At 37.7% G+C, this 144,179-nt stretch overlaps 4 protein-coding genes, 1 long non-coding RNA gene and 2 pseudogenes across 5 annotated transcripts in view; 6 read left to right on the forward strand and 1 right to left on the reverse strand.

Annotated features, from left to right (window-relative positions):
- Positions 1-3,794: 3,794 nt before the first annotated feature.
- On the forward strand, positions 3,795-59,408 carry LOC137962410 (uncharacterized). The gene is made up of 15 exons (XM_068809259.1): positions 3,795-4,330; positions 4,444-4,674; positions 4,793-5,107; positions 8,501-8,608; positions 39,176-39,368; positions 41,802-42,064; positions 43,595-43,724; positions 50,331-50,407; positions 51,332-51,589; positions 51,671-51,753; positions 56,396-56,487; positions 57,417-57,499; positions 58,138-58,209; positions 58,505-58,630; positions 58,862-59,408. The coding sequence occupies exons 1-15, from the start codon at positions 4,202-4,204 to the stop codon at positions 58,904-58,906; spliced, it is 2,205 nt and encodes a 734-aa protein (XP_068665360.1). The 5' UTR covers positions 3,795-4,201; the 3' UTR covers positions 58,907-59,408.
- Positions 59,409-60,489: 1,081 nt separating this feature from the next.
- LOC137963841 (small ribosomal subunit protein cS23-like) lies at positions 60,490-61,777 on the forward strand. Its single transcript, XM_068811056.1, has 2 exons — positions 60,490-60,880; positions 61,305-61,777. The coding sequence occupies exons 1-2, from the start codon at positions 60,620-60,622 to the stop codon at positions 61,584-61,586; spliced, it is 543 nt and encodes a 180-aa protein (XP_068667157.1). The 5' UTR covers positions 60,490-60,619; the 3' UTR covers positions 61,587-61,777.
- Positions 61,778-83,134: 21,357 nt separating this feature from the next.
- Positions 83,135-90,160, forward strand: LOC137962930 (ankyrin repeat protein SKIP35-like). Its single transcript, XM_068810068.1, has 4 exons — positions 83,135-83,284; positions 83,574-84,708; positions 85,672-86,104; positions 89,204-90,160. Exons 2-4 carry the CDS (start codon positions 84,095-84,097, stop codon positions 90,011-90,013), a joined length of 1,857 nt encoding a protein of 618 aa, XP_068666169.1. The 5' UTR covers positions 83,135-83,284; positions 83,574-84,094; the 3' UTR covers positions 90,014-90,160.
- Positions 90,161-90,792: 632 nt separating this feature from the next.
- On the reverse strand, positions 90,793-93,121 carry LOC137963801 (uncharacterized). The gene is made up of 2 exons (XR_011115244.1): positions 92,799-93,121; positions 90,793-91,766 (listed from the first exon to the last, which is right to left on the reverse strand). It is a non-coding gene; the product is annotated as an uncharacterized lncRNA (long non-coding RNA).
- Positions 93,122-111,910: 18,789 nt separating this feature from the next.
- LOC137963322 (cytochrome P450 716B2-like) lies at positions 111,911-114,368 on the forward strand (annotated as a pseudogene).
- A 20,127-nt stretch (positions 114,369-134,495) lies between these two features.
- Positions 134,496-136,091, forward strand: LOC137963323 (pyruvate dehydrogenase E1 component subunit alpha-3, chloroplastic-like; annotated as a pseudogene).
- A 2,415-nt stretch (positions 136,092-138,506) lies between these two features.
- LOC137963731 (uncharacterized) overlaps positions 138,507-144,179 on the forward strand; it is an 11,920-nt gene continuing 6,247 nt past the window's right edge. The window contains exon 1 of the mRNA XM_068810903.1: positions 138,507-138,801. Coding sequence (XP_068667004.1) covers positions 138,746-138,801 — 56 coding nt within the window. The 5' untranslated portion in view covers positions 138,507-138,745. The remainder of the gene's footprint in view (positions 138,802-144,179) is intronic.

Here is a 144,179-nt window from a genome sequence, read left to right on the forward strand (position 1 = left end):
TATACAAAGACCCCTTTCGCATGAACAAAATCTCCACCTATGACAAAAATAAAAGAATAAAACTTATTATTGTCTGATAAAAAAATACCCTTCCACTACTAATTACTTAATGTAGTGAAAAATATTAAAATTACTAAGATGAGAAAAAGATGAAAAATCAAGTAACTAGTAGCATTATCTCCATAATCTTCTTCTTAGACTGTGATCATCAAATAAAAATTTATAAATAAAACTAAAAAATGTACTTAAAATATTATATAAATAATTATTCAAAAGTAGAACACCTTTAGATTTTTCTTGACACCATGAAGAGCCCAAACCCAATCACTACTACATAGCAAAGCTTGAACTATATTTGGTGCCATGGAGAAGCGATATGGGTCTATTACTCTACCACCAGCACTAAAGGTAGACTCTAAAGTTATTGTGGATATGGGAATTATAATGATGTCTGCTGTCATCTTAGATAATACCAAAAATTTCAAATTATTCACTTTCCACCATTCTAAAATATCAAAATCATATTGCAAGGTTTCCTCACAAATATACACACATTCGTCAAGATAATTTTCCAATTCTGACCTTGGTGAATTCACTACTTCCACTTGTTTCATTTAAGTCATTAACTTTGACCAACCTGAACTTGAAGCAATCTCTTTATTACTAAACACACGTAGAGCTAATACTTGAAGCAATCTCTTCATTACTAATCTACTCATTATATATGGATACATATTCATCATAAATCTCATATAAGGTCCATCGAACTAAGTTTATATTCATCGTAGCTTCCTCCTCAGAATATATCTCTGGAAAACATATTTCGATCAACCTTAATTTGACCCTTGGATCCAAAACTGGAGCAACAACCATCAACAAATTGTATTTACCCCAATACTTCTCAAAATTCTCTTTCATTCAGCGAACCATTGTCCTAATGAAAATATTTCATTTGTAGAATATAAATTCATAACTTCTTTTACACTATATACCTCACTAAGGTTTAAATTTAGAAGTAGGGTAGTCACTCCCATAAATTATATTAGTGACTACTCCTAGAATCCCACATACAATTTTTACATTTTTCCATTCATCAAGACTTGGTAAACAATCTTAAGTTGATTCTCCAACTTGAAATCTAGGAAATACATCTTAAGTGGAGTTCCAAAGAGTTGGACAATCAATAACCAACCTTTTTTCACCTAGTTGTAGTTACTGCACAATTTCAAAAAAAGTACAAAGTCTAGCCTCAAACAGATTTATGAATTTGATACTCTTAGCACATTCTCAACGGTATCCTTAATTTGAACAAATCTATCTTGGCCTAATAAGTTCAAAATATGAGTACAACAACGCACATGAAATAACTTTCCACCACAAACCAATTTCTTTTTTCTTGAAAAATTATCTTTCAAAACTCTCAAACAACCATCATTATAAGCAACATTATCAACTAAGATACTAGATACTTTATTTTCTATTTCCCAATCTTTCAAACACTTGTAAATAACATCTGTTATGTCAACACCACAACGAGGAGGATGAACATGCACAAAACTCAAAACTCGTTTTTATTGTTTCCAATTACTGTCAATAAAATGCCCAGTAATAACCATGTATTTAATCTTTTGATTTTGGGACTTCCAAAGATTCGTAATAAAACTAATCTTGTTAATCTCTTTTAATAAAGTTTTCAATTTCTTTTTTTTTTTTTTTTGCCTTGTACCCTCCATACACTCCTTAATAGTCTTACGATATATTTTTTCATAATTCACATTCGCCATCTTCATTACAAAATTAAATTCATCCTCTTCTGCTATCATGAATGGATACCTATGCATAAGAATCCAATCATTTTAACTTGATCATATTTGCCTCTCAAATCCATAAAAGGAAGCCTAGATGGACTCTGATGAACATTAGACCCCACTGGTTGAAAGTTTATGGTTTTTTGTTTTCTCATTGCCACTTTTCTACTAGGATAATGTTTCAAATATCAACTCATACGTGTGATCACTCCACTACTAATAATACTCAAATAAGTTTTACAATGAATACATTGAGCTTTTTTTGTACAATCTATAAATGAGACTTCTTTGAATTCCAACCACACATGAGGTTTTTTTTGTCTTTTTGAACTATGGATAAAGTCACCTTCTTCCTCATTTAGGATACCTTTATCTAAACTCACTTATATTACCTTAGTAGTTTTAGGGGGATATGACTTTGGTGAAGTTGGGTCATTATCTATGGTCACACTAGAACTAGTGTTAATTATTGATGTCAATTGAGCAGAAGGTGTTGACATTTTTACTTCTACAAAAAAAAGTTACAAATTAAAAATATAAAGAAAAAAATAATAATCCAAATAACAAAGATAAATTCAAAATCCACTAGTATTATCCACTCTGTTCTTTTGTTTACTCACATGTGCAGGAATCTAATACATGCATTCAATAATCTGATAAGGTATGAATTCATAGCAAGTGAAGAACTTCAGGATTTGGTTATAATTTAACTAAAATCTATATAGTCGGAGTCCTGCATATATATTGGAATTACTCTATTTAATAAGTTGAAGGGCATCCATAAAGGCCTTTTTGACCTTTACAACAATAGAAATGCAACTCCCTTCTCATAGGGAAATCATTTCGACCTGATTTGTAAGTGATTACCCTTTATCATCCACATCTCTATCATATGTAAAAAAAATCAAAATGTCCCTTTTTTACAAAGATTTATTTAAGTCAATTCCACCACAAAATAAATAGTTCACTCTTCTTTAAGACAATTTGCATTCACCTTGTTTTTCCATGAACACTAACTTCTGAAAGACAATTTAATTGATAGGGTAAGAGCCATTAAAATCAATTAGAGAGGTTTTGGGGACGATACAATAAGAACTGCTTATAAAACATATCAATTTTATGAGGTTAAGAATTACAAATTTTTTGTTGCTAAGGTCAATTTCAGTGACTAATGAAAAAGAAGAATTGACCAACAACCAACAGGTATAAGTTTATGTATAATTATGTAGCTAAAATCTCCAACGATGACTAAACTTATGCATAAACTTATATATGCTAAAATAAATTCTCTGACTTTAATTCAATAATCAAACACGAAAACATCATTGAAATAACATACCTGCTAAAATAGAAGTCAAAATAACTTTCAATTATGCAAAAATCTTTGACGAGTTTACAATCTACTGACTAGACAAGGTTTTTGAACACTAACTTCAAAAATAACTTGGTTGGATTTATAGAAACCTGATGCGGAAAATCTCTTGGTCCTGGAAGAAGCTCCTTACAACAGTTTTATTGCAAGATCGAAGAAAAATAATGAAATAAAAAATGCTGAACCCAGGAGATAAAAATGCAATGAACCCAACAGATAAAAATGAAAAAAATCGATTAGCTTACCTTTGTTCTACTGTTTCATCACTTTCGTTGGCGACAAAAAATAAAAAACATATTAACATGAACACGAGCAGACAACAAATAAAGATCTTACCTCTATTCCATCAATTCCATCGGCGATGCTCGAAATTGGAGAAAAACATCGAAGAAAAAAAATACAATTGATTTAAAAACCAAAACTTACCTAAATGGGTAGATTTCAGTCTGATTTTTCTCGCTGATTTCCCCAAGCCTAAAATCCCCATTTCCCTGATTTGCGATATCGTTGCCTTGACGTTGCCTAATCTCCTTGCTGAATCCCGCATCACTGATTTTTCTCGGGCCCTCATTAAGTAACGAGCCAGTTCATGAGTTTCTGATCCGAACCGCGGTTCACTCAAGCTCGGCTCGTTAACTTAAACTAGTCCGATCTCGTTTTCAAATTCGATGTAAGATCGAGATAAATCAAACTGAAGCAAGCCAGAACTGATCCAAGCTTGAAATACACACAAACCAGTTCAGTTTAATGCTACCCACGGTACCGGGTTCGCTTGTCCGGGATTCCGTTATTTTGCGCACTAGCGGATTTCACGTCGTCATCGACTCCTTCAGAAACTCGATTAAAGGGCAGAGGCTGATGGAATCTGTGGATTAGCCGATTAGTAGATTAACCTTCTTATTCCTGTAATGCTTTCATATTCTTAGCTGCGCTCTGGTTCTGTACTGTTGCTTTAGCGGTCACGCATTGAGCAACTTCGCGTCTACGAGCTCTCTCTTGCTCTCGGCAGGTGTTCGTAAAAATGTCTCAGAAGAGGACCTCGAGGATCTCTGAAGATCCAGAAGAGCTTGCACATATCCCTTTACAGGCAATTCTTTTAGCTGATAGCTTTGCTCAGAAGTTCCGCCCTATCACCCTCGAACGCCCCAAAGTAAGGCTACACGCTCCCCTTCTTCATTTTTCTGGTTTTCTAATTTTTTGTTTCTTAATCATATTTCATCGTATTAAGCTTTTATTTATTATTCCTTGTACTTTCCTCCGAAGGTACTGTTACCGTTAGTTGACGTACCTATGATTGATTACACATTGGCATGGCTTGAATCAGCGGGAGTTGAAGAAGTTTTTGTCTTTTGTTGCGCGCATTCTAAGCAAGTAATCGATCATTTGGAGAAGTCACAGTGGTTGAGGCAGCCACATTTTGCAGTCTCGACTATCGAATCACATGATTCCATTAGTGCTGGGGATGCTCTTCGTTTGATTTACGAACGGAACGTGGTAAGTGAAACCTTTCTGGGAGTTGAGAACTTCAAATGGTACAAAATACAAATTATTTTAATTGGAATGTGTACTGGAATATTTAATTTTTGTATTTGTTCTTTGCTTTGCATTCAAGATTCACGGAGATTTTATTCTCGTAAGTGGCGATACAGTTAGCAACATGTGTCTAAAGCAAGTGCTTCAGGAACATAAGGAGAGAAGGAAAAGGGACAGTAACACTGTAATGACTATGGTCATCAAACGCTCTAAGCCATCTCAATTGATACACCAGACCCGGCTTGGGAATGATGAAATACTTGTGGCAATCGATCCTGAGACAAGCCAACTCCTCTTGTACGAGGATAAGGCTGAGCTCTCAAAAGGGATTATAACGCTGGACAAGACGTTGTTGGCTGATAACCCTACTGTTTCTTTGCGCAATGACATGCAGGTCAGTTTTTTTATATGCTGCAATTTTATTCACAATAGCTTTTCACTCTTGTTTTTTTTTTTTTTTCCTATTTTTACATTTCCATTGTAACTATATTGTGGATGTTTTAATTCTTACAAAGGAATATTGTGGACATCTCAATCATTTTCTATGTATTCTTGAATATCTTCATTTCATTTCTATCATCTGAGACGAGCACTTTTTACACCAACATATCGCATGAATAATCATCCTACAGTTTGTTGTTCCTCTTGAGAAGTCTTATTAGCTGTTCAATTATTTAGTTTTTTTATCTTGAACATTGATTCCCACATAAGTAAGGTGCCCCAAGCCTTGCGAGATCTGAACCCAAGGTCTCATGCTAGAATCCTTATTTATCTCATGCAAAATTACTACCCATAATTATGGTTTATATGGAGCACTACCTATTTATTGGACTATTTTGCCCAACTTGACTTGAGATGACTTGTTCATGTTATGTTTTTGTGGGGGTCTAACCTAGGGTATGGGCGCCCTGTTGGACTAGCCTAGTATGGGATAGGTTTAAGGGCCTAGTTTTTCACGTTTTATAAGTTTTGGAGTTTCTTGTTTAATTTGTTAGGTACCTAACATTGGTATCAGAGTAGGTACCATGTGATGTGTTCAAATCCCAGAGGGGAGTGAACTATGAAAGGGGCTACCTGATGTTAGAGTTAGAGCCATCGTGAAATGGCTACTTGGTCCGAAGTGAGAGCCATCATATGGTGGATCGTCGTGGACGTCAACATGGAAGCGTGGTGGATTGTTATGGTCTTGTGGGGTCCAATCTGGGGTATGGGTGCTGGGTTAGATCAGCCTAGTATGATAGGTTTGAGGGCCTAACTTTTATGTTCTGTCAGTTTTGGAGCTTTTAGCGTATTTACTAGGTACCTAACTGTTTATTGGAGTCATTTATCTCATATTGTAATAAAAGGAAAAGAAAATGTATATAATAAGTAGAGTGTCCTTAATAGGTCAAATGGGGCTGCTTTGGCTCTCATAATGGTTCAATCCATGATTTTGCACTCATCTGTAGCTCTGAACTTAAAGAGTCAACTCAAGTTCCTTAATTGAAATGATCATATCTAACCATTCTAAGCTGATTCTCTGTTGTTGTGTTGCATGCATGCGTATACTTATATATGTATATATACATATGTGTTGGTAAATATCTTTTATTCAACATTGAGAAAAGTAAAAACCACACCACTGGCTACAACAGTACAGCCACCCACAACTTGACAAATTCTACAAAACCTTAATCACAAATTCAAACATTAAACACAACACATACAAACTTTGCAGATATTTCTAAATTGAACAAGTTTCACCAAGTTTTAGTTTCATCAAGATCTTTTTTGACCTGCAAAACATTAATTCGCTTCAATACTATGGTTGAAATTGGAAGTTCCTAATAAATCCCCAATTACCGCAATCAACGTAAACCATTTTGAGCACAAAACTCCTGTCACAGGAGTAGGGTCAAGCAGTGTTTTAACAATGGCTCCCAAAAGATCCGTGTGATTTAGAATGTCATTTGATAGACGGACAACGTACCAATGGTTAAGTGAATCTATTTGGTCAAAAACCACAAAAGGTCAACAACAACCTAGGATCCTCTATCATCATAGGAATAGGATTAAAGTATATAATTGCAGGACATGTCTGTTCACTTGGCTTGTTTCCTCTTCACTTGCTTCAACTTTTCCACATGTAGGTGCACATACATATATGCACCTAAAATGAGAAGTCTCAAAGCTTAACCCTTTCCACAGGGTCATTGTTTTGGGGAAACAAACGAGAGCCATAATTGCAGCCTTTACATAGGCGGATACTATGGGATGAAAGATTTAAGTTCTATGTTACTTTCAACCATCTATGCCACTAATGCCTTTTGGCCTCTAAATGTCAGTTGGAAAAAAATGTTTGGGTTGACATCAACTCCTAACACTACAACGACAACTGCTTTTCCCTCACTGTATTGGATGGGATATGGATATCTTAGGGTTGGCTCTGTCAATCTTCCATTTTTCTCTTTGTGTCTAGCTAATTCTCTCTCACACCAGAATGGAACTTGTATGCACACATGCTTTTTGTTTCAACTTGCATTAGTACTTGCTTTAGTACTTTCTTTATTTGTTGACTAGCTTCCTGAACTTATTGGTATTTTCAAAGCAAGACGAATTTGACTAAATGACAGAGTCCCAGAATCGCTTTTTTCTTGGTTGATTTTCCTGAGCCAGTTGTCTCTGCTGAAAAGGTTGTCTCAATTTGCAGCTTGGCTCGGCTTTTAGGCTGAGGTTTAGTCCATTGACTCAATCAATGAGATGCTATTTTAGAGAACTGTCAGAAAGAGTTTTCACAAACCCGTTTACACGCATCTCAGAAGTGTTCAAATGTTAAACACCTAGCCAATACTACCCAAAAGACCAGCCTGTTAGGTAGCAGAAAGCCAAGTACACATCCCCCCTGGAGAATGGGCTTGTCCCCAAGTCCATCTGTTGCGAGCCGACGGGTGACGGCCGCCCATACGGCCCAGGGCCCGGCCCAGCCCCGGTGGGTAAACACGTAGCGACGAGGTTTTTGCTTGCATCTGGGATTTGCGATCGCCCACACCGTCTGCCGGGATTCGAACTCGCAACGTAAGGACCGATTCTAATACCAAATGTTAAACACCTAGCCAATACTACCCAAAAGACCGGCCATGTTAGGTAGCGGAAAACCAAGTACTTAACCCAGGATTACAACATCACATTCCCCCTGGAGAATGGGCTTGTCCCCAAGCCCATCCGTTGCGAGCTGACGGGTGACGATGGCCCGTACGGCCCAGGGCCCGGCCCCGGCGGCTTAACGCATATCGACAAGGTTTTTGCCAGCGTCTGGGATTCGAACTCGCAGCGTAAGGACCGACTCTGATACCAAATGTTAAGCACCTAGCCAATGCTACCCAAAAGACTGACCTGTTAGGTAGCGGAAAACCAAGTACTTAACCCAGGACCACAACATGTTTATTTCTATTCTATAATATTTTCTTGTCATCATGATTTATCTTCATTTTTATTTTTATTTTTTCATTTTGAATGACAGAATGAGGAAAACAACATTGTTGTAAAGGAAATGGAGCGAATGGATATAATGGATATACTTTGACTTCTTAAAACATGACCTTGACTGGACTTGGATCTAATCTTGTTGGTCTCTCTCTCTCTCTATGTAGATGTGTGTGTGTTTGCACGTGTATGATATTGTAACCTAGGGTTTAAGTACTAAGGCATGTAGATCACCTTCTTGATTATTCTTTGTATAATTTGAATTTTTAAAATATGTATATTTATCAGCAAACCCTTTCACCATGCAATGTTTTCATTTATGCAGGATTGCTATATTGATATCTGTTCCCAAGAAGTTCTCAGCCTTTTCACGGACAACTTTGATTATCAGCATCTTCGACGCCATTTTGTCAAGGGACTGCTTCTTGATGATGTAGGTTTTGTTCTCATTTAAGCTTATCTTTGGCACACAAAAATGATTGCCACAGCCTAACTTGCATGACCTGCACTGTTATTCTCACTATTGGTGATTAAAGCCAAGGAAACTATAGAATGAAGTTGAGGAACAAAAGTGGTCTTTGAGTATCACAGCCACTCTAGACTATATGAAAAGAAGCTTTTGAAGTTGGAGTATAATGGGTGGACTCAAACTTCCAGAGGTTATTCTGTAACTTGCAGCGACCATCAAGACTAATAAAAAGCTTAGCAACCATTCTTAGCATTAGAAAAAGAAAAAAACAAAGGTATCCACCTCTGCAACAGAAAAGAAACTGTATTAATCCTGAAAATTTATTAAAGTTACTGCAGATCTCTTAAAAATTTTTCTTCTTATTTTTGTGCTGTTTCTTCCACTTTTGAGCCTTGTACTACATTGAAGAATTGACTGAGCCAACCATTTTCAGCTAGTGAAAATTATTGCAAATTATGAAAAACTGGGTTGTCCCTGATCTTGGTCGAGAGTGTGAGCAAGAGTGAGATCGAGACAGTGGGAAGATTTGGGGTAGAGAACGAGAGCGGGTGTGTGTGGGTGAACACGAGGTCGAAGAGGAGGATGAAGGTGGGAGAGAGAAAAAGAGCGAGTGGAAGAAAGGGAGCACTGGGGAGAGAGATGAAGAAGAAATATAGAAAGGTGGTGAGGTAGGGGAGATAGAGAGAGTGTAGGAGCAGATGGCCACTATGTGAAGACCATGCTCGGCAGCAACGATTTGGAGGTGAATGCAGGCAGAGACGCCTCGACTGATGCTGCTAGTGCAGAACGATGTCGCACAGTAACAAGCAGGAAGAAGTGGTGACAGGAAAGATGCACTATCTCTGATAGTGGAAAGATGCGGTTTTAGAGGCGACTTCAACCTGACTCTGAGCATGTCCTTTCCACTGACCAGTGCTTACTGCCTGGTCCAATCCTTGCAATCAGAGAATGGAAGCATACTGAGCCAATGGGCACCCATTGCGAGTGGTGTAGAGCTTATGGCATCCCTCCAGAACTTTGGGCTGTAGAAACTTTCCTGGCTATTGTACACTGTAAGGAAACCACTCACGTGCAAAGAATGGACTTTGCCAGAATTTAAATTGCCTCGACATTGTCAAACCTCCATGCAGCATTGCTTAACTTGGTGGTCAATACTGACCATTTCGCCATACGAATAGAAACGGAGAGGGAAAAGCATGATACAACAAAAAAAGGAAAACAAGGTTAGGAGGTTAGGGCAAGGTAGAAGACAATTCCACCAGGCAGGACAGGTCAAAAGATGATAAATACGAACCCCCTCCCATTTTGACCAAAAGCACTTTTTTGAACATCACTTCATCCCTTGCACAAACAGACAAACTCCCTCCCACAATGACCACATAATACCTGGTTTTTTTTCTCACTTCGCATCAAAGAGCCCACACCAGCCAAGACTTCAAACCTATTGCAGAAGAAACCAGCCAACCACTCCCTTGTCACCAAGCCAAATTCTTAAAGACCACTCGTCTGACCCGATCCTCTCCCCTTACAAAACCCCAGCTCCCAATCGCAACCCACTTTTGAGAATCTGTGGAAGATAATACCTGCCCCTCTACTCCCCATAAAGCACCCATGAATCCTAATAGCCTGGGGAGCTATGGCTCATCTTTTGACCCTTTAGTCTATGTTCTTCAACCGAAAAATTGCTGCTACTAAGTCTATTTGGTTTGATCAGAATAAGCTTATTCCAGACAATACTGAAGAAACAACTGAAACTCCTAGAAGGCCACGAGGTAGACCCACAAAGCAACAAAAAGGCAAGCTGCCTTTGCAATCCGCTACATCCGCTACCAAGGACCTGAAGAACAGATGCTTCATGGAGGCTCTTCAACAACAAAATAATAAGTATGATGAGGAGACTTGGTCAAGAATGATGGAGCTTGCATAACAAATGAAGAACCAAACATTGAAAAAAAGGGAACTTCAAAGGTAAAGCCGAAGGGGTCGTGAGAGGTAAAGTCTTCAAATGATTTACATAGCTTTGAACATTCATGGAGTTCGTGGATCCCGAAAGTGAGTAGTAATTCAGGAGACCTTAATGGATTCAGGTGGTTGAGTTGCTGGTTTGGAATCTTTGGTACAAGCCTCACCCTCAATGGAAATCACTTGATGCTAATGGCTCTGCTGGAGGCATCCTGTTTGTCTGGGGCGAATCTGATTTTAATCTGTTGGATATTTGTATTAGGGAATTTTTGATTGGGCTAAAGCTTTTTGACAAGATGCAGAACATAACATTGTCTTGCTGGAGTTTGTGGCCCAACAAGGTATAGTCAATGCACTACCTTCTGGGAGGAGCTATCAAACCTTTTCCAACAATGGCATTTTCCTTGACTTCTAGCGGGTGACTTCAATGCAAAAAGATTTGGTAGTAAGAAACAAGCCCCGACCCGATGAATCATTTTTACGATGAGACATTTTTGCAACCTTATAGGTGCACAGGAGATCACCGCTTTTGGTGAAAATTTCACATGGACCAATGGCCAGAAGCCCCAAATTCTGTCCCGTCTTGATCGTTTCCTTTGCTAATGAATCTTAGCTTCATGCCCTCCCTCATAACTACTCTATGAAGATTAGTCTCTGATCATTGACCCATAATGCTTGACATTCACTCCACTAATTGGAGACGAAAACCCTTTTGGTTTGAAAACATCTAGCTTGCACAGAGAACTTCAAGAAATTGGCCGAAGATTGGTGGCATGAATTGGACGTTTTGGTTCCCATAGGTGGGGGTTCTCTCAAACTCAAGCAACTAATATCCAAGCTCAAGTCGTGGGCCATCGATCTCCCTTCATTTGCCAAAAAGAGTCACTTCGAGCTGAAATTCACCCCTTGGACATCATCGAGGAAGGTAGACCCTTGAATAATCCTGAGTTTTCTATTATAGACGCTACTTCAAGACATTAATTACCATGATAGAATTTTTTGGAAGCAAACAACTAGATACAAGTGGGTCATTGAGGGAGATGACAATACTCGTTTCTTCAATACCGTTGTCTTAGCCCATCGGTGATCGAATTGGATCAACTCCCTCATGGTCAATGGGGAATTGTCATCCGATCAATCGGAAATTACTAACACCATTTTGAGTTAAAAAAATTATTCACAGAGGCATTGCTTCCTGACTCCTTCATGGGCAATCCCTAAGGAGACTCTCAACCAACTTCTTGGAGAACATAGAAAGACCATTCACAATGAGGGAATTGAAGTTGCAGTCACTTCTCTCTGTCTCGGTAAAGCTCTTGGACCGAAAGGATATAATGGGGAGTTCTTTCAAATGGGTGTGGACTTCCTCAAGGCAGATATTGTTGAATGATTTTCACGCCAATGGCTTAGCTTTCAGAAGTATGGGGGTCTCCATTGCTTTGATCCCAAAGAATCCCAATCCTGAAATGCCAAGGGATTTCCGACGAATCACCCTCATTTTTGGACCTTTTTTGGATAATATTGAGAATCCTGGCAATCAGGCCAAATAGGGTGCTCCAAAACCTTATCATCTCGTGTCAGACATGAAAAATATGAGATTTGGGAAGGAAATAGAAGAGAAAAGAGGAGAAAAGGAGACCTGGGAGAAGATCAGCCTTATTGCCTTGGAGGATGTGCTAGAAAACATGTCACCATTCTTTTTAATCAGGGTTTAAGTGATGTTTTACAAAAAGACAGAAATGCTCCTCAATAATCAAAATTACATATCTCTTAAAATACATGTCTAAATTGAATGAAAATTGACCATAAATAAAATAAGACATTGTCTATCTAACAGTCATTCTATAAAACAATGTAATGAAGGAAATGACCAAAATACCTTGAACTGGTATTTTAACACTCCCCCTCAAGCTAGAGAGTAGATATCAAACAAACCCAGCTTGTCACTAATGGGTACATGTTCATGTCTTCCCAAAGGCTTGGTAAATATATCTCCGAACTAGTCTGAAAATTTAACATAAGGAGTTATCACTTTCCCCTGCATAATTGCATTTCTAATAAAGTGGCAGTCAACCTCTATATGTTTAGTTCTCTCATGGAATACAAGGTTACTTGTCATAAAAATGGCCGTTTGGTAGTTTCAATTCATAGGGTCAGGTAACTTTTTTTGTTTTGAAAAGGATGTATATATTAACAGGGAAAATTATAGAGGACAAGGGAACAAATCCCTAACAACAAGAGATTGAAAGGTTGTTTCCTACTTGGCAAGCACATCCTCTATCGAATTTGCAGATCTCGGAATGTGAGACCAAATACAAGAGAATTGATAGGCAATTTCTAGAATCTCCCAAAAAGTGTCCCAATGGCGCCATAGGGGGGGGATGCACCATCGCACCAACCAATAACCACCTTCGAATCTCCTTTAATGTGAAGATGGCCACTACAATTGTCTCTGAAGATGTGGTTATGGAGCTCAGCCGACGTTGAGTCAGCAATGCCTAATGGGCCAACATACGAGAAACATTGATTACCAGAGGGATCTGAGATAACTCCTCCAAAGCCAACAATCCCGAGATTGCCGAGAGAAGAACCATCAAAATTCAACTTTAGGAAACTAGCCTCTGGAGCGGTCCATTCCTGCATGACTAGGACCTTGGTTCCAATCCGTATCTTAGCCACGATGCTCCAATTATCTCTGATAGAGGAACCCATAAAGGAGGAGAAGGCCTTTTTAGTAAGAAGCCAAGCGGAGATTTGGCCTCACACACGATCAACGACTCTTATTGCAGATTCACTTTTAGCATCAAAACGCCTGTGGTTGCGTTCATTCCAGAGCCCCCACGGCATAAAATCAATATAGGCAGAGATCATCAACTTTCCAAGCGCAGAAAGGGGAGTACCAATGAGCGACTTGCTGAAGGAGATCAGATCTGCCGACATACAGAATTGCAGCCCTGTCTTACAAAGGATGGAAGTCCACACTTTCCATGAGAAGAACACTAGCAAGATGTGGCTGGTGGTTTCGACCTCTAAGTTGCAGAAAGGGTAGAGGGTATCAATAGATGGATAGCCTCTTCTTCTAAGCACAATTGTCGTGAGTATCTTTCTTTGGTAGGCACTCCACATGAATTTTTTTATCTTTGGTGGGGCACAAAGATGCCATGCGAAATATATCTCATGCTCCCTTTGATTTAAATGCCATCCATTGATGTATCTGTAAGCAGAGGACACAGAGAAGATACCACTTTTGTCAGGCCACCAAATGTGCTTGTCCGCCACTGAAGGTCTCAGTCTGAAAGAGTGTGAAGATTCCATCAACCTGCTTGCCTTCAAAGCCTTAGTGTCGGGAAGACCCCTTTTGGGGTGTAAGCTCAAACCATCTTCCTCAAAAGCATCGGCTACCGATATCTCCCTTCGTAGAAAAAGGAGAAAGAGATTCTTGAATGAGGTCTGTAAAGGTTCCTGTCCCGCCCACCAATTCTCCTAGAATTTTAAGGATCTACCGTTTCCAACATAAAATTTGTTGGCTGAGGAGAATTTAGGATGAAGTAGATATTGTGATCTCCAGATTGGTGATAGACGTCTCCGGTTACCTCCTGAAGACTACCATGGAGAAGGACAACTAAGCTTAACAATTACAGTTTCCTTCCAAAGATTAGAAGAAATGGTGTTGAACTTCCAAATCCATTTTAAGAGTAGAGCTTGGTTCATTTCCTTCGATTTCCGAATACCCAAACCTCCCATCCGCTTTGGCAAACAAACTTCCTCCCATCTGACCTAATGATATTTAAAAGTATCACTCGATCCCCTCCAGAGAAATCTTCTTTTTAACTTATCCATGGCTGTACATACAGAGATGGGACAAGGTATAGTTCGGGATACCTACAATACAAGACTTTAGGAGGATGAGCCTTCCTACTTTGCTGAGAAAACGACCCTTCTAGGTTGCAAGTCAGGTCTCAATCTTTTCCACCACAGGATTCCATAGACTTTGGTTTATGTGATTGTTGAAGAGGGGGAGTCCAAGTAAGTGGTCGTGATGTTAGATGTTGTACATCCAAAGAGATTCACCATCTCAGCTAGGAGCTCAGGGCTGACATTGAAACCCATGAGGGATGTTTTTCCCCAATTAATTTGGAGCTCAGGGCTGACATTGAAACCCATGAGGGATGTTTTTCCCCAATTAATTTTCTGCCCTGAGGCTAGGGGTGGCATCGAGCCGAGCCGAGCTTGATTTAAATATTTTGAGCCGAGCTTCGAGCTGAGCCTCGTCTCGAGCCTAAAATTGTTATCGAGCTCGAGCCCAAAATTTTTAACCGAGTTCGAACCGAGCTTCGAGCCGAGCTTGAGCTTCAACATACATTTAAAACTTTTCAAAAAATATATATAAAATAAATTGTATATAAAATTATGCATATATTTTACATAAAATTGGGCATGGCCTCTACATAAAATTGGGCATAACCTATATATATAATACATGTATAAGATTGGGCATGACCTCTATTTAAAATTGAGCATAATCTATGTATATAATACCTATATAAAATTCGACATGACCTTTACTTAAAATTGGGCATAATCTATATACATAATACCTGCATAAACACTCCATAAACACTCCATAAAATTGTCTATATATTCCATAAACACTATGAAATTGTTTATACACTCCATAAAATAGTTTAAACACTCCATACACTGCATAACATTACGAATAAACTCCATACAATAATCAAACACAACAAAATTAAATGAAATATCACTATCAATTTACAATCACCCAAATAAAAACTATAAATCCATTATAAATTTACAAACTATAGTTGTTTCTTTTCATGCTAGAAAATAATATACGTCCTTGCATGAGCAAAATCTCCACCTAAGACAAAAACAAAAAAATAAAATTAGTTATTGTCAGATAAAAAAATACGCCACTACTAGTTACTTAATATCGTTAAAAATATTAAAATTACCATGATGAGAAAAACATGAAAAATCATGTAGCTGGTAGCATTATCTCGACACTCTTCTTCTCAGGTTGTAATCATAAAACAAAATTTTAATAAATAAAACTAAAAAAATACTAAAAAATATCATAATAAATAATTTATCAAAGAAATTCACCTTTTGATTTTTCTTTACACCGTGAAGAGCCCGAACCCAATCACTGCCACAAATCAAAGTTTGAACTGTATTTGGTGCCAAGGAAGAACGATATGAGTCTATTACTAATTGTAGACTTTGAAGCTAGTGCGGATATGAGAATTATAAGTAAACTTAAAATTTGAAGTTCATCTTCATCTTCTGCTTCAAATTCATTTCATTCATTTACATGAAATTCAATTTCAAACTTGGTATTAGTGTGGACAAGTTCATGTACACTGGAAAACAGTTTCCAATGTTAGTGTCCCAAAATGAGAAAAATATAAAAAACAAGAAAATAAGTAACTTATAATAGTAGACTTAATTAAAACATAATACTTAAACCCCAAATTAGGTAAAAAAAACATGATTACAACACAAATAAGTAATTTAATGTATAATTAAAATAAATTAATATATTAATTAATTAAATTAGATATTATATTATTTAATGATTACAGTTTATTATACATTAATACAATAATTACGTGAGCCAATTAATTGTGCACATGATTAATTATAAAAAATAAATAAATAAACAGGAAAATTTGATCAAATGCTAACTTTAACACACTATTTTTACGTATTGTTGCATCGTCCGGAGGAAAAGCAGTACTAGAGGCGGTTAGGGCTGACAAAATTGCATCGTCCAAAGGAAAAACAGGTTGAGAATAGGATTTGCAAGTTTTTTTTTTTTTTTTTATATAATCGCACGTGCGAAACTCGCATGTGTGAACTGCACGTGCGAGTTCGCACGCTGTGTTGGACGGAGCGTCGAGGGGGGGAATAATTTCCCCCCTCAACTTAGGTATCGGGGGGGTTCTGTGCCGTTCCGGCGAGAGCGGTGGCCGGTTGATCTGACGGCGGCAGCAGGTGGTAGTAGGGGGGTGATGACGACGGGAGAGGGTTCAGAGCAGTTGCTCTAGCTGGGGTACGACGAGGCGAGGGCGACGCTACGGGAGTCGACGGCGACAGCGATGAGAGGTAGAGAAGGCGATGCGCGGGGGGAAGGATTAGGTGCGGCGGCGGTGGAAGGGGCACCGGTGGCGAGATGGAGGCCGAGAGAGGGAGAAAAAAATTTCGGAGGAAGAAGAGAGAAGGGAAGGAGGAGACCAAGAGAGCGAGAGCGCAGGAGAGAGACCGAAAAAAAAATTTCGGGAGATGGCAGACCGACGAAAATTTCCCAAATCCCCCTGAATCCGCCGCTTGTTAAATTAACGAGCTGGCTCGGGAGCCGTCGAGCCGAATCTGGCTTTGGTCGAGCTCGGCTCTTTAATTTAAACGAGCCGATTTCGGATCTTGAGCTCGGCTCGAGCTCGAGATATACCGAATCGAACCGAGCCGACACCGAACTCGAGCCGGCTCGGTTCGAAGCCACCCCTACCTGAGGCTAATTCAAAGAGTCCCAAGACCGCTTTGATCCTTCTAGATCCTTCCATATTTTTTATCCCAAAAATGATGGTATCATCCGCATATTGGAGAATGGGGATATTAAAAACCTGTTGGAGGCTAGTAAGGGGAAGCCACCCAAGATTAACAGCCGAGTAAAACATAAAAGAGAGGAATTTTGCTACAATGTTGAAAAGAAGCGTAGAGAGCGGGTCACCCACTTTGATCCCCCTGGTCCCTTTGAAATACTCGCAAACCGAGCCATTGAGAATGAGTGAGTAGGAGGCCGAGCCCATGCAACTTCTAATCCAAAATCTTCATTTTGCGCCGAAGTCCATTTTCTCCATGAGCTCATCTAGAAGAATCCAATTTACTCTGTCAAAAGTTTTTTCCAGATCAAGCTTGAAGGCAAATTCTCGGATCCTTGTTACGATTGAAGTGATCAATAAATTCATGAGCTGCCATTGTGGAGTCTAGGATTTCTATCCCCTTGAGAAAGGTGCCTTGCCCGCGGTGGATGACGTTTTTGAGAAAAGCCTTTAGCCGATGAGCCAGAATTCTAGCAATGATTTTGTATGCACTTGTAACTAGACTAATAAGTCGGAAATCTTCCTCTTCGGAACCAAAGTGATGAAGGGCGCACTGTTGCTGTGGTAGGTGATACCATTCTTGAAGAAACCATGTATCATTGCTGTGATATCCTCAAGCCTTGACTAAAACTTTTTTAAAAAGTCCTCGTTAAAACCATCTGGTCCTGTGGTCCTATCACTTTCCATACCTAATACAGCATGCTTGATTTCTCCAGTAGAAAAAGAGGACTCTAATAAGGAGGCAGCTGTTGGAGAGTGACGAGAGAAACTGATGTGTTGAACTTTTGGCCGATTTGAACGCTCCTCTGAATATAAATTTGTGAAAAAATGAATCAACACATTAGTAATTGAGGTCTGACATGACGTTACCTCATTATTAATACATAATGAGGTAATTCGGTTGGATCTCCTTCTTGCCGATGCGATGACATGGAAAATTTTTGTATTTGCATCGCCTTCTTTCAGCCATTTAAATCTGGCTATTTGCTTTCATTGAATCCTCTCTTTATGCAGAATTGCATTGAGTTTAGTATTCAGAGAAATTCGGGAAGAGAACTTAGCAGGAGACAAGTACCTTTGTTCGTCCACCAGGTCCAGAACAACTATCTGAGAGGGGAGAGAAGCCTTCTCGGCACCCGAGGAACGACGACTTGTGGCCCATTCCTTTATTTTTCCCTTTAAGAACCGAAACTTTAGAGGGAAAGCCCACTCCCTTCTTCCATAGTTTGGACACTCAGCCCACCATCCACTTATAAGAGAGTCAATTTTTTTTTTCAAACAACCATGAGTTTTCAAAGCGGAAAGGAGGAGGCCCCTATTTTTTTGAAGGAGGTGGAAAGCATGATAGGCCAGTGGTCAGATCCCACCTTATTGAGCACCCTTCCAGTGACGTTGCCAAAAAGTTGCACCTAATCTGGACAAGCCAAAAAGCGGTCCATTTTTGAGAGAATTGGTTGTTGCTGGACGTTAGACCAGGTATAATTCTTCCCGGAAAGAGATATCTTATCCAGACCACATTCGCCAATGAAGTCCGAAAACCCCCGCATCGAAGCAGATAGGCAAGTAGCCAGAGGCTTCTTCTCATTGCAGTAGCGGAGAGCATTAAAATCACCCGCGAATAGCCAGGGGTATCTCCGTGACTGATTAAGCTCCAAGAGCTCTTCCCAGAAAAGTCTTCTCTCCCGATATCTTGTCGGGCCATATACTCCACCCACACACCATATTCTACCGGAGGAGTGATCCCAGAACTGAATGCCCAATGAGAAATGACCCTCAGTAACGTTGTGAGATCATCAAAGTTAGTAGAGTCCCATGCGACAAAAATGCCGCCAAAGTGTCCAATGGTGTTAACCGCCACCCATTTTATCAAAGGGCATGACCACAGTTTCATGGCAATGGCATCGGTCATCTCCTAACATTTCGTCTCTTGAAGAATCACTATTGAGGGCTTAAACTGAGAGAAGAAGATAGAGATCATGCTGTGCTTCTGGACAACACCAATTACCTCATTTTTGGACTCCTGTCCCCAGGCCGCAGACCCCTATAGACAACTCCCATGAGGCGCACCAAATTCATCATTTGCCACGTCTCATCATTCTATCTGTGGCGTTCAACTTGAAGGTCCTCCACGAGTCGAGACAACCTTTCATTTGGGGAGGGGACGATGAAGTTTTGTGATTTATCTCAGGATTAACTGTGTAAAATAGCACTTTCCTGGCGACGTCTTCTTCTTTGGTAGGTGGCTAGAACAGGGGGAGAAGCAAAGTGTAGGGGAGAGGTGACTTCGGACGTGGATTCAGAGTTAGGATGATTAGGGTGGAGAGGACATGGCGAGTTGTGTGAGGTGGACTTGCTACTGAAGGCTTCCCGATGTTCGAGGTTGGCAGCCACAAAAGCTGACCAATACTCTCTTGGGTAGGCTTCCTTGTGACCTCAAGATGGGGCATGACAGGGGGGCTTACCTCGTGATTAAGACCTTGTTCATAGGGCAACTCGCTCTATTGGAATTTCCCGCTACTCTTGGTTATCAATGTGCTGTTGGCAGGCCAATTGCGCACCCAAAGATTTCAGGCCCCGCGTAAGGGTGTCTTGGGACAAGAGAAAGAGAGTGGAGGTACAACTGTTTCTGGAAAAGGGGGTTTGACAGAAGGTTGGTGATAGGTCTGACGCTTTTTGAAAAAATTGAGAAAAAGGCGGGGGGGGGGGGGGGGGGATGTGGGGAATGACACAACATCGGAATTCGGGAAAGCAGGATGGTGAAGGGGTTTCTGATAAGGGGCTAGATGAAAAGCATAATGTTTCTAACGAAGTTTGAAAATATGGTGTGGATATGTGTGATGCCTCAACATTGAAATTCAAGAAAGGTGGGTTGGATGGGAGGTCTGACATGGAACCAGCCTTTTCTTTTTGAAACACGGGATTCAAATTTGAAATTACTGAGGTGACAACCTTGGTAATCGAGACCCTGACAGGGGGCAAACCTTGAAAAGCTCGCAAGGAAATTCAAATTTGAGTTTGAATTCGAGTCAGAATTCGGTAGCGAGGTTGACTCGTCTGAGTAGAGTGACCATGCTGAGTTGACTGGGTGTTGACTTGGTATGAAGACAGGTCCTTGAACTTAGAGAAGAAGCATCCTTTCTGAAGTCGGTGACTCTCCGACGGGCTCAAAATGCAGATTTCCCCGAAAGATATCTCAATTCAGACAAAATATTTGCCGATGACGATCTTCAGGAAGAGAGGTTCGGTCCATCGTGAGGTTGGGGCGACGAAAGCCATTGCCACGTCCAACCTAGTTCTTTCCATCATATTTTCCGCCCACTGGATCGGGTATCCAAAGGAATTGAAGATGTGATTCAACACTCTTTTGACCAGAGCTCGATTGGCAAGCCTCTGACCGAGACCGATTGTCTGAGAGGGCAAACACAGTGGGGTCTCCACCCACTTCGACACAAAAACCTCCTATTCTTGCTCCCACATCTTGGTTTCAAGGGCAACTTCGACCTCCCCCGTCGATTTGAGAAATACTACCCATTTCCGAGGGTCCATTCCTGCGATTTTTGGCAAGTATTCAATTTGGATTATATCGTGGATCCATGGTGCGAGATTCACGCCATTCTAACTATAAGATTTAGCCTCCATGATGAAAGCTGAACTCAAAGCCATCCTTCTCGTTAAGAAGGCGTCAAAGGGTAAGTGAATGGTGGGGTGGGGGAAAGCAATTTATTTGGCTCGGTGTCGGAGGGTGGAATCTCGTTCTTTGGCTGGTGTTCGGAAGAGGGGGGGGGGGGGGGGGGGGGGAGGTTAGATTTTTCTTCGGCGGTATAGGCGCACATTGATCTCGAGCGATGGCTGAAATAATTTATGGCAACACTCTCCGACAGAAAGAGGATCCAAAAACTTCCGGGTGATAAACATGCGCCATATTGAGCATTCCCCTCCTCTGGATAATCATAAACTCCTTTTTCTCCTTATTTTGGAACACAGAGAGGGAGAAAGAAACATCTCCGACTCGTATCTCCCGGAGCCTCAACACACTTTCACCTTCCTCAAGACATCAGACGAAATCCAAAACTGCAGCCATTGGAATCGAAATAAAGGACCTTCTCGTCCATTTCTGAGGGTTAAACGCAATACCTTTTGATTTGCGTCGTTTCAGTTCCAACGAAGTTTCTGAATCTCCGCATACCCACAATGTTTCCAAAGCTTTCCTTTTTTCCTTCTTCTTCGCATTTCTCCCACTTGCTGTCATCCATCGCCCATCATTCTCTGTCGCCAAAGTCTTACCATTGTTGTTGTGCCTCTATTGCGTTGCCGCGACATCAGTCTCCACACCAATGGAGACTCTGGACCGGGAGTAGTTTGGAATTGCGACAGCCAACTCCCCTTTTGGTGGGGGTTCCTCCGTAGACGAGGATTGTTGAGGAGCGATCCCAAACACCGATGCTTGATGACGAGAGGGTCCAAAAGTGACTTTCTCCTCTCGACGCCCACTCATCACGGGCTTCAGATCATAAGGTTAGGTAACTGAAAACCAAATTCAAGAAGAATAGACTTAATCCACATAAGCTCACTAATTGTGTGATCCATTGCTCAATACTGGGCCTTTGCGAGGGTTTTTTTTTTTTAGGGTACAAAGCGAGGGCGTCGGGAGGAGAGAACCACTTTCGGATCCTCTTGCCATCAAGCATCAGATGTTGGGGTCGCTCCTCCACAATCCTCGTTTATGGAGGAACCCCCACATCCACCTGAAGGGGAGTTGGCTGCTATAACTCCATACCATTCACAGTCTAGAGTCTCCGTCAGTGAGAAGACAACCGTCGTGGCGATGCAATACAGGTACAACGACAATGGTAAGACTTTGGCGACGGAGGAAGATGGTCATTGGATGACGGCAAAAGATAGAAATGCGGAGAGGAAGGTAAAAAGGAAAACTTTTGAAACTCGTGGTTTGTGGCGATTTAAAAATTTTGCTGGAACTGAAACCAGGATGAATCGAAAAGGTACTGTGACTAACGTTCATAATTGGGATGAGAAGGTCTTTTATGTCAATCCCAATGGCTGCGATTCTGAAGTTTATCTGGTGTCTTGAGGAAGGAGAAACAACGAGCTTGTCGAGGCTCTGGGAGATAAGAGTCGGAGAAGTTTCTTTCTCCCTCTTTGTGTTCCGAAAGAAGGGGATACGTGATTTCAAGATTATTCAGAGGAGGGGAATGCTCATTATGGCGCGTGTCTATCTCCCAGAGGTATCTGATCCCTCTTTCTGTTGGAGAGCCTTGCGGGAAAACATCTCAGCCATCGTGCGTGATCAAAGTGCACCCCTGTTGCCAGAGAAAAATAAAACCTCTCTGGCCTCCGCCCCCTCCCCTAGAAAAGATGTACTCCAAAGCTGCGCGCCCCCCCTACCCTCTTTCGAACACCAACCAGAGAAACGGATTCCACCCTCCGATACCGAGTCAAATAAATTGCTTCTCCTGCCCCCCTAGAAAATCCCCCACCCATAACCCCACTATTCAATTACCCTCTGACGCTTTTCTTAACGGGAAGGAGGGCTATGAGCTCAACTTTTATCATGGAGGCTAAATCAGATAGATGGAAGGGCGAGAATCTTGCATCATGGATCCGAGAAAAACTCCAAATTGACTACTTGCTAAAAATCGCATGGATGAGCCTTTAGAAGTGGGTAGTTTTTCACAAATTGACAGGGGAGGTAGAAGCTATTCTCACAACCAAGATGTGGGAGCAAGAACAAGAGGTCTTTGTGTCGAAGTGGGTGGAAACCCCGCTGTGTTGCCCTCTCGGACAATGGGTCTTGATCATAGGCTTGCCGATCGAGCTCTGGTTGGAAGAGGTGCTGAATCGCATCTTCCACTCCTTCGGAAATCCAATCCGGTGGGAGGAAAATAAGACAAAAAGATCAAGGTTGGACGTGGCAATGGCTTTTGTCGCCTCGACATTGCTATGGACTGAACCTCTCTTCCTGAAGATAGTCACCGACGAAGAATTTGTATGGATAGAGGTATCTTTCAGTGAACTTTGCACTTTGAGTCCACCGGCTAAGGAAGGGATGCTTCTTCTCTGAGTGTACGAACCTGTCTTCATGCCGAGTCACTACCCAACCGACTCAACATGGTCACTTTAGCTCGGACGTGTTAACTTCACTACCGAGTTCTGATTCAAATTCAAACTCAAATCTACAATTCCTTGCGAGCTCTTTGAGGTCTGCCTCGTTTGTCACGGTCCCGATTACCAAGGCTGTCCCCACGGTAAATTTTAAATTGAATCCAGTGTTTCAAAATGGAAAAGCTGCCCTCTTGTCAGATCTCCCATCCAACCCATCTTTCCCGAATTCTGATGTTGAGGCATCACACATATTCAAAATTTTCAAAAAGAGTCAGACCTATCACCAACCTTCTATTAAACCCCCTTTTCCAGAAAAGTCCCTCTAGTAACAACTGTAGCTCCACCCTCTTTCCCTCATCCCAAGACACCCTACGTGGGGCCCGAAATCTTCGGGTGTGCAGTCTGAATGACCAGCACACTTGTTAAGGAATAGTCCCACATGGATTAATGAGTACAAATATCTTGAGTTTATTAGGTGAGAAAGAGACTTCCTAAGGTGACTAGTCATTTTGGGATGGGCCTTGGACCCAACTTAACATTTTTTTTGGAAGAGAGGCAGCTTTGCTGCCTTGGAATCTGAGCCAGAAAGGCCCTTCTTGCTTCTTTATAATCAGAGTTTAAGTGAAATTTTACAATAGGACAAAAATGCCCCTCAATACTCAAAATTACATATCTCCTAAAATACATTTCTAAATTGAATGAAAATTTAACTAGAGATAAAATAAGACATTCTCTATCTAATAGCCATACTATAAGAGAAAAATGTATATTGAAAATATAAGAAATGACCAAAATACCCCTGAACTTGTATTTTAACACTCCCCCTCAAGCTAGAGAGTAGATATCAAACAATCCCAGCTTGTCACTAAAGGATACATGTTCACGTCTCCCCAAAGGCTTGGTAAATATATCTCCCAACTGGTCTGAAGACTTTACATAAGGAGTTACCACCTTCCCCTGCATAATTGCATCTCTAATGAAGTGGTAGTCAACCTCTATATGTTTCATTCTCTCATGGAATACAAGGTTGCTGGCAATAAAATCACAATTCATAACCATAGGGTCAGGTAACATAAAACCAAACTCAAGAAGCACAGACTTAATCCACATAAGCTGACTAACTGTATGAGCCATTGCTCGATACTTGGCCTTTGCACTGAACCTAGCCACAACTGTCTGTTTCTTACTTTTCCAACTTATCAGGTTGCCTCCAACAAAACAACAGTAGCCTGATGTAGAAATCTATCCATCTTACACAGCATAATCGGCATCAGAATACCCAAGTACATCAATTTTCTCATTATGAGTATACAGAAGACCTTTTCTAGGTGCACCCTTCAAGTACTTCAAAATCCTCTGAGCAGCTTCTAAATGAACTTTTTGAGGATTTCCAGGAACTGGCGCACAACTCCCACAACAAATGAAATATCCGGCCTGCACTCATATGTGGGCCTGCACCTAAACTATTTACTTGTATCAGAGCCACAAAAGAGGGTCTACACCTAAACTATCCACTTGTAGAGCCTCAAAAGAGGGCCTACACCTAAACTACCTACTCCTAAATTATCCACTTGTAGAGTCACAAAAAGAGGGTCTACACGTGACGAGGAGTGTTAAAGAATAGTCTCACATGGATTAGTGAGTACAAATATCTTGAGTTTATTAGTTGAGAAAGAAACTTCCTAATGTGGCTAGTCATTTTGGGATGGGCCTTGGACCCAACTTAACAACACTGATAGCATCGAGATGGGGAGTAACAGGAATTTTCGGCAGAGTGAGACGCACTATGTACAAGGTCCTAATCATGAGGTAAGCCTCATTGCCATGTGCCATTTCTATGTCACGCTGAAGCCTACCCCGAGAGAGCATTGGTCAGCTTTCGTGGCTGCCAACCTCAAATATCGGGAACTCCTCTGTGGTAATTCTGCCCCCCATAACTCGCCATGTCCTCCCCACCTATCAGATCCCACCTAACAAGTCACATCACATTGAGAGGAATGATAACAATATTATCGATGGTGTTCCTTTCCCGTCAAGTTCCACCTCCTTCAGCGATTGGCATGCTCAACCCCCAGAAAAAACCCACTCTGATTCCAGCTTTCAATACAATCCTGTTGAGCATGATACCTCCCATCTCCCTTTCTCACCCACACATGGAGGCCGATGTAATCATCCCGACTTTGAATCCACGTCCGAAGCTACCCCTCCCCTACACATTGCTTCACCCCCTATTCTAGCTACCTACTAAAGAAGAAGACGCGCTAGGAAAGTGCTATTTTACATGGTGAACCCAGTTCCGGCTAATCCTTTGCCTCCTGAGATAAATCACAGAATTCCATCCTCCCCTCTCCCAAATGAAAGGTCGTTTCACCTCATGGAGGAACTTCAACAAATATAATGATAAGATGTGGCAGCAAATGATGAACTTGGCGCACTTCATGAGAGTTGTCTATAGGGGTCAGCTGCCTGGGCACAACACCGCTCTGGGAGTCCAAAAATGAGGTAACTGTTACAATGTGGGACCCATCATGCTTACACAAGCTGGTGGGACCCACCATGAGCTCGAGAGGTGTCAACAAGAGTCCTCATACAAAGTGGTTCGAGCTCAGAGATAAGGAACATGTGCTGAAATAGAATAGAAGATTAGATGATCAAGTGGGACCCACGAAGATACCACTAGCTGGTACCTCTATCTACATGAGCTGGAAGATCACGTGGGACCCACAAGATATGATCATGAGTTGGCTCTCTAGCTTGATTCACGTCCTTAAAGAAGGTGTTTGTAGTTGAGTTAAATTAGTCTCTTAAATAGATAATGTAATCTTATCATAATAGGCTTATCTTAGAAAGTTCTAGTTGGAATGTAATTAGGAGTCCTAAGGTTAGTTGTGCATGGACTCTATCACCTCAACTATAAATAGGGGTGATTGTAACTCGGAAAAGGAAGCAAGTGTTTTTTTTTTTCTCCTCTCTCGTGTGAAGTGCTCTCTCTCTATTCTCCTTTATTTTCCTTTTCTTCTCTCTTAACCCGAGAGCCTTTCTCTTTTTCCCTTTTTTCTTTTTTCTTTTTTCTTTTTCTCTCCTCTTGCTCGAGGTATTATTCATAGAGTCCTAAATTCAACATGGTTATCAGAGATACCAATTTAGGATCCCCATTATGCTCTATGAATATATGATTAAAAGTTGCTCATAGAAGGCTCCTTATGAAGCAAGATTGAAGCTCATGAGATAAGTATTTATTTATGATATTATTAATTTTATGATACTGGTTTTTGGTATTAAGAGGTGGTTTAGAGATGTCCTTATGCATGTTTTTATCTTATGAAATTATGAGAATATATGCATCTTGAATTATCTTTGATTAGAAGAGATTAGCAAGGCAGTTTTTGTCGGTTTGCACAATAATTTGATCGAGACCAGTGCATATTGGATTTTTTTTTTTTTTTTATAAATCTGTGGGAACAAGATTACAGGATAAAGAAGGATGATGTTGAGCCTTTTATGAGTCATTATCCATTAAAATTAATTACTTAGCTTTTATGCTAAGCATCTCCTTTAACCAAGTTGGTTAAAGCCTCTCACTTGGTCATATTTTGATTACTTGATTGGAGAACTATTTTACTTGATTTGCCTACTATGGCTGAAGATAATATGAGTCACAAGAGTGACATATTCAGAATCACCATAGTACCCTTACGGAGGGGTATCAAATTTTATGAATTGGTCCACATCGGTTTGTCGATTTCTTATCACAAAGGACCTAGTTGGTCATCTCACCAACCGTGGACCACATATTGATGAAGATGATATATTCTATACCAAATAATTAAAGGAAAATACATTGGTTATTAGTTGGCTTATCAACAGTATGGAAGAACATGTCTCCAATAATGTCATTCTTCTAGAGACGGCTAAACAAATTTGGGAGACATGCGCCAAGTTGTATTCAAGCTCCGACAGCTTACAAAGGCCATATGATATTTTACAACGGATGCTTACCACCAAACAAGGAGACAATATACATGAATATTTGGCTCGCTTTCGAGGCTTTCTTCATGAATAGAAACTTGCCCAGCCAACCTCTATAGATATCTCTGTCCAAGATAAATAGAAAGAGGCCTTGATATATGCCTTGCTAACATTAAACCGCATCTTGAAGTTGCTAAGACTCACCTTCTTAGCTCTTCTGCGATTCCACTTTTGATGATGTATGTGCTACACTTCTCTGTATTCCAGACGCTTCTCCCTCTACTATTGAAATACCATCCGCTATGTACTTTGGACATAGGGGAACATCATCTGACCAAGGCCGAGGCCGAGGCAGATTTTATAGAGGAGGAAGTAGAAGAGGTGGAAGGACTACTTTTGACCGAACAAATGGGAAGGAATGCACCCATTGTAAGGGATATGGCCACACCAGAGACACATGCTTTCACCTGAAAGAATGCTCTATATGTGGTAGATTGGGCCGCTCTCGAGAAAAATGTTATAAAGCTAATGAGAATAAGGCTAACCAAGCCTTAGTGAGTGATACAAAAGTAGAGTAGTCTACCACAACAACTGCAAAAAATACTTTTACTGATGAAGACTATGAAATATTCCAAAAAATGAAGACCATGATGGGATCCTCCCCAAGTACTTCTTCACCAACTGCTGCCACCACCGCATCAGGTATGTTTTCTGCCTCCTCTTCATCCTGGATAATTGACTCAGGAGCCTCCGAGCATCTTACAGGTAACAGACATCTACTATACTTAGTTTCTCCACGTCTTTCACATAAATTTGTTACCATTGCTGACGGTTCACAAACAAAAGTTCAAGGGAAAGGATCCATTTCTATTACACCATCACTTATGCTCACTGATATCCTTTTCATTCCTACTTTCCCTTTGAATCTTTTATTGGTCAGTCAACTCACCAAACATTTTAATTGCTCTATCACTTTCTCACCCACTTCATGTGTGTTTCAGGATTTTACAACGAAGCGGGTGATTGGTGGAGGCTGTGAGCAAGAGGGGCTCTACTACCTGGATGTGCCACAAATAAATACTGCATCCACCTGTGACACTGAAACAAGGTTATGGCACAACCGGTTGGGACATCCGTCCGCCCAATATCTTCATCATATTTTTCCTAAAGCGCGGTCGGACCTTCATTTTGAAGCATGTCAAATGAGTAAACATCAGAGGTCTACATACTCACCTCGTCCAAAAATTAAAAGTGTCTCTCCCTTTTCGTTAATTCATACTGATGTATGGGGACCCTTGAGTGTTTCCAACATTTCTCAAGTTGAATATTTTATTACAGTTATTAATGACTTCACTCGTACCACTTGGTTATTTTTGTTTAAAGAGCGTTTTGAAATACCATTGATATTCAAATCTTTTCATGCAATGGTACTCACTCAATTTGGGCAAAAAATTAAAGACCTTCGGTCGGATAATGCCAAAGAATACACATCCAAAGATCTTGACTCGTTTTGTCAAGAAAATGACATTATTCATCAGACATCATATGCCTACTCCCCTCAACAAAATGATGTAGCCGAACAGAAGAACCGTCATATTCTTGAGGTAGCTCGCGGTTTACTATATGCCATGCAAGTTCCATACTTTTATTGGCCGCATGTTTTCTTATAAACCGGTTACCCTCTTCTGTTCTTGGTAAAAAATCTCCCTACTTTATTATTACCTGATGATGATCCTTTTTCAATGCCCTTGAGAGTCTTCGGCTATCAATGTTTTTTCCATATTTCCTCCCCAAAACACAGTAAATTTGATCCCAAATCTGTGAAGTGTATCTTTTTAGGATACTCTTGCACACAAAAGGGTTATGTTTGCTCTAATCCCTCTCTTCAGCGTTTACTTGTGTCTAGGGATGTCACATTTTTTGAAGACTCTCCATATTATTCTGATAATGCTCCTCCATGTTTATCTTCAGTACTAGGTTCTCCTCAATCGGTTGTGCCCTGTGCTGCTAAAACTACTTAGCCCCCAGAAACACTGGCTGACACCTCACCTGCTGAGTTGTTGGATCCTACCGAGGTAAGTCCATCTTCTCAGATTATTTTTGGCCCAGGATATGATACTCGTCCTAATGCAGTTAGGAAAGAGCCCAGATCATGCACCATGCCTTCTGCTTCTTATGCCATAACAAACTTTGTGTCTCATCATCGTCTATCCCTTGTTTGTTATTCTATCGGCTATTTCCTCCATACCTGTACCACAGTCCTATCAGAAGGCTCTCAAACATCCAGGGTTGAAGGTGGCTATGGATGAAGAAATGCAGGCCCTTTATGAAAATTAGACATGAGCTCTAGTCCCACTTCCTTCAGATAAGAAATCTGTCGGCTGCAAATGGGTATTGACGGTGCAACACAATCTGGATGGGTCCGTGGCTCGGTTGAAAGCTCGCCTTGTTGCTAAAGGCTATACACAATCTTATGACATTGATTATGAAGAAACCTTCTCTCCAGTGGCTAAATTAAACTCAGTACGTTTGTTATTATCTTTGGCAGCTAACTCTTCTTGGTAGGTCTATAACTTGATGTCAAAAATGCTTTTTTGAATGGGGATATAAAGGAGGACATTTATATGCAGCAACCACCTGGGTATGTGGTTGATTGAGAGTCCATATGTCGACTACAAAAATCTATTTATGGTCTCAAACAGTCGCCTCGTGCATGGTTTGAAAAATTTAGCCAAGCACTCATACGGGCCGGATTTCATAGATGCTCTGGAGATCACTCTGTCTTTATTATAGACACACCGAAGGGTAAGGTAATTCTAGCCGTATATGTTGATGACATTATTATAACTGGCAGTGATCCCGAGGGCATCCAAAAGACAAAGGAAAGGATATGTTTTGAATTCAAGACAAAGGATTTCGGACTGCTCAAATATTTTTTGGGTATTGAAGTACTACAATCTAGACATGGAATTATATTATCTCAAAGGAAGTATGTCCTTGACCTATTGGAGGAGATCGGAATGCTGGGATGTAGGCCAGCAAAAACTCCTATGGACTCGAATACAAAATTATGTGCAAGTACTGGAGAAGAAGTAGATGTTGGAAAATATCAAAGATTGGTGGGAAGACTTATTTATCTCTGCGTAACAAGGCCAATATTTCATATGCAGTCAGTGTGGTAAGTCAATCTATGCACAAACTACAACTCAGTCATTGACAAGCACTAGAACGGATATTACGATATCCGAAAGGAGTACTAGGAAGAGGGCTCCTCTATAAAAATATGGACACTTCAACATCGAAGGATTCTCAGATGCAGATTGGGCCAGATCCCCGAATGATAGAAAATCTACTTCGGAATATTGTACGATGGTTGGAGGAAACTTGGTTACATGGAGGAGCAAGAAACAAAATGTAGTTGCACGGTCTAGTGCAGAAGCAAAATACAAAGCCATGACAGACATAGTTAGTGAACTCCTATGGATCAGATCTCTCATAACTGAACTGGGTTTTTACAAAGAAGCTCCTATGAATCTATATTGCGATAATCAGGCTGCAATTCACATTACATCAAATTCAATCTACCATGAGAGAAAAAAGCATATAGAAATAGACTACAACTTCATACGAGAAAAATTCACTGTCGGCATCTTATCTCTCCAGCATGTATCTTCACAGAACCAGGTGGTAGACATTCTCACCAAACCAGTCACTCACAAAATTTTGTCCAACATCTGCAGCAAGCTGGGCATCTACGATGTTTTCTCGCCCCCAATTTGAATGGGGGTGTTACAATGTGGGACCCACCATGGCTACACAAGCTTGTGGGACCCACCATGAGCTCGAGAGGTGTCAACAAGAGTCCTCATACAAAGTGGCTCGAGCTAAGAGATAAGGAATATGTGTTGAAATAGAATAGAAGATTAGATACATGAGCTGGAAGATCATGTGGGACCCACAAGATAAGACCATGAGCTGGTTCTCTAGCTTGATTCACATCCTTAAAGAAGGTGTTTGTACTTGAGTTAAATTAGTCTCTTAAATAGATAATGTAATCTTATCATAATAGGCTTATCTTAGAGAGTTCTAGTTGGAATGTAATTAGGAGTCCTAAGGTTAGTTGTACATGGACTCTATAACCTCCTCAACTATAAATAGGGGTGATTGTAACTCGGAAAAGGAAGCAAGTCTTTTTTTTTTCTCCTCTCTCGTGTGAAGTACTCTCTCTCTCTAATCTCCTTTATTTTCCTTCTCTTCTCTCTCTATTCGAGAGCCTTCTCTTTTTCCCATTTTTCTTTCTCTCTCCCCTTGCTCGTGGTATTATTCATGGGGTCCTAAATTCAACAGTAACAAATGATCTTGTTATCTTGGAATGTTAGAGGTATTGGTGCTGTTCGGAAGTGTGACATGATTTCTAGCTTCCTTTTATCAGTTTAAGCCCTCAATAGTGATTCTTCAAGAGATGAAATGTCAGGAAATGACTGACGCCATTGCCAAGGAACTGTGGTAATGCCCTTCGATAAAGTGGTCGGCGGTTAATGCCATTGGGTACGCCGGCGACATTATTGTTACCTGGGACTCTGCTGATGCTCTCAACGTTACTGAGGGTTGTTTCTCATTGGGCATTCATTTCCGGGATCACTCCTCTGATAGAATGTGGTGCATAGGTGGAGTATATGACCCGACAAGATATCGGGGGAGAAGACTTTTTTGGGATGAACTCTTGGAGCTTAATCAGTTGTGGAGGTTCCCCTAGCTATTCACGGGTGATTTTAATGCTCTCTGCTACTGCAATGAGAAGAAGCCTCCGACTACTTGCATCTCTACCTTGATGAGGGGCTTTTCGGACTTCGTTGGCAGATGTGGTCTAGATGAGATTTTACTTTTCGGGAAGAATTAGACCTAGTCTAACGGCCAACAACAACCAATTCTCTTAAAACTGGAGCGCTTTCTGGCTTGTCTAGATTGGCTGCAACTTTTTGGAAATGTCACTGGTAGGGTGCTCAATAAGGTGGGATCTGACCACTGGCCTATCATGCTTTCCACCTTCTTTGAAAAATGGGGGCTTGCACCTTTCCATTTTGAAAACTCATGGTTGTATGAGAAAAATTTCGACTCTCTTATAAGTGGATGGTGGTTTGAGAGTCCAAATTATGGAAGAAGGGAGTGGGCTTTCCCTCTAAAGCTGCGGTTCTTAAAAGGAAAAATAAAGGAATGGGCTGCAAGTCGTCGTGCCTCGTTGGGTGCCGAGAAGGCTTCTCTACTCTTTTAGATAGCTGTTTTGGACATGGTGGAGGAACAAAGGTACTTATATCCTGCCGAGTTCTCTTTCCAAATTTCTCTGAATACTGAACTCAATGTAATTCTGCATCAAGAGAGGATTCGATGGAAGCAAAGAGCCCGATTTAAATGGCTGAAGGAAGGTGATGCTAATACTAAGTTTCTTCATGCCATCGCATTGGCAAGAAGGAGATCCAACCAAATTACCTCATTATGCATTAATAATGAGGTAACGTCGTGTTGGACCTCGATCACTAATGTGTTGATTCAGTTTTTCACAGATTTATATTCAGAGGATTGTTCAAATTAACCAAAAGTTCAACACATCAGTTTCTCCAGTCTTTCTCTAACAGCTGCCTCCCTATTAGAGTCCCCTTTTTTTGTTGGAGAAATTGAGCGTGCAGTATTAGGTATGGAGAGTGATAGGGCCCCAGGGCCAGATGGTTTTAACAAGGATTTTTTTAAAAAGTTTTGGTCCAGGGTCAAAGTGGATATCATTGCAATGATACATGGTTTCTTCAAGAATGACATCACATTCCACAACATCAGAGCTTCCTTCATCACTTTGGTTTCGAAGATGACCAACGTTGAGAAATCGGAAGATTTTCGGCCTATTAGTCTCGTTACAAGTGCATACAAAATCATTGCTAGAATTCTGGCTTATCGCCTACAGGCTTTTCTCCCAAACGTCATCCATTGCGGGCAAGATGCATTCCTCAAGAGGAGAGAAATTCTAGACTCCACAATGGCATCTCATGAGCTTATTGATCACTTCAGCCGCATCAAGCACCCGAGAATTGCCCTCAAGCTTGATTTGGAAAAAGCTTTCGACAGAGTAAATTGGATACTTGTAGATGAGCTAATGGAGCGAATGGGTTTCAGCGCAAAATGGAGATTTTGGATTAGAAGTTGCGTGGGCTTGGCCTTGTTAAGGAATAGTCCCACATGGATTAATGAGTACAAAGATCTTGAGTTTATTAGTTGGGAAAGAGACTTCCTAAGGTGGCTAGTCATTTTGGGATAGGGCCTTGGACCCAATTTAACATGGTATCAGAGCAGGTACTCATATGTGGGCTTGCACCTAAACTATCTACTTGTAGAGCCACAAAAGAGGGCCTACACCTAAACTATCCACTTGTAGAGCCACAAAAGAGGGCCTACACCTAAATTGCCTACTCCTAAATTATCCACTTGTAGAGCCACAAAAAGAGGGTCTACACGTGAGGGGGAGTGTTAAGGAATAGTCCCACATGGATAGTGAGTACAAAGATCTTGAGTTTATTAGTTGGGAAAGAGGCTTCCTAAGGTGGCTAGTCATTTTGGGATAGGGCCTTGGACCCAATTTAACAGGCCTCCTACACACTCATTCTCAATGGCTCGGTTTGCGGGTATTTCAAAGGAACCAAGGGGATCAGACAGGGTGACCCGCTCTCCCCTCTTCTTTTCAACATTGCGGCAGAATTCCTCTCCTCTATGTTCTACTCGACTGTTGACCTTTGGTGGCTACCCCATAGTAGTCCCCAATAGACTTTTAATATCCCCATTCTCCAGTATGCGGATGATACCATCATTTTTGGGATCAGAAATATGGAAGGAGCTAGAAGGATCAAAGCGGTCTTGGGACTCTTTGAATTAGCATCGGGGCAGAAAGTTAATTGGGGAAAAACATCCCTCATGGGTTTTAATGTTAGCCCTAAGCTCTTAGCTGAGATGGCGAATCTTTTTGGATGTACAACATCTAACATCCGGACCACTTACCTTGGGTTCCCTCTCTTTAATGGTTGCATAAACCAAAGTCTTTGGAATCTTGCGGTGGAAAAGATCGAGACCCAACTTGCAACCTGGAAGGGCCATTTTCTCAGCAAAGCAAGAAGACTCATCCTCCTAATATCTCGTATTGCAGGAATCCCAAACTACGCCTTGTCCTACATCCGTGTGTAAAGCCATGGATAAGTTAAAAATAAGTTTTCTCTGGAGGGGATCGAGTGATGCTTTTAAATATCATTTGGTCAGATGGGAGGAAGTTTGTTTGCCAAAGCGGATGGGAGGATTGGGGATTCGGAAATCGAAGTAAATGAACCAAGCTCTACTCTTAAAATGGATTTGGAAGTTCAACAACATTTCTTCTAATCTTTGGAAGGAAATGATAATTGTTAAGCTTGGTTGTCCTTCTCCATGGTGGACTTCAAGGGGTAACAGGAGATATCTATCACCAATTTGGAGATTACTATTCTACTTGTTCTTAAATTTACCTCAGCCATTAGATTTTATGTTGGAAACGGTAGATCCTTAAAATTCTGGGAGGATTGGTGGGCGGGACAGGATCCTCTACAGGCCTCGTCAGGAATCTTTTTCTCCTCTCTTTGCGATGGGAGATATTAGTAGCCGATGCTTTCTAGGCGGATGGTTTGAGCCTGCACCCCAGAAGGGGTCTTTCCAATACTGAGGCTTTGTAGGCAAGTCGGTTGATGGAATCTTTGCAATCTTTCAGACTAAGATCTTCAGCAGCGGACAAGCTCATTCGGTGGTTTGACAAAAACGGTATCTTCTCTGTGTCCTCTGCTTATGGATACATCAATGGTTGGCATTTAAATCAAAGGGGGCATGAGATATACTTTGCATGGGGTCTTTGTGCCCCACCAAAGGTAAAATTCTTCATGTGAAGTGCTTGCCAAAGAAAGATACTCACGACAGATGTGCTTAGACGGAGAGGCCACCCATCTATTGATCCCCTCTGCCCATTATGCAATTAAGAGGTTGAAACCGCCAACCACATTCTGTTACAGTGTTCTTTCACGTGGATCGTGTGGACTTCCATCGTTTGTAAGACGGGGCTGCAATTCTGTATGTCAGCAGATCTGATCACCTTCAGCAAGTCGCTCATTGGTATTCCCCATCCTGGGCTTGTAAAGCTAATGATCTCTACTTGTATTGGTTTTATTCTGTGAGGCTCTGGAATGAACGCAACCGCAGGCGTTTTGATGCTAAATGTGAAACCGCGGTAAGAGTCGCTGATCGTGTGTCGGGTCAAATCTTCGCTTGGCTTCTTACTAAGAAGACCTTCTCCTCCTTTGTGGGTTCCTCTATCCGAGATAATTCAAGCAACTTGGTTAGGATGCAGATTGGTGCTAAGGTCCCAGTCATGCGGGAATGGACCCCTTCAGAGCCTGGTTTCTTCAAGTTGAATTTTGATGGTTCTTCCCTTGATAATCCCGGGATTATTGGCTTGGTAGTTATCTTGGATTCCTCCAGTAATCAGTGTTTCTCTTATCTTGAAAACACGAAGCCCATTAGGTATTTTTGACTCAATGTCGGCTGAGCTTCATGGCCTCCTCAATGGGCTTCGTGTTTTCAGAGACAACTGTAGTGGCCCTCTTCACATCAAAGGAGACTCTAAGGTGGTTATTGGTAGGAGCGATTGTGCATCTTCCTTCCCCCCCCCCCCCCCCTCCTCGGGTGGCGTCACTGTGACACTTTTCGGGAGATTCTAGATATTGCCTCTCAATTCTCATGTATTTGGCCTCACAATCCAAGATCTACAAATTCGGCAACTGTTGTGCTTGCTAAGCAAGGAGCATTCCTTCAATCACTTGTTGTTAGGGTTTTGCTCCCTAGACCTCTATATTGTTGTTTGTTAATATTTACATCCTTTAAAAAAAAATACTCAGCCTTTGCACTAGATCTAGCTACAACTGTCTGTTTTTTACTTTTTCAGCTGATGAGGTTACCTTTAACAAAACAACAGTAGCCTAACATAAAACGTCTATTCATCTTACACTTAGTATAATCGGCATCAGAATACCCAATTACATCAACTTTTCCATTCTGAGTATAGAAAAAACCTTTTCCAGGTGCACCCTTCAAATACTTTAAAATCCTCTGTGTAGCTTCTAAATGCACTTTTTGAGGATTTTCCATTAACCGGCTCACAAATCCCACGATAAATGAGATATTCGGCTTGGTGTCATATATAAGTTTACCTACTAACCGTCAGTATTGAGTTCTACCCTTGAGTGTAGGACCTTGGGTATCATGCAGATTATGATAGGCTTCTATGAGAGTGTCTACTGGTTTAGCACCTAATAAAACATACTCCTATAGTATAGCCAATATATATTTTCTTTGAGAAATAACAATACCTCGCTTGCTATGAGCAACTTCAATTCCAAGGAAGTTAAGAGAGCCCAAATCCTTTATCTGAAAATGCGTAACCAGATATTGTTTAATTTCTGTAATACCATCGAGGTCATCGCCAGATAGCACAATGGCTCCATATTCACGTACTCATGTAGATCACCTTTCAGAAAAAACATTCTTCACATCAAGTTGAAAGAAAGGCCCACCCTTATTAATAGTCACAAAGATTAAGATACGTATCGAAGTAAATCGGGCCACAAGAGAGAATGTTTCAAACACATCAACACCAAAGGTCTGTGTATATCCCTTCGCCACCAGTCATGCTTTGTGCCATTGAATGGAGTCATTGACATTATATTTGATAGTATAAACGCAACGACACCCCATAATAGCTGCTCTTGCCAGTGGATCACATAGATGCAATGTTCCTTGAGACATCAAAGCATTCATCTCATCATCCATAGATTGTTTCCATTTTGGAGAGCACAAGGCTTCCTGCACTGAATGAGGTGCAAAGGAAGTAGACAATGACATAACAGAAGCCTTAAAGGAAAGCGAAAAAAAAATCAAGGGAAACATATTTTGAGATCGGATGAGTAGTACGAGATTGTTTACTTTTTCGTAGACTAATGGGCAAGTCCAAGTCAGAGACAACAAGATCTGTAGGCAATAAAGAAGCTGGTGGATCAAGAAAAGAGAGTTTTGTAGAGGTAAATGTTGGAGGCACTGCAGGAGCAAGTGAGCGACGGTTATAAACACGAAGAGGCAATTAAGCACTTGGTGGAGCTGGTACATCCAAAAATGCAACAACAACAAGATTGTTTGAAGGGGACTCAGTAGAGACAGGAAGCTCAGTAGAGGATGCAAAATCTGTAATATGTTCAAAGAAAGTCACATCAATTGACACATGTTTTCCATTAAAAAGGATCATAATAATTGTACCCTTTTTGTCGACGATAATATCCCAGAAAGACACATTTGATAGACTGAGGTGATAACTTATTTACCGAAGTTCCAAACATGTGAACAAAACAAGTACATCCAAAAACACAAGGAACCACATCAAATGATTTACAATTCGGCATTAAAACATAAAGAAGAACTTGACCACTAAAAACAGATGAGGACATACGATTAATCAAGTAACATGAAGCTAAAATTGTATCCCCCCAAAAGGATTTAGGAACATTCATATGCAGTAATAGTGTTTTTGTAACCTCAAGGAGATGTCTGCTTTTATGTTCAACCACTCCATTTTGTTGTGGTGTATAAGGGTAGGAAGTTTGATGGTAATACCATGAAAAACACAAAACTTTGAAAATTTGAGATTACGATATTCCAAACCATTATCAGTATGAAGTACATGAACACAAACACAAAGTTGATCTTTATTTAATTGAAAAAATTGACGAATACATCAAATACTTAAGACTTTTCCCATAGGAGATACAACCAAGTTACTCTACTGAAATCATCAATAAATGACACAAAATACATAAAACCAAATAGACTAGGGATCCGACACAGACCCCATACATCAAAGTGAACTACTTCAAACAATTTGGTGCTTCCAAATCGTAGAGCCCTCCATTCTCATGTTTTGAACCAATCATCCTCTGTGTTTGCAAGTCCTAGAAAACACAAGAAGTAGGATAAAAGGTTATTGAACTGTTTACGGATTTATTAGTATGACTCACAGATAAGAGATTAACTGGAAATTTTGGAACAAATGGGACAAAATCTAAGGCCATTTGTGGAGTAGTTTGAAATGTACCTTCCCTTTGAGTAGGATAAAGGATCACCTTGTCTTATTCCTCTTGTGCTCTGGAAATATCCACATGTTGTTCCATTGATAAGTACAGGAGTACAAGACCCTGTACTTTCACTTCCTTTGACCACTTGCATAAGGTAAGTACAAGAATTTCCCTAAAATACTCTTACAACTAAGGAGCTTGGTGCCTAAGTAATCCTATCATGCACTTGATGCAAAATAAGAGGGTGCTCAAAAAATAGAAAGTCTACCCACAACTCCCTTGCACCCAAGTTCTTGCAATTCAAAATAGGAAAAAGCCTCGGTCTTGTGCAAAATTAAGCAAATTATAATTTTCTATTTGTGGAGTCTACTTGAGACAAAAAGTACTATATCTAGATTGTCTTCATGGAATTCTCTTTCCTTACTCAACAACAATCTTAATCATCACTAAAGAAAACATATGTGCATATGGAACTGAACTCTGCCAATTTTAGGTGGAACTTGCAGTGTTTGCTGGGAAAGTTTGGAAGGTTTATAGATGTTGTTGGGCCTACTCATTGTTTTTTTCTTCTTGAATCTTTCATTTTCAAAAACAGTAATTCTCTTCTTTCCTTTTCTTATTCTGAGATGGCACTTTGAAATTGCTTTCTTGTGAATTGTTCTCTAATCATTTGAATATTTATCCAGATCATGGGGTATAAAATTTTTACGCATGAGATTCACTCAAGTTACGCAGCAAGGATAGACAATTTTAGGAGCTATGATACAATCAGTAAAGATATTACTCAGAGGTGGACATATCCTTTTGTGCCAGATGTTCAGTTTTGTGGAAATTGCCCTTTGAATAAGCTAGAAAGACAAGGGATCTACAAGGCAGCAGGTAGGCATGAGAACAATTTCTTGACAAGGTTTCTATTAGGTATTAGATGGTGGTGGCTTTCTGGAAATTTTCTTTTGATGAAATATTTACTTTCCGTATTTGTTACTTTTTATATTTAGGTTGAACTTTCATGTACTTTCTAATAGACTTTCCATGGAGCTGCTGTCATAATTTCTTTTTCTTAAATCTACACTTAGGTAAGTGTGTAGATATTCTATTTTACATGTTTATTATCTCTTTTCGTTTATCAATGTGAGAATGGAAATCATGTCCTCCAGCTGAAGTGACGCCAAATTAATAGCTGCATTCTTACTATGTACTATTCACATTTGCATATTTGTTTGACATAGATACCTTTGTTTATTACCGCAATACCTTCTGTTGTATGGCAAATGAGCGTTAGTGTTTGTTTTATTTAGTTTTTTTAATTTTTTATGTGGGTATTACTTTGAAAATTGTGAGGTACTTTTGTAACATTTGTAAAAGATACTCATGTGAGCATCCCATACAGTCCAGTGCCATCTATTCGAACTAGAACTGCTGTCCTCTTTGGTTAGTTCATTGCTAGAACGTATTTTCCATTGAAAGCCAGCTGAGCAGGTTGTCTGGATGGTGTGGTAAAAAATCAGCTTGTCAAAGAAGTGAAGAAAGTCCCTAACCACTTTACTAAACTATTTGAAGCTAAAAGGGCATCATTGTAATAACAGCTGTTCATGAGTTCATTATATTGGTATTTAAGTTCTCTTTTATTTCAGTTTTACTCCAGTTTTTATGTTTAGGTCAGGTGGTCACTTATAAATTTTAACCTTAAATAATTAAATAAAAAGAAGACGAGGGGTCTAGCAACACGCAAATTGAACAGTCTACTCCTTTATAGCCCTGGAGAGCTCTCTCATTCTCTTTCTGTTTTCTGTTTTCTCTTGTCTTGCTCTCTTCATCTCCTTTTTTGAACTCTACAAAGCCCTTAACAGAGTATACTTTCTTTCTCTGTCTCTCTGTCTGTCTCTTGCTGTCTGTTGTTTGTCTGTCTATCTGTCACAGAGTATGCTTTCTTTCTCTCTGTCTCTCTGTCTGTCTCTGGCTGTCTGTCGTTTGTCTGTCTGTCTGTCTCTCACTTTCTCTAAACCCCTTTCTCTCAATTTTGTTTTACTGTTATGTCATGAATCCTTAAAGTTGTATTAACCAGATTAACATAGTTGTAGAACAAAACTTAAGGCTTCATTGTCGCTTAGGAAGTTTGATTTTCTGTGTATATGTGGAAGAAAGTAGTTTGTTGTCCTGGGTTTGAGGTTCCAGAGTTTTAAAGGTGCATCTGTTTTGAGGTGAGATTTGTTCTTCTCTCTATTTAATCTCTTTTTAAATTTCATTGGGTTGAACTGCCCTATTTTGGAAAAATAGGGTTGATTCCCAGTATTTTGGTTTTTAATTATCTAGTGCACCTAAAGGGCTTTTTTGCACAAAATTGGGAATTGAGCCCAATTAAAATTTTCTTTCCTGTTTCTGCTTTGTTCTTTGCATCATTTTTTCTTTTTTCCTTGCACACCCCTTCCCTTCCATTCCTGTGTTTTTATTTCATCTTTCACAGCCCTAACTATGGTAGAATTTTGCACAAAGTCAGAAGTGAATCCAATTCGTCTTTTCTTCCACTGTTGCAATTTGTGGAACTCTTGTTGGGGTATTGTTGTGTCACCTTAGAGGTTCTGGTTGGGACTCTTTGTGGGTTCATATTGATTAGGATTCTTACTTCTTCACCTTATCTATATCTTCTATTGTTTGCTTTTTCAATTTCATTGAGAGATCTCACCTATTATTCAGTCATGGTGGCTGAGAAATCTTTTTTGTTTTTAAAATAAATTTTACTGAAGGAAGAGGGGATATTTTTCAATAGATAAAGAAGGGGGAATAGAAGCAGAAATATTACATCGCAGCTGAAAGAAGAAACCAGCAAAACAGGAGGCCAGCTAAGAGAAAATACAATACATAAAAATAGAAAATATTTTTTTCTTTTTCAAAAACGACAATACATCCATCGTGATATTTAAAAGGGGAGAAAAACCTCCCACAAAAGAGTTATAGAATCTGCCATGCTCAGTTTTCAGAAAGTAAGAGAAGAATCTTCCATGCTTTCTGCGCTCAGCAAACCATAAGATCAAGAGACCAGAAGGCATCTGCGAAGGTGACAAATCTCATCATGAATGGTGAGAGGAAGGGTCTTTCCCTGAAGAAAACCAGCTAATAACTTGTCATGAGTCACTTTCCATCATAAAAGGGCAGGAGTTAACTATCCTTTCAAGTGGACAGTTGACTCTCTTTGCGTTATATAATTATTTATAGGTTCAACCATTTTTTGGCAGCTAATAATGTCTGATATAATTTATTGGATTGTTTTTATGTGTAATTCATCATGAACTTGACATGACAATGTTTTCTCAGATGTCATACAATCACGTTCTGCACAAATTGGTCCTTTCACATTGGTTGGAAGTGGGACCTCAATTGGTGACAACTCTACTATCTCAAATTCAATCATTGGTCGAGGTTGCATTATTGGGTCCAATGTTTCAATTGAAGGTTCCTATATATGGGATAATGTCACCATTCATGATGACTGTAAGATAAGCCATGCAATAGTTTGTGATGATGTGGTTGTAAGGGCAGGGGCAACTCTGGAACCTGGAGTTATATTATCATTTAAGGTAACATGTCTCTGCTTTTTGTTGTAGCAATGTTTAAGCACTTAGTTGTCTTGTATTTGTTTTGAACCCGTACACTGTAACCAAGGATGTTGGTTTCATGGATTGTATTTGTTTGAGGCATATTCTGCTTATTCTCTTGGAGTGAAGGCATTTCTGTCCAGTTAGAAGATTTCTAGGGAGCGTATCTGCTTATTCTCTCAGAGTGAAGGCATTCCTATCCTTAGAAGATTTCTAGTTAGAGAAAGTGCTTATTCTTTTTCTAAGAATAGAAGTCATTAATGTGTGATTATAACCTTAAAAACCTATATTTTTTTTCATATCCCTTTTATCCTTTTACTAATCTCTTACTATCTCTCTAACTCCAAACTTCAGTATGGATATAGTAAAATGAGCTTTGATTACTTAAAACTATCTCACCCCAAATTAAAATTATTTAAATTAATCTAATCAGATAGGAGCTGGTGAATGAAGTCAATAGTGATTATCATTTGTCTTTTAAAAATTTATGTATGGATTATAATAAAATTTCGACTTGAAACTTAAATATTTATCAGTAAAAAATGGAAAAAAAATATAGACTCAGGTCCATGCAGGTGGTGCAAGCAGCTTCTCATTTAACATCAGCTTTAGATTTAATGACTTAAAATTTTCATTTCTTCCTGTTTTACTTCCCTCCCCTCCCTAATCCCCTAGGAGTCCATGCTTGACATCCATTTCAGGATTTCATTTGTTTCTTTTTTTAAAATGATAAATGAGAGATAATGGCATATGTTGCAAATTTCGAGTATAACAAAATACAATCTTTCAAACCTTATAACTTTTCAAGCATTAAATTGGATGCATTCAATGGTTGCCTGGACTTGTTTCCCACCTCCGTGCCCTCTTACCAGCTGCTTTGACTTTGTGTCTATCCAACTCAAGTGCTTTTGGCCCTGATGGCCCATCTTATGCCAACTAGGCTAATTGTCCAATATTGAGTTTCAGTATGGAAGTTGGAGCCCCGCGATGAATGGGTGGTCAAGTAGTTTCACCTGAATTTGACTGTGTAGTTGGACACAATGGATGTTATTGACCTTTTTTATTTTGCTACTATAAATTCTTGTTGTTATCTTTTAGAAAAAAAATCTTGGTAGTCTTTCTTCAGAACTGAACTGTAGTGACATGTTGACATGCTCGCATAGAAAAAAGAAAAATGAGGCTTAGAGATTGTTTGACTCAGTGGTTTAATCTTGCAATTAATGTAGATTACAGAGGTTTGCTAACAGGTATCACCCAATTTTGGCTTATCAGAAGTTATGTACTCGTAGGTAGACCACTTATTTTCGCTGTCTCCTTTTTCCCCTTCACTTCTTAATAAAATTTTCAATCACTTTGAAAGAAGTCTGTAGTCAAAGAAAATTTTATATTGTTAAAGTGATGCATGTTCTGCTTGAAATAGCTGATGGTTTGAATCAAGAATTAACAAATGATCAGTAAGTCTTTTTCAGGTTAATAAAGTTATAGCTAGCTCTAATAACTTGTCTCTTCCAGGTTGCAATTGGGGCACAGTCTGTTGTCCCTGCTTATTCAAAGGTATCTCTGCTCCCTCAACCAAAGAAACAAGATAGTGATGAAGAACTAGAATATGCAGACAGTAGCAGTGGAGTGTTAGAAAGCCCAAGTAAATTTTTTATTTTTAATTTATAAATATTTTTTGTTGATCCTTTTCTCATTTCTACAGTCAACTGAGCTGACATGCATGCAATTTGCATAGGAAAACTTGTATGATGTAGAGATTTGTATATATGCATCTTACCTCCGAGCACCTCTTCATTTGTCCAAAGATGAATTATCTCTGCATTGCTGATGTAGATGCACTTGGTCTGTGTTAAAAATTGACGGGAAAAATTAAAAAGAAGGAGAGAATAGGAACTTGAGAGCTGCCGCAAAAGAAGAGGGAAAAAGATCAGGGTGATGCATGTTCCCTTTCCCCCTTATATCATTTACTTAAGAAAAAGTAGTTACAATGAGAAATGTCCCTCTCACTTACAAGCCAATAAACTGTCTTAAGACATATTAAATGTAACGAGTTAATGCTCTGAGATTAAATACTAGAGGATAAATTACAACTATGTCCTTAGATCTAAAATTACCAAAAAACTATGATTACACTTTTCAACACGCCGTCAAGCTGGAGCATATATATCTGGTTGTCTCAACTTGTTATAAAACACACCAAATTCCTTCTTGCTTGGCAAAACGAACATATGGAGTATTTGTTTTCATATTCATGATAGCATATCTAATAAAGTGACAATACACTTCAATATGCTATGTCCTCTTACTAAAAACAAGATAATTTGCAATGAAAACCAGAACTTGATTCATTTAAAAAAAACAATGTTCATTTAAAAAAAAGAAACCAGAGTTGATTATCAATCCTCATCACCATAGGTTTTTCCACTGCAAACCAGATTCAACTACCCAAGATTATCCCACGTCAACTTGCTAATAGTATGAGTTATGGCCTTGTATTGTGTTTAACATTTGATTTAGACACCATAGCTTGTTTTTTACCTATCCAAGTGACCAAAGTTCTTTCACAAAGGTGCAATAATCACTAGATCTTCTATCCACCTTCGTTTCTATGTAACCAGCTTCTGAAATGCCCACAATGTTTAAGTGCCCCTTTCATATACTTCATTGTCCTGTAAACAGCATCTAGAAGAGTGAGTCTTGGGCTTGTCACAAATTTACTTACAACACTCGTTATATAAGCAATATGTGGGCTCGCCACAGTGTATAAATCACCTTATGACCAACCTTCGATATTGATTTTTATCCTTCCAGACGCATCTCTGATCATTATGCAAATTAACGTTAGACTCCATAGGCTTCTCAACTGGTTTAGTTAGTCTTATTTAAGATAGTAAGTTAGTAACCTGCTCTTCTTTCTTTGCTTTTTTTTTTTTCTTGTGAAAATGAGTGACAAACTTTCTTTGAGATTGCAGAATTCTAGACTTGCTTTTAGCAACTTCAATACTAAAAAAATACTTCAAGTGCTCCAAATCCTTGACTTGAAAATGTCGTTATCCTTGATGCCATGCAAATCACTTCCAGTGATGACAATGTTGTCCTCATAAACAATTAACACAATTGCTCTAATTTCTAGCTTGAGGTAAATACTACATGGTCTAAATGACTTTGTATAAATTGAAAGGACACTACCACGTTATTGAATTTTTTGAACTAAGCTTGAGGACTCTGTTCTAGATCATAGATTGCTTTTTGTAATCTGCTCACTTTATCATTTTCTCTCTTAGCAACAAAGCCTAGAAGTTAATCCATATTTATTTCTTCTTTTATAAACCATATAGAAAAACACTTTACATCTTATTGATAAAGTGACTAACCATTATTCACAACAATTGTATCAAGTGACTAGGCTTTATTCAGAATAACTAAAATTTTAATTTGCACTGAACTCAACCTAGCAACTGGAGAAAAGATCTTTAGATAATCAACTTCTAAGATCAGATATAACCTTCGGCTACTAACTTGGTCTCATATTGCTCAATAGTATCATTTTGATTATACTTAATTGCAGATACTCCACAATAACCAACGACTTTCAAAGAACCCATGTCTGTCTAAACTGCAACACTTGAATCTCTTCTTCCATTGTATACTTCTATTTCAGAGATAAGACTTGTTGGTGAGAGTTTGAGGTAGAAGAATTGGACAAAGAAGACACAATTGATTGATATGGTGGATATAAATCGTCAAAAGATGTTGAACAAAGATTTTTAAAAGCCGACTACAAGGTCAACTAATTGTGGAAGGGGATTTTATTTTTGTGTTTTTTTATTTTTTCAGAAAGTGCTAATTTTATTAAGGAGCCCAGGGGCTAACAGAATTATTGAGCATGAGAAAGGGGGTACCTAACAATGAGAGATTGGAGGGACACTGAGGGGGGACTCATTAGTGGTTACCAATTGGTGTAACAGGAAAAATCCTCATCCTTGGAGGTCGAGAAACCTATTTTTTGAAGCTATGGACCTCACTGATGATGTAATTGGATGGAGTCTTGTTTTGAGGTCAGCCAATTCTTTGGCTGACTTCCTTGCTAAGTAGGGGGTTTCCTACCATTCCCTCATTGTAAGGAATCCCTCCCCTTGTTTTCTAGCTGTCTGCCTTTACGCTGTTGTTATGAAACTGTACTCTTTCTTCAAAGGTCAAAAGACACAAATTTAGACATAGGGTGCTGAGTAGAGGATCTCACGCCTTGTATAAGAGTGATAGGAAGATCAAGGTAGGAGGAAGACTAGAAGTAGAATCCCCATATGAATTTAATGATGGCGGAGGAGCTGCATCCAATTGATTTTCTGAAGTGTTTCTTTTTGAGGTTTCTGCAACTGTCTCATGAGTAGAATGTGATAGAATAACAACAGAAACTGGAGGAGGGATAGATGGAAGAATTGACCTCGTGCTAGACATTTCAAACTTAAAGTAATATGGAATACCTTCAAAAAGTGCAGCAAATACAAGAAGATCATATCACTTTGGATTCTTTCTGCAGACAAGAGTACCCTTAAAAGACATCTTTGATTGACAGGAGTGATAGTTTCTGTAGATGTTCCAAACGAATGCCCAAAACAATCACACCTGAATACACAAGGAGGCGAGGAAAATGGTTGGATATCTGTTTTCAAGACCCAAATAGGAACTGTATTTTTCAAAATTGAGGAAGGCATGGGATTAAGTAACATGCCATTGTATTTTAATAGTTTATACATCCTTAATTAAAAAAAAGAAAGTAACAAGCCATTAGCAAAATATCTTCCCATAAATGAATAACATCCAAGACCACAAAATGTGAATAACATCCAATATTTGTCTAACTTTTTTTTCAACAACTCTCCAATATTTGTCTAACTTTTTTTTCAACAACTCCACTAGGTTTGGGGTATAAAGACTATGTTTATGTAGGAGACATTTGAGGGATAGAAATCCAATAACGAATTATTCATATACTAATGTCCATTGTCGGATTGAAGCACACAAGTATGAGAACCAAATTGACTTGTTATTCATTATAACATGCTCTTTATTCATTATTACATGCTTTGAATACTGAAAATTTTATACTTGTTTTTCAACATATAAACCCAAATAACCCTACTACAAATATCAATGAAAGTGATAAATTATAACCAAAATGACTTGATACACAAAGTGGGCCCCTTACATTAAATGGGCCAACTTAAAAGGAGTATCATTCCTGTTATTGGCCCTAGGAGGAAAAACTGAATGATGATGCTTCTTTAATTGTCATGTTTCATAGTCAAAAGACATTGTCGGACTCATTAATGGAAATAATTGGTGAAGCTTAACTGAAGACAGAGGGCCAGGTACAAGGCCCCTGATACAAAAACAAATGATTGCAGTGCTCTGGATCTTCGATTAACAACAGCATCCATATAATATATCCATTCCTTTCATATACCTCACCGATCATCTGCTTTGTGTAGAGGTATTGAAAAACACAAATTGAAGGAGAAATATAACTGAGTAATTCAAGGCTTTTGTAATATGACTCACAGGCAAAGGACCCATTGGAACGTTATTAGCATATAAGATAGGATGACAATGATATGGAAAGAGTGGCGTAGACCAACCCCTCACCACACACACAAGAACTAGACCCATTTGCTAATGTAATGGACTCTAATGAAATCAATTGATGCATAGCAGAAGTGATGAGACTTAGTTGTCATACAAGTAGATGCCCCTAAACCCATGTATCAGTCAAAAAAGATTTGTTCCAATTGCGCACATCAATTTCTGAAACTCATCTCTAATGCCTGACACCACATCAAACTCAATATCAACACCTGAAGCGCTTCCACCTTCTTGTACTGCTTTTGGGTCATGCAAGTTTACTAAATTTGTCCCAGCACCTGTCAACTAAATGGTTAGTGCAACCATAAATGCACAACACTTCCTATCACCTTGTCCATGACCATCACCTCCCTTGTGTTCTCCCCCTCGTTCTTGGCCTTCACCTCTCTGACCACCAGTTCACCCTCTGGTAGCTTGAATGGAATTAGAGTTGATGGTGGAGGCATCTGTCTTGTTATAAGACTTTATAACAGGAGTAATAGCTGTTTCAGCTCATAATTATTGTGTGTCATTGAAAAGGTGTTCTATTCCATACTATCATGGACTTTCTTTTTTGTTTTCTTCTCCTCATATCCTAGATCTGTTGTCAGATGTAAGTGGGCTGATCTAGCATATTTTTGCAGTACTTCTCTGCCCACCTTAGTTACGTGGGAACCTCCTCAAGTTGGTCACTACAAGTTGATTTCTGATGGCAGTTCTATTGGTATCCAGGGCCTGTAGGAGTTGAAGGGTTCTTAAGGATCATGAAGGTCTCATTAAATTGGTTTACATGGGGCTGTTGGAAGATGTGAGGCAATTACTGCTGAGATTAGTGCTCCTTTGCGTGGTGCCTGATTCCATTTACAGCTCCTTCATTAGTTGAGGGCGATGCCTTCACTGTCATCTCTTGGTTTTCAGGCTGTTTGGTCCCAGCTTGGTGACATAGGCTTATGATGAAGTTTTTCATTTATTACGTGTTATCACTTTTGCTTGGAAACATGTTTTCTGATCAGCTACTCATCTTCCTGATGGTTTAGCAAAATCTGGGGTATCTTGGCCTTGTACTCCTATTGGGGAAGATACTCCTATTGGGTAATCTTCCCCGTGGGCCTTGACCCTTTTGTAACTTGCCTTTTTTTTTTTTTTTTGAAAGGATGTATATATTAACAAAAAGAAATACAAATTTTGTAACTTGCCTTTGATAAATGAAATTCTGCCACTTTTTTTTTTTTTTTTTTTTTTTAAAAGAGCACAAGTATCATCAAGGGAAGGTTCTTCTTTACTAATTAACGCTTATGGTCAATTGGATTCATACTCTGGCCCTAGGGTATGAAGATAACATGCTAACTTCACTTCTTCTCTCTACTTATGAGCCTCCCTCTCATCCATAGTCAAGGGTGATACATATTAATCTCTTGCCAAACACTCTCCATTCACCGGTAAACTCTGGCCATGGTTCCAATTTTTACTAAGCTTGCTTTTTACAAGAGTGGGTTCCACAACTTCACCGATTTAACTCAACTCATGCCAAATAATTTACTCAGTTCTATTTAAAAAAAAAAAAAAATTACTCAGTTACTCTATTTTTTGAACATAAGTGTATTACATGGCTCTAATGCTGAGGAAATATCTGAAAACTATGAGGACAGACTATGCCATCGTAAACCATTGAAGGTTTATGAAAGAGGGAGAAAAAGGAAAAGAGGAAGACCTAAAGGTAACTAACTTTTTTGGTAAGTCACTGTTTTAGGAAAATACTTTGCTTTAGTACTTCCTATCAAGGAAATTCAGCAAGTTTTTGTTTTTAATAGTTTCCTAGTTTTTTTGGAAAAGTCTTTGGTTAGTAAGTTTCCGTTATTCATAATCAATTTTAGGAAAGTCTTAAAGATAGTAAATCCATAAATAGTTAGTTTTTATCTAATTTAGTTGCTAGAGTTCTTTCCTAGCAACTGGTTTCAATTTAGGATCTCAATATTTGGTTAGCCTTTGGCTTATGGTGAGGTATGGGGGGGAACAACTCATGCTCCGTATCCTTTTTAGCTTATTACACTAGCCCATCACAAAGACTCCTAACATCTGGTCTAGTTGGTTTTTGCTGTTGTTATGAGGGACTCTTGAGGTAACATTTACCTTGTGCATTGGCACCTTTTGGTCATTCTGACTCTTGGAGGTGAAGGGTCCTACTCCAGGAACAGTGGTTGTAAGTCAGTAGGTTCAACACCACATGGCAACACCTCTAGAATCCTCTCCATTCATCCTGCTTAGATATGTTTTGATGCCTTCTATTTTTCTATTTTTTGTTTGTATTTGTTTGCCCTTTAGGTGCTGCTGTACTTAGCTTTTCTTTTAGTAATCTATCATAATTCTAAATAGACTTGACAATCAGAAATGAGATTCTGTTAGTGCATGCAGTTATGACTTGATCATAAAATCATACTGCATGTCAATGCCTGCTTCTCCAACGTAATCATCAAAGTTTGGTTCATTCACCAGCTGTCTAGTCTACTCCATCAAGATCTTAGATCTGTATAATGCTTTTCATTTTATCTTAAAAGTTCTGGTAGGGTAAGTAAATTTCATATATGTCCATTTCGTGTTATTAAATGAAAATCTTAATCTACTGCAGCTGCTGGTGTGCTTGGTATGGCGAATGGAGAGTTTGAGTTGGACTTATCTGACCCCCAATCTCTTGGAACATCTGAGGTGACTGGACCTGACCAGATTTTGTTTGCTTTTATATGTGCACTTTATTTTTTTCCGCGGTGAGCTTCACAGTTCACAATCTCTTATTTTTCTTGTTATCTCAATTTTTTTAGTGTACAGAAACAAGAAGCATTTATAAAAGAAGTTGTAACTTTACTTTTTCAAAAAAAGCAGTTGAAGTGTAGGACTGCCTTTTCTGGACTGATTCATTTATTAGAACTGTAAAAGATGTTGGCCGTGTTTTGAATGGACAGAGAAACTGTTTATGTATTTCATTCTGTGGTGAAACTGTTATAATTAACTTGTTGTAGTTAGATGTTACTGTGAGCTAATTTCTCCTTTGTGGGCTGCTGTATTCCCTCCTTTCCTTTGATTTGCTTCCAGTTTTCTACCTTGCTTGCTTTTTTTTTATTGATCATGGTAGGACAGCCCTTTTTATGTTTAATTCCTTCTTATAAAAATCTCATTCAGAAAAGAGAAAAGAAAGTTGGTTCATTGCTGTTTCTCATGTTTACAGAGAGCTTAATCTGGAATCTTGTTTTGGTCTGTTGTGCAGCTCTTTTCATGCTTATTTTTTTCTTTACTGAAAGACTCTCATGCAGATTTTTGCTGCTCATCTGGTCTGTGTGGCCACTATATGTGCATATTAACGTTTTCTCAAAAAATAGCAATATTCACTAATTAAGAGGGTCATGCATCTTATCTATCAGGACATCTCGTACTTGCACATATTGTCTCTGTTCATTGTGTTTTTTTCCCTTCTTTTTCTTCAAAGTCCTTTGTCTTGTTCTTTACTATTTCTTATGGTTTCAATTTATTTCTGCTAGTGTTTTAAACTTTGGAATACAACTTTTGATCAAAGCTGTAGTCCAACTGTCAAGAGGATGTTATTCTTATCCATGGCTGCAAAACTATTATTTCTAGGTTGGTGCTTCTGGACTTGGTTACGTTTGGTCAATTTCGGACGTGGGCCATGGAGAAGAATGGAAGCAATCAATTGCACCGATTTCTGCAGATAAACTTTCTGAGTTAGTAGGTGGCACACACACTAATCTGGATTTGTCTACCCAAGATGTTAATACTCTTCATGCATATGGAGAGTTGAAGCCTGACTCTGTCATTGATTCCGATGATGATACCAATGAGGAGTTTAAGGGTGATGATACTTCTTTTGAGAAAGAGGTAATTATATAAGCATCAAGATATTCTTAATTTGATACTTCTGTTTATTTTTAGACTCTTATTTTTGGTTATATTTATCAGGTTGAGGCCACCTTTCTGAGGGCTGTCCATGAAGTTCCTGGTGTGCAGCAAGAACATGTCCAATTGGAAATTAAGTCACTTCGGTATAGCTTCGTATTTTGTTTTTCCAGCAACTGTCTTACATAATGTGTTAACTCAAAGGGGAGCAATGAGAAAGCATGTAAAATGAGGCATTTGTCTGAGAGACTAATTCAAAAAAAAAAAAGTAATTAAGGTTTGGATAAAAAAAAGAGAGAAATAAATGGGAAGAAGATATGGTTCAGACAATCTTTTCCTTCTCTAATATTTGAAGTTAAAGACATGAGAATTACCACTATAGCCCTTGATGTTTTTTAGAAGCCTTTGTAAATATGTTTTAGTTGGTCTTTAGATTGAGCATGAGAAGTGCATACCTTCATAGTTATCACAGCATCTCATATCAAAGCAATGAAATTTTTTTCTTTAGCGTATAGCTGTATCGGTCATTACTCAACATATTGCTTTTTACTTTTCCATGTAACAACAATTGTCTTCAAAAAATATTTTAAACCTCACCATTGATCTTCAATCCACTCGAGACCTAGCAAGATGTGCATTAGAATCTTCAAATACTTTGGAGTTCTCATTTTAAAAAAAAATATTTTGAAATTCTATGTGCAACTTCCCGATGAACTCTGGTTGTTAACCAGGCTGCCTTAGTTTCTGAATTATGGAGGTAAGTGGCAATTGGGATCTCGGATATAGACGAGGCTTGAAGGATGAAGAAGCATTAGTGGCCAGCAACCTATTGGTAGCTCTGGATGGAGTTAAAATAAGAGCTCATATGGAGTATAAATTAATTTGGATTCAAGAAGATAGTGAAAAATTCACCATCTCCTCGGCGTATAACCACCTAAAAGGATGGAATGACCCAATCTTCCACAATGCAGCTATCACCTGGAAGTTGTCAGGCCCTCCCAAAGCTTGTTTCTTCAAGTGCAGTGCCCTCCTCAACAACCTACTTACAGCAGACAACCTTCAGAGGTGAGGAAATGTGATCCCCGATCATCAATGTCCCTTATGTGGCGAGGTGGAGGAGAGTATTAATCACCTTCTTCTTGATTGTCCTTGTGCATGGTAGTTTGGACAAATTTCTTCAACAAGTTAGGCCTTCATATATATCCTGAGCAGCCTAGATGCAATCGGCTAAATGGGTAAAGATATGCAGATGCTTGGTATGGGTAGAATCCTTCTCTCAGCTTGTTATTTCACATTCCTTGGGGCCTATAGTTGGAAAGGAACACAAAAGATTTGCAGGCAAATTTGCCAAGGCAAAGGAACTCTCTTCCCCCTCGATGGGTCCCTAAAATTAAACTTTTATGTCTGTGCCCTTGGCAACCCAGTAAAGGTGGGAATTAGAAGTGCAATCAGGAACAACAAAGACAATGTTTTAGACTCCTTCTCAGGACCTTTGGGCATCGACTCTGTCTTAGCAGAGATTCAAGTTTTTCTCCATGGGCTGAGCCTATTTCTGGACCAATTCAGTGGCAAGCTTCTGATTGAAAGAGACTCCGATGTGGTGATTGGTTGGTGCTCTGTAAGATCTGACCCTCCCTGGTGCCATTGGAAGATTATAGGCATTTTTTCCTTCTTTTATTATACTTGGGAGATATATCCCTTGATCAGCTAATTCTTTGGCTTATTCCTTAGCATATAATAAGGGGTCTCCTTTCATTGAGAATGGGACCTCTTTGCTTGATTCTTGTATTTTGTTCTTGGCCTTGAAATGAATAAAATCCACTTTTCTTTTTCTTCAAAAAAGAAAAAAACTTCCAAATGAACTCAGATTCTCCTTAAACTAATTTACAACTTTGACTGCAAAAGCAATATTTTTTCTCATGTGTGAAGGGACTACACTCATCATGTAAATCCATATCAATGTCATTGAGAGTGTCTATAGGCTAACAACCTTACGTACTAGGCTTTACAAGGAGATCCAAAACACACTTTCTCTATATACTATTCTTGCTTCTTCCCAATGTCACTATCGAGAAAATAACTAAATTACCCCAAATCTTTGGTTTGGAGGCTCCTTCTATTGCTTTGTCTCTTCTCTGCCACCTGTACTGCTTTATGATATCGTCTACAACACACCATCAACATCATGATGCCTATTGGTTGATGAAGTGCAGGCACATAATAATTTCATTGAAACCCGTTGAATCCAATTTCCTTCGAAATTATGATTAACTTGTGAGACGATCCTCATAGGCTTTATTTGAGCCTAATTGCTTTGCTCAACCTACACAACTTGGTACACTTGATCAGCAAACCATGGTAGCTGTTCTATATATACTTCTTTTGTTAGATCATCATACACTTTACATCAAGTTGACAACAATTGGACCATATGCAGAACTAATATACACAATTGGATAAAATTATTTCAAAATAATCAATCTTGTACATCTAAGTAAACTGCTTGACTACCACTTTTGCCTGCAAACATTCAAATGACCACCTGGCTAATACTTGATGATGAATACCCAATGGCACACATGAATCTCTGTTCCTTAACATCCCATGTGTGAAGAGATTCTAATGCCTGTATCTCATCCCACAAGGCTATCCTCCACCAAGGATGATTCATGGTCTCTTTGAAATGAATTAGGACCAAAATGGAATTCAGTGATGAAGCTAAGTCTTTATGGTAAGGGAGCAAAGAGACTAACAGCTGACAGTGGATGACAAGTCATACACTTTCTGTACAAGTACTAGATCTTACATACTTCCCGTCCCAAAGTCAATGGGAAGGTTGAGACCAGAAAAACTACATGTAGATGAAGAAGTAGGTGAAAGAATGCCTCTTGACATGAATCTTTGCCGGAGGGGGGTTGTCTGAGTGGAAAGACTACCATCAACTATAGTAGTGATTGGCCAATGTCATCTCATGTAAATCTGTGGTTATTTTACAATTTTAACAACTTGATCATCCGCCAAAATGATTGGAGGGAGTGGAGGAGGCATGTCTGGGGTAAGACTATTATACTAGGAGCTGAAGTATGGAGTATTCTTATAAAGAGGTAACATCTGAACCGAAGTACTTTTTCTTGGTTACTAGGTTATAACATTTAGATCCTTGAGGTCCTGTAATACTTACTAAGGCCCTTTTACCCAAGTGGATTGCTGATAGTACACTTGTATAAATCCTAGATGCTCACCAATTCTTTACGTGACTTTAAATCTAGTGATTGGCATCCCTGATAAACTTAAAATAGCCCTATATGAGTTTCCAAGCTACCTGTAAGCCACTCTGTCACTGAACTATTTTCTGGCCCACTCATCAGGCTTCTTTTCCTCTGCAGATGCATGCTGTAGAATATAACTGATTTTACCATGAACTATGGACTTTTCACAAAGTAATAAATTCTTCCATTAGTTTTATGGAGGTAATCTCAATGTTCATTGAGTCATAAGTAGACTGAATAGCTTGACTCATCAATTTGTCTTAGTAATCTCAATCTCAATCTCAATCTCACTGCTCCCCGCCAAGTTGCTGTTTGGGAGCCTCCTTCCTCCGGATATTATAAGTTGAAGTTTGATGGTAGCTTCTTTGGGAACCCGAGTTTGGATGGGTTTGGTGGGGTGATTTTTTATCCAGGGCGCACTGTCATCCTCTCTTACTCTGGCCCTCTCGGGATTGCTGATTCGATTACTGCTGAGCTTTCCCGTCTCCTTCACAGCTTGTGAATTTTTCAGAACTGCTTCAGTGGTCCCCTTATCGTGGAGGGAGACTCCAAGATTGTCATTGGATGGTGCTCCACCCCATCTTTCCCCCCATGGCGTGATTGACAGATTTTTCTTGATATTTTGGACATTGTATCCACCATTTCTTGTACTTGGTCTCGTGAACTTAGATCAGGTAATTCGGCTGCTTCCCCCCTTCAATCTCTTGTTGTTAGGGGAGGTCTCCCTTGATATATCTTTTCTTTCTTTGAAATAAAAAATCAACATTTCAAAAAAAAAAAAAAGTAATCTCAATCTCAATGGGAACACTTCAAATAAACATCTTCTTGTCTTCAATTTGGCAATGAAAAGATCCATAAAAAAATGTGAATAAAAGACAATTTGTACGGTCAAACAGCACAATGGATGAAAACTGCACAGATCACTTACTTCCTTAAGTGCAGGCTAAGACACCTATATCTGGGAACTGGACACCGAGAGTCAAGAACTTGTACTTCTTCTGTTGAACTTCCAAAACAGTCTTGCTATAATACCATTCAAAATATAAGATCAAAGTGAAGAAGAAGAAGAAGAATCTACCGTAGCAAATTGTCAGCCTGTGAGTGTTGGTATTTTAAAAAATTAGAAATGTTATCCTTTTAAACTGTGACTGTTAGTTTGACATGAACTTCATTAAACTTTCATTGATACAGTTCCCTTCTTTCTAATTTTAATTGTTTTTGGACCTCTCCTTCTAAAAAGTGAACAAATTCCAAAAATCTCTAATAAAAGAAAGAAACTATGTATACACTAGTAAGAGTATGTCCTCTGGCAAGGTTTGAAGGTTAACACTAGTAAGACAATCAGCATTAGTGTTCAGAGAACTCTCTCTCTGTCTACAGTTTTATATGCTGAGTCTGTTTTCTTGAACTGTGTAGTTGGCTTGTGATTGGACCTCCTGTGACAGTTCTTGTTGACTGTAGATACTCTGTTTTCTATTTCAGTCTTCTTACTTGTGCCGTTTGTTATTATAATTCTTAGGATGTCCTACAATGCTGAGACTATTGACGTTGTTGGGGCAGTATTTTATTCAATCATGAAATTGGCTTTAGAAGCTCCTCACAATAGGAATGGTAAGTTCTCATCTTTTTTCTTTGATTTGCTGCTGCATAGTCTTGCTCTGAATTGCATACAATGGGAAGGGTCCCAGGAGCTTCCAACCACTACTTCACAACTTCTCTATTTTGTGGCTGTTAGAATAATCTTTTTAATAGGCTGGAGGACATGTATGTACATAAGGAACTAAATATAATACTTGGAAGTATTGTTCTCCATGGAAAGCAGTAGTCTACATACTTCTGTAAGGTGACTTGGTGAATGTTTCAAAGGACAGGAAGAATGTTTCTTTTTAATTTATATATATATATATTTTTTTTGAGAATGCACTTTTCATTAAAGTTCAAAGGCTTAATTGATTGGGGGAGGGCTCACAGTAAGGGATTGGATGGTCACCTCCTCTTTAGCATAAGAATCAGCTAACTCATTAGCGCTCTTGGAACATGGGACCACTTAAAAAAAAAGCTGTTGGCTAAATTTAAGATTTCTTGATAACAATGGCAGTGGCACCAGTGAGGGTCACTCTTCTTGATGCTCCAGCCAACAATTTTTTAGAGTCACCCTCAGCATGGTTATAGCCAGCAAATCTCTCCCTGAAAATCTTAAAACTATGTCTCAATGTTTTTTAATTGTTTTTTCTCGAGGATAATCGATAAAGATGGAAATGAGACATTACTATAATGTTGACGCAACCTATGTTTTAGATCTTACATAAAGAAGATTATATTGTCAAGCAGATCTATTGGAGTTCTACAGTATTCTGTAAGATTTATGGGTGAAAATATGCTGAGACACTTTTACTGGTTCACAACCTTTCTCACTTCTAAATATCAAGATAGCTATCATTGTCACTTCTTTTATTTCAAGCATGGTTCTATTCTTTTATACCAGAATATATAAACAGTAGAATTCACAAGTTTGACTCTGTTTTGAACAACTATCTTAGGAGAATTGTTTCTCAATGTAAGGGATGTGCTCAGCAGATGGAAAGGCCTTTTGAAGCATTTCTGTCAGGATATGGATGATAAGGTATGTGATGTGTCTTATGATTAGTGGTTTTGGGTTCATATCTCATTGTTTTTTTCTGCAATAGATTGTGTTTTTGAGTTCTAAATGCTCTGAACTAGATTCTTAATCAATTTGAACTATTCTTATTATCAGATGATCCCTGATTACCTATTTAAATTCCATTCCTTGTTTTATTTATTAAAGACATTGATTTTTTTTTGTTGTTGTTCACTCATGGGGTGAATTCCTCTTTCCCATTTCACCATTCAAACTAAAAAGAATTCTTCATTTCCTGTTCTTTTTTTTCTTTTTTTTAATTTCTATACTTTTGGAGAAGTCTATCTCAGTTTCTTATCATATTTTTTGGTTACTGTTGGAGCAGAAGAGTATTTGTGTAGTTAGCTCAACTCAAGCATTAGGATAGAAACAACGACTACTTCTGACAAGACCCCTAAGATGTTTAACAAGTCAACAATAAGGAGCATTGGAAACTCTTTTTCAGTGGTTGTTCATTGGCATTTGAGTAGTATATTGTTTTGCATGATTCGGCATTTTGAAGTGGTTCAATTGGACACAGTTTCTTTCCTTTCCTTTTTTCTCTCTTATTTCCATTTCATTTTACCCTGATCTTATATGTTCCTGGTTTGCTGGTTTTCCAGATCGAAATTATAATGAAGCTTGAAGAGATGAGCTCAGAGTCTGCCAAAGAATTTTCTCCATTATTTTCAAAAGTATGTTGTACACTTGGATGGAGACTACTACAAAATTTCATCCCTCCCATATACACAATCGTCAGCTAATATCTATCGATCAACATTACTAGGATCTGTGATATTAGCAAGGGCTTCTTTAAAGCAAATTTACTACTTTTTAACCAGGGTCTACCAAGAGTAGAACAATAACTTTTTATTATATTAATGCTTTTTGTGCAGAATTTCTAATTATTTCATATGATTGCCAAATCCTTAAGTTGTTTTTATAGTATTGAATTGAACTGATGGAATCTATGGTTGTTCTTATTCATAGATTCTAGAAGAATTATACGACCAGGAAATTGTAACAGAACCTTCGATCTTGTCCTGGGCTTCTGAGAAAGCTGGAGCAGATGAATCAGACAAGATTTTTCTTAAGCAGTCAGAAACTTTTATCCAGGTAGGAGTACCCATCTGTCTTTGTGATTATTTACCATATTTAAATAATCAGGAGGAAAGTTTCCATTGATGGAAAAATGCTTGGTACTTGAGAGCAGCAAACTCTTTTGTAAACCTTCTGGCAAGCTCTTGTAGTGAACACCATACCTTCTAAGTTGCAATACTAATTGGAAACTGCTTTTATATTAGAGAAAATCTTTCCAATTCAAGATAATATACATGTTCCATGCAGTGGCTGAAGGAAGCGGAGGAGGAGTCAAGTGATGAAAATGATTGATAGAGTTGCTCAATTCCTTACAGCGTTATATTGGTCCAAAGTTGATGGATATTTGTCTGGTTGCACATCTTCAACAAACATAGTTTCTGGTTCATGGAACATCCACTCCCAAGAACTTGATGTTGACTGTCTAACAAAGTGGGTGTGAGCTGCGCTGGACCGATGAGGATGTATCTCGGACTGGAGTTTGGTGCAGTTACTACATGACCTGGAAACGGAGCACAGCTGCCTCTGGTGCTTTAGTGGTAAAAAATCTCACTTGTTGGGATTTTTTTTCAGGATTTTGAATTCGAATATGGCACACAGGGTGGCTAAATTATCTAATTTTATGAGGCAAATTTTTTGCAAGTCGATGTGGTTGAATTGCTGTAAATTCAGGAAAGATGAGATTCCCTAAAGATTGAGAGCTTTGGTTTTGTATGGATGACGAAAATCATGTTTTGAGTCACTGATGAATAACAACGTGCTTGTGCAGTAAAAAAAAAAGGAAACCACTGCAATTATCAGACTATGGCTCTGAGACTGTACAGGAAGATTTCCTTTCACTTTTTCAGATAAATGTTTAAATAAGAAGAGGTGTCATCTTATGATTTTCAATGTAAAAATAAGAAAAGTTTTTAAAGTATTGAACCCTAAAGCACTGAATAATTTATATATGCACTAATATGCATGCGTGAATGTTACAAAGAAATTGAAGTTGGGACTACAATGTATAATTTCACCATTAGATTTGTTTAAAACAGAAAAAGCCAGAGTATTTGAAACAGAAATTGCATTTGGTTCAAATTATTAATTTAATTAATTATAAATATAGAATACTAAAAAAAACTTTTATAATGTTTAGATACTTATCAAATTCTCACTTTTATAATATCTTAATTATTACTTTTAATTTAGTAATTTAATATAGTGTCAAAAGATGAATATAATAAATAAATATAATATAATATTTTATTAATAAAGTAAGAAATATTTTAGTGTAATATAAATTTAAAATAATAAAAAATAAAATTATTCATGGTTCGGTTTTGAGAGAGTGGGTGGTGAGAGGAGAGAGAAGCAGCATGGCAGCAGGGGACAACAAGGCCGAGGCCGAGCAATGGCAAAAGGTCAAGCGAGAGGGAGGGGAGAAACTGTGAGGTCGAGGGCGAGCGAGAGAGATAGGGGGCAGCCACGAGGTCGAGGGCACGGGTGAGGTCGAGCAGTGGCATGAGAGAGCATCGAGAGGAATGATGGTTGGGAAGCAGAGAATATTCAAGAGAGAGGGATGCACAGAGTATCGAGAGAGATGAGGATGTAGAGAGCGAGCGAGTGAAAATGATTGAACTGGGTAAACCCTCGGATTTCACTTTCACTCGTTTTACATTGGAGCGAGTGAAAGTGAATTTCATAGTTTATTAACTTTTAGATTCTCCGTGAGCTTGCACTAACGATATGCGAGGGTGAATTCGAATTTTCACTTTCCCTAGGGGTGCCCAAACGGGTTCTAAACAAGATCTTTGGTAAATTGTTTTTTGTTTTTTTTTCTAATGCGAATCTTTTACTTACCAGTTGAGTGGTTTACGCTCGTGGGAAAACCCCTCGCAACAGCGCGGCGCCTTATCCGAAGGTGAGGAAATACGCGCAGGAAAGCAGATTCCCGTTAAGAGCTCCAAACTCTTCTTATACAATTCAGGACCAAAAAGGGTGAGTTTTGTCATAGTGACGAGGAACATGTTATCCATGGCGATGGCTGGAACCAATGCTGTTCCATTCGCTCAATCGCCTTCTTCTTTCCCTTGTCAGAAGCTTGCCTGCAATTCGCTCAATACATCGGTATCTCTCAAGCTCAAGCCGTCGTCTTCTGTGAAATTTTCGTCTGATTTGAGGATAAGATCGAGACCAGCCAAGAGGGAAGTGAGGGTAGCAACTGCAGCAGTTGAAGCGGTCGAAGATTCTAGTTCAGAAGTCCCAGAAGTATCCGAACCCGAAGAAGTAAAGGAGCCTTTTCTTTTGATTTCCTTACTTTATATTACTTATTGTTTAATAGTTCTCCTTGCAATTTTTTGTATGGTTGTTTGTTCTCTTCATCCCTGTCACCGACGGACTTCACAGTTTCGAGGTGGCAGATTACACATTCCACCAGCGGTCACTTGCTATTATCTGTTCTTACATTCATTCTCTTTAAAGTCTGTTTTTATGTTCAGAATTTATTTCTGCTACAGATTGCGTTGTTTATGCAGTTTGTTTCATACTCGGAACTCTTTTTGTCCGGATTATTGGATTTTTTAAACCTTTTTCTTGCAAGTTTCGCTTTTCTTTTCATTGAGCTCGGGTTTTAAACGAAATTCTGGTTATGTGTCATACCTATTTGGGTGTTCATCTTCGGATTAAATATCCTTTTTCTTCAAATCTGCAGAAGCTTGGAGTAGTTGTTAAGCCAATGGAGAAACCAAGGCTTGTTTTGAAGTTCATATGGATGGAGAAAAATATTGGTCTCGCACTAGACCAAGTTATACCAGGTCATGGAACAGTCCCGCTAAGTCCGTACTACTTTTGGCCCAGAAAAGATGCATGGGAAGAGCTTAAGTCCAAGCTCGAGAGCAAGCCATGGATTTCTCAGAAGAGGATGATCATCCTTCTCAATCAGGCAACTGACATAATTAACTTGTGGCAGCAGAGTGGCGGCAACTTGACATAAATATCCTGTTATTTGTTTGATTTTTTAATTTAATCAATAACAATTTTTCATTAATGCTTCAGGTTTCCTTGTACTCAATTGTCCAGTCAATGTTGCATTGTCTCTGTGTTTCCTTTCAGAAAGACTTCTGTTATGGAATATAGTCATTTTCATATGTATGGTAAATCCTTGCGCTTCTGCATTTTTTATTATCCCCACATCCATATGCACAATCATGTTTATCATATGGCACAGCAACTGAAGTTAGCATTACGTCTGTACCAGGAAATGCTCACAAAAAGTAAGAAAAGAACACTGCATTCCTTCTCAAGAGCAATCCCATACTGATGTGTGATTACATTTATTTAGTTATTTTCTTGGATGGGACAGTATGTGAGGATATTGCCTCTTGTTTGGAGCCAAGATGGTGTTTTTTAACTTCATGAATCATTCTTCAATTCACTGTCTTGATCATTGGTAGTTCACCCCAAATCACTAATGAAAATGCTAGGTTTGGTGATTGAGCCCAAAGGAAAGCTTCTATATCCATTGAAAAGAATGAAGTTTTTCATTTAGGTAAACATTCCTAACATTTAATTTAGGTTGTTCATCTAATTTTGGATTGTCTTTTGGCTTTGGTGATCTATTTTTCATCTTGCTTAATAAGATTAAATACTGGATTATGATGAGTAGGCTATAAGAGCCTAATTGAGTGTAACTGTAGAAGCACATTGAATAATGTAAGCCTGAAATTAAAAAGTGAGAGACTGACAGTAGCATTATCATTTTTGTAATTTCATGCTTCTGATTTGCTGCATCCTTTTGTTCTTTGAACTTATCTCCGTTACTTTCTTTCTTCCCGATCTTTTTTTTATCAGAATTGCTGACCCTATTAGAATTTCTTCTACCCATATTTTTCTTTCATTTTGTTTCCATGGATCAACTGCTTTCACTCCGACTCCTTGCAGAATTGCCACTTAAGTGCAGTTATAGGGCTTGGTATGTTACTGTTGTTATTTTCTGTATTTTTCTCTTTCATGTAAATCTCGTGTTTTTGTGAATCTTTGATTTGATGCAGGATTACATACGATGACATGCTCAACTTAATGAGTGTAGACGATTTGGAATGTTACTTGGGTCTTTTTTAGTATGCTTGTGGAATTTTTGTTAGTCAAAGTAGCCATTCAACAATCTTTTTTGATGGAAGTGTTTCGTTCCATGACTCCACATACTCTACATTGATAATCATGCAAACTGTTGCTTTTACTTCACAATTTCATAACCAAATTAATACAGAATTCCAGGCATGTTAGGAAAGGGCAAAAAATGAAAGAAACTTTCTTACAGGGCCATTTTGAATGAAAATGCAGCTTTCTTAAAGCGGTTTGAGCACCTAGTGTTGTTCAGACTTGATTCTAATGTAACATTTGGGTCACAACGTGATGCCTGAAAAAGGTTTAAGAAATGTCTGATGGGGCTGAAGTGTGCATTATCGTCGCTTGCTTTTCATGGTTTTGTCTAATTTCATATTAGAGTAATATATTTTATTAATTAAGGAGGTGTTAGTGTGTTTAGAATTGTTATACTAGTTTTTTTTTTTTTTGTTAAAATCTATTGTTGGTATATGAAATTATAGGATAAATATTTCTAGAATGCTGTAGAAGCACTAAATAATGTATCTTGTAATTAAGAGATTGAGTGACATATTTTGTAATTACTAAATGTTTTTAAGTCTTTTTCATATTTATCATGTATCTACCTTTGATTTTAAATAAGACATCATGGGGAGGAGGAGCTAATACTCAAACACTCCTTGTGTGGTTCAAAACCCTAACTTGAGCTCTCTCCTTCCTCTCTTTCTAGGCTCTTCTTTCTCTCTCATTTTTTTTCTTCTTCTTACCTCTTCTTCACTTCAACTCCAGCTCTTTCAAGAATGAAATCCGTGAATGTAACATGGTTCAAAGCAGGGATTTTAGGGTTTGTTAATTTACTCTAAAGTTATGCAAAAGAGCATGGAAAGACAGTCGTCCTCCATCACGTTTTGAAGCAAATGTGTTGAAAAAAGTCTAGCAAGTCCTTGTTATAAACCAGATTGTTTAGGTATTTTTCTTGTGTGTTTTAATTTTCAAAATCATCCATCCCAGTCCTCTTGTTGATCTCTCAAGTCGAGTGTTGAAATCCCTAAAAAAAAACTTTTGTCTTTGATAGCTATAAGGCTGAAAGTGACTTTTATTTGGTGCTTATTTGCCTTTCAAAATCAGTGTGATTTATGTCATAAAATCATACTATAAAATTCAAACTCTATAAATTCTAATCACAAGTTGGTAGAATTTGAAGGAGTCTTATAATCTCAAAGTCATTAAACCTTAAAATAGGGTTTTAATCTAATGGTTGAATGAGAAGTTGTTTGATCCCAAGTGTTTAAACAAAACCTCATGTCCTAACAGTTTCTTGGGCACCAAGGGAGTAATTAAGGAAGCTTTTTTTTTTTTAACTTCAGAGATTGTATTTTGTCATTTTATAGCTCATCTATGGTGTTCTTCATGCACATGAGCTTTTATACTAGTTCTGGAATTTCATTTATCTAATTGATTTCAACACTTATAATTTCTTTAGTTGGTTTCTCTAATTACTCAATTGTGTTATTCTTCTTCTTATTGAGTAATTGATGATTTTTTATGGCTGAAGGTTCATAAAAAGTTGGGTATGAATTCATCAAACATGATTTTTTAAGAATCACTATCATTCCACTTAAGGGGCTAAATAATTATTCATTATGGTCCCAATATGTCAAAAAGTTTCTTATAATAAAAGATATTGCTAGACACTTGACACAACCTTCTCTTGAAGAAGATGGTTCTTCCCATTATAAGTGTTTGAAGAAAGACACTTTAGTCATCAGTTGGTTGATAAATAGCATGGATGAATCCCTTCCTTACAATTTTGTTCACTTAGATACAACTAGAGATGTTTGGTAGACTTATTTTAACCTATAGCCCACTCTTGAGTCTTCAGAAAATTTATGATATTTTCTAAGAGATGTATATGATCAAGCAAGGTGATAATCTCCATGAATACTTTGCTAAATGTTAGATTTAAGATCTCATGATAAGGTACTCGACCAAGAGGGTGAGAGAGGAGAGAAAGAAAAAGAAAAGAAGAACAAGAAAGCAGAGATGATAAAGGAGAGAGAGAGAGAGAGAGAGAGAGTTTGAGAGAAAAGTCTTAGGATGAATTTGAGAGAGAAGAGGGGAGACTTTTTTATCTACCCGTTGCCTCGAGTCTCTATTTATAGTTGATGAAGTTTACAATGACTGCAATGCCCTTAGAATTACAAACTCTCAAAAGAAAAAGATATAAATAGATATACATCATCTTTTTTAATTACACCTTTGTGTCATTCTTATGAGAAAACTATTGATTTACACTCTTTGCCATCTCCTTGATGTGGGGAAAGTATTTACTTTAATGCCCATTTGAGATGTCTTCCAACACTCCCCCTCGGGGAGAAAAAATGTCGTAAATTCCCATTTTTCGACATATAGTAGTTTGTATCTTGGATGTGACATGCTTTATGAGTATAACTGCAGTTTGTCCTTCAGATGAAACATGTTGAGAGATATAATGCTAGTTTGGAATTTTTCTCGTATGAAATGACCATCTACTTCGATATGTTTTGTTCTCTTGTCAAGACTAGATTTAAAGTAATGTGAATGACTACTTGGTTGTCACAATAGAGTTCCATATGAGTCTTTTTGTGGAACCTAATTCAGTAAGGAGATATTTGATCCATAAAAGCTCACTGATTGCATGTGTCATAGCTCTATATACTGCTTCAGCACTGGGTCTAGCAACCACATTCTGCTTTTTACTCCTCCAAGTAATTAAGTTCCCTCCAACTAAGGTGCAATACTCAGAAGTGGACTTCTTATCATCAGGTGATCCAGCCTAATCTGTGTCCGCAAATCCTTCAATGTTGAGGAGACCGTAACATTTATATAAAAGCTCCTAGTTGGGAGCTCCTTTTAACTATCGGAGGATTCTCTCATGAGCTTCCCAATGAACAACTTCTTATGCATGTATTGAGTAACCACATTTACGACATATGTTATATCTGGTCTGGTTACTGTAAGATAAATGAGTTTTCCAACAAGTCTTTGATGTTTTCCCACAACCACATCTTTGATAGTGCTTGCACACAACTTGATGTTAGCATCCATAGGAGTATCTGTTGATCGGTATCCCATTATCCTTGCGTCTTCTAGCAGATCAAGAACATACTTTCTCTGAAATTAGATAATCTCATGTTTTGACTGAAAGACCTCAATATCCAAAAAATATTTCAAAAGTCCAAGGTCTTTTGTTTTAAATTCATTGCATATATTCGTTTTGACTTCTTGTATTCCTTTCACATCACTACAAGGTAAGACAATATCATCTACATAAACTGCCAGTAATACACTTCCCCAAAAGGTCCATTATATATTGATTGTTGTTTCATTAAGGGTAGTTTGGGGATTTCACACTTGTATTACGGTTGCCCTATTTTTTTCTTTAAATTTGGAGGCGTCGTTGTTAGAGTTTATCATCGAAGAAAGATCATTAGTTGCGACTGAGAGTGGTTAGAGAATAACACAAGTGTGTGATTACTCTTGTCAACTATTTCATCTTCATAGTTGATTACTGCAGCGTCGGAAGACAAAACATAGTCTCAACTTGAGGCAAACTTGTATAAATCTTGTGTTCTTCGTGCTTGTTTTTTCCTCTTCTATGATTATTATTGTTCTCGTTAATTTTGAATTAGGATGTCTAATTCCTAACATAAAAGACTTAGGATTAAACTTACTTTTATGGGGGGATGTGACATGAACAAAATATGTGCATCCAAAAACTTTCAAGGGAAGGGAGATGGGTCTTAATCAGGAAATAACAATAAATAGGGGAATTTATGATTAAGTACTGAAGAAGACAACCGATTAATAAGGAAGCTGGTAGTAATGACGGCGTGAGGCCAGTAAAAATAGGGCACATGCATAGAATAAAGCAGGTCATGAACTACCTCTAGGAGATGTCTACTTTTTCTTTCAACTATAACATTTTGTTTAAGGGTGTAGGCACATAATGTCAGATGGATAATGCCTTGATCTTGACAAAATGATTGAAATTCACCAGAGAGGTACTCTTTAGTATTATCAAAACAAAAAACTTGTATGTTTTTTCCCAAACTAAGTTTTTTACACATTTCTTTAAAACAAAAACAATAATGTGACTCAAGTGAAATCATCCACAAACGTGACAAAATACTTAACCTATGAAATATTCAAGATACTCAGTGGTCCCCATACATCAGAGTGAATTAAGGAAAAAGAAGCAACACCTTCAATTTCAGCTCGAGGAGAATATGTCATCCTTTGGTGTTTGCTCAACTGAAATACTTCACAATTTAAACTAGGCAATGTTTTCAAAAAAGGAAATCATTGTTGAAGAGACATTACTGACAGATGTCTGAATCAGTTGTGCCATAATCTTGCCTCTATTTGAGAAGTGGAAACTACCTGGAGACAAGTCTAAGTAATAAATGTCCCCTTGTTCATGGCATGCACGAACCACCTACTTCATTGTTAGATCCTGAAAAACACAAGAAGAAGGTGAGCAGGTGATGGAGCAATTGAAACTGGCTAATAGACTATGTTTATGGAAAATTGGGGAACATACAAAACATGAGGCCTGTTGGTAGTAAACTAGTCTGGTTTGCCATGCAACTTCTAGCATGCTTTCACTAAATCATTTAGTCCAACACAATGAGTGCAAACTTGGTTATCAGACTTCGAAGGACTAGAACCAGTCCTACCACCTCTTGCTCAGCCTCCTTTGTAATTTCTACCACACCCTTTGGTTGTAGAAGGTTTACCCCTGTTACTTGAGTATATAACAAATGACACCCCAATGTAAGAGGTGGAAGAATGGTCTAGTATCCAAAGTAAGGTGACACTTATGTCATCAAATGATGGAAGTACCGAGGAGTCAAGAAGTTGAGTCTTGGCCACCTCAAGGTATGACTTAATATTTGTTAAACAGATAACAACTGCTAAGGCTTCCAACCGCTTTTTTTAAACCGATATATCAGTGGAGTAGGGTTGAGTAATTTTCCCCTCCTGAATCAGCCTTCGAAACCGTGCCAAGAACTCATGTAGGTTGTCCCCTTGTTTGGTATTGAACATGTTCAGAATAACATCATACAATTTATGGAGGTCTCTATACTTGAGTACAACTTTACACAAGTGTCCCTATTTGTTTGGTCGTATCAAGATAGACTTCATTATTGGTCACATGCTTCTCCATGCTATTTATCAACCAACTAATTACCAATGTATCATTCTTTAACCACTTAATAGAGGAGGTGTCCTCCTCATCAATTGGTAGAGCTGGTTTAGTAAGATGTCCTAAGAGGTCCCATGTAATGAGGAACCTTTTAGCTAACTGGGATCAACTCAAGTAATTAGATAACCTTTTCAAGGGTATGTGGTAATCTTGTAAAAGTCACTCTTACTCTCCATGTGATCTTCAACCATTAGGAATGAACCAATAATACTTTACTTAACCCAAGAGTGAACCAACTTGGAAAAAAAAAAAAGATAGCCAACGTAGGTTGGAACTCATTTGGGAAAGGAGGAAGATCTAACCCAAAAACCAAAGATGTAAACTTTGCAACAACTAATCATGAACTACATAAGGAGAGTACTTGTTGGCCAAGATCAACAAATAGGTAAGACCTGTAATTGTTTTCTCACTTAGGAAAATATTTAACAAGAAATCAAATCAATGAAGATCTTTCTTCAATCAACCACTTTCCAAAAATAAAATAGGAAAGCTTCCTTTGGTGTCTTAGTTGCCACTTTAACAAATAAATCTCAATCCTTGACTTGCCTTAAATATTTTAGGCAAATAGATAATTAAACAAGATAATTAGTAATCAAGGAGATCACAAATATCTTAGATACCCTTGTAAGAAGGAACTTTTTCCTTCTAGTGGTTTGGCGCCAACAACTAACCCAAAAAACTAGCATTTGTTGCCTTTTTTATTATCTGAAATCCTTTTTATGTAAGTCTTTCTAATCTTGTCAATTCGTTGGATACAACCCAACGAGAACATCAAGGTATAGGAAATTATACCAAAACTCAAGAGCTCAATCAATTTTGAGGATCTTCTAAAGAAGGAATTTTCCTTCTATAAGTCATGCACCAACTAATCATGAAACTTTGACATTTTCTTTCCTTTTTTCCTCTTAAACTTTGAGGAAAGAAAATCAAGAGCCAATCTTAATGATAGAAGATCTCCCAACATGAAAGAACAATTTGTATCCTTTCAAAAAAAAAAAAAAAAATCTTGCACCAATGTAGGCACATTTACGAGTTCAAAATAAAAATAAAAAAATGAACTATGATATCAACCTTTATTCTTAACAACTTTCAATGTATGTAAATATAACCTTTCAATCATAAAGTATCATGGAACCATCAATGGAATCACAAGGTTTCATTCAACAAATAAAGAACCATAAATGCACACGTTATATCAATCTAAAAGTTGATCTCTTTTACCAAAGATAGCATGGATTAAATACATCGATATCAACAAACTGAAGCTAATATATAAGATGTAGTAACTCTATCTTTTTTTTTTTTTTATCAAAACATGCTTAATAAACCTTCAACTTTTCGATATATATAGTAGCATTCATCTCAAGGAAAATAAGAGAAGAAAAAACTATCTTTGTGAGCCAAAGGAGGTTCAAAATCAAACCTTGTTCAATACCTCAACTTCCACTGAGAGAGTTGATAAAAACTTGATTAACTAGCTTCATAATTTTGAGATCCCAAACCTAAAACTTTGATAACATGTTATATTTAGGATCCCATGATAAGGTACTTGACCAAGAGGGTGAGAGAGGTGAGAAAAAAGAAGAGAAGAAGAAAATGAGATGGAAGAAGGAAGAGAGGAGAAAGTGAGAGAGGGACAGCTAAGGAGATGGAGAGAGAGAGAGAGAGAGAGAGAGATCTACCCCTTGCCTCGAGAGCTCTATTTATATTTGAGAAATGAAGTTTACAATGACTACAATGCCCTTAGGGCTATAAGCTCTAAAAACGAAAAGACATAAGTAGACGTATATCATCTTCTTTAATTACACATTTGTGCCTTCTTTATGAGAATACCATTAATTTACATTGCCATTTCCTTGACGTAGGGAAGGTATTTACCTTAATGCTCCTTTGAGATGTCTTCCAACACTAAATTTTGGGTCTCTTACAAGAGTGGAAAAGTGTACAACCATACTCTACTGACATTGCAACTCGAGAAAGACAAAGAGAAGCACATGTTTCTACCATATGCCTTGACAACTTAAAGCCCTATCTTGAAGTTACAAAACTCAAGTACTTAGCTCTTCTACTAAACCTTTTTTTGATGATGTTTGTGCTGTAATGCTCAAGGACCCACACAAACAACCTATATCTTAGCCAGAACAATTAGAACATTCAGCCATATTCCTAGCAATTGTAATCTAGGAATAGGAAGAGGAGATTCATTTGGTGGTAGAGGCCAAGGAAGAGGTGGTGATTCTACTACTATCTCAAATTTTGGTCAAAATAGAAAGTGTACCTTTTGAGGCATCAATAATCATGTAGTTGAGATCAGATATTTACAAAGCTAATCATGTATCAATACCAAACTTATAAACTTGTAAAGAGATCACTTCAAGCTCTTCTAAAGGGCAAGTGACTTTCACATAAGAGGACTATGGTTTCTTATAGAAATTCAAGACATTGATAACTGCTCCCTCAAGTACACATACAACCACTATTGCTAGTACAAGTATGTATTCTCTTGGTTCATGTTCCAGTTCATCACCTTAGATTATTGATTATGGAGCCCCTGAGCATCTCACTGGTAAAGTTGGCAACTTAACCTCGTTATCTTCTTATGTTATGGACCGATTCGTATCTATTGTAGATGAGTCCGAGACTAAAGTTTAGGATACTAATACCTCTCATATATCCTCCTCTCTATTAGTTAAAAACTTTTTGTTTATTCCACAATTTTCATTGAGCCTCCTATTAGTTAGTCAAATGACAAAAAAAAAATTTAATTGTTTTGTTACATTTGTTCCTCTCATTGTGTTTTTCAAGACATCAAGACAAACCTCTCTACTTCTTGTACACTTTCATTCTGATAGATGTAGTAACAATCGATCTAGATGCAAAATAGTGGCATATTAGACTTGATTGTCCCTCATTGGCTAATTTGAAAAAGTTGGTTCCACCACATAAATCTCTTACTTAGTTAAATTGTGAGTTTTGTGAGCTTGGTTGCATCATGGATTTGTGTTTCTTCCTAGGCAAGATAAAGTAGGGCCAACCCATGTTTCAAATATTTTGTACTCCAAGTATTTTATGATTTTTTGTGGATGAGTATTCAAGATTAACTTGGATTACTTAATGAAGGACAAGTCAAAAGTTTTATCTATTTTTGAATAATTTTGTGCTATGGTTGAAAATTAATTTAATGAGAAGATTCAGATTTTCAAGTCAGATAATGCCAAGGGGTTTTCTCTTCTCAGTTTCAGTCCTTATGTCAAAAGAAAGACATAATTCATCAATCCTCTTGTGTTTACACACCTCAATAGAATGGTGGGTTTTAAAGAAAGAATAATCATCTTGTTGAGGTTGCAAGAACTATTATTATCAATCAATGTACCTCAATATTATTGGCATCAAGCAATTCGCACTCCTTGTTTACTTAATAATTGGAAACCTTATGGTGTTTTATAGGGTCCAAACACCATTCTCCAGATTTGTTACAAATTTGTCTACCTTCTGTTACCTCCTTGTGTGTTTGGATGTATTTCTTTCATGCATAATACTTCCCATATCCAAAATAAGTTTGGTCATAAAGCAGTTAAATGTATCTTCATTGGTTACTCTTAAACTCAAAAAGATTATGTTTGTTTATTCTCTATCTATGAAAAAATTATTTATCTCAACAGATGTAACTTCATTTTGAAGAACAACCATTCTTCTTTAGTATTTCTCCACCTGGCTTTGGGCCTATAACAGAGATGCCAAGACCTTTTATTCCACCACATCAACCTATTATATGTAATGAGCAACCCACTGAGATTTCCTCTCCCATTGGTGACTACTCTCTTGTAGAATATGCTGATGGTTCTAAGGTAAGTTCTCCTCCATCTTTTCCTGTCGTGTTTGGCCCACCATATGACACAAGACCTATTGCCCTTCGTAAGGAGCCCCGACTCCACTACCTCTCAACCTCTTGTACACTTTTTAATCACTTTCAGATTGTGTTCTAGCCATGTCACCTTCTTGGAAGCCTTCTCTTCTTCTAGTATCCCTACCACTTATGAAGAGGCCCGTCTTGATCCAAGGTACAAAGCTTCCATGGATGAAGAAATACATGCAATGTATCAGAATTACACTTGGGATTTAGCCTTGCTTCTATTCACAAAAAATTGTGGCTATAGAATATGTACCTTAAAATATAATTTGGATGGAACAATTGCTCAGTGTAACGGAAGGTTAGTGGCCAATGAGCTATGATGAGAGTTTTCACAAGTAGCTAAGTTATTTTGGTACATGTTCTCATATCCCCAATCACTATTTAATTTTTTTTCCAGCTATATGTTAAAAATGCCTTCCTTCATGGCGACTTATTTGAGGAGGTTTATATGATTCAACCACTTGGTTATGTGGTTGAGGGGGAGAAACTTTGTTGTCTCAGAAAGGTAATTTATGGGTTAAAACAATCCCCTCGTATTTGGTTTGATAAATTTACCAAAGTTGTTGTAAAACTTGGTTTTAAATAATGTAAAAGCGATAAATTATGTGTCGAATCAGGAGAAAATTTCAATTGTTGGGTGGAAAACTTATTTATCTCACAGTTCCAAAATCAAACACATCTTACTCAATAGTGTTATTAGTTAGTCTATGGATCAACCATGATAACCTCACTGGTTGGCATTAGAAAGAATCTTTCGGTATCTAAAGAAAAATCCAGGTCAAGGTTTATTATATAAATGTTACAGATACACCAATATTGAAGGACCTATCGATGCAGATTGGGTTGGTTCTCCTGATGATAAGAAATCCACTTCAGGTTATTGCACCACTATTGGAGGCAACTTGATCACTTGGAGAAACAAAAAACAAAGTGTGGTAGCTTGATCTAGTGTTGAAGCAAAATATAGGGCCTAGCACTTGTTGTAAATAAATCGTTGTGGCTTAGCTCTTTAATGATAGAATTTGATTTTCCAATAACCAAGCCCATGCAACTTCATTGTGACAACCAAGTGGTTATTCATATTACAATCAATCCAGTCTTTCATGAAAGTACAAAGCACATCAAAATTGGTTACTATTTTGTACGAGCGAAGCTATGGGTCAATATCATATCTGTGCAATATATATCCTCTAGAAATCAACTAGCAAACAATATCACAAAAGCCATTGCAACGGGACCTCTTGGTACTACTTGTACAAAACTTGCCATATTTGATATTTTTGCACAATCTTGAAGGCAAGTGTTGAAGAAGCACTAAATAACATAACTGCATACCTTATAATGAATAAGTGTTTTAAGTTATTTTTCATATTTATCATACATTAGGATTTTTACCCTTGATTATAAATATGACATCATGGAGAGGAGGAGCTCATACTCAAGCTCCCCTTGTGTGGTTAAAGCCCTAACTCGAGCTTTCTCCTTGCTCTCCTTCTAAGTAGGGGTGGCATCGAGCCGAGCCGAGCCCGAACCTACCTATGTTCGAGCTGAGCTTCCAGCCGAACCTCATCTCGAGCCTAAAATTATTATCGACCTCGAGCCCAAAAATTTTAACGAAGTTCGAGAAGAGCTCGAGCTTCAACATACATTTAACACTTTTCAAAAAATATATATAAAATAAATTATATATAAAATTATGCATACATTTTACATAAAATTGGGCATAACGTATATATAAAATACATGAAATTGGGCATAACCTATATATAAAATACATGTATAAGATTGGGCATGACCTCTACTTAAAATTGAGCATAATCTATGTATATAATACCTATATAAAATTCGGCATAACCTCTACTTAAAATTGGGTATAATCTATATACATAATACCTATATAAACACTGCATAAACACTCCATAAAATTATCTATACATTCCATAAACACTCCATGAAATTATTTATACACTCCATACACTCTATAAAATAGTCTAAACACTCCATACATTGCATAACATTAAGAATAAACTCCGTACAATAATCAAACACAACAAAATTAAATGAAATATCACTATTAATTTAAAATCACCCAAATAAAAACTATAAATCCTTTAAATAAAATCCTATTACTATTAGAGACTTACTAGAAAATTAAAATAAATATTTTAATTTTTTCTTAGGAAAGTTAAATGGACCTTTTATTGCCTCTTCTAAGGAAATAAATAAAAATTAATAATTAATCTAATATATTACTATACTTATCGATGAATTTTTAATCAAATAAAATATCAAACACAAAATTGTAATGAAAATTGCTTCATGCTTAAAGTATTATATCATCAATTGTTAAATACTTATTCAAAATTTTTCTATACGGTTTTCTAGGCCATCTTGGCAAGAAAATCTTATTTAGAAAATTATATGATTTTTTAACAAGAATCTATAATTAGAAAAATATTTTCAAAAAATATGAGGCACTAATGGTCCTTATATTTCTATTAAAAATGTCTTTTCAATATTTATTGAAAAAACCACTAATGGACTCTAGAAACGTATTTCTACTAAAATATCTTTTCAATTTCTTTAAGAGCCATGAGGAAGGGACAAAGAGTTTTTTTTTTCTTGTTTATCATCTTGCACGTGTGACTTTCACACGCGTGAAATCGGTTTTATGATTCACATGTGCGAAATCGACTTCGGGAGGGGGGTGCTAAGAAATAATTTAGGAAACTCTAACTATTCTCAGGTTTTTCGCCGAGTCGACAAGGAGCGAAGGCGCGTCATCGGCAACGGAGGCGCCGATGATGGAAGCAGCAGCGACGGAAACAGAGGAGGCGAAGAAATTGGAGGGGATGTAGCGGCTGACGAGGAGCTGTCGACGGCGATAGAGGCGGCCAGAGCGGCGGATTGGAGGGGCAAGCCCCCCACCTCCGCTCTTGATCCCCCACTCCTGCTCTCGATCCCGTGACTCACCCGTTAACGAGCTGGCTTGCAAGCTTTCTAGCCGAACCTTGATTCGATCGAACTCAGCTCGTTAACTAAAACGAGCCGATTTTGGATCTCGAGCTCGAGAGATACTGAGTCGGCATCGAGCCGCTTGCGAGCCAGCTCAGTTCGAAGCCACCCCTACTTCTAAACTCTTCTTTCTCTTTTTTTTCATTCTTCATAGCAACTCCAACTCTTTCAAGCATGAAACCCTAGTATCTAACATAAGAGTATAAACACTTGGAGTTTTTATATGTGTTTTCAAATAATAGAAATATAGTGTTATAATTAATTAGAACCGTTGATTAATTATCATAAATATTACATAATAAAAATAAATAATACTAATTATAGTGTTAGACAAAGGGTTCAAATCATGTGGTCTTCATATTTCGATGACAACAAAATGGTTAGCTTGAATATGTACTACTAACAGTTTATCTACATGATTAGAAAATTTTCTTTTAGCAGAATTTAGTAGTATTTGACATGAAATTAAGCAACAAAGTTGAAGATTCAAGAAACCTCAAGACCTCAAGCCAAGTCAAAAGAAGTTTTGCTATGAAGAAGACCTTTTTTAGGATTGTAAATAGTCACTTTTCCACCTAAAATTCTGTGTAGCTTATTCTCCAAGTTTTGATGGACATAAGTACATAAGTATATAATAAAAATTTTGGACTCAAAATTGGCAAAAAGTTACTCAAATACTTCAGTTTTTGCTCTTTGGAGTTATTTGGGTCGACTTGATAAATTTCAAAGAGTTACCAATACGATATTTTGGAGCAAGAGAATAAACCCAGCTTATAGTCATACGAGCATGTCTTCCCTTTTTTATTGTTTTGCTTCCCGTTTTAGAGTTTAAACCAGAACTCTAATTGACCAAAAATTATTGTTAATTAGCCAAGGAAAAATGAAATAGCAACTGGTATGAAAGTAGTCCTAAACACAATTGAACTTTGAACTACTTTCCAAAACAACTCCTCAAACTCTAACTCAAGATTTCAATGGATTAATTGAGAAATTACTCTCTCAAAAAGGTTGAACTCAAGGAGAAATTTCAAAAGAGTTTTTAAAATAAAGCAAAGGTATGAGCTACACAATCAACATATGCGCATGAAAGTTTTAACCCTTGAAATTGAAGAAAAAATGATTTATTTATTTATTTTTATAATTGACAAGGATTGACCATGAAAAAATTTCTAACTTTCAAATACATGAATTTGATACCTCGTAGTGTAAACCATAGAGTGAAGCATGTTGAAAAGCATATTAGAAGAGTCTTACATGACTCTCACAGAGCTAAAATTAATATGGTGGAGTCTTAAAGGAGTCTCACAAAAGATGGTCTCACATAAGAGTCTCAGTTAAAGGTGTTTTAGTTATGTTAGTCTTTTATTTATGTTCAGATGTTTAATTGTTGTAGGATTTGTCTTTTAGTGTTTAACTTTGGATGGAACTAAGATAAGGGTAGTTTAATTGTAATTGGATTTCACTTGTTTCCTCTATTATAAATAGAGGCTCATTGTACTTAAAATTACATCAAATCAATGAAGTATTTCTCTTTTCAAGAAATTCAACATGGTATTAGAGCAAGTTTTGTGAGAGAAATATTGTGATCCTTTTTATCTTTCTTTCCTATCCCAATACTCATTGATTTCTTGGTGTTTTCACCACCACAATAAACTTTTCATATTTTAAATTATATATTTACAAAAATAACTTTGAGTATCATTTTAATGCAAAATAAATTTTGGCTATTATAGTTTTCTACAAAGAGAAATCAATATTTGAAGCAACAAAGGTCAGACTATAAGAGAGGTTTGAGCACTAGCAAAAAGCTTCAACTTTCGAGGCATTCTATGCCATTAAGAATAAGACTTTATAAGGAGACTGACAAAGAAAGAAAGAGTACTCAATTCGGCTAGATTACATAGTTCAAAATCTATCAGATTCTTTATTTCTTAAGAAATAAACGGTTTGTGATTCTAATATATATTGTGGGAGATATTGATATAGAAAATACTAAAGATTAATCCTGCCATCATCTTTCCTATTTTCTCTCGTATTATGTCTCCATGCATTGGTGTGAATTATTTTTTTTTATCCTAGAATCCTATTTTTTTAGACCAATCTCTCTTCTAACCAGAGAGTTTTGGTTAGAATTAATCACTCCATAATGTGCTCATTCAAGTTATACAAAAATTTCCTGCTTCGATGTTGTTTTAAATTTTTATGTTTTTGTTACTTGATTGTGTGTCTTACGCATCTTCAACCTTGAAAATTGTGATCACCTCCAAAAGAGTTATAGTTGGAAAAATTTATTAAGTTCTACCATTATAGTCTCCCCTAGTTTTTCAAAAAAAAAAAAAATTCATATTCTAAATTCAATTAGAAGTATGAGTGTTAATAATTGCTTAATCACCTCCTTCCGGTTAAAGTTGTTTTCTTCTAGTATTTATTTAGTTTATCTTCTTGTGTTTTCATCACTTTTGAGCAATGCCTAGATCTACCACCTAAAAAGTATATGAGTGTGTCCAACATCCAATTTGAATCAAGTCTTTTATTCTTCACCCAAGAGGTGATTTGTGTTTTAGCTACCCTTAAAAAGTGAGTAGTCTCTTAGTTAAGCCCTAAAGTTGGAGGTGATTTGTGGAGCTACCCTTAAAAAGTGAGTAGTCTCTTTGTTAAGCCCTAAAGTTGGGCCAGTTTTTTGCATTTAAAATTTAGCATAGTGTGTTTCAGACTATAACCATTTTGATTGTGGTAATTTTTATGTGACCAAAATATTCTAAAAAGGGGGGAGAGCAAATGGTGAAGATTTAACATATATGAAAAAAAACTTAGCTAATGAAGATTGAAGACCAAGAATCATTTTCATTGCAAGCTACAGTTATAAACTCCTGCTTGAGGGGGAATGTTGAATAGTAGATATGGAAGAGTTTTACATGTCTCGCACAGTAAGAAGTCTCACAGATCCAAAATTAATATGATGGAGTTTTGCAGGAGTTTCACAGGAGGAGGTCTCACAGAAAAGTCTTAGTTAAGGGTGTTTAAGTCATGTTAGTCTTCTATTTATGTTCAGTTATTCAATTGTTGTAGGACTTGTCTTTTAGTGCTTAACTTGGGTGTAACTGAATAAAGGTATTTTAATTGTAATTGGATCTCACTTGTTTCCTCTATTATAAATAGAGACTCATTGTACTCAAATTACATAAAGTCAATGAAGTATTTCTCTTTTTCAGAAATTCAACAAAACTAAACTGATTGAAGAGAGACCATGTTGAATTGACTTTAGCCTCTTCCTTTCTTCAAAGTGGACAAACCTCGTCTTGCTTGGAGGTGGATTTTGAGACTCATTTTCTCTATGCTTGCATGACTTGATTAACTTTGATTTAAACCCTAGAATTCCAACTCAGATACCATGTTAAATTCTAGGGTTTAATCCATAAGAACTAGGTTTGAGAAGAAGAAGAAGAAGAAGAGAGAAGAACAAGGAAGGATGAAGATAAGAGAAGATGAAGAGAAGAGAGCTTGAGTGAGAGGCCCGAGTTGGAGTGAAGAATTAGGGTTTAGAGAAGAGCTTGAATGAGCCTCATTCCCCTCATTATGTTACTTAGATAGGTGGGGCTTGAATGCCCTAGTATATTAGAAAATCAAATAATGACCCTCAACTTATAACTAATTACAACTTATACCACTCGCTCTATTAATTACATGATATTCCACTTGAATGTTTTCAACATCGAAAAAACTCACCTTCTACATGTTTGCATTCTCTAAAACACCAAGACCTCTTGCACCATTGAACGATCAATTACTTCATCCAGATACTGAAAAAACTTCTCCTTGTTTGGCTCCTCAGTTACGTAGGTCGTCAGTTGGTTCTGAGATAAGTCTTTCTCCTCCTTGTCCTTCTATTCCATTTGGTCCTCAAAATGACACTCGTCCCACTACCCTCTAAAAAGAACCTCCCTTATGTGTTCCCACATGGCCATCAACTTTCCATTGTATATTCAACTTTCTCTCCACTCACCGTTTATCTCCAAGTTATCATTTCTTCCTTATAACTATTTCTTCCATCCGTTTGCCTAAAGATGTTCATGAAGCCCTACAACATCCACGATGGAAAGCAACTATAGAGGAGGAGATGACCGGCATGCATTCCAACCACGCTTGGCATCTCAAGACTTTACTATCCGAAAAGAAACCCCTTGTAGCCAGTTTTCTCAAATGGTAACTTGACTATTAAGAAACTCCTTTACAGCCATTGAACGAGACCTTATCTCCCATTGCTAAAATGAACTCAGTACATGTTGTCATCTCCCTTGCATCCAATTTTCAAATATCTCTTGCAAGAATTAATCAAGCTTTTATTAAGTAAGAACATCTCTCATTTCAATTTTTTGAGAAAAGCTATCATGGTTGAGGATTTGTTGTTGATAAGACTATTGTGGGTTTAGGCCGGAAAATGTACTTGCTTGTTGACAATCCGGTACGGTTCTTGCATGTTGAACTTAATTAGTTAGAATATTAATTAGCTGCTAAAAACCCTTTATGAGTTTAGATAAGAGTGATCTATTGCTACTGAAAATCCTTTTCATGATCTCGACAAAAATAAAATGTATAACTGTCAAGATTATAACAAAAAAAGTCAAGATTCAAACTTCTTATAGAAAATATAATATGATTATATAAAAGGCATTATATATGAGCAAGTTCTGTGAGAGAAATATTTCTCTTTTCAAGAAATTCAACGTGGTATCAGAGCAAGTTCTATGAGAGAAATATTGTGATCCTTTTTTATCTTTCTTTTCTATCCCAATACTCATTGATTTCTTGGTGTTCTCACCACCACAATAAACTTTTCATATTTTAAATTATATATTTACAAAAATATCTTTGAGTATCCTTTTAATGCAAAATAAATTTTGGCTATCATAGTTTTCTACAAAGAGAAATCAATATTTGAAGCAACAAAGGTCAGACTATAAGAGAAGTTTGAGCACTAGCAGAAAGCTTCAACTTTCGAGGCATACTATGCCATCAAGAACGAAACTTTATAAGGAGACTGGCAAAGGAAGAAAGAGTACTCAATTCGGCTAGATTACATAGTTCAAAATCTATCAGATTCTTTATTTCTTAAGAAATAAACGGTTTGTGATTCTAATATATATTGTGGGAGATATTGATATAAAAAATACTAAAGATCAATCCTGCTATCATCTTTCCTATTTTCTCTCGTAGTATGTCTCCATGCAATGGTGTGAATTGCTTTTTTTTATCCTAGAATCCTATTTTTTTAGACCAATTTCTCTTCTAACTAGAGAGTTTTGGTCAGAATTAATCACTCCATAATGTGCTCATTCAAGTTATACAAAAATTTCTTGCTTCGATGTTGTTTTAAAGTTTTACCTTTTTTTTACTTGATTGTGTATCTTACGCATCTTCAACTTTGAAAATTGTGATCACCTCCAAAAAAAGTTATAGTTGGACAAATTTATTAAGTTCTACGATTATAGTCTCTCCTAGTTTTTCAAAAAAAAAAATCATATTCTAAATTCGGTTAGAAGTATGAGTGTTAATAATTGCTTAATCACCTCTTTCCGTTTAAATTTGTTTTCCTCTAGTATTTATTTAGTCTATCTTCTTGTGTTTTCATCACTTTTGAGCAATGCCTAGATCTACCACCTAAAAAGTATATGAGTGTGTCCAACATCCAATTTGAATCAAGTCTTTTATTCTTCACCCAATAGGTGATTTGTGTTTGAGCTACCCTTAAAAAGTGAGTAGTCTCTTAGTTAAGCCCAAAAGTTGGAGGTGATTTGTGTTTGAGCTACCCTTAAAAAGTGAGTAGTCTCTTTGTTAAGCCCTAAAGTTGGGCCAATTTTTTGCATTTAAAATTTAGCATAGTGTGTTTCAGACTATGACCATTTTGATTGTGGTAATTTTTATGTGACCAAAATATTCTAAAAAGGGGGGAGACCAAACGGTGAAGATTTAACATATATGAAAAAAATTTAGCTAATGAAGATTGAAGATCAAGAATCATTTTCATTGCAAGCTACAATTATAAACTCCAGTTTGAGGGGGAATGTTGAAGAGTAGATATGGAAGAGTTTTACATGTCTCGCATAGTAAGAAGCCTCATAGAGCCAGAATTAATATGATGGAGTTTTACAGGAGTTTCACAAGAGGTCTCACAGAAGAGTCTTAGTTAAAGGTGTTTTAGTCATGTTAGTCTTCTATTTATGTTCAATTATTCAATTGTTGTTGGACTTCTCTTTTAGTGTTTAACTTTGGATGTAACTAGGATAAAGGTAGTTTAATTGTAATTGGATTCCATTTGTTTCTTTTATTATAAATAGAGGCTCATTGTACTCAAATTACATAAAGTCAATAAAGTATTTCCCTTTACCAAAAATTCAACAAAACTAAGCTGATTAAAGAGAGGTCATGCTGAATTGACTTCAACCTCTTCCTTTCTTCAAGGTGGACAAACCATGTTTTGCTTGGAGGATGATTTTGAGACTTCTTTTCTCTACACTTGCTTGACTTGATTAACTTTGATTTAAACCCTAGAATTCCAACTATGATACCATGTTAAATTCTACGATTTAATCCATAGGAACTAGGTTTGAGAAGAAGAAGAAGAAGAGAGAAGAACAAGGAAGGAAGAAGATAAGAGAAGATGAAGAGAAGAGAGCCTGAGTGAGAGACACGAGTTGGAGTGAAGAATTAGGGTTTAGAGAAGAGCTTGAATGAGCCTCATTCCCCTCATTATGTTACTTAAATAGGTGGGGCTTGAATGCCCTAGTATATAAGAAAATCAAATAATGACCCTCAACTTATAACTAATTACGACTTACACCACTCGCTCTATTAATTACATGATATACCACTTGAATGTCTTCAAAATCGACAAAACTCACCTTCTACATGTTTGCATCCCTCTAAAATACCAAGACCTCTTGCACCATTGAACGATCAATTACTTCATCCAGATACTGAAAACACTTCTCCTCGTTTGGCTCCTCAGTTTCCTAGGTCGTCAGTTGGTTCTGAGGTAAGTCTTTCTCCTCCTTGTCCTTCTATTCCATTTGGTCCTCAAAATGACATTCGTCCCACTACCCTCTAAAAAGAACCTCCCTTATATGTTCCCACACGACCATCAACTTTCCATTGTATATTCAACTTTCTCTCCACTCACCGATTATCTCCAAGTTATCATTTCTTCCTTGCAACTATTTATTCCATCCCTTTGCCTAAAGATGTTCATGAAGCCCTACAACATCCACGATGGAAAGCAACTATAGAGGAGGAGATGACCGTCATGCATTCCAACCACACTTGCAATCTCAAGACTTTACTATTCGAAAAGAAACCCCTTGTAGCCTGTTTTCTCAAATGGTAACTTGACTATTAAGAAACTCCTTTGCAGCCATTGAACGAGACCTTATCTCCCATTGCTAAAATGAACTCAGTACATGTTGTCATCTCCCTTGCATCCAATTTTCAAATATCTCTTGCAAGCATTAATCAAGCTTTTATTAAGTAAGAACATCTCTCATTTCAATTTGTTGAGAAAAGCTATCATGGTTGAGGATTTGTTGTTGATAAGACTATTGTGGGTTTAGGCCGGAAAATGTACTTGCTTGTTGATAATCCCGGTGTGGTTCTTGCATGTTGAACTTAATTAGTTAGAGTGTTAATTAGCTGCTAAAAACCCTTTATGATTTTAGATAAGAGTGCTTTATTGCTACTGAAAATCCTTTTCATGATCTCGACAAAAAGAAAATGTATAATTGTCAAGATTATAACAAAAAAAGTCAAGATTCAAACTTCTTATAGAATAGAAAATATAATATAATTATATAAAAGGCATTATATATGAGCATAAATAATTTAGCATAAGGATGGGCAGGTGAGCAATAAGTGGGATCCGAGCTGATTAAGAATTTTTAAGATCCAAGTTAAGTCTTTTTGTCCACGGCAAGAAACTAATAAATAAAGGAGGAGAGAAAACGCTTCTACATTCATAAAAACAGATTTGAATTGTTTAATTTAAGATATTTGTCGTTTAGAGAGGAGAAAGTGGGCTAGAGAATCGAACAAGAGAAGGGACGGGACTGATGGACTGCTGGAGTGAGGTAGGAGAGAGAATGGAGTGCGAGAGAAAGGGGCGCGTAAGCGTAATCATTGTGGTGGGGTTTTAACTGCTGCAGCGACCAAAAGACGAGCGTGGGACCCTGGTGAGGTGAAGCCATTTGTGGGTTTTTGTGACTCTTGTTTTCAGGAGAGAGGAGGGGACCGGCCGATATTTGTTAAAGGAATTTGCAAGCCTTGCAACTTGTGAGGACGACGCTCTCTCCTTCACCTTCCTCTCCTTCTCTCGTTATGGAGGAAGGCAAAAAACGTGTTCGGAAAGAAGAAAAAATTTAAGGTAGACCCATCTGCTGCTTTGGTGATTGTGATTATTAGGGCTTCTGCTCCTGCCTTTGTTTGGCCACTTAGACAGATGGGTTTTGTGCTTCTCTTCGCACTCGTGTAATTATCTGTTTTCGTTTTTTTTTTTTTTTTTTTTTTTAACTTTCGGTTGCAGTTACATTGTCTTTTTCTCTAATTTGATGTTTTGTTTAATTTTTATTTTTTTGGGTGTTTGGGTGTTTGCGTTGGCAATTTAATGAATTGAATTTGGTTGTTTGGGTTTCTGATGGATCTCTCACTTTCAGGTTGCTGCAGATTCTGCCGGGTTGAGATTTCTCGGGACAATTTTGATTGTCTATTTTGTTTTTGGAACTTAGGGGTATACGTTAGGATCGAGAAGAAACCTTTGGAAATTTGTTGGGTTTTGCAAGGTTTCAGTTGTACAGACAGTTGATTATCTGAGAAGAGAAAAACAAAGGGTCATCTTTTGGTTAAAAAAAAAAACTACTTTTTTTTTATTAGTCAAGAGTTTGCTCTGGATCATTACAACCTTTGGCAGACGGATCCTCGTTGCTCCTGATCTGTTGTCCAGCGAATTTCTTTAATCAGGTGTTGCGTCTGTTCGTTTCAGAATTAAATCGTCTTGCTCGTGGAATCAGGTGCTTTTAGGTGCAAGCGTTGAGTTCCGTCCTTTTTCTTTACTAAAAGATGGATGTCATATTTTATATGATGGAAGGTCAGGTTTTGGTTGTGAAATCCAAGCAACTGTTTTGATCGGAAGATCAGTTTCCTGAATCAGCGGTTAATATTTTAATAACTACTTGATATGGAAGACGAGATAATGTCGGTGAACGAGAACCAATCGGTGGATCACTCGTATTCAGAGATGGAAACAGATGAGACTCTAACCGCAACGTCTAAAGACGCTGGAGAAAATTTTACCTCTGAGAAAGGTGAAGCTAGTAATGTAGTATTTTCTAGGGAATCCCCGCTACTTACTCAGGACACGAAAATCTCCGGTGCATGTGGTTGCGCCGCCAAGAAGCTTAAATCAAGAATGCCAGCTTCAGAACCTGAGTCCCGTAAAAGAGATAAAAATGGGCCGGAAAGAAGGCTTAGTCGGCAGGACAGAATAGAGTTGGGTCGTATGTTTCAAGGTGCTGTGAGTTCTCACAACTGGGAAGTTGCTGAGAGTTTAATGTCATTAGCAGACCCACAAACTCTTAATGATGCTCTATGTATAGCTTTGGATTCTATTTGGTTCCTTAGAAATCAGCAGGAACTGCGTGGAATCAATGGGTTGATTAAAAAAATAATTTCAAATGGTGCTTATGATTTTACAAGAGCTGCTCTTAGGACTTCATTTCTTGCTTCATGTGTTTCTGCCTGCCAGAGCCGGACGATGAGTTTAGCTGACACTGTAGCTGTTATGGCTCATAGGTAAATACTTTATGCCTTAATTTTTCTCTTTTTTCCTCATTCAGAAATTTGGAACACGTTATACACAAGAAGTGACTGCTTCTCTTTGTAAAGTAAGGTGAGGAATTTAACTAACTTGTTTCAACCTGATACTTAGATAGAATCAGTGCTAATTCTTTACAAAGGAACTCTACAGTGGACCTGACTTATAACTGAGCATCTTATAGGCATAAAATAGATATACCCTGTTTGCAATTCAACAAAAAAAAAAAAAGGATGTTTTTTCGTTTCTGTTCCCAGAATCTTTGTTTTCTGCTTCTTCTTTTCTTTTATTGCATGAGTGGAGAAAATTGTGGCTGTGAGTATAATTAATTGAGTTGGCACAAATTAATGAAATTTCTGTAGTGCAAAAATCATTGTTGTTCTTAATTTATTAACAGTGTTACATATTCAATACCATTCATATTTTTCATTGTTAATTGTCATCTGGATGTTTTCTTTTTTCTCTGGCAATATGGCATAGACTGAATTTTATTCACTCGATAGACAAATAACTACTGCTGCAAGACCGCCAAATCTGTCTTGTGGGCCAAATCTGGTGGTGTCTGGAGAAACTAGCTTTTAAGCTAGACGGTCATGCTTAAATGTGGTGCAAATATCAATGGCTTGAGGTCAAAACTGGTCCTTATTGTACAGGGCCTGCAGACAGGCAATTTAGAACAGCATGAGGTTATTTGGCCTAAAATGAAAGGGCTTCCTCTGCTGGTGTATGTGTTGTTCTTGATAGTTGTAGGACTCGATCATGTACTCTGAAAGTTGCATATGTTTCTGATGCATAGACCATAATATTTGTTTGACTATCTGGGATTCAAAATATTTTGTCCTGTCTTTATCTCAATGGACAATTGTATTTGTAGTTGGTAAATTCTGATTGATGAGGGCAACTAACATGATAATTTCTTTCATTGTGGTTATTTTTATTAGGTTGCATGAACGCCTTCAGGAATGTAATGGGGATGAGGTTTTAAAAGTGGAAGCTGGGGCTAAGGTTCAGAAATTCACAGAATGGGCTCTTAAATGCATTAGCTTCCACTCTCGCAGCCAGGGAAATCGGAATAGAGTGGGTCAAAGTTCATCAGTTGAGATCCAACTCCAGTTATCTGCATTTAAATCATTTCTTGATCTTGCTGGAAATCAGCTTACAGGAAAAGATTTTACAGAGGCATTTGATGCTGCTTGCTTCCCTTTGACTCTCTTCTCTAGTTCATTTGATCCTGGTTGGGCTTCTGGAATTTCTGCAACTGCCATTCAAGGGTTGCTGGGTACGTTGGTTGAAGGAGGTGCTGATAATGTTAATCAGTGCTTTCTTGAAGCTTCACGTTTTGGAAGTACAGAGCTTGTGCGGATCTTGTTGCAGGTAGCACCCATGTTTTTCTCTATGAGTGGATAATAACAGGAATTATTAATTACTGACACATTAAAGCAAATATTTTAACTAAATAGAATATGGACATGAAAGATAAACTATTTGAGATCTTTAGTCAGATCAATGACCATGATCATATTGAAATTATGGTACCCCCATGATTGACAGTTCAGAAATTTTGATCAAGTCTCTGACTATGTGAGACCACGATTGATGGTTTGGGTTCTGTATTCATGAGTGGAGATCCATCCCAATCATGGCTATAGATGCCGTAACCCCAAATCTGTACAAGTGTCACATATGAAGAGTGACAAACAACTTCATTCGAAAGTGACATATCACCATTCCAAAGTCGCATCTTGGCAAACACCATTATGCCACTTATGTCACCTGTGAGATGACATGTGGCAGTCTCTTATTTACATGAAAAGAGTAAAAACATATAATGGAGTTGGAGAAAATCAAAAGGAATGAGAGAAAAGGAGGGATGGTTCTACTACCCCACTCACCTTATGAAGAGGGATTAAAACTTTTCAATAGAAAGGCACACAAATTTGTTGGAGTACACCAAAACTTTGTATGAATTTCATTACAGAGATTGCAACAAGAAATAGTTATGTTGCTACTTTGTTCAAATCCCTGATCTGTCATTTTAGTATGAGACTAAGGATTCCTTGTTAAATGGCATACAGTGGTTAGGAACAAGTTAAACCGGTGACTGGACAAGGAATCCAACTCAAGCCTTCATTCTAACTGTTGGATGAACAATTATACGTAGGAATCAAATCAGAAGACCCAAATTCGAACATTGGACCCAATGCCTATTGACTTTGGTCTTTAGAGGGTGCTAAAAGGTGCCTCCAAGGAAAGATTACCTCTGTTTATTGGGTAGGGTGTGTGGTTGAACTACACCCTTCTTCTCTCTTCCCTCTTGAATTTATCCACTCTTTTACTTCTAAATTGCATTCAAAGGAGTGTCCTATGTCATCTTATGGGAGCGTGACATGTTCAGTAATAAATGTTTCGCTCTTTGAGATGCAAGCCATCTTTCTATGGTGACACTTGTCGCTTATATGGGAATCCGTGTAATATGACTTAGATTGGATGGCGCCTCATGAGTATGTGATCTAAGCCATCAATTGTGATCCCCTATGTTTAGAGTCTCGATCCGAAGATCCACGCTCCAAAATTCTGATGGTTCCACATTTCTAACTCATTTGCGGCCATTAATAGAACCTTTCAATCTCAGTGTTTTTTTTTTATGTCTACAAAGATCATGTCAAAGTTTGGCCGAAGAAACACAAGATGGATTAAAGATAACAACTTATCCACAAATGTGAACTATACTACTTTTTCTTCTAGGTTGTTGAAACTTTGTACTTTATAGGCTGCATAGTACTGTGAAAAGAAGGCTTTGACCACAAAGTAAATAATATTTCTCAATTGAGGCACTTTTGATGAGATTTCATTGGTTTCCAAAACTTCTTTTTAGAGATTACTATTTCTTTATAGTGTATAATTTTCTGGTACAAAGTTCTTTGTTGGTTTCTCTCTTAGGGGGGAATGCTTCAAATATTATTTTATTCATTTTATTAACCAATTCCTGTTTTAATTCCTGTGAAAGAAGAATCATGCTTGTTGATTTTGTTAAAATTAAAGAAATCAGGTTTAAGTGCTAATGGTCTTGCATTTATTTCTAAAACTAAAGACTACTCAATTAAAACAATCAGGTTTAAGAGCTAATTGTTTTACATTTATTTCTAAAAATAAAAACAGTAGTCTTTTTAATGCTATCAGATTGTACAAGCCAAAAGTCAATTTTAGTAGTGGTCCTTTTTGGGTTTTAAGCTGATGTTGTTTGGAGCCCTGGAATTCACTGGTTTCTTTTTTGCTTTCCTTGACCATTGTGGCTTGTGAATCACGACGAATGAGCATGTTTTCCTGCACCTCTCATGGTCTATAATGAGAAAGGATATGATTAATGGATATTTCTTGCATTCTTAATAGTTTCTTATGACATGCCTCTAGGCTTTCAGCTGAATCAAGGACCTGCACCTTATGAGGTTTGCTGATGATTGCTAGGTTTTAAAGATAATTTTTGTACTGAATGAGGTTTTTTTTTTTTTTTTTTCTAAATTTTTTTTCTCCACATTAGGAGATATCCATGAGACAGAGGAGAAACATTCTTAGCTGCCCATACCTTGGGGATATTGGTTTTAGGTTTTCATAATGGTGTTCTATGTCAGAGTGTTTCTACTCAGAATTTTCTGTTACTCAAATGGCAAATTACCATCTCAATGGGTGGAGTGTAAAGCAGGGAAGATAAAAAACAAAAGAAAGAGAGAGTAATATTCTATTAGTTGCTCACATGCCATCATAGTAATAAGTTTGCAACTTATTCCATGTACACTCTGATATCTCAGTTATTACAGCTGTGCTCTAGCATGGATTGTGGAATGTCTAATAATGAAAATAATACTTTCGTGATATTTCTAATGTTTCATTTACCTCTTGAAGGATTTTTTGCAAATGGTTAAAGGGACTTATCTTGCTTCCACTTTGAGACACTGGTGCTCATTTTGGGGAAGCTTTCTGAGCGTATCTTGTTTAAAATGATTATTATTATTGTTTTATTTTTTTTGACCTTAGCTTTTCCTTTCTGATTGACTTGTTGATTTTGTCCTGTGGCATCTTTATAAGGTAGTTCCATCGTCACTTTGTCATAGTTGAATGGGTCTTGTGCTTAGGGTGTACTTTGTCTTTCTGTTACCACAATCTCCATATGAGTTGATATCTGCGATAAATTTTCTAAATTGTTTTGTTCTGTTTGTCTTATGTAAAATTTAGATTCAGTAGTATGGTACCTACTGTGTGAATCCGATAATTCAGATATGCTGCAAGACTATTGTTTTCTATTCTTTGCAAAATCAATTTTATAGGAAAAGCTTAAATCCAACTAACCAACCATCTTCTGAGATGTACGAGTTTTTCTAATTGTGGTTGTATTGTGTATTTCAAAGTTGCCTTGAGCATAAATGGGCAATAGTTTTGTTGCTCTGTCTGAATTGTTTTTTCTGTGTTTCGTTTCAGATTGCTCAGAGAAATAGCTTAGATGTGGATGTGGACCTTGCGTTGGGCTTTGCTTCTCACTATGGCAAGATTCAGACCATGGAGTGCCTGGTTGAAGAAGGTAATGCTGTCGCATTCTTGGGGCCGCTTATGAGAGCTGCTGAAAGGGGATGCATGGAAGTTGTCCAGTGGTTTGTGGGACGAGGATGCCGGGACATGGAACTGTGTCTTGCCCTTACAGCAGCTACCTCAAGCAGCCAAGTTGGAATTGCAGGCTACCTACTCCCCCATGTTCCCCAGCATGTCCTGGCTGCTCTAAGCATAGAAATCCTGAAAGCCGCGGGCGAACGGAGCGGAGGGTCCCTTGAGGGGGTGCACTTCCTCCTACGCTCTGATTTCTTGGGTGATGCAGCTGCCACATATGCAGTCGCAGATAGTATTGCAAGGTCAGAAGATGAAGGTGTAGCCCCAGAACTACAAACTTTTCTGCGAGAGAATTGGTCAGAGGCTGCATTTGCGGAGGGCTTGAAGTATGGGGAGGACCACTACGTGAACGTAATGAGGATTCTAGGACGGGGCAGGTCACCCATTTGCTTGCGAGACTTGCCGGTGCCTCTCTTGGCTGCCGTCGCATACTTGCCTCTGTACAGGGAGTGCGTGAAGACGAGTGGAAGATTGCTTCCTCAACATCTCAGAGGGCAGCTCATGGAAGCAGCAAGGAGGCTAGGGGGTGGTCCGCTTGATGAGTTGAGCCAAGCGAGTGAGCTCCTTGCAGTTTTGGAACACGAAATTCCACCATTTTTGGTCCAGCCTCGGAGTAGGGTTGCTTAGTAGAAGAAACCATCCAATTTTTATGAAGTTTTCAAAATCTTTAGCTCGTTTGGGAGAAATTAAGATGACTTGATTATGAAGTGATTTTAATTCTTCCTACGGTATCCGAGTGTCAATACTAATCCTGAAAGGATGTGTTTTTATTCTCGTGGCCGTGGCCTGTAATTTGTCGTGAAGAAAGTGTGTGAGGAAAACATATCCATATCCATATCATCTCCGAAACATCTTAGGGAGAAGGAATCATTTACGTACTAATGAGGCAAAAACGATCACTCCCATCTCTCCATCTTTCGGAGTTTGTAAAAGCAAGAAAATGAGATGAATTGTGTCATGGGCGATCAGGACATCTTAAAATCAGAAAACGTGACGAGACGTGCAATTTTATGTCTGTATAAGGCGATGAACACGTTGGATTGGCTTTTATTATTGGGATGCTTAATGGGTCACTAGGGATTAAGAGAGAGTAAAATTGAGTTTTAAGCTCATTGAACGAGTTCACTCACTCAAACGGTGGATACTTGTCTGCTACTGAGCTTTCTGCGCTCTTCAATATCAAACATCATAGCTCACCCTTCACCCACCCGGATCTAACGTGGCATCTTTTCAGTCATCGTCCCCAGAAATATTTCCTGTTATGGGAAAGGGAGGTTTTCATCAGACCAGCAGTTCAAAAGGAAAAGATCTTAGCAGTTGAAGTGAAGTAACCCCCGGTTCTGGTTTTCATCTTCAATTTTGTTTGATTTAAAGAAGAGAAAAAGAAAAACAGTTCAAATACAATCTGGTATGGAACAGAACTCTCGCTTTAACATAAGATTACAAACAAAAAAATGAACCACAACCAAAGAATTGTGTTCTTTTCAACAAAAAAAATCCTGCCTATTTTGGGGAGAAGCGAATGAGATGCAGCTTGATTACATATACGAAGACGCAATGTCTCGGACATCCGACGGCATGCAAGCCAAGACCAACAGCACAACCAGGATCCCGATAGGGAGCAACAGCAGCACGAAGGGTGGGGGTGGTAATGGTGGTAGTATTACAGGGAGGATCAGCAGCGAAGCCGTCAGGCAAACCAGTACCAGCAAGGACTCTACACTAAAATAACTCGACGGGAAAGATTTCCGCCTGTTCAGCTGTGAAACAGGCTTGCCGGAATCTCTGATTTTCCCTTCCACCCTACCTATCCTCCTGACCGCAGTTTCCATCAGACCAGAACAATGAGCCTTTTGGTGAATTAGATCAAGCGAAAATCTCAGCTCTACATCCAAGAATGCAAAACTCATTTAAATCTCTCTGAACCACCCCAAATGTTCAAATTTTTTAATCGACGACTGTTTGAGACAAATCTCCTTCCCACAATTGCACCGAATGAGAATCGAAATGCCAACAAAAAGCCGATTGCACAGGAACCAGGTTATTTTCGTCAACTCTACTAATCCCAGTTATCTTCCTTCCGCTGCACTTGAAATTTGCAAATTACCATTCTGGGAAGGACGATCATATTTTGCCAAACTCCCAATAGGTCCAGGACAAGGGATGATGATAAACAAATCCTCACAGAGGCAAAATGTGGATTCAAAGTGCCAGTTGAAGTCGTGGAATGTCTCAAGATTCCTGATCTCCAATCCCACTTTAACTCGGTTTCGAAATATCGGAAGAGAACCAGGCGAACTGCTTCAGCAGGATCAATGGAGTGAAACTTCAAGATTATGGCATGCAAAGCGGCTCAAAACGAAAAATGAAATCCTGGCTTCTGCAAAATGAGGTAACAACAAAAATCAAATTGACAGCGATTGGACAAAATGAAAGCAAACTTTCACAGATTTCAGCCGACAATAGTTAAATCCAGTCTACGAAAAAAAAAAATGAAACCTAAGTTGGAAAACTAATTACAGTAGTTCCAACAATCGGAACAGTGCTCTTCTATTCACAATGACGTTGCAATGGAAGATCTGAAGGAAAGGAGGAAGTGCGGAAACGCCAATCACCAGAAACAACGAGAGCTTTTAAAAGTAAGAAAAGAAGAGAAAACCCCTAAACCAATTGCAGAAAAAATTCACAGATCGGTGTTGAAACCTAAAAGATGAGATACTGACATCACGACGATCTCGACAGCGACAATAGGAACGGAATAAGAATTTCGGCAGCGCCCAGTCAAGAGGAAAATCCATTGCAAGAAGCCTGCGGATTTTAGACCGTCCTAGTCCAATTCTATAACAAAGTTTATAGGTGATGATCAATGGGTTTTATGAGATTGATAGTAGATAAGAAATCGCAAAATTTGTGTGTTTTTTTAAAAAATCAATCCATCTGACTAAGACTAAATTAGAGATAATACGAAAAAAAAAATCGAATTGCCCTTTCTCGAAGAAAAGAGAAGATTTGGGTAAAACGATCGTTTCACATGCCATTACTAATCTTGTTTCTGTTTTTTAGCAAAAAACAGGAAAAATATTGAGCAGCCATTCACATTTCAATCGACCCGAATCTTCACTCGCCACCCAAATCACAATCCAGGGCAAAACAAGACCAAATCAAAATGAGAAAACAATCGTACAAGAGATAAAGACAGTGTTTGCCGTCGCCGCTGAAACGAAAATATCCACAGAGGCGTCGGAGTCCCTCTACCAATCCCTCCGGTCTTTTAAGACCCAAAAGAGAGAGAGAGAGGGAACAACAATCAAAGAGATGAACGAAGCAGAAACACGAAAATCTCCACTTCGCGCGAACAATAAAATAAAGAAAGCAACAAACAAAAAACCGATGACGGGGAGAAAATCAATACCTGTGATGGTGATGTAGCGCTTATAATCATCTTCCAAACAAGATTAAAAAACTTGCAGCTCTCGTTATGTTAAACCAGAAAAAGAAAAAAAACACAAGACGGGTAAGTGTGGGATCGACGGAGGGGGACGACTGGCGGTATAAAAGATGAGAGGAGAGAGAAGAAGTGCAGTTGGGATGGATTCAGTGCACGCAATCGAAGTGGGGCGCCTTCCATGCAAGTGGAGGGGATGAAAAGGGGGTTTGCAGGTTCCTCACCCCTGGACGCCTTTTTTCTTTTTTCAACCCTTGTCTCTTTCTCCTCTCCCCCTAGCTCTCTCTCTCTCTCTCTCTCTAATGAGAAAAGTTGCGGCCTCTGTCCCCTACCCTCCCTTCAAATTTCTGCTCATTTATTACTAATTTCTACTAAGTTCTGTTGCTTTATGTTCCTCTTCCTCTCCACTTTCCATTCTCTACTGTTGTATTACTATCCACAGGAGAATTTCAACGAAGATCAAATTGCAGACATTTTTTTTTCATTGTTGATTACTTGATAAATAATTGAAGAAATGCGAATTCTCAACTCAATAAACTGAAATTTGTTTGAAGTTTCCGATTTTGTTCTGGAGTGATTGAGAATTGAGATGGGTCTGTTTCTCTGTCATCAAACCATAAATCCGAAACAAGACGAATGCTTTTATCAACAATAAAAAACTGAAAAGGGCAATGGGTCCATTGCCATCGGCAAGCATTGCTGCTTTTATGGGGGGATGACCCAAGAGACCCATAGCACATGCAATGTGACAGTTAGAGCCGTTACTCCAGTTCATCCCCACATGTAGAGCAATCTACAGAGATGGAGAAGGGGCATTGCCAGTTCATCGTCTTCGCCATAAAATAAGCGCCGAGCCAGAAAAGGGTCCGTCGGATCTGCCTCTCAGAGATCCGCAAATCATGAATTCATGGAAGAAGTCCCTTAAACAAATGGGAAACTGCTTTACCCACTTGCGTTTTCGTAATCCGAGGCCTCCTTCATGAAATGTCAGAAATCTTGAGCTTCTATCTTGCTTTATATATTATTCTAATCGCCTAATCGGTACAAATATGGCACGAAGCTTTCCTCTTTAATCAAAATCCCCAGTCAACCACACCACACGCCCTGCAAGAAAAACCATATCTATTGTTCCTTCCCGGAGAAGACGCCCGTATAATATAATCACCTAGTCGGGATTAGAGGGAAAGCGGAAAGGAACCCAGCAATCTGGTACAAGGATCAATGAGAAGACATGCTAGACACAGTTTCATGTGCGTCAAGCTGTATCATTAAAACTTCGTTTCCGAAACAGTTTGCAGGAACTGTTTGAATGGGTTGCAGAGATGATCTGCTTTGACTTGGTAGTGAAAGAGATAAAATTGGCTTCATCAATGCATTTGTACCTAATACAAGTTTTTCAAGAAGCCAGCCTTTATTTGATTCGTACAAAGGAATATGTCTCATAGAAGCAATCGGCTGAAATGAAGATTTGGGAACAACGTCCAGTGCATCCAACTGTTGCTTGTCAATCAGAAGAATGGTTTTCCTGGTGCAAGTCAGTTCGCGTCAATGGTTTCCAAAAAGCTCTTCAAATCTGTGGGTGGTCAGTAGTCGAATGTGTTTGTAAACGACAAAAGGAGTTGTAAATCTGGGGGAGGCGTACCGGTCAAATGTTTGCAAATGGCAATGGGATTATATTTATTTGTTGAAACGTCCATGGTGAATCGTGGCCTGCCTGCCTGCCTTTGGAGAAGAAAAGGTGGTGCATTGGTGTTCATTCTGTCTTGTCGATGCTCATTCTTGTCGTGACATCAGTCATCTATCAGACTATCACCCTTTCTCAACTCTGGGCAAAAAAGTGAACTACCTAAAAATCCACATTCCGGAAAATTTTAAGTATTGTTAGCATCGGAAAATTCTTGCTGCTCTTCATCTGCGTCTGCGGCACCTCCTCATTTAGCTTGCTTGTACCCTGCACGGGTTTTCGGACCGGAGAAAAAATCATGTGTGGATTCTGGAAACCGTCCCATGGAAGAACCCAACCTCTGAGTGAGATTAAGGCCCTGTTAGCCCTTTAAGCTGGGTTAAAGTAGCCAAAAGTCGTTAGTGTCTCACGCAAGTGAGGGGGGAAAGTGAAATATAAGAAAATAAAATACAAATATATTTCTCTCTCGGTCGTGACCGACCTTCGGCGATTTCAATCGCCCTTTGTGTGACCTGTGTCCGATACTCGACTCCCATCCTCTCGTCGTCCCCAGCACCGACGACCTTCGGTGACATCTCTCCCCTCTCTGCAACTTCTCCGGCTCCTGACTCGCTCGCGACCGTCAGCGATTTCAATCGCCCCCTCTGCGACCTCTCCCCGGCGCTTGACTCTCTTCCTCTCGTCGTCCCCAGCACTGACGACCGTCGGCGACTTTCCCTCTCTGCAACCTCTCCGGCTCGATTCGGAAGAAAGTAGGATAAAAATTTCTTCCTGTTCATCGATGGTTAATTGGTCATGTAGGTATTTGTTTAGAGCATTAGCTATTAAAAATCATTATTAGTATTTAATAAAAATAATATATTTTACATAGTTAAGCATGAATGGGGGTATGTCTTTAATTTGCAGTCATCGTCCATGGTTGGCTTGACTAAACAGGGAATAAGGAGTTTCGCTATGGTAACTTTTGTTTACTATATAAGTACTGATGCTTCATTTGCAGTGAAAATGAGTGTATTTGTGGTGGAGAAAATTGTAAAGATAACAATGAAAGTGAAAATGAAGACAGTAATAGTAGTGATGATGTTGAGGATGATGTGGATACTCAAAGAAGTACTCAGAGGGAGTCCGCAATACAATCTGCAAGAGCATCGTATTATCGAGATGTTTTAGCAATTCAGATGTGGCAAAATTATTGACTATTATGTTTTAATGTCACTAAATATTTTTTGTGTTGTACTTTTGTATGAACATATATAATTTTTTATATTAAAAAGGTGATTGAGTTATATTTGTATTATTTTTATTTTTATTATTACGATGTTTGAGTAGTATGCTATGTAGTACGGTACTTGTATAATTATTTCATATTTAGATATTACAAAATTAAAATTTTATTACAATTTGAATAATATAAAAATAAACATTTGTTTAATTATTATATTTAATATATTTTATTTATTAAATAATATTAATTTAATTTTCTGAAAGTCAGATATATCAAAAAAAATTATTTAATAAATAATCTATCTGCACTTTACACCACACTTTCCATTGTGCACACTAACACAAACAAGTCATTTACACTGTACTTTACATTGTGCACACTAACACAAACAAATACTTTATACTACACTTTCCATTGCACAATCTAACACAAACAAGTACTTTACATTCCATCTCACTTTCCCTAGGGAAAGTACTTCACTTTCCATTCCACTTTCCCCCTACACTTACATTATGCACTAACCCCCCCTAATACAACTCAGTCAAGAAGCGTTATGTCTCAACCAAGATGTTTTCCCTTCCGAACATGTGAGTCCATACCATTCTTCTTGTTGCTCTTCATATTCATCTACGGCACCTTATGGTTCATCTTTGACCTCCTCAGCTCTAATCCCTTAGTCATTGTGACGAACAAGTTTGGGTGCAACATGGGGTTCTTGTTCAGGTCCATTCTTAACCTCTCCCACAAATTATAAAGAAGGACACATCTTCAAATCCGAGGGCCAAAGAAGACAATAAGCATGGGAACAAGCGCTGCTACTTTGACGAAGAGAGATAAACATAGTGATAGTTATAAAGATAATTAGTGTTTGAAGTAGAGATAGACTCAGATTGTAGAGTCCTAATCACCTACGATCTCTCTATATAATTCTATAAATATTTTATACGTTATCAATAATAATCACAACAATATTATTCTTCATTCCTATATAATGATAGACATAAAGATACCTAGTGTTTGAATTAGAGATAGACTCAAATTGTAGAGTCTTAACCACCTACAATCTCTGTGTAATTCTATAAATAGCTTACACCTGATCAATAATAATTACGGTAATATTATTCTTCATTCCTATATTCTATATGGTATTAGAGCTTCCGATTAATTAATCAGAACCGGTCTGCCGTCGCTGAAAATCTTTATCGGAAACAGCCTTCGTAGCTCATTGTCGCTGCCCATACTTTTTTTTTTCTTCCCTTTCTCCATGCACTCTCGCAGCCGCTTCGCCCAACATCCCAGTCGTCGTTACCCCATGCAGAGCTCCTCCCCGGCCGCCGCTCGGCCTTGCTCTATGTCTTAGCCGACCTATTTTTTTCTCCTCCCGCCGACGGCCACAGTGCCGACCGCCCAGAGTTCCCCGCCCGTGCTGAACCCGTCATCTCTCCAACTCATCTCTCCCGACGTTGTCGTCGTCACGATTCAATCTCACCAGAGCCAACACCGTCGTTCCATCTCGCCGCTGCCATCATCGTTGACGCTCTCCTTAGATGATGCAATTTTGTCCACACTAGCCGCTTCCAGTGTTGCTGCTCTTCCATTGGACGATGCAATTCCATCCGTACCAGCCGCTGCTTTGCCACCTGACGATGAAATTTGGTTCGCACCAACTGCCTCCAGTGCAACTGATCTTCCACTAGAAGATGCGATTCCGTCTGCCCCAACCACTTTCAGTGTCGCGGCTCTTCTTAGCCGCTACCAGTGTCGCTGCTCTCTCCAAACCACTTCCAAAAACATACTTCATCTTTTTGAATATCAAGATTGGACTCTCCTCTCAGAGCTCCATCTTGTAGGGGCATGATAGAGATAAAGATAAACATAGTGATAGCTATAAAGATAATGATAGAGATAAAGATAACTAGTGATTGAATTAGAAATAAACTCAAATTGTAGAGTCCTAATCACCTACAATTTCTCTGTATAATTCTATAAATAGTTTACACCTGATCAATAATAATCACGACAATATTATTCTTCATTCCTATATTTTACAGTATCATCTATAAATGGGGTTTGAAGGGCCTTCAGAAGTGATAGTTCATGGTATTGGATTCAAGGAATTTCATGGAGTTGCAAAGCATCCTACAAAGACAATTATCGGAAATCTGAAGGAATTTATGGAGAAAAAGGGATTGCCAAAAGGTCTAGTTCTTGGCAACTATAAAGTTCTTGAGACTACTATGTCTGGAGCTCTTGCTCCACTTTTTCATATGTTCGAGTTAGAGCTCAACTCTGAAACTTCAAATTGAGCCCCACAAGCTTGCCGACTAGTAATCTCAATGAGGAGAGTAAGTTCGGGTTCGGGTCCGAAATCTGGTTTGACTCCGGGTCCAAGTTGAAGTTATATGGTTCTGATTCACATCAGTTTGGTCCATGTGTTTTCTTACCCATCTCTAATAAAATTATTATTTTGGTTTCAAGAGGAAATCGTAAGAGGTGATTTAGCTCAGGTTCTCTTGTCTAGTGTTGGTTTGCTTGTCTATATTGATTGTGTATTTTTCCTCATCATCAACTCCAAAAGATTTGGTCACCTCCCCTGAAATTACCTTGAGGTCCAACTAATTTGTGATACTGTTACAATCTCTTTCTTATTATTGTAGTGGTTTATTTCTCTTCTTTTCATCCCTCCTCATAATCCTATTACTCGGTTACCCTTCTCCTATCATCCTTTTTAACTCTCGTTTACCTCTTTGGACCAACTTCTTGGTAAGTTGTTTCAGTTGGTTCTTCTTTTTCTATATAAGTGTGTTTTTAATTCAATTGAGATTTTTTTATTGGTACTATTTGGGTTTTTTTTTTATCTCCGTCCTTTGAGTGACATGCATTACCCCTTTTGGAGATTATTATCACTATTTTATCTGAAATTTCATGAGGTTTTGTCACCCATATTTTTTTATTTTTAAAAGTCTGCCTAGTTGAGTGTTTATCCTTAGGACACTGGAGGCAGTTGGTGCGAACCTCATGAGATCATGTTTTTATTATAGTTTTTATTTATTTATTTCAAGCTGAGATCATTTTCAATACCTCCCAACTTGACTCTATTGATATAATGTACTTCTTCCTCAAAAATTTTATACACGTAAGAATTTGTGAGTGTTGTAGTGGTTATACTTCCTTTTGATTTGTTTTTTTATATGTAAAAACTCCATTTGAAAGTAGAGTGTTGTAGTAGTTGCACCTTCTTCCGAAATTGAAGTATGAATGTTACTATCACTTGAGAGAATAAGTAAAATTTATAATGAAAAATTCCACATGTTATGGTATTCAAATTTTATCTGTCGAGAATATCTACATCAAGGGGAGTACAATATGAAGAACTTGTTCTTGAAGATCAAGAATCATTTTCATTACAAAACTTCAGAATAAGTATGAAAGATTCTTACATGACTCTCACAACAAGCAGTATCACAGAACCAGAATTAATATGGTCGAGTCTCACGGGAAAGAAGTCTCATAGAAGAGGTTCATTTTAAAACTATTTTAGTCTTGTTGGTATTTTATTTATGTTAAATTATTCGATTGTATTAGGGCATATATTTTAGTATTTGATTTTGAGTGTAACTAAAATATGGGTAATTTCACTATAATTTGACTATATAATAACTAGAGGCTCATTATACTCGGTTAACATAAAAAATTTAACAATAATAATGAGAAAAGGGTGGCCTCTCCCTTCTTGTAGAGAGGGGAAAGGGCAACCCCTCCCTTTCTCTAGTATAAAAGCTTGATAGAAAGAGGAAGGTGAAGGCCCTCTTACTCCTATTTCTAGTGGAATATTCCCATCTAAAACGAAAGGCATAGGCCTTACACCCTCCCACATCTAAAGTAGATAAAGAGGACTCTTAGCTGAGCTTGAGTTCCTCCCTCTAGGGGTGTAAGCGGGTCGGATCCAGTCCGGATCTTGGAATTTCGGATCTAATCCGATTTTCAAATATCCAGGAAACTATTGGGAATCGGATATTCTGATAGTATGGGGAATAAGGTTTCCCCTGTAAAGACCATCTTGACGAAGCTTCTAACTCTCGCTCTGCAGCAGGGCTGAAACCCCCATGCCCTGAAACGCTGCTTCCTTTCTTTATCTGAGTGTTATATTTGACGGTGCGATTTTTCAAAATGAAAAGAGCAGGAAAAGTGGGATGGGTGGAGAGATTCCCATCCATTTTGTTTGATGGTTTCTTGAAAATGAAGACAAAGAATCTTTGATGAAGAAAAGGAAAGCGAGGATGGGTGATGATGAATGTTAAGGTTTATTTTAGGTCTGGATATCTGCATATGGAGAGAGAAAAGAGAGAGATTCGATTCCATGAACCTTGACCTGCAATCTATCCTGTATCTGTTAAATTATTCCAATGAAATCGAAAGCCAATTATTAAAACATCCTTGCGTGATACCAAAGTCGAACTTTTCCTCTTTTGTGGACCTAACATCTGTATCTTCAGAAAGAAAAAAAAATCTCTGAGCGTGGATGGAGGAGGACAGTGAGAGGCTGCACTCCTCTGCGAGGGGGAAAAATCACAGGCCATTGGTTCGCCAATGGGAATTTGTCTTCCCCAAGAAGATGAAGCTGTTAGAGGAGTGAAAACAACTAGACAAAAAACCCAGAAAGAAGAAGGAATCCTTCTTCAATAGAAAAATTCATTCATGATCCGTTAACGCAGAGATGCCACGCCATGAAATACAAGTTTTTAGCAAGCTTATGAAATGGTTTTTCAGTAGTACTTTTAGCCATGTAGTTTCAGTCATTTGCTTCTTTTAAATGGATTAACGGGAACCCATTATAGAATCGACATTATCTTCACTTGAGAGATGGTCGGCAAAAAGACCAAAAGATCATCGGCAGATTCTACTCCGTGGAACTCCAAAGATATGTCTGCAAGTATTCCTCACCTTGTCCGTTGTCCTGGTTGTTTTCCCCAAGTAAATGCCTCAATAAAACGGTAAACCTCCGTGGTCCAGATTGTTTGACAAGATTAAGAAGAAGTTCCCCGAGGGAATGTGATTCTGGAGATCGACCAGAATCTTCATCCCTAATCTTTTTCTCTTGGTTGACCATGGTGCCGGTGAGGAATGTTGAATTACTTGTTTAAACGATTACAGTCGTAACTACAGAATCGGAATGGGGATTTACCAAGGGATTGTAACTACGGCTACCGGGATCAAGTGCATGCATGTCTTCTCCCAAGGAGCTGACAGTCAAATTGAAGCATTGCTGAAGAGCGATTACTGGCCTCCATTGGCTCTAGCAGCCATTAGCGCATATTAAGCAGGATTAAATTAAGGGTTTGAAAATTGTACAGATTTGTGGCGTCGGGTATTCGTCCAACAAAACGTACGCTCTTGGCTTTTCAGCCAAGACTGCGGAAAGTTCCCGCGTCATACGCTCCTTTGCCTTCCGAAAAGGAGGCGGGCCATCATTGGTCGGTAGTCGATCGCAGTAAAACGACGCATCCGAAGAAAGCGTAGAAACCAGGGGTTGAACGAATTTACCGAAGACCGTTGATTGTGACTACTCTTTAGAATGAGAAAATCGAAAACGGGGTGAATGGATTTTTTCTTATTTTTGGTGTGGTTTCAGTTTTCACATTGATGTCGGTGTTCTGCGACGACGGCAGTGCCGCTGTTGATTCTGCTCTGTATGACAGAGCGCGATGGCGGCCATCGTCGTTCGGCTGTTTGTTATTTTGCCTGTGAGCGCAGGGTTGCAACGACGCTTACCATAACTGCACATCCTTCGATGGATCAGTGTAGCAGATGAGAGTGCGCGTCAGCTGAGTCACTCTTCTGTGATCCACTTCCGCGCCCGTTCAGAATGCTTAGATTGAGAACGACGACGATCAAACCAAAGCAGCCCAAGCATGGCTTGTATTTTGCCCACACCAAGGCCCAGACTCCTTAGGCTCTGTCAGCCATCTTAAGCTCAGCTCTTCAACCCACTGGGCTGGGCTGCGCTCCAGATGTGACTAGCCCGACGTTACTTATTGATGAAGCATATCGAAACCCTATGGACTGAATTATTGGCACTTAATAACTCGTGCTTAGCACTTTGTACCACTGGGTTGGTGTCATGCCCCAAATTTTAGTTTGCATGATATGGGAATGAGAAAATCTCTTTTTGAGTGTTGTAATATCAAACTCTCATAAGTTACTATTAACCGTTTTATCACGAGAAACGGTTTCTCATAAGGGTGGTCTCAAACTGTTACCAGTTGCAACTCCCTTGGTAACACGATACCATTAATAACTTGATGGAAGGTTGGCAAAGTGAAGGTTTTTGATACAGTTCAGTTTTAAAATGTCCACGTAAGTGGTCCTACTCCTAAATCACAGAAAAAAAAAACTTCAAAACTAAATAGGCAGCAAAACATTTCGTCCAAAGATAATCACCAGTAGAGACGATTTCAGAGAGGAGATTGAAGTATTAAGATCTTAAAATCCAGCTACGTATCCTCTAGTTGTCGTAAAGGAAAGCTAGTTGCAACGGTAGCCTCTACTGCAAAATATTGGACCCCAATGATTGCTACAAATATTCTAAAAATAGAGAAGATAATTGTTTCTTCTTTGGCCAGCATGACCATTGACTGTTCTGAGATTGATTTCTCTGCCTAAAAAACTCAGAATTAGAATTGGTTAAATAATTAAGAAAATAGACTTACAAATATTTATTTTGATATATAATTCTTCATATAAGGTCTCATTCTTGATGGCATAAAATGGTTCGAAAGTTGAGCTTTCTGCTGTTGTACAAAATTTTCCTGTTGTTTTACCTTTATTGTTTCAGATATTGATTTCTCTTTAAAAAAAATTTTGATTTCAATGATTCTTTTTGAGTTGGAAACTAGACTCAAATATATTTCCAACGGTCTCTAATTTTCGATATGAAAAATATGGCAAGAGAGTGAAACATCCAATGAATTATAGAAAATGAGAAATAAGACTTAGAGGAAACAGGAGAAACTCCTCTTTTCTTCTTTTTCTTTTTCTTTTTATTTTTCTTCTTCTTTTTCCTTTTCTTTTTCTTCTTCCTCTCTTTCTTCTCCATCTTCTGCTTCTTTTAATATCTTAGATCATTGCCTACTCTAATAACATGTTGAAACTTAGGATTCCATGATATATAATCACAGTAGAAGAGGATTAAGGGGTGAGAAGAAGAAGAAGAGTTGTACAGAAAAAATTTTTAAGAGGAGAAGAGGAAGAGTGACGAATTGGAGAAAAAATGAGGAAGATTAGGGTAAAGGGCTTATATCCTAACCCTCCCTGAAACTCAATTTATAGGTTAATAATCCTATAATATTATTATTATACCCTTAAAACTTAAACTAATTACATCAACGTCATCTCTATGAGATGACTCTTTATTTACCATCCTATCATCACTGTGTGGGCCTATGGGCCTTCTCCTTGGTGTATGGGCCTTGAGTCTATCTTCCACAATTCTTGGATGTGTGGGCCTTCTTTGGTCTTATGGGTTTGAACACATCTTCTAACACACTTGGATGTGTGTGCCTTCTTTGATTGTGTGTGTTTGGGCCCATCTTCCAACAATCATCACAGAAAGTGAAACATATTCACACCTAGCTTATACACACGCTTCTATAAAATTTACTATTTAATCAAACTCAAAAATCCTACATACCTCAACCATCAACCAATTCTATATATATATATATATATATATATATTTATTCATGCAAATATCATTCCATTAACACCATGGATACTGGCTAATAATAACATCAATTCAACATGGAGATTCACAAAGATATTTAGTGTAAACATTTTTTCCATGTACTTGTATTCCTTTAAAAATACATGCCTTATTGATTGTTCAAAGAGATCTTTACCCCTCACTATAGATAAGGCACAATATTTCTAGAGTTTATATAATAATTGTTCTACACACACACACATATCCCTATTAATTTCCCAAAAAAGGTCCTATGATTGCTTTACACATATACATAACCTTGTTGGTCACCCAACAAGGTCCTTGTGGTTACCTTACACATACACATAACCTTGTTGATTTTCCAACAAGGACCTTATGGTTGCTTGACATATACACATACCCTTGTTGGTCGCTCAACAAAGTCTTTGTTGTTACCTTACACATACACATACTTTTGTTGATTTTCCAACAAGGTCTTTATTGATTTCTAGGGACAACACATAAACACAAGAGATCTCAAGGAAAGGAGAGAAGAGAAGAATTCTAGCTCTTGGGAGAGAGGAGAGAAGAAACCAAGGGAAAGAAGGAAGAGGACAATAGAGAGAGCTGTATAGAAGAATTTGAGCCAAGAGGAAGAGACTTGAATGCTCTACCCCATGCCTTGAGGCTATATTTATAGTTGTGTGAAGGTGTTTACAATGACTACAATGCCTTAGGGCTATATGCTTCAAAAGGAAAAAAAACTTAAGAGGACATACTCCAATTTGCATAATTATAACTCTTTGCCATCTGTATAGAAGTTCTCCTTATTTACTAGTTATGCCACCCCTACACACGTGGGTGTTTCTTAGCGCTTCCCCCTCAAACTGGTGTTTGTAACTTCACTTGAAAAAAAATTTGGTCATGAAACTTATGTGCTTGAAAAAGAAATTTTGATTGCCTTGATTTGATTCATCTTCTTCTTGTTCACATCTTGCTTGTAGTCTTCATCTTGTTCTCATCTTGTCTGCCTCTTATTTGGATATTCTAGTCACATAAAACTTGATTATCATAATATTTGGAATTCTTCATTGTTGGTTATTTCTTTCTTGTACTTCTTATTCTACTTCTCCCCCTCAAGCTGAGGATCTCTTTGTTCTTTACCAAGAGTCCCAACTTGCACATCATACTTGTGAGAAAAGAAAATTCACTCCTAGCCTTACAAAAAAACTCCATACACTAATTAATATAGTCGTAGTCTGAAATACACTCTGCTCAATTTCAATGACCGAAAAATAGCCTAACTTTCATGCATAACAAAGAGACTACTCACTTTCTAAGGGTAGCTCAAACAAAAAATACCTCTTGGGTGAAGAATAAAAAGACTTAACTTAAACTGGATGTTGGGCACTCTCCTATACTTTTTAGGTAGTGGGTCTGTTGAATTTATGGAAAAGAGAAAAACTTCATTGACTTGTTATAATCAAAGTACATGAACCTCTATTTATAAGAGAGGAAGGTAGTAGAGTCCAATTACAATAAAACTACTTTTGTCCCAATTACACCCAAACTCTAACATTTAAAGATAAGTCCTAGCATAATTAAATAACTCAATATAGTTAAAAGGCAAACATAACTCAAACTAAAACTCTTCTTGGACGTGACCATAAGATAAAGATGCTTTTGTGGGTCCTTCTTGATTTTCCAAATGATGTGATAAGGATGCCAACTCATGGTAATCATTGTGGGTCCAACTTCTTATGTGCTTGGGCCTATCTTGTAGGCCTTCCTTGGTCGTGTGGTCTTGGACATATCTTTCAACACTCCCCCTCAAGCTAGGGGTGAGAGAACAACACGAACTCTCAGCTTGCTGCAAATGATATATAGAATTTTTTTTGTATAATGTGGCAGTTCTTCCACTCATCCAACACTCCCCCTCACGTTGGAGCTCTCTTCCTTGAAATCCAGCTTGCCAATTCAGGGGGGGTATAACATAGATGCAATAATAAGTTCCTTCGTCATGGTTTCCCAACAGTGATATTTCTTTATGTGGCCCATCATGGTTTCCCAACCATGATATTTTTTTACAAGGTATTAAGTTCATCCGCCATAGTTTCCCAACCGAGATATTTTTTGACAGGGCCCATCATGGTTTCCCAACCGTGATATTTTTTGACATGGTATTAAGTTCCTCCGTCATGGTTTCCCAACCGTGATATTTTTTGACAAGGTATCCTTCATCTTGGTTTCCCAACCGTGATATTTTTTGATAGGGTATCCTCCATCATGGTTTCCCAACCGTGATATTTTTTTACGGGATAAAATAAATGATGATATGAGGCCACCTCTTCTTCAATAATAATATCCCCAAAGAGACATAATAGATGCATCTGAATATAACACGACCATCTTCCAACACATGTAACATGAACCAAAATAATAAACCTTGTAGAAGGACCAATGAAATAATCATAATTCGATATAAGAATTTTTTCTTAGATTCACAAGCTTCATCTTTTGTGCTCCCATTTTCTTGAATATTTTGGTCACATAAACTCATCCACAACATATGGAATAAAATACCTCTTTCTTGTACTTTTTCTACTTCTCCCCCTCAAGCTAGGAGGTAATGGCAGTGATCCCATTTTGAACCAAATATCATAGATGTAGCAATAAGCCCAAATAGCAGAGATTTATAAACAAGCCCTCAAACTAGGGAGAAGTGAGACATTTTCCTGATATATCAACTCAAAAAGTGACTCAAAACAATGGGCATAAATTCGGATTTTTCAATACAACGGAATACCAGCATGACCTTTGATTCTTTCAATTCGAATATATCTTTCAATATAGATTAGATTGACATGAAATATTTTCCTTATGCAAGTAGACTTAAATATATTTCATCCAAATATAACTTAACTTCATAAAACATAATTATCAGAAGATAAATAATCTGATATATTTTGGTCTCTGTCATCTGGCCGAACTAAATACTGTTTCTCCTATTTTTCCAGAGTGACCATTGACTCTTCCAAGATCAATATCTCCTTATAAATAAATCATACCGAGAATTGGTTGAATAGGTGAGAAAATAGACTTATGTATCTTTCTTTTTATATATAATTCTCCATATAAAGTCTCTTTCTTGATAGTTTAAAAAGCTCGGAAGTTGAGGCTTTCTGTTGCTGCTCAACCTCTTTTTCAATCTAAGCTTTGTAACTTCAAATATCGATTTCTCTTTGTAGATAACTCAGATAAAAAAATTGGTTGAATAGGTAAAAGAATAGACTTACAAATATTTCTTTTAATATATATTTCTCCATATAAAGTCTAGTTCTTGATAGCAAAAAATACCTCAAAATCTGAAGATTGTTGCTGCTGCTCGAACCTTTTTGCAATCAGACATTTGCTCATTAAAATATCGATATCTCTATGTAGATAACTCTGATTGGAAAAAATTATTTTTTTTTTGGAAAGTAGACTCAAATATATTTTCATCAATATATAATTTTCAATATGAAAAACTCCGTATAGAGGAAAAAATGCAAATCAAACTACAGGTATAGGGACTAAAAAAAATAACTATGAACCTAGACTTAGGGTTTAGGTTTTAGAGAAAAGGATCTCAATATCTCTGTGGGTTGACCAAGTCAACTTACAAAACCTGCTGATTCCATGTTAAATTGGGTCGAGGGCCTTATCCCAAAATGACTAGCCACTTAAGAAACCTTTCTTCTAGCTAATAAAATCAAGATCTTTGTATCCACTAATCTATGTGGAACTATTTCTTACCACTCCCCCTCACATGTAGGCCCACTCTCTTTTGTGGCTCTACAAGTGGATAATTTAGGTGGAGGCCCACATATTGAGTGGCTTGCTCTGATACCATGTTGAGTTTATGGAAAAGAGAAAAACTTCATTGACTTATTATAATCAGAGTACATGAACCTCTATTTATAATAGAGGAAGTTAGTAGAGTCCAATTACAATAAAACTACATTTGTCCCAATTACACCCAAACTCTAACACTTAAAAAGATAAGTCCTAGCATAATTAAATAGTTCAATATAGATAAAAGACAAACATAACTCAAACTAAAACTCTTCTTGGACGTGACCATAAGATAAAGATGCTTGTGTGAGCCCTTGATCTTCCAAGTGATGTGATAAGGATGCCAACTCATGGCAATCATTATGGGTCCTACTTCTTATGTGCTTGGGCCTATCATGTGGGCCTTCCTTTGTTGTGTGACTCATATTATAATATTCTAAGATATGTGGGTCTTCCTTGGTCATGTGGGCTTGGTCATATCTTCCAACAGGGCCTATAGGCATTGCTTTAAATTAGTTTTAACAAAAACAAATTGAAGAAAGTACTTTAAGGAATTAAGGGTGTGAATACAAAGATAACATCTCTCATCAAATGATTGAAGATGGAGTTCTCATTCATCATACTGATGAGCTCATAAGATAACAATCTATCCCTCACTTCTTCAATGGAAAAGCAAATTTAGATTGGGTTTGGCCCCCCTTTTCTATAGAGGCCTTCTTGACAAGGCCCTTGTTACAAAGTTCTTTTCTTTAAAGGCCGCTTCAAAAGAGGAAGTATTGTTTGGTTACATATGTTTTAAAAGAGTGCAACATATTAAACAAAATTATGTATTAGGTTTAGTTATGATTATATAATACATAGTTTTAAGAGTAAATTACTAAAATACCTTTATTACTTTAAATTGCATAATAAATAAATGTTGATAGATGTAGACAAGAGTTAAAGATGAATTCCTAAAATACTCTTATTTGTACCTTAAATTTTACAATATAATAAATATAATAATTTGTACAACTAATTGAATGGCTAGATTATGGGCCACTAGTTTGTAAGATTAGTGGATCCCATGTCACATTTGTAGACCCATATTAGACAAGCCTATTTTGTGTACTATAAATTAGGTTGGTCCCACATAAAGATGTATGAGTCTATGTTAAAAATAAGTATTCTACTATGTCAACCATTTAATGAAACATACAAGTGGAATTTTGTACTATTACAAGGGTATATTTGCTAAATAATCGTTTATTATTTCCATTCAAAAAAAAAAATCTTATTGAGAGAAATTTCATTTTGTAGCTTCATTGAAGAGGTGGTTGTCTCCTATTTGGAAGAGGAACACTTCCATAAAGAAAACTAACCAAATAACCTTTAGGATACAAGAAGTAGTTCTTTGATTGAAATAGCTATTTTTGGGCTTTAAAGAGTCATGTCAAATGCTACCCTAACCTCAAAAAATCTGAATGATAAATGTATAATCCCAATAGAAGTCAGCTTTTCCAAGTAAGCATTTAAAGAACACTCAATATAGTGACAACAATCTTATCATTCTTGACAATCTACTTGTTGAATTACTTAGAGACATATTGCCCTAGGTTGACGTATTCCTAGATTTTTGATGATAATAAACTCAAAACTTAAGTGAGCTGATAAATTTCATGATAATATTTCATATGTGTTTCATTCAAGTACCTTAGTTACAAGTTCTATTATGAAGAACCAACAAATCTAACACAAGACCTCGAGCCAAATTAAAGACTCAAGTCACATAGAAGAAGCAACTTGGAGAAGAATGAAGAATTGAAGAGTCAAGGCAAACTTAGAAAAATCTCAAGACCTCTAGTTTTGTAAAGAGGATACCCATGAAATTTCCAAACCTTAGGTATGAATTTGTTTTGGAGTATAGGATATGCATACACTTTCCAATAAACTATGTTTCTAGAACTCATTCAAATGTTTTGGATCCTTAAAATCAATTATTCTTGGTTGTAGTCATACTTTGCGCTTAATTCTACACATTGCAAAACCACATGATAGATCATCCTTTATAAGGCACGATCAATCATACAAAAGGCATGATACCTTTAGCATAGGGCTTGATCAATCATACAAAAGGCATGATACCTTTAGCATAAAGCTTGACCAATCAACCTTTGTGGACATGATCAATATGCTACAGACAGATTTATAAAGCATAACCAATCAACCTATGTAGGCATGAATGATCATACAAAATGTTTGAGGTAGAAGTTATAAAGCATGATTGATTAACCCATGTATGGATGACTGATCAACCAGAATCCTAGCAAGCCAGTGTATAAAGCTTGATCGATTAACCAACTAGAGAAATATAAAAAATAAGTTTGATTTGATCATAAGGCTCTAAATATAGCCATTGGGGGGTCGATTGATCGTTCAATGAAATAAATGAAAAGGATTGATCAATCACGCTTTAGTGTAGCTTTTTGCACAATGGTTTAAAATGGTTACTTTCATCAGGAAACTTATAAATATGGACCAAACTCATGGATTAGCAATTACTAGGAATTTATTAACAAACCTACTCACTCAAGAAAGATTTCTAAGTGCACATTTTTAAAATTTCCTTTTGCTAGAGAAAACTCAGCTTTTTAGCCAAATAATTCAAACTCTTACATTTTTCTTGGCATTTGTAGTTCCTCCAAGTTTCCAAAATCATTTTGATTTGTGCCTCAAGTTTTGGGAGTTTGGAGACACTCAAGGAGTGCCTATCTCTCCAAATAAGGTGTAAGTTTTCCTTTTTATTTTTGTATTTTCGCATTCTTGAAAGAGGTTTTCTATAACCTTTAAGTCGAGAAGGATCAAGTTGTATTGGATCTCTTTGGAAGAGATTGGAATAGTGTAATTGGGTATTACATGGCTTCAAGAGAGTGGATGTCTCTTTTGTAATTTCAGCTAATAGAGGTAATTAGTGAAATTTTTTTTCGAGCGAGGGTTCTTGAGGAGTGATTACTACTAGGGGACCATTGAGGGAAACAAATCTTGGCTTCTTTGTGGCTTGAGCATTTTTACTTACATTTCTCAATTTTATTTGATCAAGCATTACTTTAATTTTTATTTTTATTCTCAATCCATCCCTCTTGAGAAACCATCTGAGCTAACAATTGGTATAATAGCAGGTAGTGAAAGCATTTGAGTTAGAATCTTCTATATTCTAACTCAAATTATACTATGACGTCTCAAGATAAAATGCTCCTACCAAATGGCAGTCCACCAATAAGCCACCTATATTTAACAAGCCACCGAAGGGTAGTCCACTAATAGTCCACCTAATGAATTCAATCGAGTTTCCACATACCAAATAGTCAAATAAATTTGGGACAAATTGGAGGTGGCCCATGAGGGAACAACTTGAGTGAAGTATTCTAGGATTAATATATTGGTAGCCCAATATGATGAATTCAAAATGAGACATGGCAAATCAATAGTTGAAATAAATTATAGATTTACTCACATGATCAATGATTTAAACATCTTTGGAAATATCCCTCTATAGAATAGATGACTAATGTTTTGAAAGCCAATTCTCCTTCAGATATCTTGTGATCCCATAGTGGTTGTTCCTAGTATTTCATTGAGATCATTAGAGTGAATTGAGATGTTGGTCTTCTTCATGTATGATGTTTTTCTTGGAAGACACAACCTAAGAGGCACGAGTGTAAATTAAGGAAGAACTCCTCTACCACGTCAAGAAGTTGAAAAGGAGGTAAAATATATTTTCACCCTTATTTTTTAATGTAATGGTTGTCAATTAATCTAGCTGAAGAAGCACTATTGTGTGATCCAATAAAATATCGATGGATCTACACAATTGAGAGAGATCTCTCTTTAAATTGAAATTATTGGGTTACATCATAGGGCTCATCTAGAAGGTTCAATTGTAGAATGAATTTTTGACATTTTGCTCATTGCACTTTGATGGTGTTCAAACGAAATTTAATGAAACATATCAAAATTATAGTGGAAATGTCAACTGCTTGAATGACAAATTCTCAGCTTTTGCACACACCACACTTAAACTAAGTGGAACAACATAATTGATCCTTGCCATGAAGTTGTATAACAAGATGTTATGGATTGTACTTAACAATTGTGAAGAAATCGAACAATACATCTTGTAAATACTTGTTAAATTTCGCACGTTGAGTTAAATTTTAACAATTTCTGGAGCTCGTTGGTGATTTCATTTACCTCTGAGTGAGGCTTTGACTTGATTTGGACAAAAGTACACTTAAAATAAAGCCACCGGGAAATTTTTCAAAAGCAAATGGCATCTTAAATTATCATTATATTGAAAACGATCAACAGCGTCCTTGGCCGGCTCAAGAACAGATGGTGTTTAGCCTAATGCAGCTGTCCTTGATATCGTCAAAAAGGGATGGTGTTTAGCCTAAACCGCATCGAATTGTAGGAAAAAAGAAGAAGGGGGTTAACTTCTTCGATTAATTTACCTGACCAAATCTAAATATAAGTCCGACCTCTCTTAACCTTTGTAATCAGCTTTTCTTTCTTGGCACAGATTCCACGTCCTTACCTTTCTCCGTTTTCTTCAATATATCTTTGTGCAGCAAGGTTTGCACTTTCAGGCACTGGCCATGGAGTTCCTCCGTGCTCCATTAACATACCTCCATCACCTTCCGGACCTTGCTGTAATCATAGCCAGTATCATTGGGGTTCTTTGTGGATTTTATTTAAAATCCAGGTCGTCCCCTCTGAGAGGTAAAAACCTTCCTCCGGGATCCTTAGGCTTGCCTCTGGTAGGAGAGTCCATAACATTTTTGAGAGCTCGGAAGGAAGACAAGACATGGGAATGGGTGGAGACGAGGTTAGCCAAATATGGACCCGTGTTCAAGACCTCCCTCATGGGTGCTCCCACCGTGGTGGCAACGGGGCCAGCAGGCAACCGCTTCGTCTTCAGCTCTGGCGATGAGGTGATCGGAAGGAATCAGATACTCTCGGCGGCCAAAATCTTTGGCAGGTACAGCCTTATGGAGCTCACAGGGGACAGGTACAAGCTCATCAAAGGTGCCATGATCAACTTCCTGAGGCCTGAGAGCCTTCAAGGCTTAGTTGTAGACATGGACGCCATGATAAAACACCAGTTGTCTGAGGTCAAGATCTCACGGAAAAGGAAACAACACAAACTTCATAAGGCCATCCTTCGCATATGCAACGTTATCAACCCCTTTTTTAATTTCATCTCATTTCAAATTCCAGGAACTCGCCGGAAAGGAGACAGTGCATATTGTACCTCTCATGAAGAAGATAACTTTCAACGTGACGTGTAGCCTTCTGTTCGGGCTAGCTGACGGCAAGGAGAAAGATGACTTGTTCAGGGACTTCTCCATGGCCCTCAGAGGAACTTGGGCAATACCAGTTAATTTCCCAGGGACGGTTTACTGGAAAGCCTGCAAAGCACGCAGCCGTATATGCAAGCTTCTGTCTGACCTCGTTTCCAGGAAGAAGAAGGAGAGGCAAGACGGAAGAAGGAGCTCTCAGTGGGATATCATATCTAATTTCCTCGATCTCAGAGATGAAAATGGTGTGGAAATCTTGGAAGAAGAGATTATTGATAACCTTATCCTACTAATTATTGCTAGTCATGACACAAGCGCTATTCTTCTTACCCACATTGTCAGAAAGCTTGCAAGGGATCCTCCAGAGTATGAGAAGGTTCTTCAAGGTCAGTGCTTGTATTTGAGGAAATCTTTTCTGCACAATTACCTGAATTGAAACAAAAATAGAAAACAGAAAACAACAGAAAAAGAGATAAAGAGGAACAGAAAATCAAAAGGAAATGAATAAGAAACTTACATGGAAACTGAAATAAAATGAACCAATAATAATTTAAAAAAGTATCTATTATTTATTTTTATTAGCTTATTAACTGCCTTTCTTAAATTAAATTTCCAAATCTAAATGGAAGAAGCTGCCATAACTAGCACTTCGCTGTGAATGCTCCTAAGACCAAGATGTGAAACTTGTACATGTTTTGATAGATCAAAAGGAAGCAATCAGGGAAATAACAACCGGAAGAAATCTCACATGGTTTGAGATGCAAAAGATGAAGCACACATGGAAGGTAGCTCGAGAACTCTTGAGGCTGACACCTCCCATTTTTGGTAATTTTAAAAAGGCAATCAGGGATACTACATTTGGTGGATTTGACATCCCTAACAATTGGCAGGTAAAAAAATAAAAAAACTTGTTTTATGCTTTATTAACTTATGGGGTAGGTTTAAGACATAGAGAAAGTGGATCTTTGGGGAAAGAGTACTTGGGAGTTCAATTCAAAATGATCTACTTTCTTACGAGTTTTTCTTTATTATTATTATTATTATTATTATTTTGTGTGCATTAGTAGGAGTACATACAAAGTCCAATATATAGTTTGAAAATATTTGTTTTTAAAATTGAAATATATGGTGGAGAGACGATTATACCTATTGTCAATTGAGGTTTATTTAGTAGGGTTATTCATTCTCTACCTATTTAGAGGCGATTTGCTCTCTATCACAGTTGAAAGTCTCTTCAGAGAATGAAATCAAACTTTGGTGGGGTTATTCATTCTCTTATTTGTCTTGATAGAGAGCAAGTCGATTCTACTAGTGAAGTCACATCTCTTCCCACATTGCTTTGAATGACTCATTTTTGTCCAATCCAATGGATAGTGAATTCTCTAACAACTTTATTTGTAATATTTTTAACCATTCATCTTTTGAAGTAAAGATTTGTAACAACTATTGCAGGTGTTTTTGGTAGCTAGTGCTACACACATGGACAAGACAATATTTGTAGAACTTCGACCCCTCTCAGTTTGACAATGCTTCAAAGTTGTTTCTGTCCTACACATACGTACCTTTCGGAGTAGGTCCACATATGTGTCCTGGCGCAGACTTTGCACGGATTGAGGTGTTATTGGTTTTTCATCACTTGATAATGAATTACCAATGGGAAGAGTTGATTGCCAATGAACCTATAATTCGTGACCCTATGCCTTACCCTGCAACAGGTTTGCCAGTTAGGCTTCATTCTAGAGATAGCATGCACTAGGAGATAAGGAACAAAGGAAGCTCAAAAAGTGAAAAATTAAAGCATTGTGTGGTTTTCTCTTTAGCAATGGAGACTGGGTTGAATTCACTAGACGATGTGATGGCAACTGCATTACGTAGTTCATTCAATTAGGCCGTTAGTGGTGAATGAGAGTCATCATCATCTGAAAAATACAAATAATCGTCTCAGGCTAAATTGTGGAATCGTGATTTAGCCCAATTTTGTGAATCATCCACTTGAAGCGTCGCTCGGGATGTGTCATTCCCTCCCCCAATGATTTTTTTTTCTCATTTGCACTCTCTTCTCCCTCTTGGCCTTCCTCTCTTGAATTTCTTTTTCTCCTGCTCTCTTCTTCCTCTCGTCTTCGTACTCCCTTCGGCTTCTTCTCCCTTCGTTGTCTTTATATCTCATCTCCCTTCCCATCATCTTCGCATCTCTTCTTCCTTCATCGTCTTCGCATCTCCTCTCCCTTCTCCCTCTCTCGTCTCCTTCTCTGCCTCCCTCTCTTCTCACTCTCGGCCTCCCTCTCCTTTGTCCCTCTCGCTCTTCTCTTTTCCCCTAAAAATCCTCCCGATTTCCTTTGATTTAACCCATTTAGGTTTCAATTTCCTTCGATTTCCCCCATTTCAACATCAATTTCTTCGATTCTACTTTGATTTCCCTTGATTTCCCCATTTGGCTTCGATTTCCACATTGGGTTTTGGTTTTTCCCAAATTTCAAAAGGTAACCCTAGATCCTAATTTTTTTTTATTAATTTATTGTTGTATTTGATTTAATCTTAATTTATGTGTGCGGTATTTGTATCTATTGTTTAGTTTCTGCATAATTTTGGGATATAGGGTTATGGTTTATGGTATTCAACATTCAATTTCGTCTTTATGGTTTAGGGTTTAGGGTATTTAGAATTAGGGTTAAGTTAGGGTATAATTTTGGGTTTGGGTTTAGGTTTAGGGTTTAGGGTTTAGGATATTTAGAGTATGGTTAAGGTAGGGTTTAGGGTATTTAGGGTTAGAGTTTTTTTTTTTAAGCGTGGTCAATGTAGGGTTAATAGAAGTTAGGGTTTAGGGGTTTAGAGTTTGGGGTTTGGGACTTTTACGGGATTTAGTGTAAAAAGTTTATGGTTTAGGTTCTGGAATTAGGGTTAGGTTTAAGGGTTTAGGGTTTAGGGGCTAATGGAGTTAGGGTTTAGTGTTTTGAGGCTAATGGAGGGTGGCTTTAGGGTTTAGGGGCTACAGTTTAGGGTTTAGCGTTTATGGGGCTAATGGGTGGGTTGAGTCTAGTTCAAACTAGGTTGAGTCGCCTACACGAACATCCATTAGCCAACGAAACCCAACCCCCGTCACTGACAAGGTACGGTTCATAGTGACTGCGAAGTCATATGGGGCTTTACCATCGATGTTCTGTAAATTTGGACTTCATGAGTGTGTTTTTGCGTTGTTCTAGTCATCTACAATGGAATTAGTTTGATTAATTTGTAAATGTTATAGAATGTTGTTGAATATTTTTGAAATGTTATGGAATGATCTTGCCATGTGGTGAGGAGATTCGAATGGCTTATAAATATCCACCCCGTGGTTTTTTTTTTTAAGTTCTTATTCGTGTTTCCATTTGTCCCTATTTACTCTGACGGGTAAAGGTTGTCTGATAAAAAAATTTCCATGAGGACCATCTCAGATTTAGATTATAAATGGTTGGAAGAAGTCAACAAACTTAATAGTATGAATCAAATTGTGTTTCACAAATTACCAGAGATAGTAGAGGATTTTTATTAGCCACAAAGACCATCTCAGTGGAAGAATAACTTGCATATTTTCTCCTAATTGTTGGTCAACAACAATCGTATAGTGTCACAACAAAGATGTTTGATAGATCAAACTAGACCATAAGTAGGTATTTCAATAAGGTGTTGAATTCTATTATCAAATTTCAATCTTATTACATCAAACGGCCTTCAGAACTCACTCACTCGAAGGTTTTAAATAATCCAATGTATTATCCGTATTTTAAGGTAACATCACTTACCCTCTAATAAACAATTTTAGATTAATATATAGAGTTACTTTGTATTAATTGAAATGGTATAATTAAGATTGTATTGGGGCTATTGATGGAACTCATATCAAAGCGAACATCCCACTTGAAGAACAATAAAGGTTCTGGAACAGAAAGGGCTATCTCTCACAAAATGTGATGGCAGTATGTACATTTGACATGCAATTCACTTATGTACTTGTTGGATGGGAGGGATTAGTAGTTGATTCCTGTGTACTAAAGAACGCATTGACTCGCAAAGATAGACTCTTTGTACCTGAAGGTAAATAATATTTTTTATTTAATATATTTTTATCTATTATTATCTTCAATTATTTTAGGTGGAATATATTTTGTACTGTATGTAAATATTATCTAGTCGATGCTAGTTATGCAAATCTGCCAGGATTTTTGGCTCCATAACTAGGAACTCTTTATCATCTGCAAGATTTTGGAAACAACCTTCCTAGAAATGATAAAGAATTATTCAACCAAAGGCACTCATCTTTGATGAATACTATTGCACGAACTTTTGGTGCTTTAAAAGCTCGATTTCAAATGTTGAAAGGCGCTCCTCCGTTTTCTTATAAGCTCCAGATAAAAATTGTAATAGTTTGTTGCATATTACATAATTATATACGTAGAGAGGATTACAATAATATGTTTGAATCAGAAGAGGATCATTCGGGTGATGAGCTTGGTGGAAGAGGTGATGAGGTCCGATTAGCAGGTGTAAAAGAGGATGAAGATAGCGATAGTCATGTGGATGAAGACAGCCTATCAACAAACATGTGGGATGATCATTAATGGTTGTATCTTATTGCTTTTGAATATGTATTTTGTCATTCATATGTACTAAACTAATAAGTTGATGATTTTAATATTAAATGCACGAACTCTTTATTATATTCCAAGGCATAAACGTTTGCTTTTATGTTGTAAATTGTGGACTATTACGAGTAACTCAGTTCATTTTCAAGCATGTTTTTTAAGTTTTAATTTTATATATAATCTATCATAATCTATCCTAAACCCTAAACCCTATACGTTAGTTGTTATTAATAATCTATCCTATTTTATTAATAAAATAATATATTTATTTATTATATGTTATTTATAATCTATCATGGTAAATAAAATATTTTCAAAGAGAGTATTTGATAAATTATTTTGGTTTAATTATCCCATTTTTATAATTAATTAAATTAATCATTTTTAATTTTGTAAAAATATATTATTAATTAATAGTACGTAAAAAATCCATCTTCTGTTATTAATAAAATAAGTATTTTATTTATTCAGTTTTTAATTACTATATTAAATTAGTGATTTAATAATCATAGTTAAAATATTGTTAAAGTAAACACTTGATCAATTATTTTGGTTTAATTATCCCATCGTTATAATTAATTAAACCAATGGTTTTAAATTATGTGGAAATATATTATTAATTAATTATACATAAAAATATTTATTTATTTATTTATAAAATAATATATATATATATATTTTTATTATTGTATTAAATTAACATTTTTAATGTTAAAATATATCTTATGTTATTAATAAATTAATTTACTTATTTAATATATTCACTTATGTTGTTTTTTACTTTATTTATTTATTTTTAATTTATTACAATCACAAGTAATTATTATATTATTTTATAATAAACTATAATCATTAATTAATATAATATAGTATTTCATTAATTAGTATATTAATATATTTTAATACTACATTAAATCACTTATTAGTGTAGTAACCATGTTTATTTTGGTTAATTATCTATTTAGGTATATGTTATATTTAAGTATATTATAAAAGGTTACTCATTCTCTTGTTTATATCATATTTTTCATTTTGGGGCACTAACACTGGAATATAATTTCTAATGTACTTGAACTCGTCTATACTAACACCCAAGGAAGAGTTGAAGTTGAATCAAATCATTGTCTTAAATTTGAAGTCTAACTTCAACTTGAACTTGAACTTCAATATAACACTGGAATATGTTTTCTAGTGTACTTGAACTTGTCTACACTAACACCCAAGGAAGAGTTGAAGTTGAATCAAATCATTGTCTTGAATTTGAAGTCAAACTTCAACTTCAACTTCAACGTTGACTACCACCAAACTCCCCCCCCCCTTCAAACATGTACATAGTGGAAACGGGAATGTTAAAATATCAATAATCTGATTGGATGGATAAATGTAATGAGTCATGAGAATGCCGAAAGTAACTTTTTTTTTAGTAAACAAACTGATAATCTAACCCAATATACTTGATTTGTGCATTGTAAATGGGATGTACTAATACATAAAAGGTTTTAAGATTGTCATAAAAAAAAACTAAAAAGGATTTGGAAGTGGTATTACAACGTCACAAACAATACAAGTAACCCACTTAAGTCTATAGCCATGGATTAATATTCAGATTCAATAATAAATTCAGATACTATTCATTTCTTCTTATGTCCCAACCAATACATGAATTAGCACCAATAAAAAGACAAACCTATAGTATCTCCAATACGACAAAAAGATCTTATCTTTAAAAATTTGTTGCTAAAAGACTATTTTTGTTGAAAATACTTTTCTTCATAATATGCTTTATCATAAAAATCATAGACTGAGTACAACTTTCATTGATGAAATTTTGATTTCATCAATAAAAGTGAACATATTTTACCAATAAAAATAATTTTTTGGTAAAAGTTCAATGATCATTTACAAGTTTCATCAACTGAAATTATTTAACAATGAAATAAAATGTGTCAACAAAAGAAGTATTTGGTGACGAAATAGTTCACCAGTAATATTTTAAAACAAATTGTTTCTTCAGTAAATTGTCATTTTTGTTTGATTTTTATCAACTAATTTATTTTATCTTTAGCATTTTCTTCGTTTGGATTTTTATAAAATGAAAGAAGAGTGAAAGATTATTTTATCAATTTACATGATTTTTAAAAATTAAAGGTATTTTTCATTAGCTTCAATAAATAAAGAGTAATCAATGTATATAGTATATTTTTTATTATTAACAATGTTAGAAGATGGGCTCAAGCCCACAAGTCCAAGGCAAGGAAGCCCACACGTCTAAGTGATGGCATATGGGTAATATAGGATGCTTCTCATAAATATGGCATGAAGGTGTAAATACTTGCCCTATTTATGTCTCTTCTTTCATAAAGTTGTAGCCCTAAGGGCATTGTAAAAACTATAAATAAAGGCATTGGTTAAGAGGTAGAACATTGAAACTCTCACCTCCTTTCTCCCAAATTCGTCCAACCTCCCTCCTTCCCTTGGTCGGTGCACCTCTCCTTCCTTCTAGTCCAAGCTATCTCCCTTTTAATAGTTGATCCCTTCTTCTTTTCTTCTCCTTCCTCCTCTTCTTCTTGGTTGATCTAAGTCCTCTACATGGATCCTAAATTCCACATGGTATCATAGCAAGGCGTTTAGGACCCCCCCCCCCCCCCCCCCCCCCCCACCCTTTATGAAGTATATAAGCAAATATTTATGAAGATCTGTCCAATAATTATTCATGAAAGGAGTCCATCCATGAAGAGATAAGTCAATTCTGGTCATTATTTACATATTCTCCTTCTATAATTTGAGGTCTTGATTTCTGATTTACATCAAGACAAGATGATCTTCATATGAGAAATTGTGAAGATTAATATCTTGTGATGTTATACTCTTGATCTTCTTGTAGCTAAATTGCAAGCTTGATCAAGATTGGTTGTTGCTAGTGTTTCATTAAGATTGATGTGTTGATGAAAATGATTTGAGATTTGGTTACCTACATATAACTTGGATCAATTTTCTATGAGTTGGAATTCCAACACATGTTGTTGTAAGTTCTCTCACACTTGGTGTTGTTCATGGGGTCTTGTTATTTTGCTGGATGATCATCATATGGTTAAAATTCCAATGTTTACTTGCCTCTGTTATTCTGCTGCCCCTTCTACTTCCTTGAACTTCAACACTTATTTCTTTGAAGTTGGATTGTTCCCATGAGTTAAGGAGTTATAAGAGACTTGACTTGCTACTAAGGATCTCAAAAGTAGATTGTGATTCTTAAGTGTTTGACCACAATTTTTTTGAGTTTGGATTAAGGCATAAGGGTTTAAATCTATCCTCTTTTTTAAAGGATATAAGAGGAATTGGTTGATTTTTGGATGATGTCTCCACTTGACATAAGTAAAAATTCTTTGATGATTTAGTGCCTACTCTTGTGGAAAAAAATTTATATCTATCTTTGTAAGTCCCTGATTTGGTCCACGGATCTTCCAAGTTGCATTAGTGGATTTTTTTTGAGACGCCCTTCACAATTGATCTTAGTGTGATTTAAGCATTTGATTTGCTTCATCATGGAGATTGGACATATAAGTAGTAAGAGTGAAATGCTCAGAATTACTACTATCCCCTTGAGGGGCCTCTCTAATTATCTTTGTTGGTCATAATCGGTACAACAAGTTCTCATTACTCGTGATCTTCTCGGTCATTTAAACAAATCCTCTCCTCCGATTGATGAAGAAGATATAGCCTACCTCAAGTGGGTTAAAAATGATAATCTGATTATTAGTTGGCTCATAAATAGCATGGATGAACATGTAGCCAACAATGTGGTCCACTTGGAAACAACCAATGATATTTGGGACACATGTACTAAGTTATATTCTAGCACAACCTCCTTGCAAAAATTATTTGACGTCTTACAAAATATGTTGAATACTAAGCAAGGGGATAATATTCATGAGTTCTTGGCTTGGTTTTGGGGATTTCTTCAAGAATGGAAGATAGATCAACCGTACTCAACAGATATTGCGGTTCAAGAAAGGCAACGGGATGCCTTGGCAACAACCATTTGTTTGATGAATATCAAGCCATATCTTGAGGTTGCTAAGACCCAACTCCTTAGCTCATTTGTACTTTCATCCTTTTGATGAAATTAGTGCTACATTGCTATGGATCCTTGACCCACCTTCTATTACTACCTCCCCTATTGATGCTCCATCAGCTATGTACTCCAGTAATAGGGTCATCCTCCTACCACGAACGAGGCAGAAATTTCAGAACCACCTTGTGGAAAATTGTTGGAAGCTTCATGGCAAGCCTGATTGGGTCACCCAGCTACCGTTAATGTTGATAAACGAGAAGAAAAGTCTGACTCCCAATTCAGAAAAAAATGACTCTTATTGTTGAAGACTATGCAACATTTTAGAAGATGAAATCCCTTATGGAGTCTTCCCTTCCACCGGTACCTACCGTTGCTACAACCATTGCTTCATGTATGCTTTTTTCCTCTCCCTCTTCCTCCTCTTGGATCATAGACTCCGGGGCCTCCGAACACCTATCAAGTAACAAACACATGCTTCATTCCTTATCTCGAAGTTTTCCCAATAAATTTGTTACAATTGCTAATGGTACCCAAACCAAAGTACTTGGCAAGGGTTCCTCATCTATCACATCTTCTATCCCTCTTCAAGGTGTCTTATTTGTCCCTCAAATTCCTTTAAATTTGCTTTCGATTAGCCAAATCACAAAAAATCTGAATTGTTCTGTCACCTTCTCACCCTCTTCTTGTACATTTCAGGATCTAACTACGAAACAGGTGATTGGTAACGGCCATGAAAAAGGGGGCATGTACTACTTCAACCTTCCTCCATTAGATACCTTATCATCCACTACATCTGAGGCACAACTTTGGCACAACTGGCTTGGCCATCCTTTTACACCTTCCCTTCATTATTTACTTCCTTTGTTAAAATCTCTCTCTACTTTCAATTGTGAGATTTTTCAATTAAGTAAACATCATAGGAGTGCATATTCTCCTCGCCTTACAACTACAAATAATGCTCATTTTCCTTTAGTACACTCTGATGTATGTGGACCTTTGTGTGTCTCTAACATTTCTCATGTTAAATACTTTGTTATGTTTGTTGATGATTTTACCCGAGTCCTGTGGTTATATCTCTTTAAGGAACAATCTTAAATACTTACTATCTTTAAAACCTATCATTCTATGGTGTTAACTCAATTTGGCAAAAAATTCAAATCCTTAGGTCTGATAACACTAAGGAATACTTGTCTAGTGAGTTCCAATCATTTTGTGAGGGTAATGGGTTTATCCATCAAACATCGTGTACCTATACCCCTCAACAGAATGGTGTTGTTGAAAGAAAAAATTGTCATCTTCTTGAAGTTGCTCAGGGCCTCCTCTACTCCATGAAGGTACCTTTCTTTTATTGGCCTCATGCTATACTTACGACTTGTTTTCTTATCAGTAGGTTACCTTCATCTGTTCTTAGTCATAAAACTCCTTACTCTATATTATTTCCTGGTGAAGACCCCTTTGCTCTTCCCCTCAAGGTTTTTGGTTGTATAGGCTTTGTCCATGTCACATATCCTCAAAAGAAAAAACTTGCTCCTCGTTCTATGAAGTGTATTTTCTTGGGGTACTCTCACACCCAAAAATGGTATGTCTGTTACAATCCTATCCTTCGCAGGATGCTTGTATCTAGGGATGTGACCTTCTTTGAGGACACCTCATTCTACTCCTCGAATGATGCTCCTCCAGGTTTGTCATTTCCTCCAATCACTCCTTGTCCACTTGTGCGATTCAGTTGATATTACTCAGCCCCTAAAGCACCAATCGACACCTCACCTGTGGAGTTTTCGGATCCACCTGAGGTAAGTCCATCCCCTCCTATGTTTGGTCTAGAATTTCATACTCGACCTATTGCTTTAAGAAAAGAATGTCGTGCCTGTACTACTTCTCACCCTATATCCAACTTTATGTCTCACTATCATTTGTCTTTTGTTTGCTCTTGGCTCCTTACATCTCTTTCTTCTTCTTCAATTCCGCAGTCCTATCATAAGGCCCTACAACATCTAGGATGGAAGACGCTATGGATGAGGAAATGTATGTCTTATATGAGAAACTTAGCACCTTTCCCAAAAGGAAAAAAAACCAGTTGGTTTTAAATGGGTGTTTTCTGTTAAACATAACCCGGATGGGTCCGTTGCTCGTCTTAAAGCCCGACTCGTTGCTAAAGGATACACTCAGTGTTATGGAGTGGATTATGAGGAGAACTTTTCTCATTTTTCCAAGTTAAATTCGTTACATATCCTATTATCTGTTGCTGCTAACTCATCATGGCCCTTATATCAACTTTATGTAAAGAATGCCTTCCTACATGGGGATATCCACGAGGAAATTTAGGCCGTGTTAGTGTGCAGCGTAAGTGAAATGTATTTCACTTACGTTGGGTAAATGAAGCCAAAACGTGTTAATGCGCCGCGTAAGTGTAGGGGGAAATTAAAATACAGATGTATTTCGCTTCCCCCTGTTTTAGGCATAAAGTGATGGAAAGTGAATTCAGAGGGGTCGAGCTTTGAATTCACTTTTCTTCTCTCAATTACATCGGGCTCGGGCTCGGGAAGGAAGATCTGTCAACAGAACGAGGGTTTCGAAGAAAAAAAAATTCTCTCTCACTCACTCGCAACCTTCGACGATTTCAATCACCCTCTATTGTGTGACCTTGTCTCCGGCGCTCGACTCCCTTCCTCTCACCATCCCCAGCACCGACGACCTTCGGCAACATCTCTCCCCTCTCCGCAACCTCTCCGGCTCCTCCCTCGCTCGCAACCATCGGCGATTTCAATTTTGAATTTCTTGGGGGGTGGTAAAGTCTTATAGACTAGGAGCTCAACGAGCGGTAGCTAACCGCTCGCCGCCATACCATAAAGGAGCACCAATGAAGTCCTTGTGAGAAAGTGTCAGAACACCGAGAGGCAACAACTTATGCTTGATTCTCACCAAGTCTCCACACTCTACGAGCTCTCCCCAGCGCTTGATTCTCTTCCTCTCACCGTCCCCAGCACTGACAACCGTCGGTGACTTCTTTCCCTCTCTGCAACTTTTCCAATTCGATTCGGAAGACCCGCTTCTTTGCATACCTTATGATTTTCCTCATTTCCTGCACATTCAAATGTTTCTTTGTGTGATTTATTGGTATTATTTTAAGGCAACCAGGTGGAATTTTCGAAGACATCTGACATTACCATTGTTAATAGTAATTAACAACGAAGGGTTAATTAATATTTAATTTCTAGTAAGTAACTGAAGTATTTATAAAGTAATTAATAACTAATTAGTGGTTGATAGTAGACACCTAAATAATTCATTAATCAAATCATGGTAATCATTGGCTAAAAATTAATGATTAATGATTGGTATAATAGTGAAATGTGTATTATAATTAATGTTGAATTTATGGTAGTAAAAATAAAACATAATAGTTTTAATATAAATTACTAAAATATGTTTACTAATTAATACATAAATAGTTAATAAATTATTTGAGTAGTTAAAAATAATAAATAACTATTATATTATGTAAACATTAACAACTTAGATATTCCCACGTGTAGCACGGGGGAGCGAGTGCAATTCCCTCGCGCCTCCCAGTCCTGTTTTAGTTATATTTGTATTATTTTTATTTTTATTATTACGATATTTGTGTAGTACGCTATGTTGTACAATATTTGTGTAATTATTTCATATTTAGATATTACAAATTTAAAATTTGATTACAATTTTAATAATATAAAAGTAAGTATTTTGTTTAATTATTATATTTAATATATTTTATTTATTAACTAATATTAATTTAACTTTCTGAAAGTCAGATATATCAAAATATTTTATTTAATAAATAATCTATCTGTACTTTACACCACACTTTCCATTGTGCACACTAACACAAACAAGTATTTTACTCTGCACTTTCCATCGCGCACACTAACACAAACATGTACTTTACATTCCATCTCACTTCCCCAAGGGAAAGTACTTCACTTTCCATTCCACTTTCCTCCTGCACTTACATTGTGCACTAACCCCCCCTTATATGGTTCAACCATTTGGTTATGTGGTTGTGGGGGAGTCTGTATGCATGTTACAAGAGTCCTTATATGGGCTTAAACAGTCCCCTAGGGTTTAGTTTGAAAAAATTAGCCAAACACTACTATGGGTTGGCTTTCGTCGGTGCACGATAGATCATTTGGTATACTTTAAAGATACCTCAAAAGGAAAATTATTATTGGATGCATATGTTGATGACATTATTTTAACCAGCGATGATGCACATAGCATACAAGAGGTAAAAAATATCACATGTCAGGAATTCAAAACTAATGATCTAGGACTGCTTAATTACTTTTTGGGTAAAGAAGTTCTTCAATCCAACATGGGATAATATTGTCTCAACAGAAGTATGTTTTAGACCTCCTCGAAGAAACAAGAATGAAGGGGTATCGCCAGTTGACACACCTATGATACAAATGTAAAATTATATACAACAATTGGAGAAGATACTGATATTGGTAAATATCAAAGACTTGTGGGCAAACTAATCTACCTCACAGTAACTAGACTAGACATATCATATGTTATAAGCGTGGTGAGTCAATACATGGATAAACCACAACTTACCCACTTCCAGGCCTTGGAGAGAGTATTATGATACTTAAAAGGAGCTCCGGGAAGAGAACTACTTTATAAAAAACATGGTCACTTCAACATAGAAGGTTTCTTAGACATAGATTGGGCTAGATCACCTGATAATAGGAAGTCTACGTCTGGATATTGTACTCTTGTTGGAGGGAACTTGGTTACATAGAGAAGTAAGAAGCAAAATGTGGTTGCAAGATCTAGGGCCGAACCAGCATACAGAGTTATGATCCACACAGTTAGTGAACTCCTATGGATCAGGACCCTTCTTATCGAATTAGGATTTTATAAAGGAGGTCCCATGAATCTACACTATGATAACCAAACAGCCATTCATATTACTTCAAACCTAGTCTTCCATGAAATGACCAAACATATTGAGGTGGATTTCCACTTTATACTGGATAAATTTCAAACGGGTATAATCTCTCTCAAACATATTTCATGACAAGAGCAAGTACAAGATATCCTCACTAAAACAGTTACATCTAAAATCCTATCCTTTATATGTGGCAAGCTGGGTATCTATGATATTTTTTCTCCCCCAGCTTGAAGGGGAGTGTTAGAAGATGGGCTCAAACCCACAAGTCCAAGGCAAGGAAGCCCACACGTCTAAGTGATGGCCTATGGGTAATATAGGATGTTTCTCATAAAGATGGCATGAAAGTGTAAATACTCATCCTTTTTATGTCTCTTCTTTTATAAAGTTGTAGCCCTAAGGGACATTGTAAAAGCTATAAATAAAGGCATTTTCTAAGAGGTAGAGCAATGAAGCTCTCACCTCCTTTCTCCCAAATTCGTCTAGCCTCCCTCCTTCATTTGGTCGGCGCACCTCTCCTTCCTCCAAGTCCAAGATCTCTCCCTTTTGTAGTTGATCCCTTCTTCCTCTCTTCTCCTTCCACTTCTTCTTGGTTGATCGAAGTCCTCTACATGGGATCCTAAATTCCACAAACAAAAACATTTTATATAATCATTTGGAGGCACTGAAATTCTAGTTGAATTAAATATGAACATCGAGACTACTTTCAAAAAATTCGAGAAATAGTTCATGCGAATGTAGACAATGACTCAACTCCTTCAATTTGAGGAAAAAAAATTCCCCACAAGCCTCATCGCCAATCTTTGCATCAGAACTAAAATTGTTGGACATCCTACACACCTACCAAGCCTCTACCTCCCCACATCTCCAACTTTCAATATGGGTAATCCTTGATCAAGCCTTGAATTTTATCCCCCTAAAGCCTCATCCATCACAAACACTCGGTTGACATTATGTTGACTCCCTTCTTGATTTTGATGATAGCAAAACTTAATAAAGCAGATAATTTTCAATCTAGTTTCAAGTATTTTTCCTTGAAGAGAATTTCATTTCAAGTTCTAAAGCATCAAAATGAAACAAGCTTCTCGAAGACCTCAAGCCTCATGAAAAGTCTAGGACTCTTGAAGACACCCTTCGAAGATGAAGACCAATTGAAGACTAGAGTTTAGGACTTACTAAGAAACATCAAAACTCAGCTATGTAAAAGAGAGTTGCCCACTCCTTCCAATTTGAGGTACAATACAAACTTGAATCTTTAGGACAAAACATGCATTCAAGCATATGCCAAAATTATAAAGCATGATCTTTCAACCTAGTTGATTGATCTCATAACATGGCCATGCTATAAAGCATGATCGATCATCCCACTTGGACTGATTGATCAATATTTTCTAGGCAAAGCAAATTCATGTTGATTGATCTATCAACCTCTGAGACTGATCGATCATACACAAATTTTCTAGTCACAAACATAAAGCATGATCTATCATAGGAAGTTCATTGATCGATCATACTTGCAATGCACTATTAGAGGGAATTCTAATTGATTGATCACACAACCTAATTGATTGATCAACTTAAAATGTCAGACCCAATGGGATGATATTGATCGATCATACCATCGATCAATAAGACACATACTGACAAAAAAATAGTTGTTACACTTGATTGATCAATCCTTCACTTTACACTGATCGATAAATATTAACTCAGCTTTAGCAAACAGACAAAAAATGGCTAGTTTGGCTTGGGGAACTTATAAATACCCCATCAAACGTCCCATTGAGACTTTAATGAGTAATTATTGATAAATCCATAACCTTTTATCCCCAATTATATGTAAATCTGCTCAAAGTGTTTTTGTGAGAAAGAGTGAGCCTATATTCTAGAAAATTCTTTCTTCTTCTCTCAAATCCTCCCTATTGCGTTTGCATTAGATGAGCTCCATCATTCTCAATGTGCTACAAAGGTGGAAGCTTGGATTTCTCAAGGAGAAGATTCTCTCCAATTATTAATGGTTGTAAGTTTTTGTCCTTTCTTTTTATTTTATTTCAAGAAAGGTTCATCTAGAACATATTGGAATCTAGATAGAGAAGGACTAGCTAGAGCTAGAATCTAGCCAATCTCTTGGGGAAATTATTTTTTAAATCGTCTATTTGAGCTACATGGGGCTTAAAGAGAACCAAAATCTTTTTTATGTAAATTCTAAGAAAGGGTTCTTTGGTAGTGAATATTTTTGAATTCTAGGATTTAATCCATAGGTAACTTGGAATAAGAATAAGGAAGAAGAAGAAAAAAAAAAAAGAGAAGAAGAAAACGAGAGAGCAAGGGCACAAGTTTGAGGAGAGATGCTTAGGGTTAGGACAGAGCTTGTTAACGAGCTTCTCCCTTTCTCTTTCTTATTTATATGTGTGGTGCATGAATGTCCTAATACTTAAATTAATAACTAATTATAGCTTATGCCACTCACTCTCATAATTACATAGAATACCACTCAAACTTCTTCAAAACTCTCCTTCAAGTTAGTGAGAAAATATCAAATATTCCCAACTTGAAGCAAGTATCTATGAGTGATTTTGTCACAATAGCCTTCACGAAGAAGTCTGCCAATTGATTCTTTGAAGGTATATATATCATGGTATTATTCTGGCTTGAAGTTTTTCTTGTATGAAATGACAGTCTATCTCAAAATGCTTGATTCTCTAATGAAAGACTAAGTTGATAACAATATGGATAGGTGCTTGGTTGTCACAGTGAAGCTATATAGGCTTGGTTATCTAGAACCCAAGCTCAATCATGAAAGATTTTAACCATAACAATTCACTTACTACAAGTGTCATAGCTTGATATTCTGCTTCCTCACTCGATCTAGCCACAACATTTTGTTTTTTTTTTCCTTCTTTTGGTGACTAGATTGCCCCCCTATAGTTGTGCAGTAACTAGAGGTATATTTTTTTATCATCAGGGGACCCAGTCCAATCAACATCAACAAAACCTTCAATTTTAGTGTGACTATGACATTTAGATAGTAGCCCTTGAGTTGGACTTTCTTTAGGTACCAAAGATTCTTTCCAATGCCTCCCAATGTGATTATTGTAGTTGATGCATATATTGGCTGATAACATTGACCGAATAGGATATATATGGTCTTGTGACTTTGAGATAGATCACCTTCCCAACTAATTGTTGAAGCCAACCAACATCAACATCACTACCAGTTCCTGCACACAACTTAACATTAGGTTACATAGGTGTGTTTGTTGGCTTGCATCCAAGCATCTCGGTCTCCTTCAATAGATTAAGTACGTACTTCCTTTGTGATAGGATTATACCATGTCTGGACTGAGGAACTTCAATCCTAAGCAAGTACTTGAAAAACTTGAGGTCCTTGGTTTGGAACTCTTTATTAAGGTCATGTTTTACTGTATAATGCCACTAAGATTGCCTATAATAACAATGTTATTCACATATACAACCATAAGAATGTTTCCCTTAGTGATATTTTTGGTAAACATTGAGTCATCACTTTCACACCTCTTGAACCCAAGTTTTGTAACCACAGTGGTAAATTTATCAAACCAAGCCTGTGGAGACCATTTCAACCCATATATTGCTTTATTCATCAGAAATACTTTCTCTTCCTCAACCACATAACCTGGTGGTTAGCTCATGTAGACTTCCTCAGAGAGTATACCATTCAAGAAAGCATTCTTGACATCCAATTGATGTAACTCCCATTCAAAACTGGCTACTAGAGCAATAAGAACTATAATCGAGTTCATCTTGGCAATCATAATCAAGATAGTAGGATTTAGAATAACCTTTAGAAACCAACCTAGCCTTATATCTGGAAATAGAACCATCTGGACTATACCCTAAAGAGAAGACTCATTTGCACCCGACTGCCTTTTTCCTTGGCAGAAAAGTTGCCAAATGCCAGGTGGAATTGTGGTACATAACTTGAATCTCTTCATCCATGGCAGATTTCCTCCTTGGATCTGTGCAAGCCTCGTCATAGCTAGTAGGAATGGTGGAAGAAGACATTGTAAAAAAAAAAAAAGAGCCACAACTTGGAGACAAACAATGAGTGGAAACATAAGGTCTAACAATAGTGGAGCAAAGTTCTTTGTGAAGAGCAATGGGCCAAGTATCATAAGGTGGTCCATAAACTACTAGAGAGGAAGGAGGAGAACATACTTGGGATCATCTAAAGACACCACAGGTGACTAATCAGCGGGTATAGAGAGAGGGTCATCGAAAGGCTGGTCCACAGTGTAACAATCATAATCCAACAGGAAATGGTTTTGGCATCCTTGTATATGATGGAAAACCAAGAGGAGAGCTAGCAGAAAAATAGGGTTGATGCCAAAAAAAGGAAACAGTGATTGAGATAAACATTTTCTTCAAGACTCGAGAGTAAACCCAAAGAAGAAATTTACTCTAGGGAGGCCCCAAGTGATGAACAAAAGATGTGCACCCAAATACCTTAGGTGCCAATAGGACGGAGACTAAATCGGGAAATAGTTTTAAGAAGGGGGTGGCACCTTTGAGCACACTTGAAGTCATACGGTTAATAAAAAAATATGCAGTGAGAATTGCGTAAGGCCAATAAAAATGGAAAACATTCATACACAACAAAATAGTTTGACCAACTTCTACAAGTTGGGGATGTTTTCTTTCAGATACACCATTTTGTTGGGGTGTATAAACACATGACAATTGATGAATGATCCCTTTTTCATTATAAAAAAATTTGAAAGGTAGAGGAAAAATACTTTTTCACATTATCAGACTGAAAGTTTTTGACTTGGTTTTAAACTGATTTTCCACCTTAGCACAAAATGAGGTGAAAATAGGAAATACCTCAGCACTGTCCTTCACCAAATATAACTATGCAACTCTCTAGTAATCCTACAAATATAACAAAATATTAAGATTGAGATATATTTGGGATATTAATAGGTCCTCATACATCTTAATGAAATAAAGCAAAAATAAACAATATTGTTTTTCTTGGGTTGAAAAATAGATTTATGCTATTTCTCAAGCTCACAAAATTCACATGACAACTGTGAAACCTAGGGAAGGAAATACACTTTTTAAATGTGTTGATGATTTTTAGGGACAACACATAAACATAAGAGATCTCATGGGAAGCAGAGAAGAGAGGAACTCTAGCTCTTGGGAGAGAAGAGAGAAGAAACCAAGGGAGAGAAAGAAGAAGAAAAGAGAGAGAGATGTAAGGACGAATTTGAGCGAAGCGGAAAAGGCTTGAATGATCTACCCCATGCCTTAAGGTTGTATTTATAGTTGTTTGAAGGTGTTCACAATAACTAAAATGTCCTTAGGGATACATGCTTCAAAAGAAAAAAGACATAAGAGACATATACCGTCATGGATAATTATAAATCTATATTATCTCTATGAAACTTCTCCTTATTTACTAGCCATGCCACCTACACACATGGGTGTTTTTTAATATTTCCCTTCAAGATGGTGTTTGTAACTTCACTTTGCAAATAACCTTGGTCAAGAAACTTGTATGCTTGAAAATAAACTTTTATCTTGTATGGATTGAGAAAGAAATTTTGATTGCCTTTCTTTAAATCATTTTCTTCCTATTCAAATCTTGCGTTGTAGTCTTCATCTCGTTCTCATCTTGTTCTCTCCCTTACTTGGATATTCTAGCCACATAAAACTTAATTACCACAACACGTGAATTTTTTTATTATTGGTTACCTTTTTCTGTATTTTTGCTTATACTTGTTCTTACAAAGAGACCCAACTTACACAACATAATGGTGATAGAAGAAAAATCACTCCTAGCCATATGACACTACTCCATACACCAGTTAAAACGGTCATAGTCTGAAACACTCTACTCAATTGCAAAGGCGAAAACATAAGCCAACTTTAGGGCACAAAAAAGAAAATACTCACTTTCCAAGGGTATCTTAAACAAAAAAACACCACTTAGGTGAAGGATAAAAAAACTTGACTCAAGTTGAACGTTGGGCACACTGCTATACTTTTTAGGTAGTGGGTCTATAGGCATTGCTTTGAAGTGATTTTAACAAAAACAAATTGAAGAAAGTATTGTTATGAATTAGACACCCTAATTCCAAACTAACGAGAACAATAATAACATATGCGGAAGAAGGAAAAAGCAAGTACGAGAATAAACAACAAGATTTATACAAGTTTGCCTCAAAGTGAGACTACGTCCTGTCTTCCGCCACTACAGTAGTCCACTATAAAGATAAAATATTTTACAAGAGAAATCGTTTCTCTAACCTCTTCGGCCGCAATAGATAATGTTGCTCCGATGATAATACTCTGGGGTGATCAAACCCTACCAACGACACCCCCAAATATAAAGAGAAAATTAGGGCAACCAAATTACAAGTGTGAAATCTCCAAACTACCCTTAATGAAACAACATTCAATATATTATGGATCTGGCAGGGTTTTGCGCCCGAACACCGAACCCCCGTACCAACTTAGTTTAAGGCGTTAATTAGGCTCTACAACTTAACAAGTATTTTAAAGAATTAAGGGTGTGAGTAAAAAGATCTCATACTTAAAAAGGAAGGAGGCACACAATAAAGCTCTTCATACTTCCAAGTAAGAAGGAGACACTTTTAGACCATTAAATGGATAAAAAGATATCAGGTTTGACTCAAGAGGGAGATAAAAAAATTAATTCCTCTATAAACATGATGATTGAGAAAATTTTAAAAAACTGAATTCACTAAGAAAGTTTTGAGATGGAACATAATGATGGAAATTTTCTAAAAATAAACTTCTCATATAAGGTAATTTTCTTTTAACACACCTTGACCAATTTGGAAATAAAATATTCAAGAGATAAATTCTAGAATAAGGGAGATTTAAGACATTAATATTTTTTGAATTTAGAATGAGGAAATAAGACTTTATATTTAAAAAATTTTAGACTTTATAAAAAAGGAAACTAAACTTATAATGGGAAAAGACTTCTCTTAAGGATATTAATATGATGTGAGATCAAAGAAAAAATATTTTAATGAAGGAAAGATACCCAAGTTGGTAAAATCTTGACAAGATTTTGAAAAAAAATAGGAAACTTAACCAACATTAGCAACTCAAAAAGTGAAACAAAATATTCAGCTTAAATTCATATTTTCGCATCCAACATGATACCATCATGACCTTTGATTCTACCAATGTGGATATCTCTCTCTAGAAAGATCAAATTTTGAAACAGTTTATTGGGATAGAAAGTAGACTCACATAGCTTTCTTTTGAGATATAATTCTCAATATAAATCCTTAGTAATGTTGGTTTAAACCATTCAAGAAATTTAGGCTTCTTATTGCTACATAAAATTTTTTTCTTGCTTGACCTGTGCTACTTCGGATGTCAATTCCGTTGTTTAGAAAAAATATGATTTCAATGATTCTTTTTGAGTTGGAAACTAGACTCAATGATATTTCCAATGGTATATAATTTTTTATATGAAAAATACGGTAAAAGAGTGAAACATTCAATGAAAAATAGGAATTAGGAAAGAAGACAAGGAAAAAAATGATAAACTCCTCTGATTTTTTTCTTCTTCTTCCCTTTCTTTTCTATCTTCTTCTCCTTTTCCATGTTAGATCTTTTCCTACTCTGATACCATATTCATTTCTAGGGACAACACATAAACACAAGAGATCTCAAGGGAAGGAGGGAAGAGAGGAACTCTAACTCTTGGGAGAGAGGAGAGAAGAAAGCAAGGGGGAGAAAAAAGAATAAAAGATAGAGAGGTGTAAGGACGAAATTGATCCAAGAGAAAGAGGCTTGAATGCTCTACCCCAAGCCTTAAGGTTGTATTTATAGTTGTGTGAAGGTGTTTATAATAACTACAATGCCTTTAGGGCTACATGCTTAAAAAAAAAAAAGACGTAAGAGACATACACCATCATGGATAATTACAATTGTATGTGTTGGCGTGAGCTGTCTGAGCTTTCTTTCATATGAGGAAATCTTCCATATGAGGAAATCTTCCATAGAATCAAAATGAAAAAGTCTAATATGGTGTGATTGTAGGCATAATTGAAGGTGTGATTTAAGGCATGATTGGAGACACCAAATTTGTATAAATATGTTGTGTTCAATTGAATGAAATTAACTTGTTTTGGGAAATAACTTCTCCCATTTTAACATGGTATCAGAACGGGTTAATAACCCAGAGATTTTATCAAGATATTGTGACATTTCGGGGATGACTACGTAATGCTTCCTGCTTCGGACCCGATTCCAAATCAGGGAATGGACGCGGAGCCGGAGGCAGCACCGAGATCTGTTGTTGTGGAGAATCAGAGACTTCACACGAGGTCGCACCGCGGGGCGACGAAGGCTGGATCTGGACTGGTGGTAGATGCTTCAAGGTTTGGAGGACAACTTGATCGAGTTGCACGTGGAGATGCCGGAAGGATCCAACCGGTACGTCTGGAACCCCGATGATTACCTGGACATAGCAGGATACAAAGTGTTTCTACTGAATATGGCTGAGAATGACGGTGAGTCCTGGCGGAGGGCTCCACCGGTGGCTAGATCTGCCGTGGCGGTGCTTCCGACAATAGAGATCGAAGAGGGCGAGAATTACGTCTGCACAATCTGCAAAGAAGGGATTTTGGTGGGTGAGAAAGGAAAGAAGTTGTCGTGCGAGCACGTCTATTATGGCGATGGTACCGTTTCGTGGCTTGATGCAAGGAACTCGTGCCCGGTTTGTCGGTTAGAGTTGTCGAAGGACGACGCCGATCTTCCTCTTCCTCCCGTGGATGCTCCGTTGTCCCCGTCTCGGAGGTCGTCAAGCAAAAGAAGGCTAAATCTAATCTGCTCGTTACGAGGGAAGAAGGATTGGTGCTCTATGAGGACATGGTTTTGGGTCGTTCTTTTGAAGACATGTGCGCCCAAATGTATTAAACTGGGAAAATGTTCAGATTTGTTCATCTTTACAATGGGCAAGAGGCCGTCTCCACTGGATTCATTAAGCTGCTGAAGAAAGAAGACTCTATCGTGAGCACTTATAGAGATCACATGCATGCGCTCAGCAAGGGGGTCTCAGTGCGCGCTGTGATGAACGAGCTCTTTGGGAATACTACTAGATGCTGTCGGGGCCAGGGTGGGTCAATGCACATGTTCGACAAAGAGCACAATCTCCTCGGGGGATTTACCTTCATCAGAGAAGGCATTCCCATGGCCACTGGCACCGCATTTACTTCAACGTACCGGCGGGAGGTTCTCAAAGAGGCTTGTGATGACGTGACTTTGGCATTTTTTGGGGACGGGACCTGCAACAATGGTCAATTCTTTGAGTGTCTGAACATGGTGGGTCTGTGGAAGTTGCCTATTGTCTTTGTTGTGGAGAACAATTTGTGGGCAATTGGGATGTCGCACTTGAGGGCGACTTCAGATCCGCAAATTTGGAAGAAAGGCGTTGCTTTTGATATGCCTGGAGTGCATGTAGATGGCATGGATGTATTAAGGATCAGGGAGGAATCTATTGAGAAAGCAAGAAGAGGGGAGAGACCAACTTTGGTGGAGTATCTCACTGAGAACAATCTAGCTGTGAGGGCTCCCATTGTGGCCTTGAAGAAGTATCTCACTGAGAACAATCTAGCCAAATAATTTGAATTAAAGGGTATTGAAAAGAAGATTGACGAGATTATTGAAGAAGCAGTAGGGTACGCTGATGCAAACCCTCATCCTGCACGGAGCCAATTGCTTGAGAATGTTTTTGCTGATCCCAAAGGTTTTGGAATTGGACCAGATGGGAGGTATCAATGTGAGGATCCTGGGTTTACAAAAGGTATTGCCGAGGTGTAGAACGTGGTGCCCAACTAGGTGTGGATGGAAGTTGATGGACAACTTCCTGCGGTACCGTGCCTAACCTACCTAAGTGGACGCAATTGGCTAGATGGCAAAATCAGAGAGGCTAAGAAGCTTTTGGTGAAGGTCCTCGCTAACGACGACGGACGATATCTTGCAAAAAAATTCGTTTTTTAATGGTTGCTTCTCCAAAAATGCCAGAGAAAGGGGAAGAAGAGGCTGGCCTCAGGGACATGGCGGTGCTTGAGCAAGCGCTGAAGTCACTCCATTGAAGAGAGGGCAAACACCCCGACAAGGATCAACAGAAGAGAGGGAAAGAAAAAAAATGGGAAAAGAATAGAGCAGGTCTGCTCTGTAGTTGCTGTGACCAAAGATGTTCTGTCATCACCGTGACCGAAGACGCTCTGTCGTCACCACATTACCGAACACACTTTGTTGTGACCACAAAATCGAAGATGTTTTGTCGTCACTGAAGTCGCTATGTCGTCACCCGTCACTGAAGATTGTCTCGAATTAATCTATGGTTTGTCTTGGGAGCACGGTTCAGAAGTGCTCTCGACGAAGAAGACAATTAGACCAGATTTGACTCGAACCAAACTTGATCGAACCGAATTACCGAATCGGACCAAATCAAACATCCGAATCGGATCTTACAAATAGACTTCCGCTGATCGCACTCGATAGAGTGCTCAAGAAGAGTGGATATATGGCATATTGCATCAAGAATTTATACAACTCACTTGGCAAGTTGGGCATCAGATATCTATACACACTAACTTGAGGGGGAGTGTTAGCGTGAGCTGTCTGAGCTTTCTTTCATATGAGGAAATCTTTCATAGAATCAAAACGAAAAAGTTTACTATGGCGTGATTGTAGGCCTAATTGAAGGTGTGATTTAAGGCATGATTGGAGACACCGAATTTGTATAAATATGTTGTGTTCAATTGAATGAAATTAACTTGTTTTGGGAAATACCTTCTCCCATTTTAACAGTATGCCATCTCTATGAAAGTTCTCCTTATTTATTAGCCATGCCACCCCTACACTCTTGGGTGTCTTTTAACATTTGCTAATGTAGGATGACAAAACCTTTTATGCTATTTGGAAGCCTATTTTGTTGTTGTTGCTACTACTGCTATCAATGTAGTAGGGTCCATATAGTAAATATCCCCTCTCTCATGGCCACCACCAATCACCGATTTTGTCTTGATGTCCTAAAACACACAATGAAATGGAAAAAGGTAACAAAACAATTTAGTCTTTTGGTCAACTGACTCATTGACATAAGAATTAGTGGAAATTGAGGGAGAAACAAAATATTAGAAAGTAAAAATGATGGTGAAATAGTGGATGTACTGGTACCCTGAATCCTTGTTTGGGATCCATCTGTAATAATGGTAAAGCGGTCTAAAGTACATAGTGTCACCAAGGACAAATTTTAAGTTTTACTCATGAGTTACTCAAAGGCTCCAGAATCAATGATCCAAGGTGAATTGCTAGGGCATGAGAGAAAAAAAATATGTACTAGTAATAACAATTGTGGCGGTTTTGTTGCTTTGGGGAGCAACCATGATACTTACCGGATACCTTTGTAATGTCAAGTTTGTATGAGACACAGCTAGGGGCAAAAAGGCAATGAGAGTTTTGCTGAAAAAGCTCGCCCTAATTGCTTACAATTCATAGTATAAATAGATATAGATAAATTAACTCTATGTGGCCTATTCTAGTAAAAGTTAGGAATTGCAAAGATAGATATTAGGTTGGAATTTATAGTCTTGTGGATCACTAAACAAACGGCTCTCCACCAATTAAAAGAGAGCACGAATGGATATCATCTCCCCACCCGTGTAAATAGCTCCATTGTAATTGGAGTAGATCTAACAAGTTAATGGAAGCAACTTATCCCAATTCTCATCTTATATTTTTCTCTTTTGAGCGCTTGATATTTTTAATGTATTTGGCGAAATCATTCAACCTTAGCCTTTTTTTTGTGTGTGTATTTCTAGTAAAGTAATAGTATAAATGTTGCTTACACAATATGTAGAGGAGGAGAGACCAAGGGCCTTGTGCCCCTATCATGTATTGTTTATTTTTTTAATACCCCTTTTTGAAGAGGGTAAAGAACAATTGGGAAAATGGTTTATGGTAGATTAACTTAAGTGTGTGTATAAAATTATAAATAATAAATATTCAAATATTTTCCCCTTCTAAATCATGAGCCATGTATCAAACACTTATATATCAACAAAGCTAATTATCTTCTATCTACAAACAATAACTTAATCTTTGCCTTTAGGATTCTTCAACTCTTTGTTCATGATAAATTTCAATAATAAAAATAACCTTAGCTAAATCAATATATACTTGGAAGGGTGTAAATGAAGGCCACAGCAAGAGAGATTCTCTCTCACTTCAACCGGGCGGGGTCCCGAGGCGACGTCGTTGGCTTCAACTCGGTTAACTTCCCCTTTGCATAGGCTTTACCAAGTGGATCTAGAGCGGGTGGTTGTCTCGTCTGTGACTCTCTAGGAGGAAGGAATCCAGGTACACCATGATGGTTTGCTGAAGGCTGGCAAAGGCCGGGTAGTCGCTGCGTTGTGTCCAATACGCTTACCTAGGGCACGTTCTCTCGTCCTTTCCCCTTCGCAGAGATGCTTGAGAACCCCTCGGACACTGTCGGCAGGCGATACGCTCCTCCTTCACAAAGGCAATCTCTTATTCTCTCCTCGTCAGCGTCTTAATTCCTTTTCCTTTTTATTTTTTCATTTGGTTGTCCTGTTTTCGTCAATTTTTTATGAACTGATCTGTTTTGAGGTTTATATCTTTCTTTTGTCTCTCGTGTTTCGAGGTTTTGCTGATCATATTTTGGAATTTCGTTTATGTTCTTTGATCTTAGAGGTTATTTATTTAATTGCTGCTGAGTTTGGTGGTTGCTCCTTCGTTTCTTTTAGATAGAAGTCTGCTTTTTGTACATCTACTGATCTAAAGAACCATCACCATTTAGAAGAATTCTAAAACGCAGTTGAAAACTGCGGTCTAGAGCTCTGCTTCAGTGGCTGCATTTCACCACTTAACAGTTACCTACTGTGACTGTGTGACAGTTATTACTCTGTTGTGCATTGAAAGTTCGCTAATTTTTATGTACTTTCAGAGGTCTTGCTTGTTGCATGTGTATGGAACTTACATTCTCTGGCCTCATGTGTTAATTGTTTCTATATGAAGGCTATTAATTGTTACTATATTTACTTTAGTTACTGACTTCGTTTACTAAGTGAATGAGTTTGACCAAGCCAAGCATATGATCATCATGAAGAAGATGGCCAACTTATTCCTCTTCTTCATTGCTTAACTTACAGAATCAATTATCAATGGCCTGACTTGTCTTATTTAATTGATCAATTGTGAGTATATTACCATGTTCACCTGTCCAATGAAATGTGCTACTTTGGGAGGTCCGTAAATAACCTTGATGATTGCCATTGGTGGCGTAGTCATGAGGTTACAGCCTAGCAAGTTAGCATATTGGGAGGCAACTGTATATGTTCCAGAAGAATGTCTCTTTGAAACCGACAAATTGTTGGCTAACCCTCTAACATAGAAGCTTTCAAGTGCATTCCAAATATTGCTCACTTCAGTTGCCTCTCTCTTAGAAATATCATTCTTAGGTTTAAATTCAATGATTTTAAGCCTTTAACTCTTCTTGAATGAGTATGGACAATGAGGACAGAATCAGGAATTTACTTTCCCTTGATAAAAGATCTTCGATAACCACTTCTGACAGATGGAAGAACCTCTTTTTGACCTAGTTGATGGAACCTTGGCTAATTTTTTATGTGAACTTGAACCAAACTAGTTGGCTGAAGATCACCTAGGCATCACCTTTCTTTTTGAGTATCAATGCAGTAAAGAAATTTTCAGAAAAAGAATTCAATGAAGGAGGCGTTCATTGCCATGTTTATGATTCCGTGTAAAAATCCTCAAAGAGGGGTGGGAGAGGTATTTATAAGTTATTTTTCCTTTGTAGATGTTAAAGAATAGTTCCACATGGATTAGTGAGAACAAATATGTTGAGTTTATTAGTTGGAAAATAGGTTTCCTAAGATGGCTAGTCATTTTGGGATAGGCCTTTGACCTTACTTCACATGGTATTAGAGCAGGTACTCGTATGTGAGCCTCCACCCAAATTATCTACATGTAAGAACCCAGAGGGTCTACACGTGAGGGGGAGTGTTAAGGAATAATCCCACATGGATTAGTGAGAACAAATATGTTGAGTTTATTAGTTGGAAAATAAGTGGAGAGGGTGGAGTGAAGTTCAAATTGACCAAAAACAGAGGAAGAAGAAGACAAGTGGAAACCACCCTACAGAGGAGGCAATCTAACAGACTGGCTAAGAAGATGGGCATGGTTAAAACATCTCCCACTCCAAATAATAGATCTGCTCGTTTGGTGAAGGCCCTCCAAGTTCAAAGTCATAAATATGATGATGAAATATGGCAAAATATGATGAGATTGGCAAGCATATTGGGGGTTGTTTACAAGGGTTAGTTACCGGGAGACACAATCACATCAGGAGTAAAAAACCGAGATAGTAAATGATTTTGCTCTCTTGGAATGTCAGAGGTATTGGCGCCGCCCGGAAGCGCGGCATGATATCAAGCTTCCTCGCTCAATTCAAGGCTTGTATAATAATCCTCCAAGAAACCAAATGCCAAGAAATGATTGATGCCATCGCAAAAGAGCTCTGGTCGTGTCCCTTAATTAAGTGGGAAGCTGGAGGTATTCTTCTAGCATGGGACTCGACTCTCTTTGACTCTATCAACATCATTAAGGGGCAATATTCATTGGGTATTCAATTTCATGATCTCTCCTCCGAGAAACTCTGGTGTGTGGGAGGAGTATATGGTCCGACCAGACACAGAGATCGGAACTCTTTTTGGGAGGAACTTAATACTCTTAAGCAGAATTGGAATCTCCCGTGGATCTTTGCAGGAGATTTCAACGCTATCAGATATTGTCATGAAAATATGCCTCCAGCAGTCTGAATTTCGGCCTCTATGCAAGGCTTCTCTGATTTTATTGGGGGGTGTGGGCTGGATGAGTTTCCCCTATCTGGGAAGAACTACACGTGGTCAAATGAACAACAGCAACCAATTCTATCAAAACTAGACCGATTCTTGGCCTCTCATGAATGGATGCAGATGTGTGAGAACGTCACAGGTAGAGTCCTCAATAAGGTGGGATCTGATCATTGGCCTATTCTGTTGACTACCACATTTGAAAAATGGGGACCCTCGCCTTTCCGATTTGAAAATTCTTGGCTAATGGAGGGAAATTTTGAAAAACTTATCAATGATTGGTGGGATGCGGAGCCAAACCTTGGTAGAAGGGAGTGGGCGTTCCCTCTAAAGTTGCGGTACTTAAAAGAGAAAATTAAAGAGTGGGCCAAGAGTAGACATACTTCTCTATTAGCTGAGAAAGGATCTCTTATCTCTCAGATTGAGGCACTAGACCTGGTGGAGGAACATAGACACTTAAATTCTGATGAAGTCTCATGCCAAAGCTCTTTAAACAATAAGCTAAAAACTATCCTGCACCAAGAGAGGATCCGGTGGAAGCAACGTGCCAGGTTTAGATGGTTAAAGGAGGGAGATGCAAATACAAAGTTTTTTCATGCCATTACCTCGGCAAAAAGGAGATCCAACCGAATTACCTCATTATGCATCAACAAGAGGTAACATCGTGTCGGACCTCAATTACTAACGAGTTGGTTCAGTTTTTTACAGGTTTATATTCAGAGGAGTGTACCAACAGGCCGAGGTTTCAGCACATCAATTTCTCCCGAATCTCCACAACAACCGCCTCACTTCTTGAATCCCCTTTCTCGTCTGAAGAAATTGAGCAGGCAATATTGGGCATGGAAAGCAACAGAGCCCTGGGTCCTGATGGATTTAATGGAGATTTTTTGAAAAAGTTTTGGCCCAAGATTAAGGAAGATATCAATGATATGATCGGAGGTTTTTACAGAAATGGCATAACATTCCGTAGCATCGTTGCATCTTTTATCACTCTGGTCCCAAAGAAAACAACTGTGGAAAACCAAAAGATTTCCGCCCTATCAGTTTGGTTTCGAGTGCATACAAAATTATTGCAAGACTCCTAGCGCACCGTTTGAAGATTTTGCTTCCTCTTGTCATCCACAAAGGACATGGCGCTTTCCTCAAGGGAAGAGAAATTTTAGACTCCGCAATGGCTGCACACGAGCTTATGGATCACTTCAAGCGTAACCAGGAGTTGAGAATTGCCCTCAAGATCGATCTCGAAAAAGCCTTTGACCGCGTTAACTGGACCCTGCTGAATGAAACAACGGAAAAAATGGGATTTGAAGAGAAATGGCGTTTTTGGATAAGAAGCTGTGTTGGGCTCAGCAACCTGCTCCTTGATCCTCAATGGTTCGGTATGCGGTTATTTTAAAGGTACGAGGGGGATAAGACAAGGTGACACTTCATCCCCACTTTTATTTAACATAGTAGCAGAATTTCTCTCAGCTATGTTCTATTCGGCGGTTGACCTTGGATGGCTCTCCCCAACCAGCTCTCAGCTGGCCTTCAATATACCGATTTTGCATTATGCGGATGATACCATAATATTTGGCACCGGTGATATGGATACTGCTAGGAGGATAAAAGCAGTATTTAGGGCTCTTTGAAATTGCATCAGGTCAGAAAGTTAACTGGAGGAAGACCTCTCTCATAGGTTTTAATGTGAGCCTAGAAGACCTTGAAGAGATGGCAAATTTATTTGGATGCTCTACGGCACGCTTCCAGTGAAGTATCTTGGTCTTCCTCTGTTTCATGGGCGTATTTCCCAAAGTCTGTGGATCCCAGTGGTTGAAAAGATTGAATCCAGGTTAGCCAGTTGGAAGAGGCGTTTACTTAGTAAGGCAGGCAGACTAATTCTCCTTAAATCTTGTATTGCTGACATCCCAAACTATGCTCTATCTTTTATGCCTTTCCCATCCTCAATTTGCAAAGCCATAGATAAAATGAAAAGAAGATTCCTATGGAGAGGATCAAGTGACTCTTTCAAATATCATTTGGTCAAATGGAATGAAGTCTGCTTACCTAAAAGATTGGGAGGATTAGGGATTCGGAAATCAAAAGAAATGAACAAAGCCTTATTGCTTAAATGGATTTGGAAGTACAACACAAATTCCTCCAATCTTTGGAAGGATATGGTTCACGTCAAGTTGGGTTGGAATATGCCATGGTGGATGGCTGGAGGAAACCGGAGAGGACTATCCTCAATATGGAGATCTATTTTTTTGCTTCTTCAGGATTTCTCATCAGCCTGTAGATTTTTTGTGGGTAATGGCAGAACTCTTAAATTCTGGGATGACTGGTGGACAGGACAAGCACCTTTACAGAACTCTTTCAGCACTCTTTTCCTTCTCTCCACTCACAAGGAAATTACAGTTGCAGATGCTTTTGAGGGAGGGAATGTGAACCTACACCCCCGAAGGGGTTTATCAGACATGGAGGCCATGGAAGCCAGCAGCCTTTTAGATGCTTTGAATCATGTCAAAATTTGGCCTTCCAATGAAGACAAACTCATTTGGTGGCTTGACAAAAGTGGGAAATTCTCAGTTGCTTCAGCATATAGATACATTAACGGTTGGGATCCGACGCAAAGGGAGCATGACATCAACTTCGTCTGGAATCTATGTGCCCTCCCTAAGGTAAAATTTTTCATGTGGAGTGCTTGTCAAGGTAAAATTCTCGTGGTTGATGTGCTCAGAAGAAGAGGTCACCCATCTATAGATCCATTATGCCCTTTCTGTCACGATGAAGATGAATCCACCAGTCATATTCTTCTTCAGTACCAGTTCTCATGGACTGTGTGGTCCTCTGTTTTAAGCAAATTGGAGATTCAATTTTGTATTGATGTCGACCTGATAAGCTTTTGCAAGTCGATCTTGGGATATCCTCTTCCTGGCCTCGGTAAATTGATTATCTCAGCTTGTGCTAGCTTCGTTCCATGGGGGCTTTGGAATGAGCGGAATAGAAGGCGATTTGATGCTAAAAG

The sequence above is a fragment of the Aristolochia californica genome, unplaced genomic scaffold, assembly GCF_029961685.1.
Source record: "Aristolochia californica isolate CCGP_79_NKW_82.1479 unplaced genomic scaffold, dmAriCali1.0.hap1 SCAF_4, whole genome shotgun sequence".
Lineage (NCBI taxonomy): Eukaryota > Viridiplantae > Streptophyta > Magnoliopsida > Piperales > Aristolochiaceae > Aristolochia > Aristolochia californica.

Coding starts and splice junctions, on each gene's coding strand:
- LOC137962410 (XM_068809259.1), top strand. CDS start 4,202: ATGTCTCAGAAGAGGACCTCGAGGATCTCTGAAGATCCAGAAGAGCTT. Junction 50,408..51,331: donor AATCTCTTGGAACATCTGAG/GTGACTGGACCT, acceptor TATTATTTCTAG/GTTGGTGCTTCTGGACTTGG. Junction 58,210..58,504: donor TTTCTCCATTATTTTCAAAA/GTATGTTGTACA, acceptor TCTTATTCATAG/ATTCTAGAAGAATTATACGA.
- LOC137963841 (XM_068811056.1), top strand. CDS start 60,620: ATGTTATCCATGGCGATGGCTGGAACCAATGCTGTTCCATTCGCTCAA. Junction 60,881..61,304: donor AAGTATCCGAACCCGAAGAA/GTAAAGGAGCCT, acceptor TCAAATCTGCAG/AAGCTTGGAGTAGTTGTTAA.
- LOC137962930 (XM_068810068.1), top strand. CDS start 84,095: ATGGAAGACGAGATAATGTCGGTGAACGAGAACCAATCGGTGGATCAC. Junction 84,709..85,671: donor GTAGCTGTTATGGCTCATAG/GTAAATACTTTA, acceptor TATTTTTATTAG/GTTGCATGAACGCCTTCAGG. Junction 86,105..89,203: donor TTGTGCGGATCTTGTTGCAG/GTAGCACCCATG, acceptor GTTTCGTTTCAG/ATTGCTCAGAGAAATAGCTT.